Genomic DNA, 144,179 nt, shown 5'->3' on the forward strand with positions numbered 1-144,179 from the left:
TTGGCTGGAGACAGACAGAGGGAAAGGACTAAAGAGGGCAGGATTTGGGGCATAAACTCTCTTTGTGAGACAGTCACCTGTATGCACGCCTCTGCTGGGTTTTGGTGCACCTTCAAACGACATAATTTCCAGGAAGATATTTCTGGTGTATTAAAACTAGTGTTAATCCATGTCACATATCTAAACAAACACCTGGCATATATTTAACAGAAAAAGTTCACATGGTTCAAACACCAAAAAAATGTGAGTAACTGTTGCTGTCATGGTGTTTGCATACAGTATGCGTGGTGCTCTGCATTTCTAAGGCAAATATTGTGACTTATTGAAATGGGGCATGATAGAATTCCACCATAGGGGTCCTTCCTTTGCTTTCCCAAGCCAAAAGCAGGGAAAGACTCCGTATTATCTTCCCATTGCTCTCTATTTTTGTGTGTGTGTGTGTGTTTGCTTCCAGCCTCTTTGTTTATGGGCCGGGGTTGCAATGGCTGGAGCTGAGTTGAAAAGTAATCTGAGATGTTTTACAGTAATTAGTCGTCTTTGTTGCTGCTGTGGAGACTGCTGCACTGACTCTGAATGGGGGAGAGGGGACTGCAAGGGGGTTGGGGGTGAATGTGTGAGTGGGTGGGTAGCAAGGGTGGGTGTGGGTCCCTTCTTTTGTAGGCTGCACTTCTCTCCCTCGCCATCGAGAGAGGGAATGGACTGAGGCAGCTGTCACTTAACATGTGAATGTTCCGAGGGCGGCCCAGGGGTCTTTAGAAAACTCTCCTTTTTTTGCCCCCCACCCATCCCATTTTTCAAGCAGAAGCAGCATGGAGTTTCTGAGCCACAGTCAGACCCAGAGGAGGGGCTTTGTTGGATGAGAAGGGGGAGAGAGTGAGAGAAAAAAAAAAAAGAAGCTTGGGGTAGGTAAAGGGGGCACTTTGCCGCCTTGCCGCCTGGTACAGGAGCAACCTGAGCAGCAGCAGCAGCGCTGGTGAGAATGCCACCGCCTTGCCGTTATATGGAACCGGCTCAATCTGACCTCCATGTGAAAACTGCTCTTGGCTGGGAACTGTGGGAGTTCAACTGAGCCGTTGGAATACATTGTCTCCATCTGGGTGCACTATCCCATCGGCGGCGTTAACAAGGAAGGAATTCCTCTATCACAGCTCCCACAACAAAGAAGAAAGGGAGAGGAGCAGAGCTGGTGGGAGGAGAAGTGAAGTGAGGGGAGGGGAGGGGTGCACTGTGAGGGGAAAGGAGGACATTGTTTGCCTGTGACTGTGGGCAACGGAAAAGCATGAGTTATCAGGACATGTGTGAGTGTGTTTAGAAAGTGTGTTTGTATGTGGGCATGTGTGAATGAGTGGACTTGATTGAGTGTGCGTTGGAGGGAGAATGTATGTGTGTGTGAGGAGCGTTCATGTTTGGGATGGTGGAGCTGGGAGGCCGTTCAAAGGATGCTCAAACAAAGCTGGATTTTTTTTTCCCTTTCTCTCTTTTCTGAATGGTGATTGAGGACTGGCTGGATTCCTTTACTCATGCTGTTTGGCTCAACTGTGCTTCTGGGTAAGTGTGGTTCACGTAAGCTTCAAACCGCCAAAACTGCCAGTAACGTAGGTTTGGCTCAGAGAGAGTTTGGTTCTGGACTTTGCGATTGAGGGAGCCATGTGACAGTGACGGAGTTGTTTCTTCATTTACTCTAACCAAATGAAAAATACAAGGGCAGCAGGCAATAAAATATTCCAGTAGAGACAACATCAGTGTGAATGGGTCATTCTGATGTAAGTATATTTTATTTAGTTCAACAGTTTGCTCTTTGAAAACTGTCTTTTAGCTGCTTGGATAACTTGAAAGGATTCAGAATTCTGATCAACATTTAACGCACCTCAGTAGGCATGGCCATGTTTAGTAACTATTCATTTTACCAAAGCCATGTTGACTTTAGATTACAGTAGCTTTGTGTTGCATGTTCTGAAGGCTGTCTTTGAGGCGAACGTGTGACCTTGTACAATATCCACCCTAAAATGTTATGAGTCTCATGGGTGAATGAGCAGCTGCCATCCTTGATTAGGGACCACTACCATGATTACTACTTCAGGACCACCCTTAACCGAGGCAGACACACAGCAGTGACACAACATTATGGCGCTCTACTGTTGTGATTGATGATTATTGTTTTGCTGCTAATTACAAACCCACTCACAGGATGCTTCTTGTATGATGCAAATTGTTAAATTGATGCAATATGTAGGACGAACATTAGATTTTTTTTCATAGTATTCTGATAAGTGAGGCTTTTCTCGAAACATCTGAATACATACACGTGTCTCCCATTTTGAGATTTAGATAAGAACTAAACATGAAATGTGAAACCACAGTATTTGTAAACAATAATATAAAGATTTTTTTTCATATTTCGATTGCATGAAGAAGTCGCTAGACTGTGGTCGTAATCAAATTCATCAGGAAATGGACTGCAGTCATGTATCATAAATCACTGTTGAGAGCAGAGAAAGGGCTGGTCTGAATTAAGGCCCCATTTTAAAATAGGTTAAGTAATGGGATGGGTAGGTCATTCGCAATATGAGTTAAATGGTGGAGAGGTTCTCTGGTTCCCTGGCTCTCTGGTTAGTATCATTATGCTAGTAAGTGTGAGGTGTATATCAGATACAGGCTTGAGGCATTTTGAGAGGGTTTCGCCGATTTGCTTTGACTGTAGAATAATGTAGGTCATGTCATGGTATTCTTATTTTGGGACTACAAAACGATCAAAATGCCCCAAAAATATGTTGTATATCAGCGTCTGAGTGGCCCAGTTAAGTAGACATAACAAAACAATAAGTTTGCATATTTATTTTTTATAACATATTCCTGGTAGTGTGTCATGTGTGCTCTAATGAGACTACTCAGCATATCCTCACATGCATTTGCTATGAGATCACTGTAGTGGCAACTGTGTAATTTAGCAAACGACCACACATGCGCTGCAGTAACCAGACCCGGCACACCCTCTCTCTTGAATTGTTAACCCATATGAACACAGCCACAGACACTCTCTCTGCCCTCCTCAGGAGACCGCTGGGCAGTGATCTGAGCTAACTGGGTAATCATTGATCTTGAGGCTGAGGCTTTGTCTGGGCACCACTCTCTGATCTGACTGTGTACTCCCCTGTGGATCCACTGACTACATCATCTGCTCAGCAGAGACATACATGATGTTGGTAATTACTGGCCTAATGCACATGGAGCCATCATATTAAAGTAGGTCATTTTTAGATTCTCATTTCGTTAAAAGCCGTGATAAATCTTCATTTTAACTAGTTTGGGAGACACACGCATGAGATTTCCTTCAAATATGAGGTGGATATTGACAGTAGCACAATGTGAAGTTCTCCCTGGCTGCCGACTGTCTTTGTGTCTAACCTCTGGCAAAGATAAGACAGCTGCATATTCAGCATAATCTTGACTAAAGCATCTAACTGCGCTCATACAGCACTGCAAATCTGCCTCTTCTGCTTTATTAAACCAGAAGGAAAATCCTTCTCAGTAGCTCGAGGACCCAACATCCCAATTTTCCTGTTGTTGACCCACATTGGCCCCCCACAGGTCTTTAGTCACCAGGCATGACCTGAGGTGACCTGTTTAATTGTAAATGAACTAGTCCAACCCCTCCTCAGAGGGAGGACCCAGCCTCAACAGGAACCCTCCCTGTGATCTCCTGATGGGCTCACCTCAGCTCCTCTAGACCAAGATAATTACATTCACCTTTAACCCTTCTGTCAAAACAATGAAGGCACTGAGCTGAGGGGGAAGCAGACAGGCTGGCACAGTTTGATATTGTCACTGGCAATGAGTCTTTTCAGTATCATACTAATTTTAGCCAAAAAAGATGTTGACGATTTCATGGTTGGATTTGAAATTGGCATTCAGTAATGTGTAGTGAGAGAAACATCCTGTATCCTACCAGCCCCACTCGTTGATCATGATAGCAAAGCATGTAGTTTTGCTTTTTGCCATAAAAACACCATGATTTTACAGTGCACACGATACTGGTATACTGTTGATCGCTGTTGTTTTCCTACCTACCCCCCACTGCCCTCATACCACTCTGTGTTCCTACCCCACCTCCTCTTGTTTTCACCCCTGAGAAATGAGGCGATGTCTGCGTTTTTATGGCTGTCATATTTGATCAGATCCTTAACGGGTTTCCCAGGACTGGTCCAGGCTGTGTTAGAGAAAGAGCTGGCTCTTTGCCCATGGTTCTGCGTGCCAGGCTAAACAGTGGGATCCTCGACAAGCCTGTCACATTGATTTCTAAGCCCAGAATATTTCGGTTGGTGATGTGAGATGGATGGGGAGCATGTGTGTATGTGGTCTAAAGGAAGACAAAGGGAAAGCGAACATCCAGGCCAAGTATCTCTGCTGTGGTTCCCTCTGGTCTTTCAGTGCCAAGAAAAGGGCAATGTTGGCACAGAAATTTAGCAAATAAAGGATGCGATAGATTGGGTTCATTTTGTCTCATGGCAGTTTTCTGAAAATGTAAGCTGTGGCAAGCAGTATTTAGTGACTGTAAAGCAGGGAAGTCGTGATTTTAAGAAAGAATATCATTGGTATTTTTTTGTTGATTTACACACTTGTTCATTGCATGATGACCCAGAGCCCCCTTGTCTTATTTTAGGTAGCTGAAGGATCTTCCGCATGCATGGCCGAGGGGCCTTACCTCACCTATTACCTCACTAGCCTCTGGGCTGAAGGACTATGGGAAACCTCATCAGCCGGCCCAGCTGCCTGGGCCAGAAGTCCAAGCATGTGAGGTCAGACGAGGACTTCTTGAAGGAGTGCTACCAACGAAGAAGAGAGTGGCAGCCCCCTGAGCAACATGGGGAGGCTAAACCAGAAGTGGTTGTCAAAGACAAAGCAAGAGAGGATGCAAACAAGGAAGGAGAGGTGCAGAAAGACAAGGAGGCACAGGAAATTGATCATAAGAGGGAGGAGGGGGCTCATACTCCCATTTCGGACAAACCCCTCCGCAGCTCTCCTGCCTCCACAATCAGGAGCACCAGTACTTTGGATAATGTGTGGCACGGCAGCCCTTCTCCGATAAAAACATCCAGAAATGGGACACTAACAAGGAGAACAGTGCCTCCGGAGTTTGCCAGATCGCCCTTGGCTCACCCGGACAAGAGCGCTGCAGAGAGGAGGGCCAGCTTCCAGAGGAGAGACTCCAGAGAGGGTAGCCCCTGGTCCTGGAAGACTCTGGCATCACGTGAGGTTACAGAGGTGACGGAGGTGACGGAGACGATCGTAACTGAAATCGTGGAAGTGACAGAGTATCCACATGGAGATAAAGGAGGGGACCCCATAGTCACCAGAACTGTAAAAGTCCTGAACGGTGTCGCTGCGGAACTCGCTGAGGTTGATAAAAACACCAACTTTCTACAAACAACACAACAAATCTCATCTGTCCTCCATTTCATCCTTCATTCCTGTCATCTGAACTTCAATTTCTCACCTATACTCGTTCTTTAAAATCAGTGTTTTGTTTCTATAACACCGTGGCAGGAAAGCAGTGACTTTATGAATTGAAACAACATGTGGACTGTCTTTATTTTGCAGCTCCAAAGTGATGGACACTCAAGCTCAGACCAGGATTCCAGCCTGGATAGATGGAGGGTATGTTTTTACCTTTAACTCTTTTCTCCTTGTGTTGTTACAGTAAAACTAGCCATGTATTACCTGGAGTAATTATCCTACAGTGTTTTCATTAATTGATACTTCATCGATTTTTTTGTTATGGTCTTTCTCAAGGGACCAAGATCTGCCTTGGCACTGAGGGATGTGTCAACAGATTCTGACACATTTCTTCAAAACCTGGACGCTTTGCTCACATGGGTCTGTGAGATAGAGGAGCTCACAGCCAATCAGAAACCCCCATCGTCAGAGGTCAAAGTTGTGAAAGCACAGCTCCAAGAACAAAAGGTTTGTTATCACCAACTTCACATCACCTCATTTCATGTTCCAAAAAACATATTTGAAGGGCTATAGTAGTGGGAGTACACCTCAAAGGTTTACCTATAGAAAGGTGTGCTGGGGTCACGGAAAATACAATATAAATTCAGTTCTATTCAGCAGTGAATGGGTGGCGTTCATAGCCACAATGAGCTTCAGTAAGTCTTTGTGAGTATTTCCTGGGGGTATGAAAAAAAGAAGGGAAGTCTCTCACCTTTCAGCTGTAATCACACCCATTGTGAGCTCTCTGGATGAGGTGAAACCTGCCTGGCTCTTGACAATGTGAGCTTGACACACGAGACAGGGCTTTTCTCCACGCTGACCTAAAGGCAGAATTAACAAGAATGGGGCTTTGATAAATGTTAATTCTTACTGCAAGCAATGTTATGTCTCTGAAAGTAAAGGGACAGGCCATCCCAAAGTCAGAAATACACGTTTTTCCTCTTACCTGTAGTGCTATTTATTAGTCGAGATTGTTTTAATGTAAGTTGCAGAGTGTTGGAGATATACGCTGCACAGATGCCATCTCTCAACTATAATGGAATTTGATAGCAATCAGCCTGTGGTGCTCAAAGCACCAAAAATGCACTACAAAAAATGCATGAGAAATCATGACCCAGTTTCTTTTTATCAAACTATATGAACCAAACGTATCACTGAGCTAGCTAACGTTACAACACAGCTGAGGAGGACGCCATTAATGTTTACATTTCATGCTGTCACAAGCCTCATCCTCTCATCCATGAGCAGATGCACTCTTCCCTCTGCGTGGTGATTCGGTTGGCAGGTGTAGTCCGGCAGAAAGAAAATAGAAAATAGTTCCTACGTGAAACTGTTCACAACAAGGTCTGTGGATTATGTTGAGTAACTGGGTCATGATTTCTGGAAAAAGATTGCTGTTGAGTTTTAGTGCCATCCAGTTCCATTAAATTTGAGAGAAGGCAGACACCTCTATGGCCGATATCACCAACAATTGGCATCTCACACCAAAAAAAATTAACAAATTCCTAACAAAATTAGCACCACAGGTAGGGGGAAAAATTGTATTTTTGATTTTTGGGTGAACTGTCCATTTAAATCTCAAATATAAGGTAGACATTTTCTGTAGTAATGGCAAAAATGTTTCGATTAAATTCAATAGTCACTTCATCAATAGTAAACCTTTCTTGATTTCATTAAGTATGGCTTTACCTGTTCTTTCACAGCTCCTGCAGCGCCTCCTAACAGACCGAAGGCGCAGCATGGACTCCATGATGTTGGAGGGCCCTCGGCTTGTCGAGGCCCACCCAGGAGAGGAGGGGGAGCAGGAAAAGATCAAGCTCTCCACTCTCAAACAGAAATGGGAGGCCTTACAGCTACAGGCAGAGCAAAGGTCAGCTCCCTTTACTCGCAATATCACACTTTCTTTTGGCAAGGCTCACTGCATGATGCAAATCTTACTCACCAATGGTAACAATCAGTGGACATTTTTGTTGGTGGTAGGAGGGCAAGTCTGGAGCTCATTCTCCCCAGGGCCCAGCTCTTCCAGGAAGGAGTAGACAGCTTGCAGCAATGGCTCATATCTGTGGAACAGACCCTCGCTGAACTACGCAATGCAGAGAGAGTGATGCTGCATCTGTCAGAGGCCACAGACAGGGCCAAGGTTCGAAATCTACCACATATGGTTCAACTGCATGTGCAGTACAGTAAATATGCATTGTGCTGTTTGAGTAGAGAATTATAACTCTGGCATGCTTTTACCTTTTTTTAGGCTGTTGTGGAGGAGATTCAAGTCAAAACTGCTGAGCTAGGGAAAATACAAAAGTCAGGACACGATCTGATGGAGGCAATTTCAGGTAATGTTTGCCACAAAAGGTAAAAACTAATAGGCATTAATATTAGTTTTAAATACCAATCTTAATATTTTAAAATGTTTAAATGTATAGATAATAATATTAATACATGCTTGTGCATTTGATGTCATGTGAAATCTGATAAAAGTTTCAAAACAGTGTAACTTATCCAGATAAACTTCCATCAGATATCTGTGATTGTAACAGGTCAATTCTGCGGATCAATACTACAATATTTATCCCTGTAAATAAAACCCTGTCAATCCCTAAAAATATTCTCTTACATATTTTTTTGGATATTGCCAGTGTCTGCACAAATATATTGGTTTTACCTCATGCTGATGTGCCCAGTGTTTGTGATCTGTCCTTTATTTCAGAGGAGGAAGCCCAGCAGGTGCAGGAGAAGATGGATGCTCTGCGGATCCGTTGCTCTGTGTTGAGTCTGAGCAGTCTGGATGTGCTGCAGAGGCTGGAGCAGGCCCTGGAGGCCTCCAGTCGCTGTACCTCTAGCCAGGAGGACCTCCACCTGTGGCTGGGCCGCATCGAGAGGGAGCTCCTGGGGGCAGCAGGAGCACAGACACATGCTGGAGATGCAGTACTATGTGCAGCTGAGAGACAGAGGGTAAGGTTCCCGCTCAATCCTAAAGTGAACCAGTCAGATGCTCTAGCAGTGTTGCTAACGTGAATTATTTTCAATGGAAAGTAGCTGAAGCCTTCTCGAAGTTTTGCCAGATTACTGTACGTCACGTTACAATTAACTGAGTCTAACTTTATGATAATTACTTTTTTTCTGACTTTACACTTCTGAATAGTACACACATTTGTGTAAGCTAACATTAGGCTACATTTCAGTACCAGTGTTACAAAGTAATGTTAGCTTGTTAACTTCAAATGTGTCAGCTTTTTAACCTAAATAAAGTCACTTTTTTGCTTCTGTAGCTAGCTAACGTTACCTAACTCACAATAAGTACACAACAATTTAACAAAGGCAAAGCAAAGTGCTTTGGTAGATTTAGATAAAATTAATGCTAAATGCTAATACAACTACATACCTAGCTTGCTGTTCAAGTGAGCGTTAACGAGTTACTTAGAGCTAACGTTAAAAGCTCCAACCGGTTGATTTATCTCAATTGCATTTAGCTATGTGGACATAAATACATACAGCCATACATCTTTCTAACTTAATGGACCTCCATGATGCCTGCATGGCTGATGTTTTAATGTCATTGCAGGAAAAGCACAGGTGTCATTAATCATGTTAATATAGGGATGGAGCCGTGGTTAGGGTGATTAGTTACACCTGGGCTTCTCCTGCTTTAATAGGTGAACAATGTCTGAGAAGGCGAAACTTATACTTGGGCACTAGTTATTGCCCTGATGTTACAGGCCTACTAATGCAAATACAAATTTTTACATTGGGTTTATGCTTCATAAAATACCTTTAAGGCTATTACTTATGTGGTGACATATGTTTCATTTTCAAGGACATTTTCAAGCATTGTTTTATTGCTTTTATATTTTGATATGTCTATATACCCTGGCTCATATATTTAAGTATTTTTTAAATGTTTTTGTCTTAATTTTAAAAAGCATATCAATGTTATTCTTCAGTTCCTTTCATATGGCCTATTTTATTTATTTATTTTTTGTATTCTTTACATAGTTTTCATTCAGTTGTGACTGTGTAACTGCTGTAATACTGTTTAACTGTAATCATTTGTACAAACTTATACTTCTCAAGGTTCATTAAGTCATTAATGTTCAAGAACTTTATGTGAACATAAAACCATCATTCATGTACCCATCATATTATTGGCTTTAAATTTTAATTATAACCCAGATTTATATCATTGCTAGTGTGTTGCCAAGTGGTGTTAGATTTCAAACATAATAGTATTATGTCTCAATTATGATATTTTTTATACACTGTTGTGATATATTTTATATGTTATTAAAGCTATGCTAACATGCAGTATATTTTGTATCAGCTGGAACAGGCGGTGGTGAAGGAGGTGGCTTGGTTCAGAGACACAGCGCTGAGTCTTGAGAAGCTGAAAACCATTCATCTGGATCCCGAGCTCATAGCAGAACAACTCTATGAGCAGAAGGTCAGGAGACTACACAAATAAAACTGACTAACTAATGAACTAAATTAATACTGTCTCACTTTTAATAAAAAAACACTACATGATTATGTGTCTGTCATTTCTAATGTACAAAGATGTGAAGTATCAGATATTAATTTAAATGGTGTTTATCAGGTGAATTTAATTTGATGTGTTATTCCCTGAATAGATTTTGGCCGTAGAGATTCTTCAACACAGGTTCAACATTGAAAAGATGGTGAAGATTGCAGAAATCTTACTGACATACAGTGATGAAGGCGACACAGGCAATTTGCAGGTATTCTCTACACTTCATTTCATGCGACAAATTTACTGATATTGTAAACAAATGTACTTTTAAGGTGTTTACATTTGTATTTATTTTACTGTCACGTCCCCATGCAGACCCCACTAGAGGCCCTACAGGAACAATGCAACACCACCTCAGCCACCAATTCCCATGTGGTCCTGCAGCTTGAGCACGCTCAGTCGCTTCTTCTCCAGTTCTCCGAGGGCTTCGCTGAGGTTTCGCCCTGGCTTGAAGAAACTCAAACCCTAATTGGCCAGCTCTCCCTGAGCACAATTAGCTACGAGGCATTTCGGGAACAACAGGACCTCTTACAGGTACAAGAAACCTGCCTCTCCACATTACAGTGCCAGCTTTTTTTTTTTTATCATACCTTTTTTGTCCAGATCAACAAAGAAGTCCTTTTATACTTCAGTCAGCCCCCATTTTCTCCTGGGTGAATGAGCTGTTCTATTCAAGTACAGTTCACTGACGTTATCTACTTCCTGATAGGCTTACTTTTCAAGAGACAATGTGTATGTTTGTATTTTACCTTCCTCTATACATTTTAGGGATTAGATTATGTCATGTTCTCTCTGAAAGAAATGTCTGCTCTCCACATTGTTATTAAACTTTTCTTTTATCTCTCCTCTGCTCAGGGTCTGAGGGAGTCTATAGCAGAACACAGACCCCTAATTGCACGCTTATGCTCCCTGGCAAAACGCTTGTCAGAGCTAAACCCTGTTCAGGGGGATGAGTTCTGTCGAAAGGCTACAGAGGCCGAGGAGCACCACAGAGCCATCAGAGACCGGGTCAGAGAGACTGCTAATCTACTGGAAGAATCATTGCCTCGATTCACACAGGTAAGGCTGCTGGGATAATGCAGAAAATGTTTCATAATAGCACTACACTTGGCAGCATATCACAGATACACTTTGTATCTTTCCTTGTATCTAGCTGAATGAGAGGATGAGCCTTATCAGAGAGAGCCTTGGTCGCCTATGCAATCGCATGCAGACTCCCACCTCCCTTCAAGGCCTCACCCCAAGGATCCAGGAGCAGCTGCAGGACAACAAACACACCCTGGCTGAGCTGTCTAAGCTGGAGCTGGGCCTCGGCAGTGTCAAAACACAGGCAGACGAACTGCTGGCTAACACGCAGGCAGCTGGTGATGGATCTGTTGGCACAGGTAATCATCTTCTATTCAGATATGATGCTGTCCTGATAAACACTGGGCAACAAGTAGCACTGCTGCTGTAGGAAAAGAGCCAGTTCTAAGCAATATCCCTGCTATATCCTTGTGATTTCAGCAATCCAGGAGCGAGTGTCCAGTCTGTCCCAGCTGTGGGATGAGACACATACTCAGGCCCAAGAGAGGGAAAGCTGGCTGCTCAAACTCTTGGATCTTGCCTTGAAGTTCTGGAGCGATGTCAGCGATGTCACGGCTGCTCTCAGTGATGCTCAGCAGGCGGTTTTGGATCTCAACGCCAGTCGAACAGATTCCGAAACAATCCGCCAGAGCCTTGAAACCATGCAGGTTCGTCTGGAGGCTTCTAAAGGAATCATGTGTAAGAAACCTACATGGTTATATAAATATCACTGTATAACCTTTTCTGTCTTTTATTTTTATAGACTCTCAGGGAGGATATTGACAGTTTACAGGGAGATCTGGACACCCTTGGTGTTTTGGGAATGGATCTGATGTCAGCATGTGGGGATACAGACAAACCAGATGTCACAAAGAGCCTGGATGAAGTGAGAAATACATTGAAATAAAATCATTTTGGACTCATCATGTTGTGTTGACTAACTTGAAACCTTGTTTGCCGTCTTAAAGCTTTACTGCACATGGAACAACTTGAGCAAACTGTGGAATGAATGTCACAAAAAGCTGGAGGAGTCCTTGCAGATGGCACTACATTATCAAGACACCATGCAGGTGTGTGTTTATATACAGTGTATACTTACATCATAGAATCATAACCATATCAAACAGGACACTTGGGCCATACTGTCTGACTCAAGCAGTGTTATGGCACCCTGCCAGAGACAAAGCTAGTCTTTTGTTCTGTTGCAAAGTTCAGACACTGACTCCCTGCAGCTTCTTATTTTCGATTGACAGACGGACTGTGTGGTCCTCTGCCAAAGGCAAATGCGTTTAATGGCAAACTGTGCAAGACAGTATGAAAATAAAACTATGCGGAATGTATCCAGCTGCATATGCCAACAAAGTGACATGTTTGGCTGCTTGTAATATAATTTATTCCCTGTTAAAATCGCACAACATGGCAATAAGGGCTGAGTGAAACAACAGCTGAGTGATTATACAGTGTGTTTTTTATTGTTCGTTAATGCACACTCTGTTAATGTTCTGCTTATAGGGTCTTTTTGAGTGGTTGAAGTCGGCTGAGCTGAGGTCTACTGAAGAGTTCATGGTTGGAACTGACCTGGAGTCAGTAAAAGAGCAGCTGTGTGATCTTAAGGTGAGGTTGATGTACACCTGTAACCATCAATGATAAAAGTTTTTCTGTATGTTGGTTTCATATTATACAGAGACAGTGTTTTAGGCTATGTGTGTTGTATTTTATTATATCAGAAAACATATCAGTCACGATGAAAGTTAATTTCCAAACATATATTCTGTCTTTGTTGTTTCCCTCAGGAATTCAAGCGAGAACTTTACCAGAAGAAAATAGAGATAGAAAGCCTGAACCATCGCTTTGTGTGCCGCCTGTCTCCAGGCTCTGAGCGTCCGGGCTCCGTCTCACCGCTGTGTGATTTCAGACAGCGCTGGGACAGCTTGGAGTCAGAGACTGTCAACAGACAGGTAAGAACATAAGAAATTATGTAATACTAATATTAGCACTATCATCCACTAAGTGCACAATGTCCCTATGTTATTGATTAAAATGTGATGTTGCCTCAACAAAAGTCTAATATTTAACATTTGTTCCTGTGCTGCCACCAGCATCAGCTGGAGTGTGCTCTGCTGGGTCTGGGTCAGTTCCAAAACACATTGGATGAGCTGCACACATGGCTGTCCCGGACTGCTGAACAACTGCAGGGCAGCCGGCCAATCAGCATCGACCTGCAGGCCTGTGAAATAGAGCTGGCCAAACACAAGGTTGGTGGTGGCCTAAATACGATGATATGTACTAAGTGTAATAAAGTTCCTTTAGACTTTGTAAACAATGAGTCCTGTAACCTTCTTATAGAGCTGTGGGTTTATCTGCTAGATAACACTTTGCCTTGGATGAATAACAGACTTCTGTCTCCTTAAAGTGTTCACCAAGGTTTCTACCATGTGTTACCTCTGTTTATTCATACTTATCAACACGGCACACTGCTAAAATCATCTCTTGGCCAACACAGCTCAGACCAGAAAACACTTAGCTCCTAACACCTCCAAACAATGCATTTAAATCACACTTTTCCTCTTATGCTTCTTCTTCTCCAAGGTCTTGCGAAATGATGTCATGTCCCATGTTCGTACGATGGAGTCCCTGAACAAGGCAGGCAGGGGGCTGCTGGAGGTCGGGTCCGGGGACAGTCCACATGGTTTACAGTCTCGGCTGGAGCAACTCAATGACAGCTGGGAGTTTGTCCGCTGTGAGACTGAACGCAGGCAGCTGGAGCTGGAGAACAGACTGAGTCAGGTGAAGAGAGAAAAACAGATCTGTTAATTTGCAACAGTCACAAAACAGGATAGTAAAAAATTACCTATATATAGTATATTGTTGGACTATATGTAAGGATTTCCTCAGCACTGTTGCATTTTATATCATTAGCAGTTTATCATGGCGCCCTCTTGTGGTCATTGTAAAGGCTTACATAAAAATGTGTAGAGGCACTGGTGCTTTTATTGTCATAAAGGAATTTAAAACATATCTATTATTAAATCATGGTTAGCAGTTGGCAACTGTTGCTCCAATTATGTATAGATAAAATATAAAACAAAGGTTATTATTATGATATTACATGATGAAACTTTTCCATAACTAACGTTGTAGTGAACTGACGGCCACATCACCATCGAAGACGCTGCATTCATTCTGTTGGGGTTTTTTTCTGCAGGTGCAAGATGTTACCATGGAGATTCAGGATCTCCTGCAGTGGCTGGAGAACACAGACCTGAGACTCTCCTCCTCCAAAACCATGTGGGGTATGCCGGACTCAGCCAGTGAAAGGCTCAATGCACACTTGGTAAGACTAACCAGACTTTTAAAATAAAGAGACATGCAATAAATAAGAATATTGTAACCCATTAAACATATACTTCCTCTCTATAAACTTTAAAAGGAGTTGTGCAATGAAATGGAGTCAAAGCTCCACAGCTACACAGATGTGAAGAACGCCATCCACAGGATGCTGGAGAGCAGCAACGTTGTGCGGGGATCGAGCACAGAGCACAGCTTATCTATCCTTGAGCAGAAATGGGCGTCTGTTTACAACAAAATCCAGGAGCGAAAGGTTACTTAACTTTTCATGTGTCATCCTGTAGATTTTTCATTAATTTAGTGCAGGATTAAATCTGATTGTCATATTGCTCCCACAGGCAAGGCTAACAGAAGGACTGAGTCTGGCCAAGGAGTTTCACAGTAACATCCAGGAACTTCTCACGAAGATGAGCAAGTGTGAAGAGGCTGTCGGGCTTCTTCCTGCTCCCAGTTTTGTTCTGGACAAAGTTTGTACTCAACTGCAGGAGCACAGAGTGAGTCTTTTTACACAGGCTGTAGTCTTTCTATGTCTGCCTCAGATCCAGAGTTATATACTGTACATGTTTGGAAGTATTCATTTTTGCCTCATAAAATACTTTTATTTGTACAGACACTGGTGAATGAGCTGAACGGTTACGGGGAGAAGAAGACCACAGTGGAGAACACAGCACGCAGGCTAATAGAACTGAGCAGGAAGGAAGACTGTGACGTCATTCATAACCTAATCATGACCGTCCAGGATCGCCACAAAAAGCTACAGCAGCGTGTTTCAGAAAGAGGCAGGACGCTGGAGGAGGTCAAGAAGAATGCCAAACAGGTATGACATTATATTGAATCCAATATAAATGGATGGCCATTTCCACCTTTCTCAAACTATGCACTTTATGTGTGACTTGTGCCACTCAGAGGAACTTTAACATATTTATCTTTTTCCTCAAATTTCAGTTCAGTGAATCATGGCGCCTACTGGTGGACTGGATGACCGAGGTAGAGCAGACGTTAGACACACATAAAGAGATCGCTGTGTCCCACGAGGAGATTAAACAACAGCTGACTGAACAGAAGGTGCAGTAGGCCTCACAGTGAATTCAACTTATGCTATATGTTTATGAATTCCTTCACTGATCTATTACTTTATAATTAGGAGTTCCAGAAACTGCTGAGGTCAAAGAGGCCCATGTACGAAGCTACGCTGAAGAATGGACGCAGCCTTCATGAAAGAGCTCAAACCGGCCATGATAGACAGCACCTGGAAAATCTACTGGCTGAACTCAAAGACACGTGGGACACCATCAGTGGCAAGTCTATGGAGAGGTATGAAACTGTACTACAGTTGACAGGGACACAGTCAGATTTCTGTCGTGTATTTAAAAAGGGCTGATCTTGAAGATGTGCCTTGTGGTTTGTTTCTCTCAGACAACACAAGCTGGAGGAAGCACTGCTGTTCTCAGGTAGATTTACGGATGCTCTCCAGGCACTGAATGACTGGCTGTACAGAGCGGAGCCCCAGCTAGCTGAGGACGTTCCTGTTGGTGGAGACAAAGACATGGTCAACAACCTAATCGACAAACACAAGGTACAGTGCCTATAATGCATTTTAATATGTGGCCTCAGTAATAAGCAATGCTGAACACACTGGCATAAGTACAGTTCAGTTTAAAGCTATAGCATATACATCATATTTACAATAAAATCAGGATTCATGCTAATATTTGTACGTAATAATAATGCTTTGTTTAACTGCTGTAAACAGATAATTACATTATTACATTACATTATTTGTTGGCAGTGATTATACTGGTAATCTGGTAATTATTTCTTGATATAATTTGCTATTATGTCTGTCCTCTCATGGCATATGTTGCACCAGTTTCTTCTTATTGCTGTCTTGTAGCGAAATTGCAGTTTCTTAGCAAATGTTCTTTCTCTCAGGCCTTCCAAAAAGAGTTAGGGAAGCGAGCCGGATGCATCAGGACCCTGAAACGCTCCGTGAGGGATCTGACCAGGAGTAGCACAGCTGATGCTCACTGGCTGCAGGAGCAGATGGACGAGCTGGAGGGCCGCTGGGAGGCTGTGTGCAAACTATCCGTCAGCAAGCAAGACAGACTGGAGGCTGCGCTTCAGCAGGTACTTCTCACATATAATAATAATAGTGGGCGATAAATGAGCTTTCAGTCTATACGCGACCAGAATTTTGTTCCCATTCCTTGTGTATTGGAAATGACTGATTTGCTGCACAGAGTAAGCTGGGATACTTTGGACATGAGTTTATGTGATATGATTGCATATGGTGTTTGCATGCACCCTAAAGCTGCTGTTGTGTTCCACTCAGAATGTTGTTAGGCTGGAAAAGTCAAACAAACTTCAAGTCTCATTTTAAGAGACACCCACATGTAAAATTCTAGTTGACTGGCTGATATCTGACCATAAACAGTTGATAAGTAACCCCCTCTCTTATCTTAACCTTTCCCTTTGTTTTCATTAGGCTGAAAAGTTTGACGGCCTTGTCCACTCCTTCATGGAGCGCCTCACAGAGGCAGAGAGGATACTGAAATATGGGGTGATACCAGAGGAGGAGGACGGTTTGCTTGCTTTCCGCAATCAACACGAGGTCAGTATAACGTGATACTTTATCACTTCCTGCAGGGAAATACATTGTGCTTCAGGGGAGGTCAAGGCTCTGGGTCAGCTGCAGAATACCTGATAAGGATCCAGTATTGTAGTAGGTAGTTAGACAGGGTGGATATTTACACGCTCTCATGCTTGAACTCATTCAACCTGTTGATGGATGGATACTCTGACCAGTAGTTGGTATCCTGCTGCCACAAAATATTTGGAGAAAAAAAAAGGAATCAATTCTATTTTAAATTCTATTGCAATGTTTTACTGCATAAGAAGCTGAATGTATTTTTTTTCTCCCCCTCTAAAGGAATCAATGGATGCCTTGCAGACTCAGGCTGTGGAGTTACAGAACATTCAGTGTCTGGGTGAGGAGATCCTGTCCTCTTGTCACCCAGACTCTATAATCACCCTAAAATCTTGGATCAGTGTCACCAAGACCCGCTATGAGGAGGTGAGCACTCTCATGCCTGCGTTATAAGTAATAGATTATATTTGTTTAGCCTTTGAAATCCATGATAAATGAAAATGTTTTTACAGGGGGTCGAGACACTGTTTCAATACCTTTGGCATTCTAAAATGTAAAACAGTGACAACATTTGAGAGCATCTGAATGGAACAAATGTAATTTCCTCCCTCTACTTGTTTCCTGAGTCAGGTTCAAACCTGGGCTCAGCAGCAGGGCCAGAAGATCCAGGCCAGCTTGGCAGCACTGGAGGCAGAGAGAGAGGAAGTCCGGAGGCTGCTGGACTGGATCTCGTCAGCAGAGGAAGCCCTCAACCTCAGAGAGCAGGAGCCTCTGCCTGAGTCCACAGAGGAGAACCAAGAATTGATCGAGCAGCACACAGTACAATGTTTCTCTGTTCTATAAACTACCTACTATGTCACTGAAAATATTGCTTTATTATTTGGCATCAAAATATGTGGTCTGAGGAATTCAAATAGCAACTTGGGAACTATTTAACCAAAATAGCAAAATTATTTTACAGAGATTTGTTTCGTTTTTTTATCCTACAATGTAGTTATAGCATACTTTACCCTTGTGAAATGGACTGCACTTGTATCGTGCCATATTAGTCTTTTAACCACTCAAATTGCTTTTTACACTTTGAGTCACATTCACCCAATCACACAAACATTCACACACTGGTGGCCGAGGCTACCGAACAAGGTGCCACCTGCTACAGAGCTATAAACACACTCACACACTGATGGAACAGCCATCGAGAGCAATTCGAGGTTCAGTATCTTGTTCAAGGATACTTCGACATGTAGACTGGAAGAGCCGGGGATCGAACCACTTGTCTTCTGATTAGTGGACGACCCGCTCTGCCTTTTTAGCCACAGGTTACAGAACTTTAAGAACGTAAAGGAGCATCTTTGCTGTACCATGTCATCACTGATCATTCTTTCCTGCAGGTATTCATGGAGGAGTTGAATAAAAAGTTTCCAGAAGTTGAACATGCGACAAAGTCCTGCAAACACAAGAGCATTTCTAAACAGCAAGTTTCCCCCAGCAAACGGCCACTCACAAGTAAGACACCATGAAAACAGCATTATTACAATTGACAACTTGATGACGATTTTACTTACTGTTAATGAAATGAGTTGCCTGAGCTGATTCCAGGACTCACATGTTGTTGTTTCTCCTTCCAGAGAGGAGGAGCACTCTGAAGCTGCAGCCTGCTGTACCTGTTCCCCTGGAGCACCTTGACCCCCAGACCCCAGAGCTCAGTCAGCTGGTCAAAGAGTGGCAGAAACTTTGGCTCCTGGCTGTGGCGAGACAAAACCGTCTGGAGCAACAACAGCAAACACTCAAAGAGGTTACTGTACTTTCTGAAATGTTAAAAACAAAGCTGGCCAATATATTGTGGTAAAAGTCATTTGTGTTCAGTTTACCCAGCATTAATAACTAACATAGATGTTATTTATTTTATTCAGATGGAAGAATTTGCAAACTTCGACTTCAATATTTGGCGAAAGCGTTACATGCAATGGATTAGTCATTTGAAATCACGGATCTTAGACGTGTTCCGCAGCATTGACAGGGACCAGGATGGACGCATCAGCCAGAAGGAGTTTGTTGATTATGTCCTTGCTTCCAGTAAGTGCCCTGTGTTCAGTGTCAGAAGACAGCTTCAAAAATGACAAGACAAGTGCATTTGAAATGATCAATGATTCCTTTTACTCAGGCAGATTTCTATATGACTATCCCCATTGTTTCCTGTATTAACTGTTGTTTAAAATGCTATGCTGCATCTGTGTAATTACACAGTTTTAAATCCTCTCGGGTTTACATCTCTCTGCTGTAGAATTTCCCACCAACTCTCTGGAGATGAACGCAGTAGCAAACATCTTTGACTTGAACAGTGACGGCTTTATTGACTACTATGAGTTTGTGAGCGCGCTTCACCCCAGCAGAGATCCCTACAGGAGAACACTGGATGCAGATCAAATCAACGAAGAGGTGTGAACAGTGTGCGCACAAGAAAACGCACAAATGCAGATTGATTTATTAGAGGACACTCACTGTTATACTTACTGAGAGATTATCTCACTGTCTTTAGGTGAGTCGGCAGGTGTCGCAGTGTAACTGTCCCAAGAGGTTCCAAGTGGAGCAAATAAGTGCCAACAGATACAGGGTGAGTCATTTTTATGGACAGTTTTAAAACATATTTTTTGATTTGATTTGATTTCTTTATTTAAGTGTCATGCTTCAAAGAAGCCCAGCCCTTATGGGCTTATAAGACACTTTATCTCAAAAACAGAAACAATGCTCAAACATACAAGTTGGAAACAACCAAGATACAAAACAAATGTACAATAATACAGATGTACAATAGTAGAATGTAAACACAACAGTCCTCATGATTAGGACAGTGAACCTTAATCTAATCCATTGATATATCTCACTTAAAGAGCAAGGATTGCCTTCTATTCCAGGCTTTGAAAATAAAATTAGCAGTCTTAAAAACCTCAGTCTTAAATAACCACTCCAACTTCTGACCATCATCCGCCCAAAATAAATCAGCTTTTTGTTTTTGCATTTCATCAAACAAGGGAACCCTTAAGTCCTCATACTGTGAACAATAAAACATAAAATGAAATTCATTTTCAACCTCTTTCAGATCACAGACATTACATATCCTATTGTCTTCAGGTACCGCAGTGAACCGCCCCACTTCAATAGCGAGGGGTAGGATACCAGCTCTCAGCTGAGCACACAGTGACCTCTGGCTTCTGGTTAGAAAGGAAGTAACGTAGGGTTCAGGGCCAAAACTCTGCTTCATTTGAACATATGATCTAAGCTTGGGCTTTAGCCATATGTGATTTAACCATTTCTCTTTATACTGGAGAATTAACTTTTGTTTCAACATATTGACGTTACAACAGAGCATGTTATGAAAAATGTACGCAAGGTCAGCCTCCCTAAAAATACAAAGAATTTCCTTTGTCCAGGGGTGACTGTGAGCCTTATCCCAGTTGAAAACCCTTTTTGTTAATCTACTCTCTGGCATATTAATAAAGCGATTCCACAGCCGTATCATTTCTCCCTTTTGTTTAATTTCCATAGGCTCCCACCCCATATCTCCCTGTATTGCAAGACTGGGGGCAAATGTATGTACCCCGAGGAAACATCTTATGGCTCTGTTCTGAATAGAATTTACTTTTTTAGCATCCTTGTTACCCCATACTCCAGCTGCATAAATGAGAATTGGACATACACAAGCTTCATAAAGCTGCAAGAATGTGGAGTAACCAATATCTTTACAGAATTTCATTTTACTAATTATTGACCCTACAGCTCTTCCCCCAGAGTCTGCAAGTATTCCAATCCCCACATCATAAGACATGAATTCATCCAAAGTAAAGCCCAGGTATCTATAAGAATCAGTAAATTCCAAAGGCATATCACCCAGTAAAAAGTTCTGTGGGGATCTTGCAGTACCCTTTTTTCTGAAGTGCATAATCTGGGTTTTAGTCTGGTTGAACACAAGCCTCCATTTAGAGCACCAGAGATGAACAACATTCAACATCTTCTGTAAGGTGTCTCCTGACTCTGCCAGAAGAATTAAATCATCCGCATAAAGTAAACAACCCAAAACAACATCGTCCAGAGTTACACCTAGTCCAGAGTCTTTAATCTCTAGGGCTAAATCATTTACAAATATGGCAAAAAGAGTGGCATAGTCCATCTCCCTGTGGCATAGTCCATCTCCCTGTGGCATAGTCCATCTCCCTGCTTCACTCAGTATGTTGTTGGGAACCAACCTGTAGTCGAGTCATTCACTTGGACATACGCTATAGGAGCCTGATATAATGACTTTATGGCTTTATAAAATTTTCCATCAACACCATACTGGATTCGTTTTAAGAAAAGTAAATCTCTATTAACCATATTATAGCAGCTTCTGAATTATATTTTAACGTCTGATTTCCATTGGCCCACACAGGAAGTGATACTGGTTACATTTCCTGGTCCTAGAGAAGCATCTGTCATTTCTTGCAAAATGTAACAAGTTCTTTAAAAAGTATAACTTGCAATTTGTGTTTTGTCTCTTTGCTGCAGTTTGGAGATTCCCAACAGTTGCGGATGGTCCGTATCCTGCGCAGCACGTTGATGGTCAGGGTGGGGGGAGGCTGGACTGCTCTAGATGAGTTCCTGGTAAAGAATGACCCCTGCAGAGGTCAGTACACTGCTCCTGACTGCCAATCATATCCGCCTTATCATATCTTCATATCTATCTTATCATATTTTCTTGACAAAACACCTTTTAATTAATGTTATGTGCTGTAAAGTCTTCAGTGTCTGGTGGGACTAAATGTGATACATGCTGCTTGGATCCATACATACAACAGATAACCTAAACACATATTTGGTGTCATGCTATCTGACAGTATATTTGTAACTAATGTCAAATATTATATATGAACATGTAGCATTTTTAAATGATCAAGCATGCATGCATCTTGCCAGGAACCAGACAAATCTGCCGGCTCGTGTTTTATTTGCTCTGGCAGATGCGTCTGGTCTCCCTCCAGTTTGACAGATTTCCAGCAGCCTGACACATGTCAGGCCAATTACAACTGTTTATCTAGTATGGGGCAATGATTTAATATTTGGGAAGAAGACCATAAACAGGAGCGCTGTTGAGGCAATTAAAAAACAACCAAGATGGCTACAGCTGATGTGGAACTTTCTGCGGAAGCTGCTGTTGCATTGGTTTTAAACAAACTTAATCAGAATCAGAATTCATTACAGTTGCTCCGATGTAAAGAATAGAGTATTGTGAGAATTAAGAATAAGAGTATCAAATAGAAGTATGTAAATATAAAGCAAAAAGATATAATAGAAATTAAAATGTGCATTAAAATAAAATCAAATAGAATGTGCATTATGTTACAGTGATTAACACTAGTACTTAAGATGTTAAATATAAAAAAACATATATATATACTGTCACTGTGCTGAGGCTGTAAGGCTGTGAAGTGGACAATATAAAGAATCAACTGCACTTAAAGCTTTCCTTGAGAAGGAAAGTGTATTTTCCGCGCTACATCACATGTTGATAACCTTTTGATAATGCCCCTTAGAAATCAGAAATGGACTGAGAGGTTCCAGACTAATTTTCATTTTTAAATAGATCTGGCAGTGTCAGGCTACCATGCATCTATTAAAACTGCTCAAACGTGTGTGTTCCACTTAAAATCTATTGCTGGTAAAGTTTTGATATTCTAGTATGTTTTCTGTGAGTATTGCCTACATTTGAAGAAGTTTTTATACATATTGATATCGACAGTCTTGCTTCAATTATTTATGTTTACAGAGCCTGCTGGCTGCTATAGGAGGAGTGGCTGCTATACATTAAACCATGTTTATACAGTATTCTGTTAAATTCTCCTGCTGTGTCACCAACAGTGAAAGGCAGGACCAACCTGAAGATCAAGGAGAAGTACTTGTCTCCTGCAGGAAGCACTTCTAAGGGTTTGACTGTCAGCAGGTCCAACTCGAGCCTCAGCCTCTACAGCAGTGCCTCCGCCCCCACCAGCCCCATGACACGCAAGGCAAGACACAAGCTGTATCCTGTTATCTTGTAAATTATTTAGAGGCTACATGTGCTAATTTAATACCAACATATCATGGCTACACCAGTTTTAAGACACTGTGGTTTTTACCATTAACACAATAAACTATCCCGAGGTGAGGCAAATGTGCTATATTTACATTTTTCACATTGTCTTTAATTAACCATCTTTACATACATTTACCTCTTCTAATTTACAAATAAGACACATCGTCCACTTCTATTCTTGTCACTGCAAAGTTTCATCTTCTTGTTAGCTTGACTACGCAAAATACAGTTTGCAAAATGGAGTTTTCTTGAATGTGCTTTTGAATAAAATAAAAATGCTGCATGTGGCAACTTTCCATTAACAGTTAAAAAATGCTATTGAAATATTTTAATTTAAATAGTCTAACATGTCATCTTTCAGGCATTACTCCGCAGAAGTTTCTCAGGTGACCGCTGCATCCGTCCCAGGAGCTCCATCGCTGCTTTGGGCTCTGATCTACAGTTTGCCACAGCAGGAGATGACAATTCTCCCTCACCATCAGGTCAGCTAATCATTATTTTTAATGAAATTTGCTTTGTCATGCATCCTGCAGAAGTACAGTTCTCACTGGATACACAAACATGAAAAGAACTTGAGAACTGGTGAGTTAACCCCGTCCTTTCTGTTTTCCTTCCTGTGCACCGTCTAGACGAAGCTGAGAGGTTACCCACATGATTAACTCAGCCTCTGAGAACCATGTGTGTGCTGCAGTGCGGAGCCCAAACACAGCCTTGGGGCCCTCGAAACAGAGTGATAAGAAGAAGTAACGCGATAGAGGGGCCAAAAACAATGCATCAGTCACGTCTGAAAGCAGACACTGAGAGTACAGAGAGGGTCACCAGAGGTGATGGTAAAGGGTCTTTAACTTTGAAAAAGCTGTGTGAAGATCATGTGTGCTCTGTGTGGAGGTCAGTCCAGATGCAAGGCAAAGATTTTATTTGTCCCCAGTTGCATTTCATACAGTAGTATCTGATTGCGTAGAAAGTAGGAATTGAAAAGTTCTGCATGGATGCTTATTGCATGATAGCCAGAGCCTTGCTTAAATCAGATTTAGTTTTTGTTCCAGCATATTCTTTTTTTAGTTGTAAAGATGAGCAAAGTCAGACAGTACTATAATACTCTTGTCATGGACAGTAATGTGAATTTTAAGTGACATACAGTGAGACCATGTGTGTACATGATATATAAAGGTGTTGTACTGTCTGACTGCCCCAACTAGCATCCAAAAAAAAGACACATATACCAAAATCATATGTATGTGAAGGGTACAGTACGCTGTCCATCAGCTTTGTGATATTATTTTATTTCATTCCATGAAGATGACGTTGTTGGCAGGGCCACACTGTTTTTGTCTTTTAGCTTTTTTTTTTGACGCCGTGTTTTCAAATGATTATGTATTTTTATCGTTCTTTATTGTAAGGATGTTTTAAACACTGGAGATGGTGTGGTGAACAATGCACTGACAGGTCATTGTTGATTTATAGAGATTATTTTCTCAGGATTGGTTTTGCCTTTGGATGTACGTATTTCTATGGAACATTACTGTGAAAATGTAGACGTGTTGTTTTCCTTTATAACAGTGTACTTCCTGTGAAAGTTTTGTTTAGCACATACTTTTCATAAAAATGCACTTTTTCTGTGTCCTACTACTGAAGATAGGTTGTTTTGCTAAGTGGGAAATTTGGCAGTTGTCGTGAGTAAGAGAATTAATATTTCATGAGAATACACTGGAGGTGACACGTCTGGTCTAACTGTAGTTCTTGCTTGATTTCCTTTACCAGCCTCTTCTACCAAAAGCAGTATATTTTTCATTTTCTTTATTTCTGTCTCGCTGCTCTTTTTCCTTCAACCTCCAATCCATTCAGAAATTCTCACAAACATTTTGATTTTATGACTCTACTTTCAAAGGTGTTAAAGAAACATGTAAGACGCTACATCTGTTTCTTCCAAAGTTTACTGATAATCCTGAAGATACCAATATGCATCGTTTCTGCAAAGAAATACTGAAATACATTTTCCCAAGAGAGAAGCAACTGCAGCTCCACCATCAATACTGCAGAGGCTGTTCAGTGTTGCACTGTGCCTGGCTTTCGCTCTGGTTCTATTATAGAGCAGTTAATACGTTATCAGCAGTGTAAGGTCGCTGTATTTGTACGTGTACGTTTCTACTAGACCTACCTTACACACAAGACAGTAGCTTATGTACCCAATTGCATTTGGTCTATGCAGTTGTCAAAAAATGATTTTTTAAAAGTCAAAACTGTTTTTACATGATGAACTCTCGGCCTCAATGTGTTGATGTTGGAGGAGGTTAAAATTTTACTGTACTGTAAAAAGCCAATAATAGCCAGATTTGACTCCTATTGCTATGCACCCTAATCTTTCTGTACTGTACATGTTTCTATACCCAGCACTCATTCTGATGTCTAATTTAGGGAAACTGTAGATGAATGTCACTAATAATTTTACGTCCTCTTGTATAAAAAATAAATCTTTTTGTAATAAAAAATAAAAATAAAAAAATTGCCAAGCTTACTCCCTTATTGATATCACACAGTGCTGCTTTCATGTTATTTTCCCAGAAATCACAGATGGAAGACAAATGATCACACTGACGCAGGCTACCTGCAGTTAGACATATCTAATGAGGAGTTTATTTAAGACACAGTGTGTACATTTGTTCAGTTTGGCTAACTAATATGTTGGTGTATCTGTATTTTCTAAGCTTACTATTTTGCCATTTAGGGTCAGCACAAACAAGCTGTGATTCAAAGACTGTATGAAAGAAGTGGATGGAGCAATAAATTCACCCATTGGTTAGTGGACTACTGTTTTGAAGCCCCTAGTTTGGCATTTTATCAGTCGCCATCTTGTTTTTTTTGGAGCCAGAAATGACCATATTTGGACGAGAGGGTGGAGCTGTGGAGGAGTGAGGGGTGGGTCTCACTGGGGACCACGAGGACTGAGGACTATGTTGACACAGAGCCTACGTTGTAGGTACGGTGTCAATTCAGTGCAATAGTATAAATTCTACTTTAGATGCATTGGTCCTTTTCCAAAAAAAAGTTACATCGTTACTAGCGGTGTTCAAACTGATGCCGCCTTTCAGAGTTATAATCTGATGCCACCCGATAGTGTACAATATTTCCACAAAAAGTGCCATTTTGTGTCAGTGTCTGATACCAAAATCACTGACAAAGCAGCAGTATTTGACAAATTGGGAATGAAAATGGGCTGGCTGTGGTAGCAACTGTTCAATCACAAGGTAGCCATGCCCCAAAGCACACTCTGCTTTATTGCCAGAGTCATTATTGTGGATCCCACTGCTTTTCATGTAAAGTCCTGCCCTACTGTGCTTCGATTCACTGTTACTAGCCATAACAATAACCTCTTTTACCTAACCCTTTCCACCTCCAACCTAGACATGCCGACATGATGAATACTAGCCAATCACAACACAATAAGGCGGGACTCGTCAAGAAAAAAACGTTTACTTTGATAATGAATCAAGTGAGAAGTAGGGTTATTAACGCATAGGCTAGATTTGTATACGATCAGACTTCTTTTTTCAACCATTGAAGTCGCCCCCTGCTGTCCCTTAAAGAGAATGCAGGTTTAAGGCACTTTTGTATTGGCCTCACTTTTCAGACCCAGACATAACCCCTCACTGTGAGCACAAAACTGATCACCTTTCAAGTTGAAAGTGAACTTGTTAGCAAACTCAAACTCCAGCACAAACTCCAGTACTTAAAGAGCAACATTATACTTAAATTTGGAGTTGTGTTTCTGATCACCTGGTGAATGTAAGTCCAACAGTGACTCATCTCTTAGCTCTGTTTGTGGTCTCTACCCACCCCTGATAAAAATGATCTGGCTCTTTACCTGCTAAATGCTCCACTACGTGCACCAGCTATAAAGTTGTCTGCCGTTGGTGCTGGACAGGTAGTGTACAGTGGGTTTATCATATCAAAGTGGGTTTACTGAAAACGGCTGCCTGCTGCTGCTGGAAATGATGCTATGAGAGCTGTAAGACTGAATCAAAATAATGGTGAAGTCGCAGAAACCAAAACAAAGAACCAAAAGAAGTCATAAAGCTCTTTAGAGATAAGGGGAGCTGCAGAGTCGGGTGATAATTCTTTGTGGGTTTATCACTATGAGTGGAACCTTTCACATTACACACATTCATTTGATTAATTGTTATTTAAAGCAACTAATAATAATAAGTAACAAAAGAAAATTGTCTGCTTTGTTGTGAAGGGAAAGATTAGCATCCAAATGATGTATTTTTTCTCATATCCCATTATATGGCGTTCATTACATTCTGTTTTAGGGGGACTGTTATTTAATACTTTTTGTTCAACAATACAATATGAAGGTGAATCTGTTACGTTATACTGCTGAGTTAATTTGAAAGAATGCGGTCATCATAACAACAGAACAAGGATAAAGGTCAGGTCTAAATAGTCTTGTGTTTGTTATCTTATTTAATGACATATTCTCAATGGCACAAATTCAATCTGAGAACTCTGACTCATGTTGCTCTCCCGTTGATGAACAAGTGGATCTTTCAGACTCACTTGCACCATACATGCAGTACCAAAAACACAGACATATTTGTTTAAACACAAACCCCAGCAGGTTTGAGAAAGAAAGCAGAGTATTGTGCTTCTACACAAATATTCACCATGACTCCAGGCAACAGGAGTGCCCTGTACAGACCTGAGGTTTTATCAAAACAACACCGTCCTGTGACTGGACGTCACTGTTTTTTGCTCACAAGTATTAACACTGAAGATGACGTATTATTTTTGAATGAAGCAGAGCAAAGAGGTCACTAAACAGCAGGTTTTATATACTGTTGTTGTTGTTGTTGTTGTTGTTTTTTTACTGGACAATGCAAACATCCAACTTTTACAGTAGAGACTATCTGTGTAAACCACTTACTGATCTCACACAGACACATTTGATGCCATTCAAACTGAAAACTTTGGATGGTGTTTAACTTAAAGGAGCAGTGTGTAGGATTTAGTGGCATCTAGTGGTGAGAACTGCAGATTGCAACCAGCTGAAACTTCTCACATGTGCAAAGCATGAACTCCCGGATAGTTCAGGAATTTTTACCAGAATCCAAATCAAATAGGCCAGGTGATTAAAATCATTAAAAACACTGATAAAGCAGTTTCACATTACAATTTAGTGTTTGTCTGACACTGTTTGGGCAATGCATTCTCACTCCAACCTTGTCACATATCGACGTTTGGTCATGGACTTTCCACGTCAACATATAACGTGTAAGGTACGTTTTAGGACGCCATGGCAGTCACATGCACTGTCTGTTTTCAAAATACACTTACATTTTCACAGGAAATGTACAGTTCGTACAGTGTTTCAAAATAAAAGCACCGCATCAGTACAACACCGCAAATTGGTGTTTATTCCTTGGTTGTGCAGTTGGGTTTAGGCAACAAAAGTATGTGGTTGGGTTTAGGAAAAAAGAACAGGATTTGGCTTTACAATCTTACAGGAAGTGAACACCGGCCCTCCACGTGAAAGTTGGTGGTTGTTGGATTCATCTACCACCCGTCCCACCTGCCTTACTTGGACTTCCACCCCCATCAGTGTCTGACATCAGAAGTCACTGACCAAGTGCCCCTATTCGACAACTTTGGAGTGAGACCGGGTTCCTTTGGGTTGTCGCCCAGCACCTGCCAATGTGTGCTCACCTTTTTTCTCTGATAACTGAAGATCCAGATGTTCACAAATTTTGTAGTGGGAGCCGAATTATCCGCAGAGGTCTCTTTCTCTTCGAAACAAATGGACCTGGTGACTTAAACAGGTAAAAACACTAAATAAAGCAGTTTGATGTTACAAACTCTGGTGGCTGACACGATGCGCGACTGGCCCTGTCTAAAGTTGGTGTTTGGTTTGTCCATTCTGGGCTACTATAGAATCATGGTCATACAATATGGAGGACTCAGTAGATGAGGATCCAATCCATAATAAATAGCTAATTCCAACGTACGAAAAACCAACAATCCTCATTTTCAAGCAATTATACTCTAAAGAAAACACACATATTATATTATATTCCATTTCTGTCAGTATATCCCCCTAATCCTACACACTGAACCTTTAAAACACTGCAAAGGCAAGTACAACAGAATTTTTTTGGGGAAACAAAAGAACAGAAATTAAATTGACATTTGGCAGCAAGAAACAGTCCAGTGTTGTAGTTTGTTAGTAACACAGCAGTTGCCTCAATCCCACATCCAGCAAAGCTCAAATCATTTTTATTTACAGTCTCAAAAGTAATTTACTTTGTTGTCATGTGCCTGAAAAGAAATGTTTTTATTCAGGAAGGGAACATGCAGTACCAGTCACTGCAGAGGTGGGTACAAGGGCACTCACATGAAATACCATGAAGTTAGTGCCCAACAGGGGTCATTCACTTTGGCTGGAATTTGTTCTGAACAAAAGCCAGACTGACCCCAACCAAACACCCACTCAGGAAGCACAGAAAGCTGTCCAAAGTCATCTTCTGGTTGGCTAAGCTGTCTGCACTGGCACTCTGCAAAAAATGTAGAGAACCTTCATGTCTATGTAGCAGACTCATTAGATTCAGTCTGTTCCTTTTTCTCTACTTTCTTACTGACATTTTCTAAACTCCCCTTTCCTCCATCCATCCATCCTCTATCTGTTCTTTCCTCTCTCTGTTCTCATTCCCTCCCTCCACCCACCCCTGCTGCTGAGGACTTTGGTTCCCAAACTGGACCCCTGGCTCAGCCCTCTGCAGTCACATGACACAGATTCAGAGACCCAGAGTAGTAAAGTACAAAGCACTCATCTCGATGTGCACGCTGCTCTACACATCAGAAGGCCACTGTGCTGCTACACCTCTGAACAGAGTAACCCTCGGCTCACTTGCCACTGCAGTTAGGTAAGCTCTCACCAGAACTGACTCTGCACTTCCTTTCCCACGGGCAGGTAGGTGGTGTCTTGTCTAATTTAGAATGATGAATAGAGGTAATTTAAATTGTTGAAAGGAGCTCAAACAGTTTATAGTGTTTTGTTTTAATGTTATATGAGGAACTTTGTCACATGGAAGCTTAGAGTTTTGGAGACACACTTACAAAGAATAACCTTTTCTACAACCAGGTTTGGCAGGGTTTACGCTGCACTTTTTAGGTTGTCCTTAACAACTGTCCTCTTCTACACAACCCCCTGAGTAAAAAATACACTGTGGAATATGTCATTAAGATGCTGTTAAAAAAAAATCAATGATACAAAAAGGCCAAATTTGACATTCTAAAGCAGTTTTATATCAATTAACATTCTCAGCCTTGTACAAGCAACCCTCTATCCTCCTGTTTCAAGCTGACAACCTTGAAAAAGATGGTGCTTTGACTGCCCGTGGAAAATATCATCGCAGAACTTTTTTAGAATATTTTTATACATTTTTGCTTGCTCCTTATGACAGTGCCATTTATTCAATTGGGAATTATCTCAAAAATTACAATTTCAACAGATCATGGGGCTCAATGACAATTTAAAGGATCACCAATCTGTTGGATTCATCCTCTGGGCAGCATGAATGCCTGTATCAAACATCACAGCGACCATCCAATAGTGTTTGAGTATCCTCCAGGGTGGGCAAAACATATCATAGTGGTAATGAAACCCGACTGCTGCGTCACCTCAGGCTGCCTGTATTTTGGAAAAAAGCTGCACTTGAACACACCTCAAAGACAACAACCAACTAGCATGCATGCTCTGCGACTGTATAGCAGCAGACGATGGTAGTCCGTATTCGTCATTTAAAATAGGAAACTGAACAACCAGGCGTTGAAGGAACAAAAGATATTTTCTGAGCGCTAGCAAACAATGACTCAAACAATTACAAGCAGTCTCTGCTGAAGAGCTCAGTGACTATACACCTAATGTAACAAGTTTATTCAGTGCTCACGCCCTCTTGACTTTTGACCTCTTGACATTTGTTTGCTTTCCTCACCACCGCCTCTTCAGTGATTTCATTTAATGCCTGGCTCCGCCGTCTCCGACACTATTCCGCATGTTGAATCTGCTGAAGAACAGCCAACAAAGGCCGACTAGTGCCAACCGTGTGGGGCACATAGCAAAAACTAGGTCAGTGGATGCTAACTGGTTGGCCTGACACTGATTGGTGGATGGCCGTTGGCTTGGTGTGTCAGGGCCCTTAGGTAATAAAAGCACCCAGGCTTGCTGTGATGGCAGTTTGGTAGATCAGCAACAGTTAGGGTAGCAGGTGAGACCTAGCCTTTGTGGCCCCAACCATCATTTCACTGCGCTGCTTGGAGGGTGCATTGAAGATGGTGTTTGGGGGAAGCAACCAGAAGCCCTGCAGAACTTTTGAAAACACCTCCATCACCACTTCCTTTGTGTTGAGGAGTTCAGAGCGTGATGCTTCTCGCCTCTGCTCTGTCAGGCTCCTGAGGTCCTTCTTAGCCACAAAAGTAGCTTTGTGTCAAATGCGACTGACTGAAGAGGAGGAATGTTGCTCTATTCAGTTGGTTAAAACAAGCACCATGCTGTGTGTCGTGATACTTTGACTCACAGACTGATACAGACTTGTCTGATAAGTAACTATATTCACACCAGAGATGACTATGAAACTAGATATGCAAACAAACATGCAACATACTGGCCTATGCAAAAGAACTGCTGGCACAGTGTGAAGCCAGTAGAGGCTCAGAAGGCCATAGGTATAAACTGAGGCAGGGGCAGAAGAGTAGAAGGAAAGCCAGGGTGGTATTTCGAATATCTTGTACTTTACTTTATACCCAAAAGCCAGTTCACTCTTCTCATTCACACTGCAGCATGTGTGTTTAAAGGAGGGCAGGCCACAAGCTTGTACGCTGGTTGGGGGAGGGTAAAGGAAAAGGAGGAGCCATTCTCACTGAGACCTGCCCCTTTACTCTGTTTCTTCCTACTGCTGAGCTCCCAGGCTCACACAGAGCACATGGCTGCATGATTTTGTAACCACCTTCCAATAGTAAGTGTCATGGTGGTGCAGGGCATGTGCGCCTGTGCAGCCCCTCCCATGTCAAGTGCAGCAGGGACACGGAAGCAGAATGTAAGCCTGTGGATCCTGTGTGTGTGTGGAGGAGAAAAGGGGGAGGGAATGCATACACACATACTTGCGGCTGATGTAACAGAAAAAACTGTAATCACAATGGAGTGACGGCTTTTGAAAGGGAAGAGGGAAGAGAGGAGCTTCCTGGTTATGTTCTGAACTAGGTAAGAGGAGATATTCTGACACCTTATCGAAGTGTGTCTGAAGGAAGGGAGGGTTATTGGATTTCCTGGTTATCCTGGAACCACAAGGCTTAACTCTTCACCCATATGCTCCGGTAAAAGGAATGAAAAGGAACTAGAATGACTGTATAGTTTTAGATATAAAAGCAGGTAACAGGATGTTTCATCATGTGTATCTCATGTAGTCAGCATACTTCCTTACTAGGTTCTTGTGTACACTGAAACATTTCATTGACACAGTCCTATGTGAAAGACCTTTACTATTTCAGTAACAGAATGTGCTAACTTGGAGTTTACTATTTGTTGTGGTTCTAATCAGGGCAAGTCCTTCACGATGGCAGTGGTGATGCAGTTTGATCGCACAGCTTCACAATGATTTCACTTCAATGTTTCTGTTTATGTCACAACCTCATGGGGGCTTTTTATGGGAGCAGTGTGTCAGTGTGTGAAAGGTCAGTTATCCCCTTTGCCAACAGCACATGAGAGGGATGAAACAGGAGGCAGAGTAAAGGGAGACTGTGAAGGTCAGTCCCAGCCACATGGGGACATGCTTCTGTCCTCAGTAGGAAATATGTAATAACATTCAGCCATGTTGTTCTTACTTAAGGAGACCATCTTTTTTATTTCAATACTCTTGTTAGTATGTATCTTAGCCAACACCATCCCCAAGACACTTTTTTTTTTCTTTTTAGCCATGCTAGCTTTGTGGCTTTAGGAGTAGCAGTGTTACTATTGTTCGCATGCTGGTTGGGGGAGGGTTACTATTGGATGGATGATCACGTTTTCTTTATGACTAAATACCTGCAAAACTATAATGATATTCCCATCAACCTCAGCTGTACTTTGCATTCAGTGCTGACACGCAAATGTTCAAATACTGACATAGCTATCAGGTGAACATGCTGATGCTTAAAGCACTGCACGGCCTCACAGAGGTGTCAGCAGTCAGCATGGCAGTAGATGCTTAGTCTTGTTTATGACTTGCAAACATTACAGCCATCTTAAACAACTCCAAAATGCACTTTTGAAGCTATGTAATTATGTGTACAAGTGGAAGCTGCTTTAGCCACTTGTAAGTGCTATATCATAGGCAACTGGACTTGCTTGCGTTTCTTGAAGATGTTTGGGAACCCACACACACAGGGTTTATAGCCTGCAACTTCTTACCAGTCATTTAGAACTGAAGAAGCTTGGATGAGAGGTGAAACGTCTTCAAGGAACGCAAGCAAGTCCATTTGCCTACGATATAGCACTTACCATGACCTGGATGACTGAGAATCTTCACCGACAACATGCTTTAGCCACTGTTTTTGCCATTTGGTATTTTCTTCAAATGTGACCTAGTCTCGCTGGGCCGACTCTCACTTTAAATTTGGAGAAAAAAACGCCCACAAAAATATCGCCTACAGGACGTGAACCATGGCGCAAGATCAAACACCGCAAAAGTTAGTAAAGGACGTGTTGAAAGGTTGAAAACTGCTACACAACCGGAGGTGGTAGGGTGGGACTTCAGCGGGTGGCTCGTTCCGCCCAAAGAGAGGCTGATCTATGCAGCGAACTTCCGCCCACTCAGACTAAATGTGACCATACTCACTCCTGAGAACTTTGGAAAAAGTATTCTTTCAAAGTATTCTCCTACAAAGTCCACAACAGAATTTGCACTGTCAAGCATTAACACTCGTCAGTGAAAATATCTTTTTACACCCAGTTCAAACAACTAGTTAATTATGAGACAATACATGTACATTTAGAACATAGCCATCATTGAGTTAGATGAAACTGAAATGTTCAAATTCCACATTTTAGTAAAATATCAGACTGAAACTTATGCTATCTACTTTTTTTTTTCTAGATTTTGATGTCTACTAATGAACCTTTGCTGTGTTTGTATTCCAGATTGTGTACATCTACATTTCCTGACCTCATTCCTCCATCATGTCGCTGCTGACTCATGTGCTGGCCTGCCTGTTCGGCATGGGCTCCTGGGTGGCCATCAACGGGATGTGGGTGGAGCTGCCCCTGGTCGTACCGGAGATCCCAGAGGGCTGGTTTCTGCCATCCTACCTCACAGTCCTCATCCAGATGGCCAACATAGGTCCTCTCTTCATCACTCTCATGCACCGCTTCCGCCCACGGGTGCTAGATGAGCAGCCGGTCATCTACTGCATTGTAGGGTTGGGGATTGTCGCTACATTCCTGCTGGCTTTCTTCTGGAGGCACAGAGTGGCGATAGGGGGCTCTTTGCACAGCGTGCCCCTGCTGGTGTTAAGCTTCCTGCTCTCTGTGGTGGACTGCACCTCCTCTGTTACCTTTCTGCCTTTCATGATGCGACTGCGTCCGCAGTACCTCACCACGTACTTTGCAGGTGAAGGCCTGAGTGGTCTGGTGCCTGCACTGGTGGCTCTGATTCAAGGTGTTGGTGTAGTACACTGTCAGAATGCCACTTTGGCTATCGCAGCCAATGAAACAGCTGATAATGTCACTACGCTTGGCAGTGGAGAGCTGAAAGCAATCTACCAGCCAGCTAAATTCTCTGTCCAGGTCTTCTTTGTGTTCCTCAGCGCCATGATGGTTGTGTGCCTGGTAGCCTTTATCTTACTCAACCATCACCCAGCTGTGGCACGAGAGAGAAAGAACGACCTGTACTTCAGTAGTGATCTGGCTTCTGAGAAGAGAGAACAAGGTTTGTCTCTGCACGCCCAGACACCAGAGCAGAAGCCGATGATCAGTCCCCTGGAAGACGCCAGGAGGGAGCCCAGGAGCTCTTTTGGGATGGGGACATATAGCAATCTGGAGGTGGTGTTTATCTTTGTTGTACTGGCTTGGGTCAATGCTCTGACCAATGCAGTGCTGCCCTCAGTCCAGTCATACTCCTGTCTGCCTTATGGGAACAAGGCCTATCATCTAGCTGCCACCATGGCAGCTGTTGCTAACCCAGTGGCCTGCTTCATCGCCATGTTTGTGCCAGTTAGGTAGGAATGATGAAACCATGACATGATCATTTTACATAAAGACCAAGATTTCTCAATCTCCTCCAATGACATAAAATTCAAATGAATTAAAGTTTACCATTTGTATTGATTTTTGTTTCCAGGTCTCTCATCTTCATGGGTTTCTTGACCATGACTGGGACTGGATTTGGCGCCTACATCATGGCCATGGCTGCTCTGAGTCCCTGCCCCCTGCTGGTCCACAGCACCTCTGGAACTGCAGTCATTGTAAGACTCTGTCTTCTAATGAATTTAACTACAAAGACATTTTATTTAAACTGTGAAACATATCATTTAATAGCGTTTAATTTTGGATCTTGTGTTCTTCCTTGTCAATGCTATGCCTTATAAAAGAATAACAGAACAACCTGCCTGTCACAGTCACATGTGTGTTCAGATTTTTCGTGAGAATTTGGGAGTGTAGTGTAATTGGCAGGTTTCGAGTTCAAGTCGTGTCAACACAGTCCTGTCTGACTTGATTAAGGCAGTGCTGTCAAACCATGTTTGTGCCATGTGCATGAACATTAATGGAGCTTCAAGCTAAATTAAGCTTTCACCATCATGGACGTGTTGATTCACATGTAGTGCTCTTGAACAGGGTTGAGTTTTGTCAACATAATAAAACTTGAACAAACACCACCGTGCTATGTAACTGCTGTAAAAAGTCAATGGGATCACACACTCTTTCAAAATAAGGTTAACAGTGCAGAAAACAAAGCTTTAAAAAGCCTCGGGAGAAAAATCCTAACAGCAAGGGAGTGGCATTTTTATTTATTAATTTACTTTTCTATGGATGATTGATCATTGGTTCTGCATAAGCAAATCATGCCTAGAGCAGTGAAAATGAGGGAGAGAGAGAAGCGTACTGTGAAGCAAGAGGTGCTGGCAACTGCAGGATGAAAATCAGAAAAATAAAGCTTTAAAAGATTTTGATTCCAAGAAGAAGTTTTGACATTCAACTTTTCTTTGGTTGGGCTTGTGACCTAACAAATCTGATATTTCTCTTAATAATGCATTATATTCTCTGTTTCTTCATTACTGGTGTTTTATGTTATGATCAAATGTTTTAGGCACAAAACACTTCATTGGTATATCAATGATCATGACCCAGCATGTAATATTAACTGGTAGCTTCTCCTCAAGAGAGGGGGACCTAACTGGTGAGTCAGTTTCTGATTGGAGTGGTAACCTCATGTCCCAACCTGTTCATGATGGCAAACCACTGAAGACTGTTGAGGTCAAAGCAGGACACTTTGTACATTTGATTAGTATCTGGGTGACTGGGTGTCACATTGTTGTAATGTATAAAAATGACCTCTTCTGTGTTGCAGGTGCTGGCCTGGATCCTGTTTGTCCTGACCCTGTCCTACGTGAAGGTCATCATTGGGGTTATTCTGAGGGACGAAGGCCACAGTGCCCTCGTGTGGTGTGGGGCAGTAGTGCAGCTGGGCTCCATGGTTGGTGCTCTATCCATGTTCCCATTGGTCAGTGTGTATGGACTTTTCAAGTCAGGTGATGCTTGCAACACCAAGTGTCCAATGTAGTGATAAATGTGTTAAAGTTAATAACTGCTGTACGAAACAGAACTATAAAATGCGCTTATTCTAGATGCACTGAACTCATTGCAGTCGTGAGCTTTACATATTCCTATTTGTTTTAACAGATCTGAGAGCTCAGAGCTGTTTACCTTCAACAGTGTCACTCCCTGATGTTGTTTAACAGATTTGTTCTTATCAGAGTCCGATGGTAGATTTATGTTTTATACAGATATCTGTATTTATTGACTTGACTTGATCGCACAAGATCATGTGTTGCTGAGCATATTACAATTCCTTCTCAACTCAGAGGTCAAAGCCAGTGTACTTGAAGTGTTCGGGTGATGTCAAAGTATAAGTGATTGCTGTTGCTTTTATAAGAACTTATGGCTTTCAAATGTGCCTTAATTTGAGACTCTGAAGATGTGTGCTTGTGTTTGATGTTCATGGTACATTCTAACTTGCTTTGTATATGTTACATGTGTGGAGAAACTGTTCAACAATACCAAATAAAACATGTTTTATTTCTGCCTCCATAAGTGCCATATACTATGAATCATCATAACATTACCCGAATCCCAAGTCAGCAGTGGCAAAAGGCTTTGTATCTATGGGTACAGGGACAGAAAGTACCAGAGCAGGCTTAATGGCAGATTGGCCAGCAGGGGGAGACACAAACAGCATGAACCTTATAGAATGGTCAAAGTTGTCATTGAAATTTAAGGTGTGTTGATGGATTCAACTCATGCACTGAGTTACATCACAAGTAAACGTTCCATCTTAAAATCCATATCCATAACTTTTCACAGTGGAAACAGAAGAAAATGTGCACTGAACTGAACTGAATCGTACCGAACTGCTTGGTGGAAACAGAGCTTTAATATCTCCTATTGTGTGTGCACACAAATGGTATTTTTACAGGGTACAGAACAGACATAAATGCAGGACCAGAGGAGAATATGATATTAAAGGAGAAGTATGAAACAAAGAAAGAGGAGAAAAACAGAAAAAACAAATAAAACACACACTTCATCCACACACAGTTCGACCCATCCCTATTTCCCCTCTTTCTACACATCAACAGTCACAGTTTTTGAGATATGGAGACATGATGTGCAATTCCCAATGATATCTGCTAATGTAAAGGTCACATATCACCAAAAACAATGGAGACTCAAAACCATGGCTAGATGTACCAATGGATATTTGATTACAAAGGAGGCACACTGGACTTGGACTGACTACATATCTGGGTTGCTGATTAGTATCTACAAATCATTGTTGTAGTCAGTGATTATAAAAGTAACAAGTCAAATAAATATTTCACTATAGTCTTCTCCAGTTAACAAAGTCCCTGCACTCTAATTTATGCACATACAGACACTATGTTTACATACCCATGTAGTATCTTGTAGTATTATCTGAGATGAAAGGTCAGATTTACTCATTAAACTCAAACTGTCAGTGATGACAGCAGGTGATTTTAAGGTCTGTCATAGTTTGACATGGCAGTGCACAGCTGTAAATAAGATTTTTTTTTTTAATGAGACAGATATTTAAGTTAGAAAACCTGCTTATAATATATAAAAGGAAATACTTTGCTTTGGTTTGATTTAAGAGAAACTGCTGGCTTTATTTTTAGTACAAAACTATTTATTATGAAATACTGGTGTATTATGATGCTTCTTTAACCACCTATTTACACTGTTTTTCACACCATGGTAAAATAAGATATTAATGGTTCAAATCTATGTGCGCAGACTTTGTATGATGTGCCACTGAGCACTTTATTGGTGTAGGCAGCCTGCACGTCTTTGAAGCCACCACTAGATGTCACTGTATGATTAAAAGATCCCAATGAAAAACTGAGGCTCCTGAGTGTAAGGCTCAGCTGAAGCCAAGATTCAAAGTCATGCCACGGTTTTGACTAAACTATTAAAAACAACCCCAAATTTGTTGGATTGAGTCATAATTGCCAAACAAGAAAATAAGATTGTGATTAAATATAAACTGAAAAAAATATACATCTAAAAAATTAAATTTGAGTTTTACAAAACTTTAAACAGTGGAAAAAATCAGAGCATAAACATTAACTTCTCCTTCTTTGCCTTCATAGTGGGTTTTTCACAAAGTAAAGAGAAGTTGCTCAATCTCAGTTTAGGTGGAGGAGTGATGCATGTCTCTGGGGAGTTTGCCCAGGTCATGTCTGCATCACTTCCTCCTCACTAAATCAGAGGGAGAGTGTCTTGACCCTATAGGTGTGTGAGTGTGCGTGTGTGTGTGTGTGTGTGTGTGTGTGTGTGTGTGTGTGTCTGTGTGTTTATCCTTCCTCCACTCCACGGGGACAAATAGGAATGAGGAACTCACGGCCAGTCAGAGTCTGATTCAGATCCCAGTGGTTCCTCAGTGAACATCTGGGGTCATCATCTCCTGGTGTCTCACACTTCGCCTATTTCTCCTTATCTCCTCCTGCGGTTCTATGACTTATGGTGTGCTGGGTTTAAAAGCTGCAGACCCTGTTTGGAATGACTTTGGCAACAGATAAAGTTTGGGGATACATCAGGTCCATTGTTAATATGTTTTTCTAATGTGGTCTGATAGAAAAATTGAACAGGTCCCTTTGAGTATTGTGAAATGATACAAATGCACTGAGATTCAGGCAGGTGGACAGTCTGCCCAGTATGAATGTGGGTGGCAGGATGACACACGTAGAAAGTGGGACTCTTCTTTATCTTCCTGCCTGCCTCTGTTTCTCCTTCACTCCAGCTATTTTGATATCTCCTTTTCCCCAAGCTCCTTGTCTTCCTCGATTCATGCATATGGCAGACTTTGTGACCGTAATTTCAATTTAAAACACATGAGGGGGAAATCCTAGCCCGCGCTGCTCTTTAATGGGCCGTCATGGGATTGGAGTATGCAGAGAATGATTGAATTTTGTGAGAAGGCCAGGAACGATCACGTCTCGCCTTCCGTTATGCAATCGACCATTCCCCGCTCACAACGCGACGTCTGGTAAAAACCTAGAGGAGGAGGAGGAGGAGGGGGGCTCAGGGCTGGAAACCTCAACGTCTAGACTGAACGACAGAAAAATATTTTTTCTTCTAAATGACTCAAGACTATATAAAAGAGTAACTCAGCTATCATGTATAAAAGGAGCCAAATGAGATGTGATCCAGCACATCAAAGGCAGATATGCTGAACTGAGCTGCTTTTAATGGTTGTAAATGAGTCTTTTTACACTGTAACGCATGACATCCTATATTTCCTCACAGACGGAAACATATGGATCCTATACAAAGCCTGCCATACTGTTTTATTTATATGATTGTGTCATGTCTGTTTTCTCCCTTGACTCACTCCACCTGTTCGTCCCACTCTGACAATGTCAAGATAAAAACTCTCACTGCAGGACACTTAAAATTACCACTCTGTGCAAAACTTTTTCACACCCACTGTGTTGGATTACACCACCGCGATATATCCTTTCAATGAAGCAACAGAGACTACCTTTCCCGTTAAGTCCATTATATTCAAATGGGCCGGGGCCTTTTTCTTTTTTTCTTCTTCGCAACAAGACATAAAGTAATCAAAAGTTAAAAGCAAACACTCAAGGAGGCACTTAGCAAAAAGAAAAGCTTTTATGATAAAACATTCATATACAGTGCAGGAGACAGGTAATCTTTGAGGATGATAGGGTTGTCTTGTGGTCAGTTTCAGTATAGTATGGCTTGGGGAGCCTTGTAGATGAATGCTCCTAATAACATCCCCGCCCACCCATCATCCAGCGGAGCATCCAGGCAGAACAACTAATACCTGAGTGTATTTCTTCAGTGGTGTGAAGTAGGCCTTAAAGAGCTGTTGGAGGCTGCAGTAAAGTAGGGTTCATTACCTTGACAGACTGATGACAGCTACGACTGGCTGAGATGCGCACATATACATGAAGGCTAAATCATCTGCAAACCTTGTGTGATGCACACACAGTAGGATCTTTATGTAAAACAGAACACCTTAAAAAAGGAAATATATCAATATTTTCTGAGGCTCTAAAATGTAAGAGTCCTTTGAAAGTCATTTGCTGAAGGCATCCCAATCGATATGTGATAAACATGCTGCAGGAGCAGATAAAATATCTGTATTTGAAAAAGTTTAGTGGGAAAAGGTTGTAAAAGAACGCTTCAACATTTCTTCCTGAGAGCTAAGTAGATGAGAGAAAAGATAACACACGGTAAAGATGAAGCTACAGCCATCTTAACAGAAAGACCGTAAACAGGGGTAAACAGCTAGCCTGACTCTGTCCTAAGGTAAAAACCTACCAGTACCTGAATGAAGTTATGTTGTTTGTTTAATCCGTACAAAAAAAACAAAAAGTAAAACCCAAAAGTTGTGGTTTCATGGCTGGTTAAGGGCTTAACTATTTCTTGGCTGGTGGCAGTGACTTCCAGTGACTTTTACTAGTCAAGATATAAGAGATATAATGACATATAATGTGTAGGTCATGGTGTTTTTATGCACATTTTGAAGTATTGCATTAGAACAGTTGTATGGAAATGGCAAAATTTGTAAAACTTCCTTTGAAAGGTTTTTACACTCACCTAAGTTGGTGTTGCTAGTTGATGTGCTAATTGGGATATGGCAGGGGATATGCCGATTTAGTTCTGACATTGCAAACATTTAACTCACTGTTTCTGCTGTCGGCGTCTTCCTGTGCACTAGAGTAAATGCATTAATTTGTCTTTATTGCCAGAAAGCGCGAAACATAGCCTACACTAGCTAAGACGAAAGAACAATAAATCTTGCCCAACTGAAACAAATTCCTAAAGACCTCTCTCCATTTTTGTCTTGTAGATGGGTTAGGTCATTGACTGTAAAAATAATGTCTGTAACTACTATGATGTCACGCATGGTTTGTGGATTGCCATTTTGAAGTTCGGCATTTTGGCAGTCACCATCTTGTTTTTTTCCTAAACAGGTGAGTTGTGTAAAACAGTACAGTACAACACAGTTTTCATTGAATTTAGCAATAGAGGCAAACATGTTTGTTTCTACTCTAAAGTTGGACGTTTTAACATTGGGATCTATAGGGAATCTGGAGCCAGCCTCAAGTGGTCATCCATGGAACTGCAGTTTTTGGCACTTTCCTGTTGGCTTCATTTTTTTCAGTCCTGACGTTTGCCACTTGGGTTAGATGGCCAAGGTGACTTTTTACTGGTTCACAGCCTCTACTTCTACTGGTGGATTACAGCCACGTGTAAAACATAGCCTATACCGCCAACTTGTGATGAAGCGTATCCATGTTTTGCATAGCCTAATTTATTCATTGTAAATCTGCTGATGGACATGTGTCCAGTAGAATACTGCAGGGAAGACATTTTTTGAAGGCCTACACAGAAGTTAGCATCATCCTGGTTTCCCTGTCAAAAAGCCAATCAGATCTTCCCATTTGATTTTGAATTATTGCAGAAAATAACTTGTTGTGGCAAACAAAAGTTTGGGATACTTAAACATTTTGTTCAGCAAGGTAATCTTCACAAATTCACACAACCTGTATGTTTTTAAAGTGTTAATGCAATCACCAGGGTAAAAAGCTAACATTACACTGTAAAATAGTACACCACAGTTGCATGACTAATGTTGCCACCACAACAAGGCTGTAAAGCCATGTGTAGTGTGATGTGATGACGTTGTGTAGTCTTGTTTAGCCACTTGTTAGCAACCACCTTTTGTATGACACATAAAAGCTTTCAAATTCACGAGTGGGGTATTTACTGATGTATTTTATGTTGTAGAGCAAAACATGGTCTAAACGTAGTCTTTTCAGCTTTTGTTAACCACAGACCTTATTTCAGGCATCAAACCCAAAATCCATTACAAATAAAACACTGACTTCAAGACGAGGGTAACTTGAGTGGTAAAATGCCAACTCATTTATGGGTATGAGGATTTATTTCTGCACCACTCTCTTTACATTTCTTTTTTGTGACATTTCAAAAGTTTGCAGAAAATTCACTTGACAATTTATTGGGAACATGGTTAGAGCAAGTTTCATAGGTGCAGGAAGGCAGGTTTTTTTTTTTTTTTTTTTTTTTTTTTGGACAGAGCCAAACTAAGTCTGTCCTACAGATTTTACGGTCTTCATGCCAAGCAAAGCTAACTTCTCCTTTGCTGTAGCTTCATATTAATCCAAAGGCAACACAATTGCAACAGTGACATCTCGTCGCCACAACCAGTGGAAACTCAAGTAAGTAATATGGCAGGCCAAGAAATAGTTTGAAAACCAGAACATCTCATTTTTACTACGTTTTTGTACAGATTAAACAAACCGATACCATGCGCTAGTAAGTGAGCTTTCGAGGTGCTGGTAGGTGGATTTTGTTACCTTTGGTCGGAGCAGGGGTAGCTGTTTCCCTGTTTGTGCTAAGCTAAGCTAACTGGCTGCTAGCTATCACCTTATGTTTACCTTCCAGAACTGAAAGTGGTTATCAATCGTCTTATCTTACTCTCAGCGAGGAAGCAGAGAAGCAAATTTCCCAAACTGTCAAACTAAGACTTTAATAATTTGAGTAAAAAGCATACACAACGTTTTGGCTAGTGACATATTTATAGATCACATGGAATTTGTGTTTCTACAATGATTACAATTCCTCTTTCTTTTTTGACAAATTATAACCAACCTACTAAAAGAGAGAAATAACTAAAGCAGCGAACTCTCACTGCTTCATGTCGGGAAGTCAGGTTGCATGGGTTGCATGCGGGGTCAGCTTTAGGTCACACTGGGCATCCATTAGTGGCCTTATTTAGAGTCTTATTCCTTTAAGAGGAGTGATTGGCCAGCAAAGACAAAGAATCATTACCTTTGCCCGCCCCCTCCCTGCCAGCAGTCAATAATGAGGGATCATTAAAATGAATAGATGGACATTCCCCTTTTCTCCGGATCCTTATTGCAAAATCAGTGTCAGGGGAAATGAAGATTGAGCTTGGAGAAGGCGTCTAAAAGCCTCACAGTGATTGTCGTGAACTCATCTCCAGTGCCAGGCTCCTTTATCTACTGTAAGAGTCTGCACCTGCCTGAACTCTTGACTAGCAAGGGCTTTTACTGTAGCCCATTAAGAGCATCCCTAATGTGCGCTACAATGTACTTCAACATAAACATTCTGCATATGTACCGAAACATTTACAGCAAACAATGGAGGAATGATTGCTTGGGATGTCTTGGACTTTTTTTGTTCAATGAAGAAATAGAGCTCTCAGAGTGAACAAGGAAGGGATATTGAATATACAGACTTTGATGTGGAGGATAGAGAACTCACGTGTTGTGATCATATAAACAGACTCTTAAAGATAATTCTCGCTTTTCACATTTCTTAAGCTCAAACATCTGTCCCGCCGCTAAATTTGTATAAATCCTTGCACAACATTTCACGCATCACAAAAGAGAGAGCGAATCAAGCTGAATGATTGCAGATGGAGAATAAAAGACGGCACAAGATTTTTTCCAGGCCCCATCTGGTTGCCTTTCGGAGCGTCTCTTAAAGTGTCTTTTAAAACAGTGATTTGTCTGTGGGTCCGCAACGACGTGACCAAGTCAGCGGGTCATCTGCTGGTCCTGTCACACGTGAAAAGCTCCCATGAAAGGGGTCCGTGTACACCTGTAGAGCCCCAGAAACCCCACCCTACACATTAAAAAAACACATGTAAACACATGCTTAAATCCACACACATATGGTTTTCATCTTCTTTCTTTATCATTCTAAAGGTAATTGATAAGACTGTCTGTTTATCGTCATCTGAAACACGTCTCTGAGGGAAAAAATTAAATCAAATCACAAAAACTGACTCAAGGGAGCAAAAAAGATCAAATGTAGGGCTGTCTTATGAGACAAAACAATCAAAGGTCCCTCAGTATGGTCAAGCAATTATCTCTTAAAGCGTCTCTTAAAGCCACCCCCATGGTTCTCTCAACATGCCCTTCATAACAGAGGTATATTGAGGATTTACTGCTTGCAGATGGCCGATGAGAGACGAGGGCAGCAGCTCCAGCGCTGTGCCTATGCACTTACTTTATAAAAGCCCAAATCAAGGGCTCTATGGGAATACAATGGGGGAGGAAGCGAGGCCGTAAAGACGCTATAAATCCACACAATGAAACTTCTAAGTTGTGCCCTCTGCCGGGTTCCGTGAGCATGCAGACCCTGGGGAGAAAATGGCACGCGCTACAATGATTATGATCAGGGAACGCTTTTTGCTCGTCTGTGCCGCTGTCCCCGCTGCAGGGATGCTGTGGCCTTTGAATGGCGGAGTCTGGGTCTGTCAGTTAGTCTGAAAGTCACTCATTCAGTCTATCTGTCAGTCAAGTCATTTGGTGTCTGGACAGGTGTCTGATTATTGATGACTGACAGAGCAGATGTGTATGCTGAAGCAGACAAAAAACACAACTGCCTGTCAAAACCACGACTTGTAGTTTTCACACAGTTTTTGCAAGGCTATGGGTTAGTTACTGACTTTTAGAGGGGCTGGTAGGCAGGCGGAACCAAGCTACCTGTTAGCTCCGTTTCCAGCCTTTATGCTAAGCTATCTCTCTACTGGCAATAGCTTCATATTTAACGGGCAGCTATGAGAGTGGTATCGATCTCATTTAACTCTTGGCAAGATTGCAAATAAGTATAGAAGAAATGCAGCTCAGAGTGCTTTACAAAAAATGTAAAATGTACACCCTGGCCTATATACTGCAAAGTATAAGCAGATAAACCTTTTTAAGCATTCATTGTTGAAGCATGAATAATTCAGCTGTTCGCTCTTACAGCTGAAAACCAGTGAGAAAATATAATGCAATGACGCAAAATGCTTGAATTCCACAAAATATAAAAAAGCTGTGTTTAGATTCTGTGCTTTTGATCATCAGAAAACACTGCAGATCTTTCAGCAGATGTCAATAGATTTTGAAGCTCCATTTGTTTTCATATCATGGATATTCCACTGCTTTAGTTATTCTCCCTGCTTGACTGCCGCTCTGGTGGAAACTATGGCCCGGAGTCATCTCTCCACTGTGTCAAAGGGTACGGCGGCGTCAGAGGAAGACTAAGGTAAGGAGGACAGGGTGCCAGGAAAAAGGGGCGTGACTGCATCTGTAAATAGTGGGGCTATTTTGGGATCACCGCGGCCGAACAGGGGAGCACCGCCTAGGCCTGCCTTCTGTCACTATGGGGATGGGCGCTTCATAACTTTGCTGGATGGAAAAAAGTCTGGAGGACTGGCAGGTGGTACACAGGAGCGTGGCACAGCTCCCATGGCGAGGAGCTGTTTCACTCATAACTACCCACCGCTAACAATACTCACCGGAAAACACACAGGTCTCTGCTTGTACTTGGCATATCAGCAGCTTGTTGCATTTTATCCTGCTAAAGTACAGTGTAGGTTTGTTTGGATTTGTATTTGAATCTACAGTGGAAGATCAAATACCATCTGTTGATTGATTTAAGTGCCCTCTCTGCTGGCAGTTGCATAGGAAAAATTGTAGATGTAAAACACAGAGTATGAACAGTTCAACTATTTGAAGCAATTGGAATTGTAATAAAGCAAAATAACCTAATGTAAATATTCATTTAAAACTGCGTAATATACTACATTTTGTGCACCCCCAAATAAATCCATAAAAATAAATAAATAAGTGGGGAGAAAAAATAATATTTCTCCCTACACTTGTCAGTGTCCAACTGTCTCCATTTCAGGTTTTATTAGGGATATAGGTACAGGTTGGAACAGTCAGAGGTTTACTAAGGTCAAGCTATATAACACAAGAAAATCACACGGCCAAGTTAAAGTGGAGGCCTTAAAACTAAAGCATAGCCATATGGGCCATACATGTAATAGTCAAAGAATGCTTTTAGAGGAGAAAAAAGTGAGGAGAAAAGACTGAAACCATTACCAACTGATTCACTGTTCTTTTTTTAACAAAATGTATTATCTCAGATAAACAGAACTCATTAAAGGTTCTGTATGTGACTTTCAGAGCATTAATATAGCAGCAAAACACTATTTGCTACGTAAAGATATAGTGGAGTGATGGCAGAGAATGAAGTCACCTTATCTCCTTGTGAGGAGTAATCTGTGCTTCTCTGTGGTTTGTTGTGGTAAGCTGGTCTGGCCTCGCGTGCATGTGTCTCACTGGCTAGCTCATCACTGCCACTTTGCACTGTGCTCGTACAGCAGTTACCGCTGATATTGGGATGGCATTGTCATGGAAGTGTAGCACCTACTCTCCAGTCATTTCCATGGACCGTGATACAGAGTTGGAGGCGGGGCCCTGCTCATTCCTATGAAAGCTGCTCAGTGGTATGTATGAAGCCAACACAGAAAGTACCTGGATCCTCTGCACTGTGGGTCCCATAGAGCAAGCGCACTGGAGACTTTGGGCCACCTAGCATGACTGAGCAGCCCACTTCCATTGGCCAAGCTGCTGACTTCCGGTTTAGTGCTCCACTAACTTAATTGGGGATGAAATGAATTAATCATGCAGCTCTTCTTTCGAAATGTTATCGGACAGAATAGATCAAATCCTGATTGTGAAACGAGTCATTTTGGGGGGGTTGTGACAGTCAAAAAAACTATCCACTGATTTACAGATGTCTCTTTCCCAATGTAATTCTATGGAAAAAAGTATTTTGGGGCCCCGTGGCATCGTGTGACGGACCTGGTTGTTGTAATTCCACTTTTGGCCACTATGTAAAATTGGCTTCAAAGCCAGGTGCTGTTCCTGGGGGCTTGGTTCCCACCTGGTTAACACTATTAGCCCTGTCAGCACTGTTGCTGTTGTTTAGCACTGTTTATGGAATTAACACCGCTAGCTGCTAGCCCAGCAACCTCCATGTTGAGAACCATTTCCAGACAACTCGCACTCTGATTTTCATATGTGGCCCCTTTGACTTTCTGCAATTAATTAAATACCAAACAGTGAAACAGTATTTTCATTAATCCTTAATTTTTTTTTAGTTTTACTTATACCACCATTATGGTACATGCTTGAATAGTAATACGACACCAAAATAACTCAGAACTTAGGTTACGTATGGTCACCATTATGCCATTTATTAATTCATTGTTGAGAACACATTAAATGCACTTAAAACACATTTAATTTTTTTCATAAATATTTCATATTAAAGAGAAATATGTTTCACCTTGTGCCTACACAGAAAAAGCATTATAGAGTTGCGATGATCTCGTAGCCAAGAAAGAGAGTAAGGCACAAAATAGAAACCTTATTCATACAGTTTAGTCATGCTATTATACTATATGTCCAAAAATGTATTAGGAAGCTATATTGTAAGCTACTGTCAGCTAAATGATCCCCAACATTAGTACGATGTGCATGCTCCAAAAAGACAGATAACATGGAAAAGACTGCAGCTGTGTGAAAGAAGAGCCGACGTTGGTACGTTTGTGACACGACAGTGGAAATCAATCTACAATATTTGGTCTGGAAGCATGGAAACCTGCTCTGTTTCTACGGTAAAGTGCATAATGTTTTTTTTTTTTTTTGTCTTTTTGTGTGGGGGAACCGCTCTACGCTAAAGTTTCCGACAGAAAAAGGAAACTTGGACAATAATTTCACCAAAGATAAAATCCTTTGGTTTACTCACATCAATTATTGCCAGCTGTAAGTAACAGTCCTGCCAACTCCTCAGTGGAATCACCCAAGTGACGAGAAAAACTGAGCCTGCCGCATACTTAGGTTTTCCCTGTGCCTATTTACATGCAAACCTGCAGTGCAAGAAGTAAGAGACAAATATGTATTGTCCAGGAAGTTTTCTCATCTAAATTCAGCAGGTAAGCATACCATTGTTCAACTATCTTATAGCTGGGGGGAGAAGAAAACTCTGATACCTGCCTTTATAAGCCCCTGCAACCAGGAACTGTTGTCATAGGATATGTACTGTATATTTCTCTGATTGTCTGTGCATTATTATGTCATGGTGTGGGTGGGAGGGCTGGAAGACCAGGGCAGGATGATAAAAAATAGGCACTAAGGTGAAAAGCATAATGCAGGGGTAGTAGAAATGGTACACATCAGGGGAAGACGAATGGAACAAAAAAGGGGAAGCTAAATAGGAAACTGCATGATATAAGCATAAGGCATACATAAGTACATTTTCAAATACATGTTTATACAAAAGAATATCATACAATAACATTCAGTATAAATGAACAATGAGATAATAATGAGGAAGCAAGAAAAAAATACAATTCTAATCTATTCACATACTCCCTACATATTTTCCAGCCTTTTTATTCTGTTTCCCTGTAAACAAATCATTGAAATGATACAAAAATGTCATATAAAAACTTCCACTTTGGGTTACAATGAACCGATTGCATTTGCTGCTGTTGTTTGCTGTCAATATCGCTGCTGTAAGGCACCAATTTGGTTGTCGCCGACTGACTGCACAAACAAATGAACCAAAGTGATGAAGCATGACACTTGTCCCATTTAGCTTGTCCATGCATTAACGTACAGATCACACTCGAAATGAAGATTGTCATTTTGTCAACGATAGAAGGAATTCAGTCTCATTGAGCTGTTTGGTCCACTAAAGAACATCTGCTGTGAATTAAGGCAAGTGTAGTTGTATACTTTGCCCCTGATATCACTTCCCTTTTTTTTTTTTTTGTAAATATAACATTCATCTGTTTATTCAAATAGAGCTTGCCAGTGATTGTCAATGTGAATCTGCAGCCAGTCTTTGAGTGAGGAGGAGCTGATGGTGATGACGGTCAGGTGGGAGATCCTGGTCAAAACTTTATTCTTCATCATCTGGATCTCTGGGTTTTTTGTCCTCTTTGTTGCTGCTGCTTTTTATGTGTGTATGTGTATGTGTGTTTGTTTGTTTGTTTGTTTGTGTGCGTGTGTGTGTGTGTGTGTGTGTGTGTGTGTTGCTGCAGAAGACTTCTGGACGTCTATGCATGAGTGTGCACGGAAATGCTGGAGAGGTCGTTCCTGATGATCTCGTTAACTGCGGAAAGAAGAGAAGTTGCGGATCATTATTAAGTAGTCACATTGAGTAACAATTCAGATCATTAAAACACTATCACATTTAATGAAGAGAGGTGGCCTGGAAGTTACAGAGACAAGGCTTGTGATGGGAAGGTTGTCAGTTTAAATCCCTGTCGATGATGGATTTCCAGCCAAGCGAAGTCAGCAACTGTTTTAGTGCCCTGAAACCCAAGGGCCCAGAGAGTCCTTGCTTTTTGTGTGTCAGTTGGTGTGTGCTAATTTAAAGGGTCATGCCACAGATTTTACACATTACAATCAGTTTACGTGCCAACAGTTGTGCAGCGTCTTACAGTATGTGACTGTGAAGCTGAAAACATTATTTCAGTTTTGACTCTAGCCTTTATAGCAAAATACCTTTGTTGCAAACTAGGGGTGTGGAGTTTGAAAGAAGGCTGTTCATCTGTTTTGCAAAAGGATGAAAGTCTGCAGAGTCTACTTGTAAAATATCGGAGCTCATGGTGCTTATAGGTTATTATGTGATGGTTTTATTGGTCCGGCCCATCTGAGATCAAATTGGGCTGTATGTAGCCCATGAACTAAAGTTTGACACCCCTGATCTAAATGGTAAATGGACTTGCATTTATATAGTGTCTTTCTAGTCTTCCAAACCCTCAAACTGCTCTTACACTACATGCCACATTCACCCATTCACACGCACACTGGTGGCTGAGGTTACCATACGTGGTGCCAAATGCTCATCAGTTAAGCATTCACACGCACTCACAGTATCTTGCCCAAGTATACTTTGAAATGTGCACTGCTGATCCTCCAATTAATGGACGACTCGTTCTACATGCCTCAGCCACAGAAGCCCCAAAACGTCATAAATCAAACTACCACATAGTAAATCTGGAGGAAGGTAGTACTGCAGTAACTGTAAATCTGAGTCATGTTTTATTTGAAAATTTTGTGTTAGATTTTCTATTTTGCCTCAATCCATTGATATCAGATTTGGCATGTATTTATCTTCACTGGATACTTGGCATAAATGTGGTCAAGTTGGATAACAGTAGCTGCAATCCAAACATATCACTGTCGTTGCCAGCCTTTAAAACTCATATCGGCCCCATACACACATCTCTGTTTTGAAGTCATCGTCTTGTCTTTCCTGCTCTAGTTCCTGTGCCCGCGCCTTTCCCACAGTCGGGCAGACACAGATCAGTCCCCAGCCTTTATCTGCTCTGTGTTCTTTGGCACAACAGAGGGAAGTGACTGTGAAGATGGCGAGGACCCTGAGCCCTGTGGCTCAACGCAAACAAGAAGCTCCTTAGTCATAGAGCTTGCCGTGATAAAGAGGACTGATGTAGACTGAGAGAGAGAGAGAGAGTGACAAAATCTGGTGAGACCACCATCTGCAGCAAGGAGCCGAGACAGGAAGTCCACCCACTCTGAGGCCCAAAGTGGGCCTGCACTTTGTTATCACTAGATACTGTGTGGTTAACGGTGAAGCATCTGCACTGATCAAGACGAAAACATAAGGGGGTAAAAAAAACAAGGCAAGGGCATTTTAATACCCAAACATTTCTATGCTGTGAATTTGGCACAGTGCCACAATGAACAGCTATGATGCTGATAGAAAAATGAAAATAACATACTGTTTCTTGTATAACAATGGCTCTGATGTTGGCTGAACTGATCTATTGGAAATGTGAAGACACATAGTAGCAACATGTACACTTAGTACCACGGATGGAGACAAAAATGAATGTGTAAATAAATAAATAAATAATGTGTCACGGACCGCATTTTTTTAAATAAGTAGGCCACACACCTATAATAGCATGCTGTGCTTTTTATATGCAGGCAAACACCCACCTATCCTCACACTCACACACACACACACACACACACACAACACAAACAGATTGGTTGGGACTCACCTCCCTAAACAGGAGGAACTCCCATTGGAAAAATCCCACCTGTGCCAACACTGCTGGCTGTTTTCAACTCTATTCCGCTCCGGGCTAAACAGGCATTTACACGCTGAGGTTATTTTTAGCTCTGCCATCGCAGGACATAAAGGAAGTGCAAGCACATGTAACAATTAGATGCTCAAACTTTAATGTTGCAGCTCTTTTCTGTTAGCCAACGTGAGACAACAGCTACAGGTAATTCTGAAGAAAGGAAAGGGAAAACCCAAAAGCTCTGCGGCAAAAAAAGACGAAGCCACAAATGTACTCTTTATTTTTTCTCAGAGGGAAAGCAGTGGCTTCCTCTCTTCTTTTCAGTCACTGTAGAAAAAAAAGAAAGCAACGTCTCCTCCACCCACATATCAACTGCGGTGTTATTTCGCTGCACTTTATCAACTAATATTTTCCATTGGCATGCCCAGCGATGTTCCATTCTGAAGAAACGAGTGATAAAGAGACAAGAAAGGTAAAACTCTGGCCCCTGTGTTTTCATCTATGTACTCCGTCAGCGATGTGAGAATCTCAGAAGCAGGATGTGGCCAACTGTTACACCACAAGACAACACCAAGGTGCTATTTTTAGCTGTTTAATGGGGTAGCTCGTGTCACTATTTAGTTGCAACAACTTCTGGGAAATGAAGAAATTTGACTGGCAGATAAACAGGTAATGACTGTGAATGAAAATACGTGTGCGTGCTATATTTCAAACCAGTCATGTTGTCTTTGGCAACAGCTTTTCCAATGCATTTAGTTTAATTTTGTTTATTCGATAGATTTTATTTAATTCAAATGTTTTGATTATTTTCTCAAAAACAAAAATCCTCACTGCTGACAAAAGAACCACAATCCGCTCTGCCAGTGCACATTTCTCTGTTTTTCCTTTTAAGTCGAACTCTCCCGCATGACAGCTCTTCTTTTTTGAGTCTGTCTCACCTTCCATGAAGTGACTAGATAACCACAAATATGCAGCATAAGGGAAGTTGGACATGCTGGGGAACATTTTGTCCAGAGTGGAATTTGGCTCCGAAAATTCAACCCCTTGCACAATATAGACAGGCAGGGTACAAGGGCTTGTAAAGCTAGTTTTAAAAAAACATGCCAGGTGATTTTTCTCTACTTTACTGGTCTATATATGATATTGTAAACAAGAATGCTAGGATACGATACACAATAGTAACATGTTTGTTGGCAGGTACGTACATAAATGAACTCTCTGTGGCCTGCCTTCCCTCTCAACAGCCATGGAAACTTATTTTGTTTTTTCTTTTTTCAGTTGCCCAGGTTAATAATGGAAAGCTGTAACTGGGAGGACACCCTCTCATGAATAAACAAAAACAGCGGAAAACTGAACTCCAAATATTCCCCTGCTGAAAAAAAAAGAAAAGCGCCCTGCTAGTCTTGGTTAAACAGAGTGACATCCTTCATTAGCCGCAGTGCCAGTGCAATCAGTGAACCGCAGTCTGGACCTGTCAGGACTTATAGTTAGGGCTGGGCGGCTGGGAGATCTATTTCAGGCAGGTGTGAGAGTGACACAAAAATATGACTGTGCGTTACTCTGGTGCCAGCCGTGTTGAACAGTTCAATGGACAATTCAGCTCCTTTGTGAAGGCCTACCAGTGTTTCTTGGCAGTGGCTTGCACCCCGTCTCCATTGGGTGTGACTGCTGGCTGAATGAATGTTGACATCGCTAAAATAATCCCTCTGTATCAACTGTGATGGGAAATTATTTGCCTCTACCTGCTTAGAAGGGGTGGTGCAGTACCTCCTGTTCACATGCTGCCTGTGTAGTGTATACATCAACAATACAGTACTAGTCCACCTTTGTAACCTGGGCATGTTGGTTCTCAAAGCAACCATGTAACACACAGGGGTGGGCCACACTTTGCTTCATGTGTTACAGGTTGTCTAAGACCGACCATTTCAAATGTAATCAACACATTAAATGACCCTTATCAGTTATCAATACCATTCTAATGCTTCAGATGGGACAAACCAGTTGGCCAGAGGTGAACATTCAACATTGTGAAATGAGATTGTAGTTTTAATAGGTTTAGGCACAAAAACTGCTTGGTTAGGTTTAGGAAAAGATCATAGTTTGGGTTAAAATAAGTATGTTTGTTACATAACCTAAGTCATGGAAGTCAGTCAACATAGGTTATGTGTGTCAGCTTTAACTTTTGGTAACACACATCACACGAACAGTGGTCTCGTGGGTGAAAGTCCTGTGTTTGTTATGAAATGTAAGTTAACATAGGTTACATACTGTATGTGATGTATTTAAGTATGTTAGGTAAGTTAACTTATGTATGTCACTTAAAATGAGTCAACTTTTACTTTTTGCAAACGGCTGTTTCCTGAATGAAAGTCTTGTGTTTGATGCCTTCACCACATGGACTTTGCGCTCTCTACGCTACATCACCTGACTTCCTTCCTTGCTCCCTTCATAATTAGTCCAGCCACGAGAGATTGCTGCCTAACAACAACCTTAAAGATGGGAGGCAGAGCAGGGCAATACTGCCTCAAATCTACGCTACTGATGACAGCTGAGAATGGTGATTTAATGGGCTGATAACATTTGAAGCGGGTGCTAAGACCAACCGTAACAGAAGGCCCAGACTAAGTGGGCTCTCAGACCAAAAATAGCACAGCTTACAAAAACCATGAGGGACTGTGTGGGTGTGGGCATGTTGCTACAGGTACTGCTAACAAGATATAATCAAAGCGAGGAAGTGCATTTAGAGTAATATGTCGATAATTCTGAAGGCTTAACAGACGCCAGAACACTGCACAGGGCTTTATAAACCTACGTACCAGGATTAGAGTTACAATTATGACAGCTTAGCCTCCATTTTGACAATGATGGTGAACAGTAGTTAAAGCAAAAGTTGAGCCAGGCTTAACTTTTTGTTGGAGACTGCTTTGTCAGGACACAAATAGGAAAATTACCCTACCCCCTAATAAACAAGAACACAAAAGAGAATTTTTTTTATTTTGAGGCGTTAAAACCCCCAAATCTTCCAAACATGCAGCCACACTTCCCCTATTTTTGTGGCCATTTTTTCCGTCACAGTCTTTTTGACTCTGGCACAGGAAGATGTCAAGACCAAAAGTTTTTCCAAACGTGAAAAATGAGCACAACACACCTACATAACCACCACCTGAATTGCTGAACAACTGTGAATATGGGCAGCGATTCTGATACCAGTCTAAACTAATATGACACATTGTGATTCACATGATAAGATAAAGTTACCTGTGCTTCTGGAAAAAAGAACTGACTGATCAAAGGAACAAGAAGTTATGGTGGAGCTGCATTTGTGCCTCCTTTTTATTCAGTAATCCAAGCATGGGCGTTGTGACTTAATTTGGCTACTCTGAGAGTTCAGTGTGAACCTGACCTGCACTGGGGATTAAGTTAGCATTATTAGAGGACAGCGCTGTGCACTGGGGTTCGATAACAGCCAGGGCTTCCTCAGAGAACAGAGGATGCCCTATGGTCTGGTAAGATGCCGAGCCTCGAGGCCTGAGAGCCGCAAGGAGGTTCCGTGCTGTCGTAACACGATCTCCTTCGGTCAAATAAGGCCTGACTGGCAATGACCTGGCAGAGAGTGACTTCACTTTCCCCTGGCTTCCCTCAGCTGACTATCCAAAACACAACCCCTGAACTCAAGGTTGTAACGGAGGCTTCCTGCCAGGGATTTCTGTTCTCACTTGGAGTCTCCTGATACCAAAGTAGCGGAGGGCACCTTCCTGAACTCCTCTCACTTTCACTACATGAATAAGCTGCAGCTGTGTGAGGGTCAAGGACCTTCACACTGCAGCAAAGGGGGAGATTTCCTATGCTTACCCCTGTAGTAGCACATCAGGTTAGTGAGAACGAAGAGGTAGTTTCCTTCTATTGTGGCACAGCAGCATTTGAGGAAGTAAGCCTGAGTCATCGCAGCTCTTTTATATAAACACAGATAAACACTGGCATCAAATCTGTGCAGGCCTCACAAAGAGCAAAAGGAGACTGGCGGCAAGAGAGACTCAGAGTTAAACCTCATCTGAACTGCTTTCATGTGATTTGGTGGGGAAGCCAAACTAAAGCTCAAACTTGCTAGAGAGAGACAATTGAATTTCCTGGTACATATTACTTTTGTTTCCCTGCTATATCAAATCTTCTCTTGGGCCTCAGCAGAAACACTTAATGGACAATTTGCTGCCTCCCACGCACGGCTCAATCGGCTGGACGGAGAGAAGCTCGGACAACGTAACTTGTCTTGCGCTGATAACCGGCAGCGTCAGAAACAGGGAGGGGTCAAAGGTCAGAACACACACACACAAATGACACAGAGAAATAAAGATGGAGAGACTGAAAGAGAATGAGGGAAACGCAAGGAGACACAATCATTATTCCCACAGATAAACACAAATGGAAAGAGACAAAGTGTTCCACTAATGCTTCATCATGATAAAGTGCTTCATAAATTCATCCGAGCCTTGCAGGTAGACAGCTTCTAATCCATCGCAGGGATCCCTTTGGGCCTAATGATGTGATGATATGTGCAGACAGCATATTTCATCCCCACAGCTAGGCTGATGTGTGAAGCCCTGGGCTTTCCCATGTGGAACCACTCAGTCTCCGCAACTGACAGAGGAGATGAGGAAAGGAGGAAAAAAGAGCGAAAGAGATAGGGCCGCAGAGCCACAGTTAGTTTCAGAACAAAGCTGAGTTTACCCCGAGAGCTGAGGTTTTACAACTGCCCCGCAGCAGCTGTGTGGCAAAGTGAAAACACTGCTGTGCCATCATCTCCTCACACTGCTGAGGTGAACAATGACGCCAAGAAATATATGATTTAGACGTGGAGTCAAGGGTGTTTTCCACTGGGGAAATCCTGTTTTTGTCTCCCCACCTCCACTTGATAGTTTCAGGTTGATTTTTTCTTTACTTAAGCCTCTCTGAGCATTGTTCTGTCCAGCTGCCACAGACATAAAAATAATCCTTTTGTGGGTGAAGTATTCCTTTAATAATATTGTGACCCTTACAGCAGTATTTGGGACCATTTGGGGTCTAGACCCTCAGGTTAGGAACCACTGATCTAATACACTAACTGCCATACGTGCACTTGCATATTTACATATAGCGTGTCCTTTTTCAACAGAAAGGCGAAAGGATGCCACACTACCGCCCACGCAGTTTGATTGATATATGATGTCAACAAGTGCCGTGCAGATGCTCAAACGCTGAGCAGCAAAATGATGCTTTCAGTATGAGTCCACAATTAAGAAGATCTGAGCTAATAAAAATGATGACAACCCAGTCATGGAAAGCAAGACTGCAATAAATGGGTGATCAGAGAGGAGAAGGGAATGGGAAGAGGAAGAGGAGAGGTGGGACAGAGGAGACACAATGAAACAATGAGACTGATTAAAGCAAAACAAACTAGGAATACTGTGTGGAACTGTGGTTTTTGAAAACTTGATTCAGCTGCACACAGAGCAGGGACGCCAAAAGAGGAGTGATACGATCCTTCTTTTGGAGAGCTGAAGAGAAAAGAAGAAATAAAGCACAGAGTGTAAACAGTAAGTGCTCTGATGTCACTGAAGAGATTTCCAATCAATATGTCTGCTGCTGTTTTTAGACAAGGGCTCCTGGCTCAGTTGGATAAGAGAACTGGAGCGGCCTTGAGAAATAAGGATGACACACTCTCTGCGCCTCTTGTGGAGACTCAAAGTGGAGCTCGGGCTCTAATCTCCACCTGTGAGTCTGTAATGCGTCTCACTCTTCAGAGGACATGCTTTATGGTCCTCTGTTGTCAGCTGAATCTGACATGTTGCCAAAGCAAATGGTCTGGCCCAGGAGGATTTAGGTGTCTGATTAAAATCACTTGAAAACAGCCAAATTAACTAGAAATGCTGTGATCCGGGCTTGAGGACAATAAAACAGCAGTATCCTAAATTAGAAATCTAAAGACAAACAACTTTTACTGAGAGCCCCACCAGTGATGTGCTTATTTTGGCCACAGCGGTGCATAACCTTTGTCTTTGATCTCGCATGGTGTGCTGCGCCTCTCCCTATCTCACCTCACTCTGTCTCTCTTTGTGAGCCTGCCACTTCCCTCTCCTCCTCCTCCTCCTCTCATTTCCTCCCGGGCCCAGGAGGCCGCGGGTGTGCTCGCTTGAGGTCGGTCTCTGGGGAGGATGAGGGGGAGGTGTTTACATGGTTGGAGCTGCTCTTCAGTGCCCTCATCACTGACTTCTCTGTAATCATTGTGCAGTTGTTTTAGACTGAACAGCAAACAACAGCAAAATAAACAATATATTGTTACAGTCCAGAAACAATGAACTGATATTTGTTCTTTTTTGACTTTAAAGGAATACTTCACCCAAAAAAAGGAACATTTGAATATCAATTACTCTTAACGTTTGTTTGTAAAGAAAACTATGTTTCTTGCATGTCTCCATGGTGAACAAAGAACACAAAAATCGAGAAAGTTCTTGACGAATTGAAGTAAATGGGGGCCATGTTTAACAACAGCAAAACTATATTAAAACATCCCTTTACAAACTCTCACACAAGTTGTGCAGTGTAGTCCAAGTCTCTTTAATCCAGTCGTATACTCAGTACCTCCCAAACACTAGAATTTCTGCGTACTAGTTAACACAATCCACATAAACATGCTCATGTGCATGTTTTTAGTAATATTTAAGTGAAAACGCATGTGTTTGTGAAGTACTGAGCATGCAACTGGATAAATGAGGCTTGAATCATACTGCATGAGTTGTTTGAGAGTTTGTAAGCAGTTGCTTTGATGTACTTTTGCTGTTGTTAAATGTGGCCCCCCTTTACTTAAATTCATTAAGACTTTTCTCTGTGTTTGGATTCTTCGTTCACAGCGAAGGCACGCAAGAAAATCTCATTTTTCTTTACCAATTCGACCTAGCATGAGTTTAGTAATTATATAAAAAATTATGCTTTTGTGGGTGAATTTTCCTTTAATAATCTTGTGACCCTTACATCAATATTTGGGACCCTTTGTCGTCTAGACCCCCAAGTTGGAAACCACTGATCTAATACACTAACTGCCATAAGTGCACCTGCATATTAACATATAGTATGTCCTCTTTCAACAGAAAAACAAAAGGATGCCAGAGTACCGCCTACACAGTTTGACTGATAAATGATGTCAGTGAGTGAGGTGCAGATGCTCAAACACTGAGCAGCAAAATCATGCTTTCAGTTGTTTTCATTTCACAGCTCAGTTTGATTGTGTTGAGTTGAAAAGTATTTATTTAGCTCCAGTGGAGGAAAAGCACAACTCAACAATCAAAGTGTTTATCAGAGGCAAACCTAAAAGTAAGAAGCTAAAGAGCTTCTGACATAAAGTGTGTATGGATGACTCAAGACTGTGAGAAAATCAAAAGCTCAGTTCCACACCAACTAGTGAAGCATAACAGCATAAAGCAAACACCAAAGCCTGAAAATACACCAAACTGAGTGAAACACACACATCTCTGTGATTGAGATATGAAAGGAGACAGATTAAAACTCTTTGTATGGCTCATTACCAGTGGGTTTATGGTAAAATAACTCAGCCATCTGATAAACTCACTGTGATTGATTCAGAATTAGAAACGTATGCCGACGCAGACGGCCTGAGATTTCACTGGTTTTCAAAATGGCACCCGGTGAACAAATATGAGCATATTGAAACAATCATACTTCGGTGGGTTGCAGCCGTCTGAGTGAGAATTTGGCAGCGCACCTGCATATGATACGATTTATAACTGCATTTGTATTGTGCTTCTTTAAATCACCTGTTGCCTGCCAGTCGTTCTGTGGGATTTCAGAATTGTTTTCTTTTATTTATACGTAGAGGAACTGTTTTTAGCGTGTCCAAAAAGGTTTACCTCAGTGCGAACTTTATTGTTCGCTATCCATCACAGACAGATAGCTCAGAGAGGCTCCTTCCTGTTTTTTAATGTGCATGTCTGCCTGTGAGTGTGTATCTGCACACCGTGGCCTTTAGTTAACCTGTCTGTTTTGCCATCCAAGCCGTAGCTCTGCTTGCTGTCATCTGCTAGCAAGAGTTTGGCTCTGTAAAGATGCTAAAACTGGTCAGTTCGTTCTGTGTTTTTTGTTTCAAACTAAATTGCTTGTGAGGAGAAGCAAGGTCTCTGGGGAACCTGAGCATGTTTTTTAGACCTCTCCTCTCTTCTATCTTCCCTCTAAGTAGAAGAACTACAGCCCACTGGACACTCTGGTGCAGTCCTCTTGCTCAAACTGGCATTGCTAGTCTCTTATGGGTTGTTTTAAAGCTTTGAGAAGCATGCTCTGATGAAAGTCACATTTACACTGATCCAGCATCTGGATGAGATAGACAAAGGATTTTTGCAGGTGTCACCCTAAAGTCAGAGAAAAGGCACTAAATAGCATACTAAAGGTAACTAAATCTTTAAAAAGCTCCTCCTGCACACAAGGACATGGCCTTTCTTTTTTCAACATCCCCGCTGAGCTCTAGTACTCTGTACTGAAGCAGCGTGTGATCTGATTAACACTCTGTCTGCTGACCCCGAGAGCTGCTCTGCAACTTTAAATCCTCAGCGCCTGCAGGGAATCAAAGACACCGAGAAGGAGGTCGCCTCAGGGCACATCGTGGACTTATTCAAGTAGACCAGACCGAGGCGATCTTGGCAAATGCTGCACTTATCTCCTTTCCATCGACCTCGCTTTGATTTCCATAGACAGACAAACTTTGATCCATCTGGAGACGGAGTAGTTTTCAAGAATCCCAGGCTGCGTTAGAGTCAGAGATGAAGACCAGGCTACTCTTCCAGGGATAGTAGGTGAGACAGACACGTTCGCTGTCACCTGTAAATCATACAAAGGCATTTTCACCTGCTTCTGTTCGTGCTGTTTCGAACCACACAGTTTTAACAGTTGCTGGGGCTCGGGGAGGGAACCTGCCACTTAAATACCTTAACAGAAGCAAGAGCCTGTTATTTCACTCTATGATGCAGTAAATCTCGCTGATTTAATTAAAATGTACATGACATTTTCATTCACACAGTGTTTAGGAGCTGAGCTTTCCAGCTCCAGCTCCCTGCAGATTTGACGTGACTGATTTACAACATGAGCAGAGAGAGTTGTCTTGTCTTCTCGTATTAGAAACTCCACTGGATTTGAGGAGTCGAACAGACAAGTAAGTTGTCAGTTTCAGCGTATCAAAACCTTTGCACGTCTTCCGAATAAGGCACCCTTTCTAAAGTGTTTCTAAATTGTACTTAATGGCTGTATTAATAGTTATATTAATAGTTATCAAATAAGGTAATTTTCTGATCACTCATAAGCTATACACGAATAACAAACATCATGAGAGATGTCAATATTAATTGCTATCAGTATATCAATAGTTAATATATGGTTTATGGAAATGTAGTTGTAAGCAGATATTAGGACATTTTTAGTGTTTATTTATGTACCTGCCAACAGTTTTTCTATGAGGCATTTGCAACTGGTGGTACATTAACCAGTGACAGTTAACAAGTGATTGATAACAAAGAATAGCGTAGTTGTAATTGGAACTGGGAGACATGTCCTGAAAATTATATCATGATATTTTTGGGCTATATCTCGATACACGATACATATCACAATATTTTTGAATCTTCTCAAAAGCACTTTATCAATGCTAGGACTGTTGTATTTATGTTCGAAACAAAAATGAACAAAACAATATTTCTGATCAAATACCCTCTCGATTTTTTTAAATCAATAATCATCAATAATGTGGTCTGTGAGATGGTAGTCTGGTAAGATGATACATTTCTATCGCTTTATTGTAATGCAGCCTTTAAAACGAGGGAAAAACACCATTATGCCAGATCACGATACAACGATACCCAAAATCTAAGGCGATATATAGTCTCATATCACGATAACGATATAATATCGTCATATTGCCCAGTCCTAGTGTGTAATTCTATGATTACACGCATCCTTGCAATTAAACACATGCATAAATCATTTATAAATGTTCTCAGAAGTCATAAAGACACGTTGAGCTTTCACATGAAAAAATCTCAACTCAAGGTCCACTTGCTATATTTCTTGTGGGGCTTTTAGCTGCATCTCATGGCCTTCATCAGTGCATGAATGTGAGTGTATAATAAGTATGTAATTAATGAATAAAAATATCATATAAATAATCTGTTTCTATTAATATTTACATATGTTATAGATTATTATTGTTGACAAGTACATAAATAAACACTTACATTTTCCAATTACATTTAAGTTTGCTATAAACAGTTTATTACATTTTTTATATACTGCTATAAGGGATGTGGGAGCAGGGTTTGGGGGCGTTTGTTAAAATGTAGTGTTAGTTGCTTTACCATATTTCAGTACTAAACACAGCACAGCAGTTAGTTAAGACCTTTAACTGTGAGATTTGCGTAGCGCCACTGTAGCCCTTCATCAGTTAATCTCTCAGTGCTTCACACTATAAAAAAAGGCTTACTGAGCGTGAAAGGATTTCCCTGTTTGTTAGAACGTTGTTTTGAGAGGAACTGAGCTCAGCTGAGTACAATCAGGAGAGCCGGGGGACCCGTTGAGGTTTATAACTGCCGTGGGTCATATGTCAACAGTAGGACACTTACAGTTCAGTAGTTATGATCATTCCCTCCCCTGAAGTAAACCCATTCACCCACTGCTTGGTAAGTCTCGGCGCTGCAAGCAGGCCGCTGGTGGGAGAGGAAGAAAATTGTGATCTTTAACTTCGGCCGTGTTTATCTTTCTTTGACTTTTAGACTTTGGGTTTTAACAGTTTTAGCTGTGAAAGGAGCACAAAGTGTCTGTGCGTCCATGTGTGTGTGTATGTGTGTGTGTGAAGAACAGGGGCAGTGGGAGAAGCTGCCAGGGAAAATCACCAAGATTGCATGCTACTTTCTTCCACCTCAGATTTTCCCCTCTTTCTCTTAGTCTGTCTGTGTGTCTGTGTCTCCTTTATTCCTATGGCTGACCTGCTTCTTCTCATGCTCGCTGAATATTCCTGGATGTGAGGACATGATGAGAATCTCCTGACCCCAAAAATTCAAAACCCTAAAATGCATCTCACGACTCACAGCTGTCCCTCTGTTTTAGGCCCATAAGATACGACAACAGATGACACACTAAAAAAGAACACACTGAATCTCTCTTCTAGTGTTTGTCTTGGGAAAGTGATGGATTGGGTATAGGGTGATTATTTTGCTTTTACGTTAACCTGCCTGTGTTTACAATCATTTGTCAATGGGCTGTAACACTAAAACAGGCGAAATGTGCCTTTGGTTTATAGTCTTGTGACAGATTCTACTGGGAATCTCGCCCTTTTTAAGTTTCTATCTGCATCTGTGTTTCACTTTCCATCTTCATGCCCCCTCCTCCTCTCCCTCTTTATGACTCTCCCACCCTCTTCTTTCTGAGGTATCTGCACATGGAGGAGACAGCGAACTCTGCCAAGAGTTGCAAAACCCAACGGCTTTCCCCATCCCCACCGGCTGGATCAGACTTCTCTGTTGACATCCGTCGCTACAGGATACTATTTCACTGAGCTAACAAATTTCAGATGGGGAGCTGTTATTAAGTGGTCTGGGACGGAGACCTGCTCCTGTTTACTGATGCCGCAGGTATTTACATCCCCTAAATACAAAACCAAAAACACTGCAACTTCTTGGGGGCGAGTATCTCAGTGTGGTTATTATGTTCAAATGGGGAATCTCATCTGTGTAGCCACATTCAACTGTCCGTGACTGCTTACGTGTCCTTGAGCAAGACACCCCGCAAGCATAGGGATGTTGTCCAGAAGGTTTATCCCGACCCCTGACCTGCCTGTAGAGAGTCAGAAAAGAAAAATGTGTCTTTATGCAAATAAATTCTGCTTGTTTGGTGTTTGGTATGTTCCCTGGACCATATGAGTTTTCCATGTGCTCATATTTTTAATGCCAGCAGGAAATATCCAAGATTCAAGGCAAATTTATGGTTTCTGTGACTGTGCCGTGTTTGTGGTGTTCGCAGCAATATCAGTTATCTCCACAGACGAACAGTGTTTTATGCTGAATGCAGTAGTGCCGCAATGTTTGCAGGGATTACACAATGTTCTTTTAAAGAGGACCTATTAAGCTCATTTTCAGGCTGATACTTGTATTTTGGGGTTTCTAACAGAGCATGTTAACATACATGCCTTAATGTTAAAAAAAACAGTTAATTTTCCTCATACTGTCTGTGCTGGGACAACTGTATTCACCTTCTGTCTGAAATGCTCTGTTTTAGCACCTGTTTCTTTGAGCCCAGTCTGCTCTGATTGGTCAGTGTTTCTGGGCCTTTGGTATCTGAGTGTTTTTACATTATCACTGCAGCCAAGAAATTACTGTAACAAGGAATAGCAGCACTTTGTACTGTGAAAAATCACCAATAAAAGCTTCTAAACATGTTCCAGCAGAAACATGATCTGAAATCAGTGAGAAATCAACAACACTGGCAACCAAGGTTACATGTTTCTCTGACGTTAGCATGTAGCTACATGTAGCGGTGTACGTAATGTAAACACTTGCAGTAGCGTGCCTGGAGCAGATGATCATATAAAGTATTCTGTCTCAAGCTGACATCGGCTTGTCTCGAAAGTAGAAAAACCCGTTGGAAACAGAGTATTCAAAATGGTCTGAAGCCTGAGATTTTTGCTGACAGGCATTACTTTTACATATGTTTAACTCATTATGTAAAACTTGAGCTATGTTTAATATGAACATCCAACACTATAAAATTATATAAATGTAACAGAAAATAAGAAAAAGAAGTAAAACAGTTCCCTTTAAACATAAAAAAACAGCTGGTAACGATCACCTGATCATAAACTAGGAAATGACAAAAGGGGCTTGAGTTCTGCACGTCATAAAGACCTTTTGCCTTATGGCACCTCGAGAAAAGGGGTGTAAATTGAGCCAGAAATACAGACAGCAGATAAGGGTTTGCATCAAGCTTAAACACAACCTTCACCAAGGCACAGGTTAACGACCTCACAGCCTTGTGGAGGAAGGAGATTCTCTCAGTGATCATGCTGTCAACGGCACTGACATATGTCATATAATGATTCAGTAATGAGAGTGTCTGACGTGAGGTAGCCCCATGATCACAGATGTACACAGAAAGATCCCAGCCAAGCCACAGGCCCCTGTCTGAGTCCTGACCCGCTGTGATCCGTGTGGCTCGGCGGCTTTTCAACGCGTGTTTCCTAAACCTCAGAATGTGCGCCACATAAACCGAGCCTCTGAACTGCTGTGTCAGGAGAAACTATAAGAAATACATGACGTACGATGAACGAAGTAATATAATTTTAATGAATAGACTCAAAGTTGTTTGGAGAAGGAAGCCCTGTGGCTTCACTTGGCTATATTTGATTGTATACTTCACTTAAGTCAATTTTGCTGGAGATGCCAGGTAATAGACTTCCATACAAAGTCCACACAGTGTGCCCACTTCCTACACAGCTTGGAGCAATGGAAGAAAATAAGACCCAAATCTTAACAGTAACAAATCTGCCTCACACATTTCTGACATTTGGGTAAAAATAAACCCATTCAAAATGAAAAGTGTCTCATCTAAACGTGTGCGTGTATCAGACCCCAGACACAAAAGAAACCCAATTTGTTTAGATAATTTAGCTGCAGTTTTTCAGCAGACACATTCTTTCTCAGTGACTGTGGATATTATGACGGAGCGACTGAAACCAGACCAGATCCTCTGGCTCACACACACGCACATAAAAGCCAGCACGCTGCGGTAATGAATGGAGTGAATTCTTACAGATTCATCTCGCTGCGCTTATCAAAACTAATAATATTCCCAATGGTTTTTACAAAGAGCTAAAAATCAAAGCGCTAATACTGTGACCCCATTGCCACTGTCATGTGTAACCACTTAGATCTAATTATTTGCTAAACTGCAAGCAATCTTGGACAATAGTGTCTATAATTGAGTGGGTTTCATAATATGTGTTGCAAAAAAAAAAAACTGATCACAACCAGGAATCTAAAGGCTCTCATGTTCAGCCAATGGGACAAAGATAAAAGAGTTGTAAGAGGAAACAGAGGGTGGTAAGGTAATCCAGAAGACTTCCACCCAACTGTGAAGGTGTTCCTCATCTATTGCAAAGACACAATGGTATTCTCTGGGTTCCATTACCGTGCGTCCATTGTAACTTCCACACTTTTTATTACAAACTAGTGTTTAAGCAGACTGTTATCTGCTTTAAGAGTCTCCGCAAGTTTCCAACTGTGTGCTGCTACAGAGTATAAAAACTTTTTTTACCACTAATTTTGGCTACGCTCCTCTTTTCCAATGTTATACAACTACAGTACAGGTCGCAAGTTTGTAAGATGAAGTAAAAAGCATGCGTTTTTAGTAATTTTTTTAAGCTAACTGACCAATTAATATCATCTATTACAAACAGATCAACACAGATTTTCACGTTTGCAACTGAGCACACTCCTTCAAGCACTTGGTGAGGTCTGTAATATCTGATAATGGGCAATAAGAGCCACAGCTGCTCTATTCACACAGTAAAAGTAAGTAATGGTTTTTCATCCTAATGAGAAGAAATTGAATCAAATCTATTGCTGATCCCAAAAGTGTAGTTGTTGATCCATAGCTTAGGCGGTCAATGACTCTTAAAGGCCAGTCCTAGAGTGCAGCCGCCTATTAATTTTTCCTATGACTATAAAACTTCTCCTGCAAGCCCAAACTTTTACTTATATCTCACCGTGTCAAGAGCTGCCAGGAAAACAGGATCACTTATATGGGAACGCAAGCAATGACAACAAGAGTAAAGAAACCACATCCTCTTTGTAGTCATAAATAATACAAAAAGCCATCACCCTTCTCCTCGCACCCGTCAATATCACTATGTCTAGAAGGAGACTATGTTCTTGGCATTGCACTTAACCGCAAGGCAGCCTTTCTTTTGCTGCACTATTAGCTTGAGCTTGACCTGCTCCCAAAAGGCCAGGGGGTCAAAGGTGGAGCACTGTGAAAGTACAGGCTGTCACTGCCTCTTCTAGTGCTTCCACATCTCGCTGGTTCTACTACCTACAAGAGACAAACACACCACACACACACCAGTACGTACCATCTAAACATACAGGAGCAGCTCTGCTTTAGTGAGTCCCATTAGACACTTCAACCTCCACTTTAATGAACACCTCCCCCCTTCCCCTTAAATCCTCTCTCTCCTCTGCCCCCCTCCAATCCTGAGCCAGCCTTGCGGCACACTCCAATGTTAGCGACTCAGCATGTTTTCAGCGCGGTGCGGACGCGCTCTCAATCATCATTAGGGGTTTTGCGGAGTCCTGGGGTCTGGGCAACTTGCCAGGATGTGTAAAAGTTTCCATGAGGAAAGCCTCGAGTTGCCTTCAGAAGCATCGGTGGTGGACGGAGATCCTCAGGAAGGTTAAAATACCTTTTTTTTTTTTAGTTGCCAGAGGGAGGGAAAGGAGGAAAGGAAGGACGACAACAATTCTGTTTTCATTTTGAGAAAACAAGCCTAGTAGAGTTTCAAATGCACCAACCTTGAATTGAGGAGGAAACAATCACAAGGAAAACTACCCTGTAACACGAGGCAATCAGAGCACATATGTCAAATGTCAGAAATCAGCAGAGGCTGCGTTGCACTCTGTGTTTTTCTTATTTTGGGGAATAAGGGCCCTCTGTTTCCCAGAGAGGCAGCTGGTAGAAATCTGGCCCTCTGATTAGCACTCGTTCCTTTGCTGTGTGCTGCATTCAGCTGCACTTCATGATATCACCCATCACAGCAGCGGCTAATGAGACAGGACACACGGCAGCAGCCTCACAAGGCAAAACCTCCTAGACCAGCCAGCACACTACTTCTGCTCGACACACAGATCTGCAGCAAAATACCTATAAACACCCGGAATAGAGGTTCAAATGAAGGGTTTCCAACAAGTGATGTGGGTTATTTTCCAAAATCATTTGTGTTCAAAAAGCCAAGTCTAAGAAAAAAAGTGTACATGTGTGTTTTTGTGTGTAAATGGACATGTGTGTTAGTGTTTGTTTGAAACAAGAGGGGCTATGATGTCACCAGAACTGCTCCTTCAGACGTGTGACAAAGCATGCCGTCATTTTGGCGTTTCTTTTTTTGGCCTAATTAGCTAACATGGCAAACTTAAACGCTTCAGACCGTGTTTTTCATAAATTCTATTGTTATATACACTGATGTCATTTGACTGGCGTTTTGCTCACAGTCATGCGCCTTGTAAAGTACAGATAGTGGGCTGTGAGTAAGTACAAAATGTCTGAAACTTCGGTTTTATGTGAGCCCCACCGTGCCTGGTTTACGAGTGAGTCAACAACGCATCCAGGCAGAGCCTTCCAGCAGCGATGGGTGTTTCATCCTCCTCTCTAAACCATGCTGATCTGCTTTAGTCCAGCTATGAGAAGTGAGACTGAAACAGGTGAGAGCCAACATGCCACTGAGTGAAAATGGCTTCTCCGATGTAGATCTAACTGCCAACTGGATTCTTCCCACAAAACCTACTGCAGACACTAGAATCCTCGCCTCATGTCTCACACTATAGTTAGTAAGCTTCTATCACAGCAGAGGGAAGAGTTTAGCAGATTACAGTGGAGACTGTGTATGGCAGTCAGGGGGGTTTACATCTCAGACTCCCTCCATACTAACAAAGCTCCTTGTGGTACAGTAGCTCACCGTTGATAAGTTGAGTGATTTCTCAAGGGCTGCGTAAAATCTGGGCCTGGCCAGAGAGACACATTTCCTCTGGCTGATGAGAGCCGGAGGCCTCGGCGTTCGAGCGTGGGAGGCGCTCCACTCTTGGGGAAGATCAAGTGTGCTCCCGCAGACTCCAAATCACCGGCCCCCCAATTGCTGGGGAGGAACGCTGCTCTACATGGCTGGCGTTAAATCACCGCCGCTGTGGTGAGGTCATCCGCTTGTCTTCCCTCTCTAATGGAGCGCTCAGCTCGCTAACACACGGCGGTAATGCGTGTGGACGGGGAGCGGGACGCCCTGCGAGCTGCCTTCCGATCTTATTTATTTTAGCTTAGGGCTCATTTGAGGGGTTTGGGATAGGGCCGGGCCTGGGAGCAGTAGATGCCTTTGGAGTATGCTGTTACCACCACACACTTACAGGGACTCCAGGAGCTCACCACAGATGCTTGCACAGACGTTAGGTGATGCTAAAACGGCAGCACATTGAGGTTTTTCGAGGGGCTGCCTCTCTGTCCTCGACCAATCAATACACATTCCTGTGCGTCCCTAATGCAACTGTAATCACTGGCTGAATACATTTGGCCATCGGGTCTGAGAGAGATTGAGCCTGCTAAAGTGACAGTGGATGGAGTAGTGGGAAACAGAAACAAGATTACCTGATTTCACCTTAGCACTGCTATGTACACTTAGTATATCTTCATACTGTTGGTGTAAAAGGACCCTTTCCAACCTCGTTACAAAATGCAAAATACAGCTACAGTTTCACTTTATTCAGTTAATGCTGACATGAAAGCTTCTGCCTGCCATAGGTATTAAAAACAGTCAGAAAGAATTTCAAATGAGCAGTTTTGTCTCAAATTAGATTTACGGAGCATTGCTATGAAGTCAAGAAAATGAGGCAAGAGAAAAGAAAAGAAAGGGAAAAAAGGAAAGAGAAAAGAAACAGGAAAGAAAAAGTTGGAAATCAGTTTATAGAGCTGATAACAGACAGACACCCCCCCTGTCTCTGTACTGTCTGTTTATGAGGTGAGGACTAATGGGACTCATCAGGACTGACAGATATGCTGACAACTGCATTTCAACTCAATTACAGTTCCACAGCAAAACTCCCCTGGTCCCCTCGTGCCTATCACCCCTCTACTCCCTGAGCTGTTGATTGAAGTGTGCACACACAAACGCACACACACACACACATGCTCTAGTTGGTTAACTGAACAAAAAGGTGCACAGGAAGGGTGATATTCCAGAGTTCAGTACGGACTTGTCTTCCCCCCTCCTCCATTAGGATGCAGGGGGATTTTAACATTTCAAACTGGCACAGCACCATGATGTGCTCTATGCATACTGTATATATCATAACAACAAGTGGAGCCTCTGTTAACACAGATAACAGGTTGGTGACCTAAGAGACACGATGTTGGATGGACACAAGAGGCAATAAAGTCGACCATATGGTCCCTTGGGTGTGACTGGTTTAATTGCCAGAGGGAGACCAGTGACCCCACAGCCTCCCCTGATGACGACAGCCGCATGGTGTCGACTCCGCAGGGAAAAGACGGGAAAACAAAGCCTCTGCCTTCCGCCTCCCGGCATCCCTCCCAGAAAGATGGAGAGGGGGGGAATGGTTCAGTTCAGGAAACCCCTACCCATTGTTTTGCTTCCTTCATTAGTCGTTGTGTCAACAGTTTGCTTCGCTACGCGTGTGCCACTGTTTTTGTTCTGCTGCACCCCGGCTGACCTCACTGCTCTGATGTTTTGACAGATTGTTTCAAAATCCCATCAAGGCAATTTACTGTTCTAAAGTAAAGCAGCCACTTGGACAACATAAGCCGGACCACTAAAAAGCAAATAAATCTGCCGGGGTCTAAAATTAAACAAACGTGACGTAAATCTGCTGCCAGGATTTCATCAGGAAATACTGAGAGGTGCAGCAGGGTGCGGCTACAGTATGTGTGGTGGCTTGCAGATAAGCAATAGGTGTTAAATAAATGTGATGTGCTACATGAACAGCCATTTTTGGCACGGACAGAGAGCTCCTACAGAGAAGCTTTCATCTTGAAAAATAAAATGCCTCCTGTTATACTAATTGGTTATCAAATGGAAACTTTAGATGCACACCTTGTTTCTTGTGACTCACCATCATCTAGGTACATCTGGTCCAGTTCCTGGGGCTCCTGTTTGACAGTGATGGCCATCGACGGGGGGCTGGCATCCTCGGGTAACAGGCTGGGTGAGCTCCCTCCGGTCTGGGCTGAGCTGGCTGCTGCCTGAGCCTGACTGGGGCTGTAGGCCTGAACGAACGGGCTCTCCGCAGTCGCACCGGGAGTGGAAGGGTGGGATACCGGGGAGGATGAGGGACTGCTGTTGGCATAGATAGGATGGTAACCATGGGGCCCTGGGCTGTTGAGGTGGTTGGGGCTGCCCTGGGAATGAAGCATCCCTAGGGAAGAGTTGTGGTCTGGCGATGCTGGGTGGGCGAGGCTGGGACGGCCAGGGGTCTCCTGGATGGGGGGCACCGCGGGGCCTAGTGGTGCTGCATGGGTGGGGCTGTTGGGGAGGCACTTGCTGTATGCCACGGGGGACAGGTCATGCAGGGTGGGGCTGGAGCTGGGGGACGACGATGGCATGGCAGCATGGCGAGGCGGGCAGGGAGCATAGCCACCAACCAGACAGGCATCGGGATCGGCTACAGGCATGATGGGAGTGAGCCTGGGCTGGCTGTAATAGGGCTTTGAATGCATGTGCAGTCCAGCAGTCCCCAGAGAATCATATTCATCACTGGGTTCTGTCTTTATTATCGGCACTGGGGGGGAAAAAAAGTAGAAAGAAAGGTGGAGATATTAAAAAACGTGCAGGGAATCCACGTGGCACAGTGAGTGCACGAGTGAGGCTGACTAAAGCAGTGAGCAGGCACAATTGTGGCCCGCGATACCCTCCATAATCCAAACAAACAACCACCAGTGGATATGGGCTCGGTGTCAACTTGGCTGAGCTCTCTAACAGAGAAACCCTCACGCCTCTCAACCGCCACCCCTCTTTACCACACCATGAAAAAAAAGCAAAAGAATAGGGGGGAAAGAAAAATGGATGAGTCATCAGTGTGGAAAGCCACAGCTGGCTCTAATAATGAATAAGACCTATTTTCTTTGGACTCTCCTCCAGCTCTGATATCCAATAAAAGACTACTTTAAAGCACTGGGCTGCTGCTTTTGCTGCTGCTGCTGCTGCACAAGGAGCCCAGGACCCCAAGGTTTCCTCCACACTCTAGAAGTAATTGTTTCTCCCAGGACCAAAAGATAGAGGGAGAGAGTGAAAAAAATGGAGATGATTTGATTTTGATTAGGCCGCCTGAGCTCCTTAAGAGGCTGTAGAGCTGCGCCTGTGGTTTCAGGAGCTTCAGGCCTCAGCTAATGCAGCAGAGTGCAGTGACCCCACTTGATCATCCTGCCTCCTCTCTTCTAATTTCTAATCCAGTGCAGACCGTCTGCACTGCTTCCTGATTAGCTCTGACGGACAGGTATCACATGCTTCCTGTTCGCTGTCAAAAGCAGTTACTGAAAACAACTTTCTATTAATTGAAAATTTCAAAACAGAACAGTGTTGAGAGATGGAGAGGGATCCACTTTAACAAGCTCACCGGTGAGTTATTATATTAGTACATATGCACAGACTGTGCCAGCGCAAAACTAATAGGGCAGTGTTAAGATACCCAGATGCATAGCAAAGGCTTCTGAGTCACAATGGACACACTGTTTCTATTTCTACACATTGTTAAAACGCGTTAATGGGTGTGGTGAGCGTTTGATGCCAACCATTAAGAGTTTTTGGCTAAACTTACTCCAAGTGACATTTACTCAGACAGCACAGATGTCAATATGAATAAGATGTCTGTCTAAACTGTGTGTTTGCATTTGTACACAGTCAAACCTTTGAGCGATAGTAAAAGCAAATAAAATGTATGAAGCGTTAGTGTGTCATACGAAAAACAGGCTGTTATTTTTTTGTGGGAGTTGGATTTGAAAAGACATTAATCAAGTACTGCAGCCTCTGGGGCGCTGAGATGAAGGGCAGTGATAACGCAGCAGGGAGCACATTTACGTCAGCCCTGTCTGCTTTCGGAGCCCAGGGACTAGGCTTGGTGTCTGGGGGAGCATCGTAAGGCGAATCCCATGATGCACGGGCCTCCTCTCCACAGCCCAGGGAATAACGAGTAAGTCACATGCTTCACACTGTACCCACAGCCACTACCCTCAGCGATTCTCTATCTCGTCCCTGCCTTGTCTTTACTGTGAATGGATGGGGCGGTGCAGTGGTGCCGAGATGTGTAATGCCAAAGCTGTCATGTGGAAATGTCATAAACAAATGTGATAATTTTCACATTTTTGCCACAATTCAAGAACTGCATTGTCATCTGTGAGCTGAGACACATGTTGACCTTTTGCCTCATCAAAGTCCTGTATAAATATCACAAAAAAGGTCATATTTTTGTTTAGAATGTCATGGTTTTGTGGCTGTTCTTGAAATATTCCAGAAGAGTTTGAACTAAGTAAAGCACACTCATCTTTACCAGTCCTCATGTTTAGTTATAATTTAGAGAAAGAAAAAGAAGCCTGAAAGAGGCAACTTGCCCAAGGTTGGCAACTGGAGCTTTCTCTGGATGCCCTTTCTAAAATTAAACAAATCTGACGTACCGAGTCACAAGATTTCCTGCCTGTGACCAAAACTAACATGAGAATTTAATTTAACGAAATAGGGTGAATCAGCAGTATCTCAGAAGGGATGAGATGCTGTTGTCCTTTGCAGTCCCGCTTTGTAATCCAGTTAGAGTCTATTTTTAAAGAGTTTGCTTTATTGCAGACAGTTCAAAGTTTTCATTCCCAGTGAGGTAATTTGTCAACATTATTTGCTTCTGACTATGAGCAAGACTGACGAAACAGGAAATCAAATCAAAGGTTGGACTAATGGCCTTTCTTTTAACTTTCAAACATTTTTTCCCGGAGATTCTCCCTCCACTGCTACAGATATAAACAGAGGTCTCCCTCCAGCTCCATCCATCTGTGTGTCTCCTTCCCACTTTGTATGAGAGCTGAGAAAACAGATTCACCAGGCGAGTCCCAACTTCAGCTGGCTTCTATTTCCTCCCAACCTGTGGGTTATGGCCCACAGACAGTTGATGTTCAGCACATGGTTTTTTCTCCATCTCTGGCAGTTTCCCCCTCTGTCTGCTCGTATTAAACTGATCAGGCCTGATCTGCGTATTTTATTGAGCACTCGTTTCCTCTGAAGGGGAATGTGAGTCGGGACATAGATGTGTGCCTGTATCTGTGTATTTGATTAGGAAGGGCAAGCAAACAGGGCTTGTGTAGATTTGGAAATTACCTTCCAAAAGAGACCTTCTCTGCTTGTAGCCACCAGGCAAATGGAATTATGGGATGCAAAAGGTTCTGATTCTCATTTCCGATGCTTGTTGGTTGGGATATGACATTGTCATGCCACTAGGAAAAAATCATGGATTGTCTCCTTGCAGAAATGCTGAACTCATCTTGTGCTAACGGTGCAGTGACATTTAACATTGAGCAGGTGGTAGTTCATTAACTCAAAGGTACCTAGTGCACCGTGTCCCACTGTGTAGGCAATCTGGTCACCCAGTATACTGTTGGCTTTAGCGTGCTGTAGGTGAGTCTGACAAAGCCCCAAGATGACAGAAACAGTTCAGTCTTTGTTCAATTTTTCGGAAAAAACATGACTGTGCAAATATTTACAAAAAAAAGAACAATGTGTGGTTCATTAACTTTTTTCCTGTATGTGTCACAGAACATGTTTCTGACTTTCCCCCTCTCCAGCTCCAACCACAAACCAATGCAGCGGAGGGAGTCGGCACCCGTTTGCGTTAAGAATAGAACTTGATATTACAGAGGAATCTCCAAACGGCCTGTAAAAATAAAGGGGTTCCGAGAAGTTCCTGGCTCCAGCTTTTGGTCATTGCCAGAACTCTTTTTCGCCGTTTGTTGTTTAATGTGGTTGGTGAGAACTGTTTCTTATTTGAAGAGCGACACGTCACGTCTCTACTCACGCAAGAATGATTGGAAGGGAGCTTGGAAAAGCGGGGCTCATTCCGGGAGCCAGACAAGGACACTTGTACTGTATGTGCATCTTAACATCACAGACAAGCAAACCACAAATACTGCTGATGGTACACATCAACAGCACATGTCTTCTCGATCTACTGGCTGAAGGCAGCTGTAACTCATATCCAATAACTCATGAGCAGCAAAAATTTGACATAATTGGCCTCACTGTTGTTTACTTTTTATTAGGGGTGTAAAATCAATTGACGTGGATCAAAGTATGGATTCATAACCAACAATCCAATATCATCAAGGCAAAGTGAAAACACTGATCCATATCCTCAGCCTTCAAGATACGCCTCTATGTTGAAATTCCCATGGCATGTTTGTCACTATCAAACAGCACCAGGCAGATAATGGCGAGAAGCCAAGAAAAGAAGAGTATTTATTTTGCTCTCAGGAATAAATCAGCAGTGTGGATTTTGGAGTAAAGACGGTTCGCAAGTCAGAACATGCAGTATGTAAACAATGCTGTTACGAGATAAAATACTCAGGAAACACGACATACCTGGTGGGAATCTTACTCTGCTAAATTGTTGCTCTCGCTATGGCAACATCAGCTGCTCTGTTTCAGAAATGTTAGGCTGAAAAAAAAAGGGTCATGCTGGCTGAAATCCAACCGTGCTGTTCTGTTGGGAAATGCAGTGCCTTAAACCAAAGTTGAATATAAAAAGTATAAATAATAGATGTCATTTCTTAAACTATGAGTGCAGGAAAAGTCCACTAGCTGCTAGGCTAATTTATGCAATGTAGAAGTGCTTAAGCTAATTATGGTGACTGTGGAAAAACAACTGTTTTGTATCTGAAGCTTGACAGTTATTATTTAGCCAAATTTTTTTACCTCTGTTAACGCCTTGTTTCAACTTACATATGTATACAAAGACGCGGCACTGGGAAGACCATTGATTCCTTTGGCAATCTCTTTGATATGCAATGTGCCTGCTAAACTCTGTAATATATCAGTGCAAACTTTACCTCAAGTATGTTAAAAAAAACAAAAAAAACTTTTGTGGTGGATTTCAGATCATTTCACACTGTGCTAGCTTAGCTAATAGGCTGCTAACTAGCTAACAGGTTATTTCCTTCAATTTAGTTGCCTGTGTTGATTGTCAAGTGAGTTTGTAAGATTAAAACAACTTGTTTATCTATAGTAGTTTTAACATATTTTGAATCTGAGTTACGTTATTCTTCTAATGTGGTATATCGTTATACATTATGTACAGTCATATTATCATTATGACTCGTTCAGCCGTTCATATGTCTTTTTAATGAAATATTTAACAAAACATGACACGTACCTGGCAGGTCCTGTTTCTGTCATTGTAATGTACTGGATGGTGAAAAACGGACAAAATTAGCCTCTCCCCCATGGCTGCAAGTAGTTTCTACCGGGTATCTATCCATCCGTAAAGAAATGCACTTCCTTGCGCTGGACACTAGAGGCATCATCTGTATATTTACGGATCAACGGACACCACTCACATATTTAAGTGGAAACGAGGCGTAATTGTTCTTGTTGTTAAGCTGTGTTTTATATGTAAGTGGGGTCAATTTAACGTAAACTTTACTGCACTTTAATGTATAGTATGGGTGATTTTTTTTTTTTGGAAAAAACAAAATAAAAACACACACAAAAAAAAAACATGTTTTAACTCATACTAATATAATCCCTCTCAATCATCACTTGCGGCCTGATAAAAGTGTGTGGCAGAGGATTTATCTGCAGAGACTCAGTCCTCTGGCTGCATTATCTTATTTTTTTCTCATTTTGCTGTGTTTGGGAAGTTCCTGGCCATAATGCACAAGTGAGGTGAGGACTTCATAAAAAGGTAGCAACCAGGTGCCAGACCGTAAGCAGCAGGCATCCAAGAGAAGGCTACAAAAATCGCAGACAGAGTGCAGAAAAGCACACAAAATCAGAGGAAAGAAAGTAAATCTGGGGTTGGTCTTCTCTTTTACTTTTGCTGGTAATGCTGTTAACAAACAGTAACCGACAACTCCTTATTGTTGGCTATTGTTTTGTATGTGTTGTTTTTTTTCTTTTATGGCAGTTTCTTATCTAACCATTTGTGTTAATGGACATATATGATTTTGTCCCACAGATCACAGGCCCCTGAATTGAATCATATTAAAACTGTACTGAGGCAGACTTTGTGATGTCAGCAAAATATCAAATCTTTGTCCAAAGAACTGATGTGATATAGTGATGTGATGAAACTAGTGATTTACCTTTAATGTACTGTATATAACAATAACAATTAATTGGGATAGTCGATCTCCAGACAGTTTGTATCTGCCTCACACACTTTACATAGAGTATTTGTAACATGTCAACAACTTATTGAGATTCAACAATCCAACTGTTTTGCTTTGTGTGCAGATGTTTAACAGATTAGCTGTGACAACATTTTCTCAGAATTATTTAGTTGAACTTGAACTATTCATTCAACCTATGCTGCCTACAGTAGGTATTGTTTTAAGAATTAAACCTTTTGATAAAACTGTCTGGAAAGCTGAAGTTCAGGCTCTGTTGATCATTACAGCCCCAATGAAGGACTGCTTTGTTCATAAAGACATTTGACCTACGTGCTCCCTGACACATTGTACAGCACTAATGACACATTTCACAGAGGATGTTTCTGAGTGGCTCAAATCCTGTTTCAACATCACAATGCATTATTATGGCAGCATTTCAACAGGTCTACAGAACCCCTCTGTTCATATCACTGAAGCTTATCTTTGTCTGTCAGCTAGCAGCTACAGTATGACTTCACTACAGACTGAATCTGATGCTATAATTCCACGTTGGAGGCAGGGCGAGGCCCAGAGAAGATAAGAATCTGCTTACATGTCTGAAACAATACCGTCTGTATTGAAATAATATTCTCATTGGAGCTGAGGGGAACATACAGCATAGTGAAACCAACCATCGGTGTTCAGCCCCAGTAGGTGCCAACCGCATTTGCATCAAAGAATAACAAGATGGTCACATGACCCGAATGGAAAATAAAGGTGGTTTTCACTAGCATCTGTGTCCCAGAGTGTTTGCTTCATCCTTCCGCTGTTTCAAACAAGTCGAGCTATTTTAAGGGCTGGGTTCGCCTTTTTATAGACGAGCAGACACCAGAGTGTGAAAGAAATGTTCTCTCTAAACAACGTCAGTGGCCACAACTGTGCTTGAAGTGGGACAGCAGCGCCGGAAGAGTCTTTTCATACAAGCGAGCAAAAAAAGTGTTGACAACGGTGTGTGTATGTGTGTGTGTGGGTGTCCTCCTCCCCAGCCCACCCCGAGTACCTGGCCACAGTGTTGGTTGTTTTCTCTCAGTGTTGACACACATACTGAAACCCTCAAAAGCAAACAGCTTCACTAGGATTTCCTCATTCTTTGTTGCAGTATTGAAACCATGAATGTATTACAGTCATCATTGCCTCAGAGGGTCTGTTTACACTGATTATAACCTTATACACTATTCTTTATGAATGCCTCTTAATCAGTCAGCAATGAGCAAATACATTTTTGTCATTGCATTTATATTTTTAATCTACATTTATAATTACAGCAATAGAACTCACATATAGCCTTCAAATGTCACTGACAATGTATAGCACGTGTAAATTATATTGCAAGTTGCATTTACTGGCTTTGAGGCAGCAACAGAGAAAATCTTTTTTGTGGTCACCCACGGATGTTTCCTTACTGAAATAAGATTATTTTTGCACACAGAGCAGTTCTGTCTCAGCTGTTGTAATATCACACTCTAGATTACGTCTTTGATTGAAATACTCAATATTTGTTTTTAGAAATGCTGTATATTTTACTGTGTGTCTTTAAAAATGTGGTAAATCTCAAAATAGAACTCAATGGCTTGTGATTCGCGGTCTCTCTGGCTGTTACACTTGTGAGTTAATTATGCTCCTTTAAGAAGACATCGGCCCTGCCTGTGTGGTCCACACTGTACTTGTGGTTTACTTGGCAGCAAAAGAGAGAACACAACAAGTCATCTTTTAATTAGGGCTGTGTTTATGCTCAGGGAAATGACTTAGAGATGCATTGTGGAGGCTGATAAGCCTCTACGTCTCTCTTTCTCCTCTCACTCTTCTTCACCGTGGAACTACGATATATGAAATGGATCTGCTATATATGGACACGGTTTGTCGGCTCCACACTGGTCCAGTTACCTACAGTGCTCTCATTCGTCATATAATCAGGCATCTCCAAATAGGGCCTTGCTCTCCTTTCTCTCAGAGCCTCATCCAAAATCCCAATCACTTATCTCCTGTGGCCGTAAATACATCTGCTGATAATCTAAATGTCACATCTTATTAACAGCTGTAGACTTAAGAACACAATGCATGCTCTCCCAGCAGCATTAGACCCATTAGACACTGATCAATGAAAACATGATATCATTGTTTTGATCTAATGGATTCTCACAGGTTATCACGGGGAGGACGAGGGTCTTTTAAATGGAAGATTGCTGGTTGGAATCTCTAAACCAGCTGGGACTATGCTGGGGGTGGGGAGTCTGTGGGAAACCCGCCTTCAGCAACTATTGTTCAGGTGCCAGAAAAGTTCTGCTCAACAGCCAGCAGCAAAGGACTTTGGCACTATAAATGGGAAGCATTGTTTCGCTGAAAGAAGAGCAAGCATGCTTAGTCAACTTTTTCTGGATACACAATGATAAAACACTATTCAGGCTGGTTGGTTGAAAACGATACTGAAGCTGATATTTCACCTGCGCCCATTGTGAGGAGTCAATAGCTCACAATGTAATTTTGAGGCTGAACTCTAAACTCTCAGCAATACATTCTTCAAATTCCAATGTGAAAGCCATCTATAAACACTGAGGCCAGGGACACATGATAAACACAGAGAGAGGTATTCCTGGGTTTTCAGGTTGCTACATGAATGACAGGGCAAAGCACTGCCTGGTAGATGCATGTGTGTGAGTGTGTTGGTGAACTGTAGGAGGGGAATTGTGTGAGGTGGAGTGTGAAAGTCAGGTTGCCGGGGGATTGACTTCTCTTCATCGACAGCGCTCGGAGGCTCTGTCACTCAGCAGGTACACCTCATCGCTGGGGAACGCGGTCTCACTACAGAATAAACACACCTCACATCTTGTGCTCTCACTCAAAGGCCATGGCCGAACTGTGCCAGGCGAAAACACGGACCAAAAACTGGCTGCAAATTTCACGTGTGATCTTGACGGCTGTTGTAAACTACAGTTGATGGATGTCAAGAGCTGGAGAAATACTCTATGTGATGAGTGCAGAGTGTGAAAAGCATACGTGTCTTTCAGTAAACAAAAAGGTGGGAAACATTTATGATGATTACCGTTAGGAGGCAGGTAGGTGAAGCGTTGGTACTGGCTCCTCTTCCTCTTGCCGTTGCAGACGTAGAAGTTAACCTGCACTGGGCTGGATATTCTCTGGTTCCTGTACGGCGGGATCTCCACAGCAAGAGAACTCTAATATACAAATAAGATACAGTTAGATATTTCAACATGTGAGATAAGGCAGCTGCTGATACCATCAAAAAATCATTAGTTTTATTTACTCATCTGATTTCACCGCACTCTCTCCAAATTTAAGTTTGTAGCATGACTTCCTGCAGAGTATTAATCAACAGCAATGTTTATTTTACAGCTGGCCTGCATTTAGGGTACTGTTTCCAAGAGGCTGGACTGGGAACTGGTCTAAATGAGCTCGTCTGGACTGTGGAGACATAGTAGTGGAGCCCATGAGGTTGGTCCAGTGCCCGTGTTTGTGTCTGAGGAAAACCCCAGGGCTTTAGCTTCATCCCCAAGAGAAGAGAGAGGTGGCCGGCTTATTTGTTTGCACAGCCATGCTTCCCTGTGGAGAAACTCGCCTGTCCTCCTCTACGCCCCAAGGCCAGACCTTGGCAAGTCTGAACGAAGGTGAACTTTCGACTTAAATGGAACATGGAAGAGAATTTGTGAAGTGTTCTAGGGGTCTAAACAGGCCAGAATGGGGCACGTTGAGAGGAAGCAGGTTTCTGTTGGTCATCACTGTGGATGGAGGGAGGGAGCCATGGGATGTGGGCGTGCTGGAAGTGAGGGGGCCTGTGTCCTCAGCCCCGGTCTGCCCTCCAGATGACGACAAAGAAAACATGCAGGTGGCTGATTGAGTGTGTTAACTGTGTGTTTGTGTGTGCACATGGCTTTTCCCTCTCCATCCTAGCCAATGAAAGTTAGCACGCTCTGGATGGCAATAAAAACAGAGTCGGGCAGGCAGTCTGGAGCACTTTAGGGCAGTCTGGTAGCAACTGACATGAGAGGAAGGCCAGGGCTCTCTCGCTGTCTCTCCCTACTTGTTTGTTAGATGTACAAATAAACACAATGTGGTATTTGTCTTTCATCGACCTCGCCTCCCCACACCGCCGCCCCCGGCCGAGCCTTGCGCGCCCGCTAATTTTCCAGCATCTGGGACTCCAGCCACGGCACATCAGCCAGCCCTACAGGCCAATTAGACATCAGAGTCCATATTTACCCTCCTGATGCAACCAAGTCATTTACCTGAGTGAAATAGCAGCAACAACAAGGAGAAAAACACCCTGAAGTTGCAGCATTTAGATGCATGTGGTTTATTTTAGTCCCCGTGCAAGTGTAAATTGCCTCGGTTAGTTTACACAAAAAAGGGGGGAAGTGGGGGAGGGAGGATGAGACGCTGCTGATGAAAGGCATCGGCAATTCAAAACATACTGTCATCGCTCACGAGCAAACAGGTTTTCGCAGATCCTGTACTCGACTCTCCTCACTGAAAGCAGACCTAACGAACCTCAGTGAAGTCTTAATTAACTCCAGAGCACCAGCTTTCTGTGACACGTAGAACAACATTTGCTTCATTCCCTCTCCCGACGATTCCCTTTCACTCCGTTTTATATTAACACAATCTGAATGTGTGGCTGAGCGTCAGTGAAATGAGTGCGCTGGTTTATTTTCTCATTACGGCTCTCATGAAAAGCAGCAGGTAAAAGCAGGGGCGTAATCTACTCTTGGCTGCATGATTCCAGCACAGACGAGGTGTTTAAGTCCAATTCACCACACAACACTTTGCTGTGAACTAAACGTCTGGCTATGCTGGGAGGACTGTGGCGTGAGTGTGTGTGTGTGCGTGTTTATGCTCCTATTTTGTAATCCGTGTGTGTGTTTAGAGGCAAAAACAATATGACAGCCCGTGTTTACTCCGTGAGGGTACAGAGATTTTGTGAAAATTCCACTCAGGATTGCATGGGCTAATCATCATTGTCTATGTTGCAACTTGTAATGCCTTAGCAAAGGTTACATCATTACAGGGGACAGATGAGGAGGAGACAGAGAGGAAAGGAGAAAGTGTCAAGGGAGGGTGGGACTGAAGACGGCGGGAGCATTGCCAATGAGTCACGTCATTGAGGTGTACTCACATTTTTGACAGAGTCCTTGTCAACTTTGGCTTCGGTCTCCCACAGATGATGCCCATCTATTGGGAAGAGAATAAAATACAATATTAAGTATGGCTCATTATACAAACAAGATGGACCTCAAATCAAGGGTGACTAATCTGCAGATGAACCTCATATCAGTTAAGAAGGAGAGATGTGCGCTTTGGCGGTGGGTATTAGGGGGTTTGGCATTCTGTTTGGTGCAGTGCTGAAACAGTTAGTCCATTAAGCAATAAGTAAAAAAATGTGACAACTGATTCAAATCCATTTATCAAGGAAACATGCAAAGTATTTGCTTACTACTTTTCAATTGCATTTGCTGCTCCTCCAAGTCTTTGAAAACAAAGGAAAGATGTAATTTGGGGATTTCAAGTCAAGTCAAAGTTTATAAAATAATAAGGGGATATGACGAGGAGGGGGATATGACGTATGCCATAAAGCAGCCAAATTTTGTAGTCTTTTTTGTGTCCGGGTTCCTACCCGAACCCCGAAACTGCATAGTGACAGTGCAAGTGAAACAGACACTCTCAAGCAATGACAGAGGTGTCATTCAACCTATTGTGAGTTGATGTACCATCACAAGGATCTTGGATACAATACATAAACAAAGAAGGGATGCGTGGCATCAGCATAATATGCTAAAAACCTACAGAGAGAGACAGCTCATGTGCATTTGTTTTTTAACTTTTGAATGAGTCCAACTGAGCTATTTGTTTAGGAAGACCATTCCAAAGAATAGGCGTTTGGTAAGAAAAGGTCCTACCACTGATGTTACTTATTTTCGGAATGACATTGGCATTTTGGGACTGTAGCCGTAGCAGGTAGGCTGTATAAGGTGTGACTAGGTGATAAGTAGGATGGTGCAAGTCCGTGTAATATTTTGTAAGTTAAAAGTAGAATCCTGAAATCATGAACAGGGCACCAATGTCATTAAATAAGGACAGGAGGAATATGATCACATTTTCTGGTTTTGGTTAATATCCTAGCAGCAGTGTTTTGCACATGTTGTAGTTTGCTGATAGTTGATTTAGGTAAGCCAGAGAAAAGTGTATTAGGAAATCTGTGATTTTTCACTATTTTATATGAAAATATCATGAGGTGAAACATTGATTGCAGCCTTAGGTCAGTGAAAGTAACGCCTTTTTCTCTTTTTAATCTCAGATCTTCGACTGGGACTTCCCAGAGTCTATTTCAGTAAAACGTATCGCTATTTTTGTCCCTTTATTATCCTTGATTATACTTTCTTCCATTCTCATTCCTATTGTTAAATCTGCTTTGTGAAAAATATAAAAATAAATAAATCGCACACACAAAAAACCAGCAGCTTTTGTTTGTTCTCTCTTTCTTCTCATCTCCATCTTGTTGTGGTGAGGAGGTTTCCCTCGCTGCCATGCAATAAAAGGCCTGTGAGCTGCTGCAGCTGTTGGGAGCCTGCAGAAGCTCAGCTCACATTCTTTGGGTTTTCTCTGTGATTTCATGCCACACCTTAGTGAACAGACTCTCTGGTCTCTGCTAGGGCAATCAGCACCGACCACAGTGCCATTTTTTCTCCTTTTTTTTCAGAACTGATGACTCATTAGGGCTGTCAGAAATAGAAGTGACACAGAACAGTCTTTGTGTCAGTGGCACACCATGTGAGGCAATAGCATGGGCACTGTGGCACTGCTGCTACTGTATGCTAGCTGGGGTAGGCAGCTGGTCTTTGCCGCTGCTGGGACACTTTGCTTCTGGGACAGGAAGCCATCAGATAAGATAATCAGAGTCAGTTTCCAAATAACTGATAGCAGAAGTCCAGCAGCTCTGGAAGATGTAAAACCTTTTTTTACCGAAGCATTATGTTTTTCACATCATGCAGCAAGTGAAAGAATAAAGGATCCCAGTTATGGTTGGCTTATTATTGTTGAGCCATGGTAGTGGGGGCGGGTGGTCAGCTTTATTATTCAGGGAGTGAACATCAGTAGATATCTCTTTTCAAAATGGCCATATGAAAACTCAGGGAAGGAGAAAAACAGACGGTGAACAGATCAGATAAGGGCTTTCTATTTGAACTGGGGGAAATCAGAGTTGCATATGGAGAAGTGTGCCTCGCTGTAATGGAGCTGATGTGGAATAGAAGCTGGATCCTATAGGACTGCCATGGGGCACGGCTATGATATTGTGTATGTGGCAGCCGATTGAGATGCTCAAAGAATGATGCACACGTAATGCCGTGAAGTGGCTGGGAGCATGGAAGGGCAATTAGAGTGAGCAGAGACAGGGAGAAGGTCAGAGAAAGTGAGAGAGACAGAGACAAACAGAGATGAGCGTTCCTCATGTTACGTCTAGGGGAACCAAGAGGGAATCTCACCCGCCTCCGCTCTGGGAGACACTCCAAGAGGGAAACCTTAGACTACGACGTCAACCCCAAACTCCACTAGTAAACATGTTTTTCATCCTCTTTTTCTCTCTCTACCTTTCCTCTTGATCTTTTCTCTCACCTTCTACACCTCTCTGTCACTTTGCATCCTCCAAACTTTTCAATGCTTACGCCATCAGACTTAACAAATCTAAAACTGAGACTGAATTCGGATGGGGCCACATGTGGCATACCTTTGCGAGTCAGAGAGCTGTACGACTGATAACCGCAGAACTTTCCATTCACTCCTTCTTCCCTGCAACATCTGCAAAATGCTTCTGTTCCCGACAACACCTCCTCCTTCACGCAGCCTCCACCCACGCGTAATGTGCACACACACAGATGCAGGAGCATGCACATGAGCAGCCACAGTATCCTCTACCTTTGTTCTGGCCTTCAACTTGAATGATAAGAGGGGGAAGCACAAAACAATAGGTGGTACAGGAGCTGTGCCTGGAGAAACCCTGCTGTAATCCAGTCACATTTAAACAGAAAAATGGATGGACACGTGCATGCACACAGACAAATAGACTTGCACTTATTCATAGGCTTTGTGCTTAAAGGTAACCCAACCATCTGCTGATTGCTCGACATGACTCACTTGCGCAAACGATATCCACCAAGACTAACACCAACACAGACAACCAGGACAACACACTCATTCATCAGGAAATTAGACCACATGTAGGGTGAGGTTTCTTGGAGTCTTCTTCAGTTCTTGACAACACATATTGTTGTGTACATGGTGACAACACAGCAACAGTGTTGCTGTTTTAGTAAATCTCACACAAACAAATCCTCTCATTTGTCATATTTTCATGGACTGATGTTTGGTTAAAGACAGAGATGAAGAGAATATTCCTTAGGATTAAGAGAGCCAAAGATAGCTGAGTAAGGCATCCTTGTCCTCATAGTGACCTTACAGGTTTTGGCTTTCCAGAGGTGATTTTCCACCTATAAAGTGTTGTGTAGTGCACAACAACTTCCACTGACCAAAGAGAATATTTTTGAGAATGGAAAATATTGTTCACATGCTTAATTGCGGAGGTTGTCTTGTGAAACAACCCAGACATATTTTGCAGCTACGTCTCTTTTCCAGAGATGGTTTTCAGGAGCATTTTTTCTCTCTTTCCTGTTTACATACGTCAAGTTTATTTTCCGTTTGAGTAGTACCGTTCTGCTGCTGCTGCCTGGACTGAGAATGCTTCAGTCATTTTACACATATTTTCACAGCAATTACCTTGTTGTCCAATAAGGAGCAAAACCGAAAGGCCAAAAGGGGTTCCCCAATGACTGATCGCAGAGGTGCAGCTGCTTTCCCCTTCTGAAACACCTGACCTCTGCCAATCTGAGGAGTGGTGAAATTGGAGAAATGTGGGTCTGCTTCAAATTGAGAGGCTTCCATATAAATTATGACCTGACAGTAGATTTGTGATGGGTTTATGGTCAGGAAGTGAGTTATTCTTGGTGTAAAACAAGGAGCATGAGCTGACTTGACCTGTTTGTGCAGACTGAGGAGGACAGCAGTAGAGACGGATTTTATCCTTTGATCAAGACTCCAGCTGTGTGGCATTGGGTCTGAAAATGATCTAAAGATTGAGAGGGGTGGATGGGAGATCATCCAAACTTTTACATTTGTATAGTATTTGTGTTCACATGGAAGACATCAAGGTCGGTTGCTCTCCATGGTGTGCACAGAATATCAGAGCCTGGGAAGGGTCACTGCAAAACCCTAACGTACAAAGACTCGAACTGAGTGTATGGTAAAGAAGACTGCAGATAGATGCTGCTTTGATATTTGTGCAGGGTCTTTAAAGGAATACTTTGCCATTTTTTAACAGCTTTGTATCATAGCAATGTGGGTAGTATGTGTAATTAACCTATGTCAAACTCCCCTCCATCTTGCGAGTGCCCAGATGTACCTGCTCATTTGCCGTCGAATATTCGCCAAATGACATGTTTTGTATCATACAAGAAACGTGTAATTCGGCAGATCTCTGATCCAGCATTGCATTCTGGTAGTTGTAGGTTTTCTACCTCTTGAGCAAAAGCAAATGCCACAGCCCTTTAACTCTGGTCACGTAGCACCCGTTTTTTTTTTAAAGTATTTACATCTTTCTACTGCATAGACAGCCCAGTTTTGTGAACAGACCATCTTTTCAGCAGTGAAATACTTCTTTAACTGTTTGCAGACAAACTGGACCCAAAGTCCCATGCACTGAGCAAAGTTTCATCAAGATATATCACTATTCTTATTCCATGGAAATGGCATTTCTTAAGACCTGTTCCAGAAAAGGGAAATGGAAACAATTGTCTCTCTCTGATTTAAACAACTTTTCTGGCTATAACATGTTCAGACGAGTCTGAAGAAAGGGTGGAGGCCTAAGGACAATCGAGACATCTTTCTGTTACGATCCAACTGATCCCTTTGATGTATAGACGTGCCCAAAGCAGAGGCATTCCAATATGGGGCACTCGCCTGTTGCTGATGAAACTTTACATCATGAAAGAAATACATTTTAATGAGCCAGAGGTTTTGAGGGTAAGAGGCAAATATTCAGTTATTTTTCACATAAGCTTCCCCCTATACAGGACATTTATATAATGCAGGCTCAGCTAGCCACGTGAACCTCAGTAAAGAGGCCAGTAACGTCTCCCCCTAATGTACTATATGTCATGGTTCAATCTTTTAAGGGTACTGACCCATCCATTTCCCTTACAGCCACCTGCAGTAGTTAATGTATGCTTTATGGGGTATGGCACAGGCGCATAAGAGGTTAAGCCCCTACAGCTCTGTTAGAGGCTTCCTCCTAGAGCTATGACTATTATACATAATCATTGATTTTGGTGTGGTATACCATCCTAATTAGACAGGATACTGTAACTCACACTTCTTTAATCTTTAGCCTCAAGCAAGGGTGGTGGCTGACCTTACAATGCCTTAGTGCCAAGATATGAGCCAATATTATGCAGGTTATCCTAGCCTAGAGCCAAAGGGCAGTCTAGACATACCGCTAGAAGTACAATACATCGACCGATTTGTCTGGTGTTTAGACTTGCCCAAGGTAGACATGTTCAGCGAAGAATAAACAGTCTTAGAAAGAGCTCTAACAAGCACAGCTCACAGTTGGTAAGACATGCGTTCCTCGAATTATGAAGGTATGAGAATCCAAATATTTCAGCCTGTTGCTGAGGAGTTTCCACATGACAAGAGAAATAGCCGAGGGGTATTGTTGTGGACTCGGCTGTCCTAATGTTACAGATTATACTGTAGCTGAGAATTCTCTTAGTCTTGGCTGTGAGCTCGACCTGCCTGAAGCAGAGGTGGAGAAGACCAGACTTCTCCCTGCTGCAGCCCAGGCGTGTGTTGGTGCTGCCGAGCTCCAGGCAACGCTCCAATCCCACCAGATGTAAAAACTATCCAGCTCACCAGGGAATTCCCTTACCTCCCCTCTGAGTCAGAGTGCAGGCTTTCCCCAGCTCTCTCTCTCTCTGTTTGTCTGTCTGTCTGTCTCTCTCTATTTTCCCTGCCTCTAGCACTCATTCCATCCATGGAAAGCAGGGCAAGCCAGAACGCACACTGCGTTAGGTGCGCCAGGTATGTCTTCCTAGTCCTCCGCCAAAAAAGTGGTTTGGACAAACCGAAACACTGACACAACCTCAACACATACATATAATAAAAACCATGCGCAACTAAGCAAAAGAAGATGGAAAGTTTCAGAAATGCCCACATTGTGGCTGTGCAGAGGGTACAACTCTCCATTGCACAGAAAAAAAATGATAAGGCCTATTAAAAATACATGTCAACAATAATTACCATTGAAAAGAATGTTTACGTTACAGCAGAATCAAAAATGCGGACTTGAGGTTTTTGAGTCTATCATTATCTAGCTCCAGTCTGAATTCTTTACTCTTCCTATGTGTGGTCTATGATGCACTAAAAAACTAGGAAAAGCTGCTGTCTTCATTAATCCATTGAAGGAATAAATCAAGTTTATTCATAAAGTCACATAAATACATAAAAACCTTTTGTTGGGATCCAGAGACACTGACCCTACACTTGGTGTATACTCACTAAACAAGAGTCAACACCAGGGCAGGATCTCATCACTTCTATCCTCCGATGTCTCAGTACACAAGGTCACAAGCAGGATTTCTAAGGAAGCCCTGCCTCCCCTCTTCCTCTCCTCTTCCTCCCCTCTTTCTCTTCCCTCTACCTACCCTCTGAGGGTCTTGTCTTTTCCGTTTCACCCCTCCACAGGGAATCCCTTGCGGATGACTCACTGAAAACACTTCCTACTGAACAACGCAAACAGGCCCACGGGCTAACAGCAGCAGTGCGCGCACACGTACACAACAACAAACACACACATGCACTGGATGCGCACAGTTTGCATCAGTTATCCTGTGGGTTACGGAGTGGAGCAGTGGGGCTGGACGTGGCATTTGAAAAGTAGAAGTAATTATTTTTCGAGGCACATTAAGGTCTCCCGCAGTGGCAACAGCTATGAGCTGTGCTCATTTGATACTGAGGATATCTCAGGGGGGGGACAGACAGACAATCAGAACAACACAGGGAGAGGGAGAGGAGGATTAAAGTGGCAGCGGAAAACCAACAAAGAGAAACTATGATATACTGTACTGGTACAGCAGGTTAAAAGAATAAATATACGTAGGTATTTCGAAAGGTCTCCCATTTATCTACTTTCCCATTAAGAGATAACACCAAAATGAACTATTTGCCCTTCAGAGATCATTTGTACTGTGGCATGTAATCATTAAAACAAACACTACTGTATGTTCCCACCAGTTTCTAGCTTTTAAAAAGTCTGTATTACCCATATTTACTATCTTTTTCACAAATCTTAAATTAACATCTCTTAATGTTTATCAAATTTTAGATTATTTTTCTCTCTTTTAGGATAATGCCAGGGGCTCGGGTCCCTAAACAGGTGTAAACTAAAGTGGTAACATGGCGCACCAGTGTCAGTGATTTGCCAAGGACTGGTGGATGTTTTTGGTGTCTCTGTTCTTATTAACCAGAAAGTGTTAATGGAACAATCTCTCAAACGTTGGTGTCATCCATTATTTAAGACTTCAGTAATGAATTGATATCACTTCTGTTGTTTTCAGAGTGGCAGTTCAGAAACAGGCATCTGGGTATGTTTGTGCTAAAAGCAGCTACATCATTGAGTGTGTGAAAGCAAATGGAAACGGTTGAAGAAATACATGTATTTATGATTTATGGCCGTCTCATTTGGGCTAATAGGCTTTTGTTCTGTGTGTGATCTCCGTCTGACTCAACTTGGACGATTTTAACTGAATGTAATTATTCACACAAGTTGGATTGGGACACTCAAAACCCGTCTGTTGCTCCTTAGGATTTGTGGAATTTTCTGGAAGGTGTTTATTGGAGTCAATTTTGGAAAATGAGCAGCCGTCCTGACCTTTGATGGCAGCGACAGTCATGGCTGTCACCACTGTGGCGAAAGCAGTGATTGGTGTTGTGCTGTACAAAGCACTCGGCTGTGCGTGCGCATGTGCGTGTCCCACTGTGTGTATAAGCACATGTCTGCGAGTAGTAATTATTGCGGTGCATTGCTCTGTATTTCATGGGTGCACTTAGTCATGAACTTTTCCAGAGGAAAATAAAACCAACATTATAGAATAAATCTGTAATATAATTATAATTTTATTGGATTCTTCTTTTTCCCTTATTCCAGTTTGGTCCTTCTAAATCAACAATCAGAGAAATTTTCAGTCTGTGAACCTTCATGAAACAGCAGGATTCTCTGATTAAAATGCCAAAAGACGATATTTTGCAGTATATCTGGGTCATAAGTACTTTTCCACACTCGTACTTGCTCATAGATAGTTGCCATTAGTGAGTGATGTGTGTGTTCCTGTGTGTGCATGTGTGTTGGTCTGTCCGTAATGGGCTCTTTGACTTAGGAGACCCTGGAAGTGGTGGGTCATTAAAGTTTACATAAAAGCAGACTAAGTAGTAGACAGACAACCTCTCTTTCGATCTCTCTCTCTCTCTCCTTCTCGACACCACAGAGACGGAAAACAAACCACTGAAATGTAGATGGCAGGCACGAGTGTGGGGATCCCGCTAGCGCAGAGCTCCACACCGGCTAATGTCTTTAACGGGTATCGAGGATAGAGGTAAGAAGGGTGGAGGATGAGGGAATGAAAGAAGAGAATAAGAGGAAACAGGGGGGAAAGACAGAGAGGGGGTGAAAAAAGGGTAACACAACCTAGAAGGGGTCATGAGTCTCAAATAGCAGGGAGTGAGAGAGGCGAAGGTGTTGTGTATGTATGGGCTTTCCTCTCCAGGGGATCCCCCTCCATGACTAAGTAAAGCCAGGAGGAGGGAGACCCCATATTACCAAGTTCAACCACCTCCCCTTACCCCATCCCTACCTATCCCTTATCCCCTAAGGTGCTTAAGAGTACTCACACAGGGTGAGTAGAGAGAAGTCTTTTTTTAGCTTGTCATCCTTTTTCAGTCATTTTCAAGAACATATTTCTTTTTAATTTGAGGAAATTGAGTAATGACTAAAGCCAGTCTTTTTCCATTCTAATGATAAGACTCAATTTTACGTGAGCTTTGATGAACCAGTGATGAGGGTTCATATATTTTCTACTGATTCGGGTAATTAATTCATCATTTTTTTAAGCAGTTGCCTTTTCACCTGAACCAACTGGTAAATAGTTGACAAGTAAGTAACTGAACATGATTTGGGAGAAGTGGAAAGTAAGTCCCATTTTCTCATGTACTGTGCATACTAGGAAGACTTAAAAATGTCTGTTTTCCATGAAGAGGTTCCATATAAAACTGACTGTCAAGTATTTACTCTGATATCCAGCTTTATTTTTTGTAAATAAGTCCACGTAGGGCGGAGGTCTGGGTGGATGGATGGGTCAAACAAACACAGGACTTTCACCTAAGAGACTGCTGTGCGCGCCCTGTGTGAAACATGGCATTAACATTTTAACTTTCGTACATAACTTATGTAGTATACTTAAATTATGTCACCTAACGTATTCAACTTACACCACATATATAGCAGAAGTTAACTTATGTACCTAACTTAAGTTACTTCACAACTGTACTAATTTAACCTAAACCATGATCTTTTTTCTAAACCTAACCTAACAGTAATAGTAGTTATTGAATGTAACTCCAGTTCTATTAATATGTATACCTGTTGCTGGTAGTCTCCATGGTCATGTTTAAATGTGATTTTTTTTAAATTATTGGTAAATGACATATTTTGCTGCATGAGGACGTGTTGATTTTGTCTGCTTTATTTTTAAATTTCACAAAAATCTCATTGTGACCTTGGTCTAGGAAGGATCAGAAGTGTAGATGGTGTTGAGGGTTATTAAGTATTTTTGTGAGTAACTAGATTCTTAACCAAAATCATCACCACAAATTGTGAAATCTATGATTAATCAGTTGGTGGATACTATCAGAGCTGCTTCCCTCATCCCTCCTTACTTGTTGCTCATCATTAGCAGCACCATAGTATTTCAACAGACTTCAGTGGTGTCACTGTGCTTGACCTTTGCTTTGATTTAGTGGTTGCAATCAAGGAAATGATCATTCACTTGCAAACTTGATCAGTGTTTTTACCAGTGCTCCCTCCCACACAGGGAGGAAACGAATGGCTGAACAAACTGGACAAAATATAAAAAGAAACCCCATAATCATGAATCAGAGACGCTCAGCTGGGGTGAGTATCCAGTAGAATGGGTGGAAGAGGGAGCTCCTGAAAGTAAGCGAGAGGGTTAAATGTCAAAAGCAAGGGATTCAGGGAGGGAGAGACAGCGAGGGAAGAGAGGGAAAGTGAGAGAAAGAGACGTTGCACATGCCCTGGTTGTGATTCATTCCTTAACTTGTGGCGAGCACCAGTGAACAGGCAATGGAAACTTCAGCAAATGTAAATACGCTTTGGTTAAAAATATAGTGGCTTAATGCACACCACATGTGGCTCCCTGGCAGGGGCTGCTCTATTTTGACGGGAGGAGAGACTGAGGAAAGGCGATGGAGGCAGAGAGGGAGAGAGACATTCGAAAGAGATATTAAGAGGGGAAATTGAGAGGCAGTAAACATGGCTTACCCTGGGCCTTCTCCACGAACACCACCTTGGAGTCAGGGAGGAAGTTGAGGCCGCTCAGGAGCATCATTTTGCCTCCAGTGGCGGGGTAACTATCCACACTCTGTTTCTCCACCAAGGGAAGCTCCTGAGCTGAGCGCTGGGCTGTTTGAGGGGACACACACACACACACACACACACACACACACACACACACACACACACACACACACACACATTTCAATACAGTGTGTGAGCGCACATAAACTCACTGCCTGATCTCCATTCACTCCAAGAAGCACAAGCCCAGTGCAAAGCCAGTAAAACAGCAGTTCTTGGTTAGGAAAACATTCTTATCAACTTTATTATGATGATTTCATGACCCCTAGCTAAGAGGTTTTCAGCCAACAGCTGCTCTTTAAAATGATATCGAAAAAGGCGGACCACTGATCAAAACAACATTTTCATGATCTGATCCTTAGTCATAATTTTCCATCAAGAGGCCTACAGCCAACCACCTGTCTCTGCTTTCTATAACTGTAGTGAGCTAGTCACCTTTAGCCTCTGGGATTTGGTGACCAGATTCACAGCCAGAGTCTCATATATTTATTATCACAACTGTGCATTTAATCCATTATTATCCCATTGCACAATTTCAGAATAGGAACTCAAGTTCACAAATCGGATTAACATCCACTTTAGACCATAAACTACAATGCCAGCTCCATTTCACCATCTAACTTTAATTGGCTTCCTTGGGTGCAAATAACATCACACCTATATACACAAATGAATGACAAAGAAACAGAGGTTTCTTTCAATGCGTTCATTCAACCGCGCCAAAACTAGGGCTGGCAAATGACCTTTGTGGAACCTGTGCTAATGGGGTAGTCTTACCACAATAACTTGTGCATTCAGTCATAAAATGTGAATTGAGATAGATAACACGTGTGTCTGGCATGGTGTACAATGCATCTATTGCCTTGGCAAATTGCTTTGATCATATAAAGCTTATTGGCTGCAGAGGCGCTGAATTTGCTCCAGCAGGTAATAAAATAGCAGCTCAGTTTATTGGATTACAACAATAGATGCCACCTTTTGCTTAAGTGGAAAGCCAAGAGAGAAGGCATGCCAGTTTGTGAGTTTGTTTCTGTGTGTGTGACTTACAGCATTCAATGGGGTTTGAAGCAACCTGTAGGGACACCGTCCTGCCGTTGGGCTGGTTGATGTGCACTCGGAACACCAATCTCACACGCGTGTTTTTACGTCCGATGTCCGTTTCTCCTTTGCGAAGCTCAATGTCTGAATTGCGCAGCTTCAGGATCCCTGCACAATCAATTCTGCGACAGAGGCAGGGGAGGGCACAATTCAACACCATATCTAAAAATGACATTATTCAAGATAATGGAAAATCATTTTGGGGTTCAAGGCAGATCTGTATGCTATTACAAAGCAATTATCTCAAGAAAGCATCAGTCACTGCTTTTTCTACTACACAATGTATGGTCACGCAGGACGCTCCCCTACAGAATATTTTTAACTGGAGGTACTGTATGGACAAAGGCTGACATGAGAGCAGTTTTGATTTAGACACTGAGCAGAGTAGCACATCAAGACCAGCAGTAAAGTCCCCGCTGGTGTTACAGATCACACACTGGAAATCTGCTGGAGCGTGACCGTGTCATTATTAATCCAGCATGTCATCAAAGACAGAGTTGGACATTAATGACTTCACATCGCAGTTTTAAAGGGTCACGGTGGTCCAAGAATTAGCCGTTCTCTGGAGGAATCCTCTGGACTGAGCACACCACCATCAAACAAAGTCCCATCAGCTGCAGTCAGTATACACAAAGTCACTTTATTGCTATCAGAGTGCAGCAAACCTCTCCAGTCCCTTCACACCACTGAAGCCTTACACTTCATATGTTTAGGTTTAAAACCCCTGCGTGTCGTTGCCATGTGTAGCATTAGTCTTTTTTTAAGCTGTCTGTCTTTAGTTCATTTTGCAGTTCGGGAGGTAAAGGCATAAATTTTCTTTCCCTTTTCTTAGTGGAAAAAAGGCTTTCATTTTCAGACATAACCTTTTGTGAATTTAAATGAAACTAGTGTGGCTGGTAAAAAAGCGAGGGAATACAAATGGGATATGGTTTGGCATTTCAATTATTTTACATGGTAGCTTGTTGGCACTCTTCCTGGAACATGGTAAATGTCAGGTTTTATACTAATTCATTTCTCCCCTTGACTTTGGTTTGGACAGTCTGAATAAATAAGAAAAAATAACATGTAATGCTGACTACCCACACCTTATCAACCGTAAGTAAGTGATGTGTGGTGAATTTAGTTTTAAAACATAAACAAGTTGATGGACATCATGGATTATCTTGAAGTCAGTTTTCATAGACTAGTCTTCTCTGCCAGCAATGTAACAAGACAGTCAAAAATGTATTCTAAGCATCACCTTACTGATAAGGTTACAGGCATTTATGATCAAACAGCATGATATGCAGAAGGGTACGCACTATTTTAAATTAAGCTACCGTATGTGTTTGAGATGGATTTTCCTAGAAAAGGAGAGAAAGACAGATTGAAACTGTCTGAAAGTTTGATTGCAGTCCCCCACTGTCTGCATCCCACACAGCGAGCAAATGATTGCTGGCACGAGAGCAGAGGGATGGATGCTGCGTTATCAAGGCGACTGTTAAACAGCTCAGTGGAAAGAGACAGTTAAAGGCTTTTCTTTGACCTTTCAGATAGTCGGGGGAGAAAGAGAGAACTTTCACTCCTCTTCCTTTAGCGTGTGCGCTGACGACAAAGGGGAACAGAAACTTCCTCTAGAATATTTTTTCAATATCATATTCATCCCGAGGGACAGATTAAGTCAAATGGGTGAGGGGCGCCCCTAAATATGATACAATATAAGGGATATTGTGGTATTGTTGGAAATGATATTGTAAGGCAGTGCGCATGTTAAAATCATCCACGCTCCAGAAGGCAACTGCCCTGAAACTTTTATGTCCTATTAATATCCAGAATCTTCTGCATTTACACAAACATTCATTAGAGATGCATTAAATCATTATGTAGGCTAGTATTTTTACAAAAAAATCAAGTCTTTTAAAATTTCAAACAACAACGGATAAATTTGAGGTGCAGTAAGAGGTAAAGGTCTTATGTAACCTATGCAGTGGTTTTATCCATAAGCCAGAGTTCTGGGCCCCAGTCCAAAATAATTCACTGCAGCCTTGTCTGAATGGAGCCCCAGGACAGGAGCTGCTGCCTGGACACACCGCAGAGCACAGTCCCTTGGATTACTGCAAGTCCGGAGGAAGGATGAGAGAGGCCATGGCTGAGTTAGCTAACGTATTAAAAGGTAAACTAAAGTTATATTTAGGAGAGAACTTCATGCAATTTTAACCACACTTTCACTAAGTAAAATATGTCTATAAATTTCTGATTCAGCTTATAGGCCACCACAACTCAAAATGAGCAGATGGCCACCTTAATTTGGAGAAAAAGTTAGCTTGTTAGCTAGCTCATTTTGCAGTACACACTAACATTAGCATTTATGTTAGCCTTAATTTATATGCCAACATTTGCAGTAGTAAATGTTGGCACGCAATGGCAAATTGTGTGTCATTACAACCTTCAAGTGCTACAGGGCTAACGTTAGGTAACGATACTTTAGCTGTCAACGTTAGCTGAAGAATGGAAACACAAGAGCTACAAGAGCTTACAATAAGCTCAATTTGAATGTTTTAAAATGTCTCATACTTACATTCACATAGTCTTTCCCTAAAAGTCTCTTGTTGGTCATGGTGTTACAGCTGAATAAGTTTTATTGTATTGTACTGTGTATGCAAGCTTACTGACACACTGTCATTTCTGGGACAACATAACTGAACGGCATCATCGTTACTGTTATTAGTAACACCTGTGTTTTTCCCCACTGCGACAAGTCAAAATGGGTACTATTGATATTACTAAGAGACATAAATTTTACTCCATGAGTAATCTGTGCACTTTCTCTTCCTTTATATATTTTTATGGTCTTAAATTAACATTGCTTTGCTTTTGCTAAATGGCTACCACAATTGCCAGTTCTGGTCCTTATGACTGGTAAGGACCTATCTGGTATTTCTGTTGTGCGTATTTTATGTACCCTGTTACTTTGCTAGCATCTTTGATAAACCTAATCTACCTGCATGGAAACTAAGCTATGTAGCTACTGCTGTGGGAGTGTGCCGCAGCAAGATGTATTTTAGCTGTCTAAAAAGACCTACCAAAAAAAATCAATATCAGTAAAGTGTATGCTATGTTGGGAATATTATCACCGCTTTACCTACCCTACACACTAATGATGGAGACTGGTAGCTTTTAGGTAACAGCATCAAGTCCCTGTAGGACAGGGCTGTCTAACAGCAATGTAAATTGTGAAAATATTTTAAATATAACTTACATGGGCCTATTTTATGCTGCAAAAAACTAACCAATTCAGGCAGTGTTTGCTTAGTGCCGTTATATTTTATTTGTTTTCTAACTGTAAGTTATTAACATTGGGATTCATTCTATATACTCAACAGGCTGACAAATATTGACCAAGCCTAATGTAATGGGAGTGCGGAACTCTCAGCATGTCATGGCTGTATTCTAGCTGTTACTTTTTAAGGTATTATTTGACACCCATGAGGGCTCCTGGTTGGACAATTACTTCGCAGCTGCAATAGCCTTTAGAGTCCCTGTATAGTTTGGTCAAAATTCAGTCACCCATGAACTCTGTGTGTTGACACATAATGGGCCTTTTCATTTCACTTCCTCAGAAACCATGCTTCTCTTGGGGTGAAAGCACAGATACGAGTTTTGGAGGTCTATTCAGAAGCGTGCGCTGTACAGTACCTATCATCAAGCATTCTGTTTGTAGAACCAAAGCACAGAGGAAGGTGCTGAGAGAGAGAAGAGTGTGTGTTTTTTGTGGGTGTGTTTCAAAGTAGGGGTTATCAGTGAGAAATGTGAAAAGAAAAAGATTGATAGGCGACTCATGGAGGTCCAGGAGCACTCACATGGCTCTCATGTTGTTTTCAGGCAGCAGAGGGATCTCCAGAACTTTGGTGTTGGATTGCATGACTTCATGGCTGGCGGTGGAGACGGTCTTGCCAGTGATGCGGTGAACCTGGTAGAAGGCATGTGGTCGCAGGAGGCGGTCGTCTGCGGTCCCTATGAACAGCTGGAGGGTGAGCGGCTCGCTTTCCATGTAGCCATAAAGCTGGCGGGAGAACAAAGGTACCCAGGTGAGAGGCAACATCAGGTTTTAAGACCCACATCTCAGGCAACCCCTCATTTAGGAAATAGAGATTGAATGCACATCAGCTACTGATAGTTAAAGGGGCCTTTAATGATAGCTCTGACATGGCAGAGGGGCTGCGAAAATAAGCCCCTTTTCTTTGTTTGTTTTTTGGTTGGGAAGGAGACCCTCTTTTCGGTGGTCTTTGCTGTTCTTTTTTTTAAACTAGTTCTACATTCCATTAGGAGAGAGTAAAAGAAAGTTTTTGGATGTCTCTGAGTCTGTCTGGGGTAAGGAACTCCTTGTTACAGAGACATGGAGGCTGATGGAGAGGCCGGCTTCCCATCACTTCACTGTTCATTAAAATCTCACTGCTGCTATTAAAAAAAAGTGCCTACAGAGAGGCAAGCAGTCGAAAGTGACTCAGTGGAAAGTGACCTTAGATAAAATAAGAAACCAGGGCAATCGTCTTAGGTCTACCTCAAGAGACGTTTTTGGACCGGAGCATTTTTTTCATAGTTGTACGAACCCACTTCTAAGAACCCCCTTTTTTGTTGTGTTCATACCGCAAGAACCGGGGTCCTTGTAGTCCTTAGAGCGCCATTTTGAGGGACTTTTTATAGAGTAGGTACTCCCACAGCACAAAAGTAACCATGAGTGACGTAAGTGTACAACAAGGGTGAGACACAGCCAATTCAACACCAGCAACCACCATTTTTAAAAACACACACAACAGCTCGAATTGAAAATAAAAAAAGAAAGAAAGAAAACACAGACAAATGGACCGACAGTGTAGTCTAGCCTTTGCCGAGCATATATTTGACGATGGAAATAGAACGGGATTTTGACTCTAAAGTGACGCTGCTATGCCAGCTGCTGGCTAGCTTACGATAGGTGACTTTAGTATTCTTTTTAGCGGTGCAAATGCAGACAAAAAAAACCCCTTGAAGGTACGTATTTCCGGAGGAGGTCCCCAGTAGGTCGTACCTCTCAGGAAGTCCCCAGAACAGTTTGGTCCAAAAATGCCTGTGGTGAGATCGATACATTTTATATAGTTTAATAGGCTCCCTGTATGTATGAGTTGCAGCTGCAGGATGGAATGAAAATTCAAACACTGACAAACAGTACTTTAATATCATTAGTGTAAATAAAATGTAAACAAAATATTTTCTGTCTTGCTATGACAAATATTAACATAATGGTACAGTTGCCAAATTCATCAAACTTTACAGCTAAATAAAATAACACCCAAACACTTCATGGAGCTTGGAATGCAGACGGGACCCAGCCCCTTTACCTTTGGGCAGTTATGAACATGCATTATGATTTCCATTAAAGCTCCGAGACTGTGTCCCACTGTGATGAAAGAGACTCCTGTATCAGAACCACCACTTCAAACAACTACCACTTCCTCTTGAAGGCCTCCATTAGCTGCTACTGCTCAAGTAATAAAAAGATCAAATCTTTTAAAAAAGGAGAAGAAAAACTCAACAGCCACGCATAGTTTGAAAAGTACTGTTGACTTTTGGGGTCAACAGCACTTCAAATATAAAGTGTAACTGCCAATTTACATTCAGCATCCCTGGATTATTTTCTGACAGTGTCTAATGTAACATTATTTGATGATTTAACCAAGTGTGTAATGGGTCGAAAATATGAACACACAGGCAGGTCCCAAATTCAAAAGCGTGGTGAAGGAGAGCTGATACTTTGTGAGGGATTTCTGACCAGAATACTTTACCAACCAAATGTGGATTTCTGGTGGGACTGAGTTTTACACTGCAGACCTCCCAGGATATACTTGCTCTGTGCAGTGGTCATTCGGTCATATGGGCGGATGTTGGTGTGGACTCAGAAATCTGAAAACTGCAGAATCCATCTAGTTCAAACCGAGAGAAAACTGAGAGCTTCTCATCGAGTGGACCTCCGTGGATCCACCCAGGTGGCTACTTGACCGCATGTGACATTTACTGTGAGGGATCACTTACTGTAGACCAAGTTTCACTAGGCCACGGCCATCTGAAAAATCCCACAAATTGGTCAATTACCCCGGCGCACACCAACGCATCGCTTCAGACCAATTTTCTTTGAGATCCATCCGAGTGAAAGCAGTGGTACCGTGGAATGGAATAAAAGACCCCTGTTGTTTATCTAAAAGACTGAGTCATATAACAAAATGCAGACCACATGTAACCTATGACATAATCTGATTAATGGGTTTATAATCACCTTTGTGAAAGTGGTCAGAGATGGGGTGTGAGGAAGAGGTAGGCTGGTGGAGGACTGGGGAGCTACGTCATTAGTGGTCTGTGGAAATTAGTGCTGCAGTGTCATGGACACCTAATGTCTTTGGTTTGAGAACAAATTTGTCTGGATACTGTATTAAAAGTTGTCTGGTCCGATAATAAACTTGAAGGTTAAACGCCTTTGGTCTGTACTTGATGACAGATCTTTTGGATTTGGGACAAGGCAGAGGATGTGTTCTTTTTCTTCCCACTAGAACAAATTTCTGAATTAATTATGTTGACTAAAAATAGGACATGACTAGCTGCTGGAGTAAAGCATATATCCATATGTCTCAATAATCTGAGCACCAGTGGTTATCTGGCTTTGCTTTGATTCAGATATCGTTGAAGTGCAAAGGGAGTGGTAAAGCTAAGGCTGTCATTCATCTCCATTTCCAACCGTCCTATTTTTCTCTTCAGCTCCACATAGTGTCTCTAGCAGCTGTCTTGACCCTGTGAGCTAGTCACACATGCTAGTCATCAGTGAGTTAGGCCGAGGTCAGGAGCTTCTTGAAGTCTTGGCATCCCAAGGGACCACTTCATCTATGTGGTGATCTCACCGGCAGACCCCGCTCTGCTTGTTATATTTTACTTATGGTGTCACCAGAGGTAATTATCCATAGCCACACATGCTACCAGTTACTTGTGTATTGACTCGTGAGAGCACTATAGTGGAGGCACAAATCCGAAACACCGGAGCGTTAAATTGCATGACGTTCCCTTATGATTTAATAAAACGCAGGCAGCCGCGCTACAAAGCCGTGTCGTCTGTCACTTTTGCCTCGGCAGACTTCTTTGGATATCTCGGTGACCTCCAACCATTACCTCAGCCGCCACGTGGCTGTAAGGAGGCCCACAAGAGAGGTAGGGGGGAGAGGGGGGTCTTTATCCCTTCACTCGTCTTGCGGTAGCACACTATGATGGTGGCATCCACACTCAAAGCCGTAGTGACCTCATGAAGGAGAGGAAGTGATTAATGAGGTCAGGTAGTCCTCTTGGTGACACTGGTCTTCCCAGCAGCAAAGGAACGCGGTCTAGTCCCCCCTAGGCGACCTCCCCCGATCCCTTTACCATATGTGCTCCTCTGACCCTCTCCCCCTTTGCTTCAGCTAAACTCCTTGTGATGCTCACTCAAATGCGCACCACAAGCAGAGCGCAAAACTTACTTCTTCATTTAATTCTCAAAGGGGGGATAAGATGAGGAAAAAAAGCGGAGATAGTGTCGTAAACTTTAAGCGTGGGCTGACGACAGAGGCTTCACACACACCTGTGACCTCAGCTCTGTATTTGTGTCTAATGCAGCCTGTGAGGTTGGAGCAGAGCAAGGCTAATTTTGACCAGATGAGCTTTTTGAGCTGTAACTGCAGCCTATCTGGCAAACGTACTGTATATTTATTTTTGAGATAATCTAAACCGAGTTTGAATCGAGCCTTGATTTGCAGCTGTTTCAGGGTGCCAACTTCTGCCACTGTGTCAGCTAGATCCATTTACACCTCCCACCGCAAGCCACTGCTGCACGAGCCATTTCTGATAGCTGAGGCTCAAGTAAAACATTGTGGATATGGCAGCTGATGCATTAATTGTGTAATTGTAAGCAGCTGTATTGTCTGGGTCAGTTGGGATGATGTGGAGGGGTGTCGAGCTAAAAAAAGGAGAGGAGGGTACATCCTGTCCACTTTCCACCATTCATCTCTTGGTCCCTTTGGACCGTTACAGATACATCATTGGTATCAAAAGTTTCAGACCCTGATACACAGCCCCCAAAGCTTTTTTTCCCTCAATTTTTTACTCACTCAAAATCTATTGTAATAAAATAACATCAGAGGGTGTTTAACTGACTTTTTTTTCATAGCACATTTTCTCTTTCAATTTCTTTAGTTGCAGTGACATTCTCAATGCTGCCTACACCTGGCTTAGATAGTCCAAAGAAAGGATTTAAACATGTAATATTTAATAATGACTTGCTGGTTAATTAGATGTGTCTGGCCTTGCTAGAAATTGAGAGTGAATACACTCTACAGGCCTGCAGTGGGCTGCCTTCTATCCCTCCGCAGTGATTTCATCACTGCCTGGAGAAATGTCATGACTCGAAGAGGTCCACGTGGCGCAGAGAATTGGGGGAGAGGAGAAGCAGGAGACGACTGGAAGCAGCAGAGGAGGAGAAGGGGGGCGTGGGGTGGGGACTGAAGCAGGGGAGGAGAAATACAACAGCAGATTCAGGCTTTTTCCCATTATCACGCTCCTCTCTCTCTCTGTCAAGTGCTGACAGTCACACAGCCAGCCTTTGCTGTATCCAATTAAATGTACACTCATCCAAGTTGTATCTCCTTCCAGACTTTACTCCATCACCCCTCTGCCCCTGCTAATGTCTCCAGTGCCTCGTATTGAATGCGTAAGGCAACATATGCAATCCTTTAATGCAATGCATATCCATAGCTCCGAAAGCTGCTCCTTTTTTATAAGCAACCAAACAGCTATATCCCTCAAAGTTTTTGTTGAACCGAGCCCTATAGCGTTATGTCATTGAGGGCATAGTTTCAAGCACAAGCCCATGTCTAGACCAGTGAGGGTCCAAATTCCATATAAAAAGAATGGCTACATTACCCACACAGCCTGCCATTAGAAATATCATCCAAACCTACGGAGGATTTGAGTAAGATGATGCACGGATGATTGCTGTGCCCCCCAATAGCACAAGTCCCCACCAGCGTCTTAGCTCATAAATCTGCGGGCTGTCTGGTTATCACCTCAAACCAGTGAAAACGATGCACATTTCGCTCCATTTTTTCCACTTGCTATTAACCGGTAATTAGTGGTAGCCCAATACCAGTGTAAGGGAAGCCCCGCAGATGGAGAACCGCAATTTAAGAGTGGCATAAATACCCCCTTGGGCAACGAATAACAGCCCTGACTAAGCTGTAACAGCACTACAGGGTACGCCGGGCCTTTTGAATATCAAACAAGAGGCGGCAGTATTTAATGAGCAATTAGCAGCTACAGTATAGGATGCTGTAGATCAGAGGGTTTTCTTTGAGACATTACGCAGCCAGCAAGCACCGGATCCCAAGGTGAAACCGCACATGCGAAGAGCCGAGCGCACGTATGCCTAGGTCTTTCATGTTGTCGTGGCGGAAACATACTGCAAATTTGATGTGCATTACATACAGTTGCAGAGGAAGGGAGATGGGTATTAAGTCACGCACACGTTAATAGGGATGATGGCCACATCCTGCTGAAATTACACCATGTCTGTTGCTGCTTTAGATTTAATGAGAGGCTGAGTGTGTGTATGCGTGAGGGGGGAAAGCCCTATAGGCCAGTCATTATCCTATACGAACTCGCCATATGCAGGACTGCAGTGTGCGCTGCTCGATAGGTTTAATACTCCACAGGTGTTGCTGTCTGCTGTAACTAAGGGTCTGGCAGATGTCTGTGTGTTTCCTGACTGAGGTTAAACCTGAAGGCCTTTGCAACATCTTCAACTGAACCATATTTTAGATCAGAGCCGGGTCACATCCTCGGTCACTATATTCTCAATTAATGTAATTCACTGTTCTCCTTTGAAAAAACCCATCAATCAATGTTGTGGTGACCAAAGGTAGACCAGGTTGTTTTTTTTACTGCGCAAAATCATCCTGTAGACGTTTGGCATAGCTGTGGTAAGAGAGGGGAGAGTCTGGAGCAGTGTGAGAGGAGCCGATAGAGTACCCTAGATCCCCTTAATGGCGCTGTGGTCTGCTGCAGTAAATAAAGTGGAAAAGCAGCCGCGGGGGTCACAGAGTGGACCAATCAAAAGAGAGGAGGTTAAAAGGCTGCGGATGCGGAGAAGGGGAGGGGAAGGACGGAGTGCAAGTCCAGAATAAATGGAGATTTGGAACAGGAAGCGCAGAGAGCCGGTGCAAGCAGCAGAGAGGTAATGAGTCGAGGTAACCCATAATCTGGAGGTTTTCATCTGTGTGTGGCTGGAGTGCAGACACTCTATTCTCCCAATCCCACAATGGGTGTGTGGAGAAAAGCACCTAGTGTGGTGTGGTTGAGCTGCTGCAGCTTAGGATGATGTCAGAGCATATAGATGCTAAACCTTCCTGTGCGCTTGTCAAGAAAACACCTCTGCTTGTTATTGAATAACAAGACAACAACAGTAATTGAGCAGTCGAGTGTCCTGGTTTGATTATCTGTCAGTTGCTGTCTCTCCCGGGAACGTCGTAAGATGAAGAAACAGTGTGTCCCTTCGTGTTTTTCATCTTGCTCCACTGTCGCTTTCCAACACACATGTCACCATCACTCATAGCCCGTGTGTCTGATCATCCATGAGCTTAAAAAAACATGAGCTATGGATGACTGGGCTTCAGCAGAGGGAGGCCTGTTGGTGCTGGTTTGGGAAATGGTTGAAGGACGAACGGCTCACAAGGAGTGACATCCTCGTCCCCCTCCAGGGAGAGAGGGAGGGAGGCACCAGTGCATGGAAAAGGGGAGGTGGTGTCCGATGAGTGCTGGCTAGGACTCCTACCCGCCAACCCCCGCCACCACTATGCTCAGTCAACCTCAGTGCCACCCAGGCCCTAATCAGCAGGATGCAGAGCATCTCCAGGGGCAGCCAAGCCAAGCCCCAGCTGCCTGGTGACTCCCTATGCCCCTTCTCTCTCCCTTTCTTTCTACTCACTCTAGTCCAAAGCATAAACACACACACAGACACTTCCTTAGCTGCTTCCTACACTCATGTCCCTGTGTCATTATTGACTCATTCTCCTTGACTGCACCTCACCCATCCAGCGCCTGCACTCATTAACACTGTGCAGCGGGGACTACAACATGCTCTATCCTCTAAGACAACAAAATTTCACTGCAACAAAGACTAAGAGAAGCAACTGTGCAAAAACTCCCTGAAGATACAGTATATGCTCTCCTTCATTCTACCCTCTAGCATGTACACATGATTGCGTAATCCTTATAGATTTATCTTTCTATCAACTGCCATGCTTCCAGTGGTTTCCACTGTCATGACACCCTCAAGATATTGCGATTGACTGCACATGCAGGCACATAAATCACTCCTCAAAAGTAAGAGTAAAGTGTGAGCTATGCGAGTAAAGGGGGAGGTGTGACAGTAAAGCAGCTGTCATCATATTTCCTCCATGACTACTACTTACTAATAATTGCTCGACATACACAGTAAGACTTGAAAACATCCTCGCAAAGTTGGCAATAAATCGGCGCCCGTGTAGAATGAAATAAACACCCCGAGTCATCGATCTAAATCAGGACAACACTGTGTATGCAAAGAGACACAGGACGCTTACTCATGAATTTTGTTCTCGGGCCCCGAGAGTGAGTCACAAAGTGGTGTAAACTAAATGAAAAGCAGCCTCACCTGCCACAGCTGTGCATGGCAGAGCAAGTCTGGTCAGCCTCACGGGTAAAATGTTGATTCACCCGCATGTGGATACACAAAGGTTTGTAATGAAGGGGAGTAATTGGCTGTATTTACAGAGAAAACCTGAAGTCTGACAGGCCTGTGTATAACACCACGTCGGCCAACAGCTGTCAAGCGCGTTTGACATCGAGCAGACCAGGATGTGCTGACAACATCTATTTACAAAACAGCTTTGGCACTTACAATGTCTAATGCTAAAGTGTGTGACAAGGAAAGACCACCAACCTGACTGTACTGGACCAAAAAAATTGTTTTCTCAGGGTGCAGTGTTTGGCTGCAGGATAAGATCTGCTACCTGAAATCTTTAAATCCAGTTCATAACAAAATCATCATCAGTGAACGCCACTGCACCTTTATTTTGAATTGACGACATTAAAGGCAAATTGACGCTTAACCTTGAGGACACACGAACACATGCACACTGCTAGATCCCCACCTTGAGTAAACCTAGATGTCAGCGTAAGTGTGATGACAGTGTAGCAGAGAAAGGAGCTCTGTGCTGCCGGCGAGGCTGACGTGTGCTCTTTAAGTGTTCGCCAAGCACAATAGTGAGAGGCGATGGTCCTGCTCTATACTAATTGAGTCAGCATGCACTGCTGCTGGTTAGGGCGACCTTTTGCAGCAGTAGATTGACTCCTGGCTTCAGGGAACATTTATAAATCAGCATACAAGCACATGCAAAAACATAAAGACAGTTGTGTGTGTATACAGAAGTCACAGAAATGGCTTGAGGGCTTTTGAGATCTGCTTAAGTGGCCTAACAAGTTTGCAAAGGTGATGTAAAGACACTGAATTTTCTGTAAGTTTAAAACAATTGACTGGTAGGTTATTTTTACTGTGGTTAATCTTCTGGTGCAAACGTTAGTAGACGAAGACAGACTGCTCAATTCTGATTTTCTTGGGAGATCTGATGTGAGTCACATATTAATTCTGCAGAATGAGCCACAGAGATTTTTGCAGATGATAATGATCTGAAAGGAAGTTTACAAGTACAGAATTAAGTCTGACCACTCAAATCTGATTTGAATTTTCTGAAGGAAAAAAGCAAGAAAGAAATGTCATGGCTGCTCTGACTTTGCTCTGAGACTTTATGGTGTCATAAAGTCAGCAACAGCCAAACTTCCATGTCACTAGTTTGTTGTTGGACAGAAAAAAAAATACTGCCATTAATCAGTCAGCCTGCACTTCTCTGCCTGTTCCCACTTATGCTGTAATGACAGCAAATTATTACACAGTTCAAATACACAAAGCTAACCTTGTTTCTGATAAACACAAGTGTGTACAGTGACTCTAAAAAGAACATTTCCTGGCTAACATAGTGCTGGTGACATACCTGTACTACAGGGTGGCTGCCACACAGCGCCTTCACCGCCCCTCGGCTGCCTTCGGTCTCATAGTGGGCCCTGTGGTGGGACTTTGGCTGCACCTCAATCTGTAGGCTGTACGGGCCGGAGCAGGACGGAAGCTGCCAGTCAAGAGCTGGCAGAGATGGGCTGCAATAAAATGACATCTTTTATTAGGATAAAATAGCAATACACAAAATATCTGTTAATGCTAACTAATATAGCTTTGTAGTGATTTAACTTCTAAAGATTTGCACTTTCTGTGCTCAACACGTACTCTCTGGTTATTCCTTGCTCAAAAACAGGAAGTGCTGTGATTTGCATTTCCTCTTTGCTTGAAATAAAACCACGGAGGATGATTGTCTTTTTATCTTTTTTCTCTCTTTTTTATTCTATTCTATTCTTAAAACTGCAGACACATTTGATTTGCCAAAGTAGAAACTGCGGGGTTGCATTTTTTTCCGCGGTTCCATCACTGGAATCAGAAAGTTCTAAACTTGCTTTAAATTAGCCTCAAATTAGGACACTTTAGTGTAATCCAACTGGCTTGATCCTTCTCCATGTCATCATGGTCTGTAATCTAATCAATTGAAGTCATTCGTTGACGTGTGTAATTCCACGGGCCTGGGTAATAATTAGTGGCCCTTTTTTATGAAAAATAAATGAGAGACGAATGTGCCCTGGTTAGAGAGCAGTGTGTTTTGTATTATGGTGTGACAGGTGGAAACAGACATGGGGAGTTAAGAAAGTGACAGTGGGAGGAAAAGACATTTCTAGGGCACAAAAACAAATGTCACACACAATGGCAATCAGTCTGTCCCTTGATGCAGTTATTATCCATTCCATACTGACAACTGTAAAATTATAAAGCACAGCCATGCTAGTATTAAAGGAGCTTAATACGATATCCAGAGCTTTAATAAAGCAGCAAACTCTTTGCTTTGTAAAGATATAGTGGAGTAATGTGTCGTGAGCAGAGAATGAGGTCACGCTACATCTGAAGGTGTTGCAATTTGAGCTTCTCTGTTCTTTGTTGTGGTAGATGGTCTAGCCACATGTGCGTGTTAGTGCATGCGTGTCCTTGTGTGTGTATCTCACTGGGAGCCAATTTTTGCCGCTCTACACTGTGCTTATACTTGCGGAAGCATAGTGCCCACACCCAGTCCCCGCATGGTTTACACTGTTAGCTCTGTCAGCACTGTTGCTCTTGTGAGCTCTGTCGGTGCTGTTAGCATCGTTAGCTGCCAGCTTCAGCCTCAGTCACCTCTATGGTGAGAGCTGTGTGCAGACAACCTCTGAATTATTTGTTTTTACAATTTTAACTTGCACTCCATACATCTTAGGTATGCAGGCTCAGGGACTGTGCTGGACCATATGAATGCTTGTGTTTTTGAATATAGCGTTATTTATCTATGTTGCAACTCAGTCCCAGAGGAATGCTCTCATTCTGCCTTGTATAGAGATGTATGGTAAAATGACAGTAAACTGGACTGATTGACTCTGAATATCATATAGAGCTTCTTTAAAGACAGGGGAGTTATACCATGGAATAAGGTCAGCAAGCGCACCCTGCCTTGGAGCATGATATCTCTTTCTCAGAGCTACAGCTGGCCTCCTTTAACATCATTGTTCTCTGGGATGGAGAGTCAGAGCTTCCCATGTGAACACCGTGGAGATATCTAAACCAAAACAAACATGTGCAAGACAATATTTCGCCATGCCGGATGCCTGGTAAACGCAAACCCCTGACCTGAAGGGTGGCTCAGCTGAAAACAATCTCTGGCATCTCTGTGGAACTTGCAGGCTGTTTGTTGACCCAAAACGAACTGATTTCCCCCCGCGGGGCTTTATCTGCCCAGTCAGTGCATGACATCAGGTTAGCTACACAGAAAGAGATGGGCTGATGGCGCGACAGGCCACAGCAGCGAGCCGGCTGATTAACCCACAGACTGCTTCCCCTTCAGTCAGGCCTGTCACCATTACTTCCTGTTGCTCGCTATCTTAATCAAACACTTGATTTCCGACAGGAGAGTGTGTTATTGGCTTGGACACAATTGAAAATGAAAAGGGCTTGTTTTGCTCAAAAGTCAAAATCAATGATATAGTTGAGTGCATGTGTGTATTTGTGTGATTGTGTCTATGTGTGTTATTATGTTTGTGTGTGGGTTGCCATAGCAACAGTGCCACACACATGCTGGGCAACTCCTCCCTGTGAAATATGATTTATGAAATAGTTTTCATCTTCAAAGAGAACTCCTTTGGAAGTGAAGAGCATGCAACTTTTGGATTTCTGCCTTTTGATATGGCCTTTGAAGATTAAAAACTACTGTAAAACTCAAAATCTTGTCCTTGCAATAAATTAACCACACTGACTGGACACAAATAGACAATGGAGCGAAGGAGTGGCATTATTGGATGAATTGTTTTTCCTTTGCACTCTCAAGTATTTAATCGGCAGAATGATAGAAGCACCGGTGATTGCTTCAGTGCCTTCTCAAGGCAGTTTAGACACAGGACTAAAGGGTCAGTTTTACACTGTTCAGCTTTTTTACAGTTCTACTGTGTTGCTGGAGCAGCTCCACCTACCTGAGGTAAGGCTTGGGTTTAGACCACGGGTATGGGTGCTGGGGCACATCCAGGAACCCTCCACAGTAGTTCTCCTTCTTTAGGGCCAAGCGGGAGGGGTAGTCCTCATGGCAGAGCTCCCCCTCAGGACCCAGCACTTCGCCACCGGGCTCCACCTTCAGGCTCATGGAGGCTGAGTGGTCAAGCATAGTCTTCCGTGTCTTGATTGGGATTCCTTCCCCCATGTCGACCACTCCATCTGTGGTGAGAGCGTTAATGGCGGCCACGATGGCAGAGTTGGTGTACTGGTTGGTGTTGGCAAGCCAGTTCTCATCCGTGACACTGACCCTGGGTGACCCATGTGGGGATGGGGTGGGCGACTGGTTGGGCGAGCAGGATGTCTGACGGTAGGTGGTTCCATTGAAGCTGTACTTTCTCTTCCCAATGCTGCCGCCACCACCGCCGTTGCCTCCACCGCCTCCACTGCAGGAAGGGGAGTTAGGCCTGGAGCCACGAGGTTGTGCTGGCCAGCCTTCCTCTGCCACGGCTCCTATCTGAGGCGAGGTGGAGGGTGAATGGTGAGGGGAAGCTACAGGGCCGCTGGCATGTGGGCAAGACATGAGCGAGGATGAGCCTTTGGGAGATACGCAGGGAGACTGCCAGGGGGAGGTCTGTGGGGAGTTGTCATAATTGTAGAAGCCTGACTCGTAAGAGGACGCCTCCGAGTTGCAGCTACGTGAGGAAATGCTACTTGCGGGGCTGAGGCAGCTGGGATCACGGTAGCCGTCGGCATTGGGCAGTGTCAGCGTCACAATGGAGTTAACGCCTCGTTTGATGATGTGGTCCTCACTGCTGCTCTCTTCAACCTCATCCTCGGGATACTGGCTGTAGGCAGTGATCTCAATACGGGGGCTTTCCAGGGCAGGGGCCCCATTGGGTCTCAGGCCGTGGGGCAGGTAGTAGCCTGATGCTGCATGGTTATCATTTTGGAGGCTGTAGCCTGTCTGGTGGCAAGAGGAAACTGAGATGACTGGGCTGGACTGTAAGGTGTGGTACTGGGTGGCCAGACAAGGGTTGCCCATGCCCAGTGGAAGGGACAAGCTGACATTTGGTGTGTAGCTGTATGCATCTGGAAAAAAAAAGAGTATATTGTAAGTATATGGAAGTATGACAAAATGCCACTGCAAATGCTCAGAACCATTACATTATGGCGGTAATTAAGTCTGATTACATTTTAGAACAATACCCCTACACAGATCTTACCAATATGTCTTGCAGTGAATGACTGCCTGCCTTCTTTACAAACATCTGGAGAAGCTTAGCAATCATCTCTGAGCAGTTACTGTATGTGGTTGCTGTGTAGTCGCAAGTTGCACAGCCACTCTGTTTGTTTGATCAGTTCATCTAAGGCTCTATTTGGCACTCCCTGCTGTCATATGTACTCTACACGAATTCCTCCAGCAGCGCTGATGGATGCTTTATTTGATTGATTGCATCACTCACTGAGTGAATTAGGCCCTCCCCTGTGGAAAACTGACAGCACTCTCGCATCGCTCTGAGCTTGTGATTAAGTCAAAGAGAGTTTGCTGCAGCGTTACACACAGATGCGCCGTGGTACACACACACACAAACAAAAGGGCACACACAAGCAAGCGCGCAAGGAAATCACTGGCAGACAAGTGCAATGACATACAAACTCAGTCAGTGGAGGCACATGTAGCCTGGCAGGTATGCCACTTCAGTTAGCCTTGTAGCGGCTGACTGCTGTGTCAACAGTTGTAAACCTCACGTCTTTTATTGATAACGTCAATGAGGGTAAAAGTGGTCAACGAATGAATACCATTCAGTCTGAAACCCCGTGAAGGGCATTCCCCTTGATGCAGCGTGCTATATTTGTTAACCACAATGCTGCGCATCACATGAAATGATGAATCTGTCACACACCGCGTAATATGTGGGTAGGCAGTCTAAAATTAGTTTATGAGAGTCTATTTTCAGAAGTGATAATGCGGTGTACATCAGACAAGTTCAATATATCACAAGTTCACGGAAGCCTAGGACACCTTGTTATAGGTTGCCAGTACCAATTGACACATATTACTCACAAAACAGAGACTTCAGAAAGTTATTATGAAATTATAATAAAATGAATCATCTTTTCTGGGGTTAGCAGACTGCTAAATGCAGACTCTTTTACACAGAGACACACTAACTTCTAAAGTCTTTTTGATCCCAGAACACAGGAGTGCCCTCACACTCTGCAACATACAGGACATACAATAAAGAAAAGACACCCTCCACTGCCCTCGAGTACCCACCTCTCTCAGGTACATCCTGGACACCTTGGCTGTACTCAAACACATAGCTGAAATCAAACTCCTGCTCTTCATGTGGGAAACTCATCTCGGCCCAAGTGATCATACACTAAGTTTCGACATTAACACTAGCGTATCCCTTGAGCTCAGTCTCCTCTGATGCTTTTCTCCTCTGGTTTACCCTCTTCTAGTGCTGAACAGATGATAATCTCCTGCCCACTCCACCCGGTGTGACACACCTCCTACTTCAGGCCTGACTGACTTTGCTTAGAGTTGCAGCTGTTATTCTTTTTTTTTTTTTTCCCTTTTGAATGTGTGCGCAGATCAGTGAGCTTCGCCGCAACATACTTGACTTCTTCTGCCACCCACTCAAACACACGCACTGGGGCTTTCACTCTTGTAGTGCTGCATGATCTTGAAACTTGGCTTTTTCCGGGTCACACACATCACGTCTGCTGAACTAACAAAATCATCCCAGATCATAATTTTGTGGGGTGAAACAAATGAAAGAAAAAGAAAATGACTCACTCTTGCACTCAATTCAAAGCCTCTACAGTTGTTTGCAGTGCATTCAAAATGCGGCGCAAGCAGAGTTAATTTGAAAACACTGACTATCACACAGATTATAGCGTGCTCTTTCTGTCCTCCACAATTTTTCTCAATTATGCTATCACGATCAAAACGCTCCCACCCCACAACCAAACCAGCGTGACTAAAGAATGGATGGGCTTATCCACAGGGATTGTGGTCGAGGCTGGGCTCAGACTGACGGGACCTCAGGGAGAGATAGGTGGTCGCCCACAGAAGTCATCTGCAGCCTCTGGAACTAAGAACCCAGGGGCCACTTATCACACATGGCTGCCTATGGGCTATGGCAAAACACCACTAAAGTGTGTGTGTGTGCTTGTGTCTACATGTCTATGTGTCTGAGTTTATGTATGATAATCAAGCAGCCCTCGGCATATTGCTGGAGCTGTGTGTGGTTAAGCACGTCTCATTGTCAAGCAAGCTACCCGGCATCCCTGAACGCACAGATCACAGCTCCCTCTCTCTCGCACTCACACACACACACACACACACACACACACACACACACACACACACACACACACGTCTGTTACCAATTATAAGGCTTAGGACTGAGAGACTGAAATGAATAATAATACAGCCCGCACCCGTCCGTCTGAAACCTCAAAGACAAAATGAAATTACCAAAATCCACAAAAAGCCAGTTACATCAGCACTGGAAGACTCTTTGAATTATGACAAGACAGACTATCAATGACTTCTGATGGACCAAATCAAATTTTGCTACCATTAATGCTGAATCAAAGCTTTTAAAAACAAAACCAAGCCTTTCACTCTAATGGTAAACCAATGCGGAATCCTTAGGCAAACCCTGGTGTTGCTGTTCTGTGGCTGACCTCTGACCTCGCTGTGCATTTGGAGAATAAACTCCCTGATTTTTAATTTTCTTTAAAAAAAAAGAACCTCTTTTCAAGCGTTACATCAAGTTGTTGACAACAACAGTGTGACCCCCATCAACATTCTTTGCACATGATGACCAGCACCTGCACAGACAGCTGGAGACACCTAATGGTGTGGATGTTAAATGGGTGCATGCCACTCAATTTACTTGAGTACGTGCTAATTTGATCCTCATGCAGAGCAAAGATCAAGAGAAAGGTGTCCGCCACGAATGTGGTGGCTAGTTAGAAAACATAGTAACACACCCGGGGATCATTTAAGATGGTTTCTCAAAATTAAGAGTTTTAACCTTTAGTAAGAAGTAAGAATTTATCAAAGTGGCCAAATAACACTATAGCCAGTCAGCTGCCCAGTTTAATATTTGCAGGTGGATTATTTATTTTTATTCATCAAAAATAAAAAATAAATAAATAAATAAATAAAACTGTTGTTGTAGTTTACCTTAACTGACAGCCCTTTCCTCTGTAATATGAGTTTACTAAATGCTTCACCCAGACTTTACAGCAGTGCACAAGGTCCCTATCAGTTTGCATCATAGCCGCAGCACCTGGTGTAAACCTTTACGGCTTTGACAGCAAATTTATGTTTGTGTGCTACATTAAACTTAAAGCAATATATTTTACCTTCCTCTGCAGACTTCATATCGGCGGCGAGAGAGGTGAGAAAGTGGAGTCCCCGCTCCTCACCGGCTGCTGCTCCAAAGCTAAACTTGGAATTGACGCTCAGACAGAAGGTATCCTGCATTCAACAAGCGATGCGCAGCAACTTTCTCCGGCTGTGAGACTGCAATGCCGATGACAACGTTGCAACAGCTAGATCACTTCACACACCATCAAATAAAAGCATAATTCGGGCGAAGTTAAAGCAAAGCGAGTGTACAAGTTGGAAACACAGCGCGGTGGAGCGTGAACGGGGAGAAATGTTAGTAGCGGTGGATCAGGAGACCGGCGCAGGTAGGGCTGCTGAGGGGACCGCGGCTGAGGTGAGTTTGGCTCTCTTCAGCTCAATGAAGGTTTTCAAGAGTCTCCCCAGGTCGATGACGCAGCGCGGTTTGTCAGAGGGGCCGGCTCCGGTGCTTTTAAAGCTGGAAAACACCCTCCGTCCTCCCGTCAGTGCGCCGCCCATACAGGGATGATGACGCGACCGGCTCCTGCAACCTCCTGGACCGCCTGATGATGTCTTCTACCCTGGGATCCCATCGGTGGAGGTGGGAGGTGTGTGAGATATGTGTGTGTGCGTGCGTGTGTGTGTGTGTGAGAGAGAGAGAGACAGAGAGAGAAGCAGAGAGAGACCCTGCCTGCCACAAAGTTTATTTCTACTGCTGCAATTTTTTAGTCTTTTTACATCACCTATTTGGTGGTATACTTCTATTGTAAACACAATACTGCCACTATAACCATCCATAACACCTAGGCTACTGATATTCAGTGTTAGATTAAAAATACATTTAAATTCTGAAACAATTTCCACAAGTCAAAATGGATGCTGAATGGCCCCAAGCTGTCAATTAAACACTTTATTTATTATATTTCTGCCATGAATTAATTGAAATAACTGCCAATTTCTTTATTTCTGGTTATTATTTAATAATGAAAATATATCTAACAAAACAATCTCAGCACAAGGTCCATTTAGCTGCAGTTCAGGAGCTTTCAATGGGGCAAACTCCTCTCAGTAGATGGAGTTTGCCCAGTGTACATGGAGTTTTAGATGTTTTCTTTAAAGCTACAGTTGGTAACTTCTATGAAAATGACTTTTGTCATATTTGCTGAAACTGTAGCTATATTCTAAAAGAAGGACACAAGATCTTTGGGATAGTCTGTGTCTCTCCTCCTCTTCCTACTGCCTCTAATGACATAAGTTTGTAACCCAGCTGCCATGTTGGAGACAGTCAGACAAAATATTAAGCACTGTCTACTGGATGGACCAGCTTTCTCATTTTACAGCACAACAGTACACTAAAACAGTGGTTTTCAAACTTTTTTGCCCAAGGCACACTAAAGGGTGAGCCAAAATCTGTGCACAATAGCTTCTGTAACGTGTGTTATCACTCTTGTCACAACGTAAGACAATTAAAAATAAGAAGAAATAAGACAAGTAGCTTTCGTGATACTGTCTGCTGATCCCCCCCCCCTTTCTTTGTTTCTTTGGGTGGTAAGTCGTCTTCGCTAGTGCTTTGTTGTAATTTGCTCTATGCAATAAAGTGATCCATTGTCCCACTCACTGCTTTCTACTTTTAAATGTTGTCATCCCTCACACTAGCTGCCAATCAGGGCTTTTAATGTGTCACACACCTATAATTCCCATGCACAATCAGTGACTAACAGGTTCCTCCTGAATGTTTTTCCAAATTACATTAAATTAAATTACATTTTAAGCTAGAGTTTGCCTCTTTATTAGGAAATTAGGGTGCACAACATAGCCTACTGATACAGTGAACTTTTTGCATAACAAAGATAAGCCGTACAAGTGCCACAACTGTAACTGTGGTTATATAGATGTGTGATTATCACAAAATCCCACAGCACACCTGAATTGGCATCATGGCACACCATTTAAGAACCACTGCACTAGAATATGTTTCTGAAAACACTGAGGTGAGAAAAAGGCAAAAGTTACAGAATCTTGATTCATGTTTGATCGGCTTAGTTTGACAGTTCATGAGAAATAATTGACATGATTGGCAGCTGCGGCAGAGGAAAATGACTTTTTTTTTTTTTACAGATTATCTGTCTCATTTAGTGCTGTGTGAATGTACTAGCAGTTTCAGCAAATATCACAAAAGTTATTCTGTGTAAAAGTTACCAGCTGTATGTTACTCTGGATATAGATAAAGTTGATTGATGAATCCCATTCCAAAGTCATCAGATACCAATGTTTTGGGTTGGTGGTTTGGTCGGACAATGAACCCAAAGCGTCGGTGCTTGACATCCTGGGAATGAGCCTCAACAATCAGCTCACTCTAGAGTTACATACAGCACAGTAAATGGCCTGTGTTCCATCATAGCTTGCAGCCAATAGCACTGAATTGGGGTTTTCTGAGGTCAAATGCCACTAGATTGCAGTCCCTGTTGATTATCAATAAATCTCCTGATTAATTTCAGCATAAGTGTCAGTTTGCCTGATATATAAACTTACCATAGCTCAGTGGCAGCTACTGGATACATGCAATGTAGATCATTTCCCCCCATGTTTTTCTGCAGCTGACCCTGACCCAATGACTTCCCTACAGAGAATAGAGGAGGAAGAGGGGTTCCCCTTAAACGAACAACAAAGTATCATATTGCAGTAACTTCTACTGATATGAATATAATGTCCTTCCTCGTTAATGTTGGCAACGCTGACATTATATCATCATTAACATTATTCAAACATTCAGCGTATCCCCATGATCAAAATCAAAACACAAACGCTATCAAATTTCATCTCCAAATGCATTTTCCAAGTGTTTGAGGGAAATACGGTTTCACAGATTCGCCCAAAATAACTATCCTGAACCGCTGAGAGCACAAACACACCGTGTTCCTCATCTCTGCTTTCCACTACTTTGTATCAAGTCAGTCCCCCGTGAATCTGCGGGCATAATGCCTTATGCTTTGCCTATGTTAAGGGAAAATACTGGCGTTCACTATTCAGCATATTTTCTTAATTGCACTACTATTACCATTTATCAAAGTAATAGTTCCCATTATATGACTTTGTTGATATATTTTGGGGTCATAAAGTGATACTGAAAGGTGAAAGCACATGCTGGTGGATAAGACATGGCTGACACGTGCTCTAGGCATGCACACATTGCAGATATACACATTTAAATGGACATTTCTAAGCACTGAAATGGCGCTCACTCATGGCTGCCAACTGCAGAGATTTCCTGACAGGAACACTGAAGCAATTGGCAGAATAATGGACATTGGGAGCTAACATGGACAAATTAAGTTTTAATTTGTAATGATAATGTGTCATTATGTTACTTGATGGGGCTTTCAAAATTAACAGGGTCTGATGAGTGGTACCACTGAATGCACATCTTTTGGCAAGTGCAAAGCACTGAAAAATAAAGACTCCATTATGTGAGCTACAAATAGTATGGAAATGATAATGACAAGTAAAAAAAAAAAAAAAAAAAAACCTCCATATAACAAGTAGAGCAGGAGTGCTGGTAGCTGCCATGAGTGCAATTAACAATGGCTTAGACAAGCTACAATGTAATTCCTTTTGAATGGAGGCCAGATTTAAAGAGAAAAATGACTCCCTTGAGTCTGAAATGTAGCTGGCAAGCTCGAGGATGATCACACATAATCAGAAGCAGACTGCCTTTTGGGGGCAGGCAGGCAGGCAGGCAGGCAGGCAGGCTGTGGGGCAAGCATGAGCAGACTGCACGGGGGGAAAGTAATAGTACGCTGTGTTTTCTTTGCCTACAGTAGCTCTCTGGCGTCAGCTGCGGCTTGGCCGATGCGCACGTGTGAGCGCAAAGATGAAAAAGCAGCATCACATAGTTGAGGAGATGAATTACGATACAAACCAGCGGTAGGAAAAAAGTAGCTGCTCAACTGATTGGCACTGTCAGTGGGATGGGCTTGCCCCTGGTCGTTGAACAACTTTAAAACCCTGTGGTGTGGCATGGCTCAATGGCAGTCTGAAGGCTTATCTTGATGGATTCTGTGCTACTGAGTAAAGTACCATTAGCTGCCATGTCTGTCAACAATCTCTACAGCGACAGACATTATAGCCGTCAGGTCATTAAGCAGTTTATACTTCATTAAAAACGATGCGTATAATCTAAAAACCTGATGGTGTCATGCTTCTCCTAATGAACGTGTGATAAAACTAACTTTACCTTTACTTCTGGATTAGTTCATATGTCTGGCTTCAAATCCCTGCCACAGTTTAACTACACATGAGGTAATATTTTTATGTAAAAGACATCCATACTGTGACTGTGTTGACTTGCCAAAATACACCCTACAGTGTTGGACACTTTTGCACTCGCAGGAAGGGCCAAATCATAACTTAACAGAGGTTCAAATCCAAAGTGTGTCCTAAACAGCAGTGAATGAGAAAGCTGTTAGCTGGTCTCTTTCCTTCCTGCAAAGTCACCACAGATGGGCAAAGTAACATAGCAGGCTGTTCTCATGTACTGTTCATACATTTTCCTATGAAAAGTAATGCGCCAAAATTTGTACATAGCTTACGTAATCATGAGCCAGCAATTCATGCATAACCCACAAATTTAGGAACGCTGCAACTCAATGGCATAAGGTGGTTACGATGGGCCCCAGCGCATATCGTCTCATTAAATGATCAGAGACTTGACATTGGATAACATCAATATACATATTACCTAGCAATCATCACTGCATATCTATATAGCAAAAAATACCAGTGAAGATAAGAAATTAAGAAATTATTAATTCAACAATCTTAATTATTCATAGAATAAGCATATTATTTTGTTATAGAAAAAAAACAAACTTTTTCAAGGGCATATAAAGCACACAGCACTGTTTTTAATTGAATGCGAGTTATTTTTTGAACACGTTTTCTTTCAAGGTGGCAATCACTCATAAGGGCCCATTCTTCACCCTACACATTATTGGAAGGCCCACTCTCTCTATGGGCCCCCACCTCATGGGCCCCAGTGCAACTGTACTGCCCGCAGGGTCTATATTTAGGCCCCTGCTGCGACCACCTGACTTAAGCGCTGATGGGAGTACAAAAGGATGCAGTTCCCATTATGAGGCAGGCTGGGGTCGTACATGGGTCACAAAACACAGGACTTTCCCCAGGAGATCAGTGTTCAGAGCCACATGAACTTTGAGTTATTTTAAGGTACGCTGTCACCATATTTCTTTTCCTAAACCTAACCAGAATACCTCCACATACCTAAACCTAACCTACGTAACTTTTCTTTAAGTTTGTAACTTTGTTAAATATGTTAAGTTAATTGTGGGCACTAATTCGTAAGATGTCATACGAACTGTTGTGTGTGCACTTTCGTAGGATATCAAATAAACTGTCAATGTGTCCTCATGCAATGGTTTGAATGAATATACTAAGAAAATGCACACAAAACAGTTTGTATCATATCCTGGGAATTAGCAGCCCATGAATGATGTAACATCCTTAACATAAAATTAAGTAATAAAGGAAAGTAATTGTGGTTATGTTTAGAAAAAGACATGGTGAAAACGTACCTTAAAATACCTCCAAGGTCACACGGTTCTTGACATCTGTCTATTGTGGAGAAATGTCCTGTGTTTTGTGACCCATCCACCGCTCAAGCCAAATACAAATACAAATTTTTGGTGCTTTACTTTCCGTAAGATAACATAGAAACAGTGCGTAAGAACAGCCTGGAACCATTGTATGAGGATATGTAGAAACTTATGTGCATAATTTGCTGATGGCATTTTGAGGCACTTGAGTATTATACTGAGTAGTATTTTCATTGTATGTTACTTTATTCTTTTACTCCACTACATTTCAGAGGGAAATATTGACCTTTTTAGTCAACTACATGTATTTGATAACTTAAGTAACCAGTTACTTTGAGGATTCAGATTAATAATACAAAATATAATCAACAAGTTATGATGTATAATTGTCGGTTAAAATTCAAAAGCTACCCAGCAGTATATAAAGTAATTAAAATCAGCTTCACTTTTACCAGCTGCAATATTAAAGTTTTGTATACATTAATGAATCACTTATATCCCAAACTATTAGAAATATCATTTTAAAATGGGCCATTCTGCATGAGGATTGCCTTATTTGGTACTTTAAGTATATTTTGATGCTCATACCTATTCCTCGGGTAAATGTCTTTTACTTGTAACAGATTACTTCTACACAGTGGTATTGCTACTGTATTTTTACTTGTGTGAAAGATCGGAATACTTCCTCCACCCCTTCTGGGTTCTTTTCTCTTGATATATAATTTTCTTTGACATAACTGTTGTTGAAGTTTGTCTTTGGGTCTGACTGTCTCAGTTCTTTGATTAGCTTTGATTGTCAGTAAAGATTAAGCTCTAAATGGTTTGTATGTAGCATCCGGAAAGAATTCGCCTTCTCTTCACATCTTCTCTGGAAATGTAAGATTATAATTTATTGCGCTACTACATCTGGCCCTGTGACACTGCACGTACTGAGCAGCCACAACATGTCTGCGGAGAGCATTAGAGACACACTACGTCTTCTCGCGCTCAGATTTATGAGCGGCTTGCTCCTCGCTCGCGTGTTTCGCAGAAAATGATCATTGCTCGTGTCTTGTAAACAGACGCACACTGCTTTTGCATTTGCACAGATTGAGATGTTGCTTTTGTGTTTTTGCTCTTTTTCCTTATGTTCAGCCCATAAAGCAAGGCTATTTTCACACACACACACACACACACACACACACACACATCATAATATGCCAAAGATAGTTCAGGAGTGTCCAATACAGAGTTTCCTTGAGGTTATCCTCCTGTTTTCTGCTACTGGGAGTATACTGCTTCTGTGTCAAGGGACTGGAAATCTTTGCCAAGATTGCTGATGATATAATAAAGGACAAGAGAGGGTTTTTCAGTCCGAGTGCTATATTTAATGCCAGTTTCTATAATGTTTACTACCAGTGGTTTGGCCCAGAAGTCAGACTACATCTTGGCATGGCCAGAAACCGTTTCTTAGAACTCTCCATAAAAAAAATTACATGTAAATGACGAACCTAAAGTTGACAGGTATAAATAATCCCATCTAAGACTCTTCAAGCTGTGGGCTTAGTCTTGTCGTACTTGTTTGTCTAGACACTAGGAATGCTACCATTTGGAAAAAAAATAGCTTGTGGCAGATATTAATATGGACATGGACACTAACAAGACATTTAAACCGAGAGAAGTGTAGCTAACTCTGGGTGAATCCCTGCGATACATAAAATTCAAGGCTGCAAACCCAAGTTCTTCCCTCAAAGCTGCACAGTTAATCCTCTCCTTTTACAACATATAATTCATGTTTGACATATCCGGGGAAATGTGCACACTGGCATCTTGAGTTCCCTACACTATTATTATCTATTTTCTGAGTTTTTTCTATGGGCCATAACTTGAATCAGGCAGCTTTTAATAGCTGTAAACACTCATTTGTGTGCACCCTGTTGATACAAGTTTGTTACTCAGCCGTGTTGAACCCTGCAGCATCTACTGCAGCTACAGACGTGATGACTAGTCGGCCCTTTTGATTGTAGTCTAATATGAGTGCTGATGGTGTCTGCGGTTAATGAAGTTGTGAATGGCTGTGGTCAGATCCATCCTTTAGCATGAGTGTAAGCACACACACACACGCACAAACAGTTGTACACACTTCCCCACTTCTCCTTTTCTTCTTTGTTAGTATTTCGACGCATGGATGTGCCGCACATACTTGAGTGCTCACAATGGAGAACTGCTCGGAGCTATCTTAGGCATGTCTGGACACTGCTGTATGTTTAGCTGCTGGCTTTTTTCAGAGATTCCTCTTCTGAACAGGAAGTAACGTACATGTCTGGCTTCTACCCAAAGGAGCAGGGCTGTCATTGTCACACGGCCATTGACTAAGAATCTGTGCTGGTAGGAAAAGAGGAAGGAACAGTGTGAGCCTGGCACTTTGTCATGGTTGTTTACATGATAGACTTCAGATAAATCTTTTGTTTAATATGTGCCTGGGATGTAGTCCCATTGTTGCAGGTTTGGTTTTATAAGTGAGATTAATATTCCTCTTACAATTATTACTACCCACTTAAGCTGATATCCTGCGACTATACTTTATCATGAATTCAATTCAGGAGGCAAAATAATTTTTTTAAACACTGTAAAATAACACAAAAACTAGTGTGCAGATTTAGTAGTGTGCAGATTTCCACTGTCAGCTGCCAGTGCTGATTGTGTCCCCTCTAGACAATTCTTATAATTTCAGCAGACGCGCGGCAGCACATTTTAAAAGCGTCCCAGAAACGGGAATGGAATTAATCTGCAGATCAAAATGAGACCAGACTTTACTACAGATGTCAGCTTTTGAGCCACGACGACGGCCAAAATGTGGCCTGCAACAAAAAAGGTAGGGCTTGTTGTTCTTAGCCGAGCCGATTTTGGAAAAATTGTGGCCCCTACCAAAGAAGAGTGAGGAGACAGTCAATGTCAGCATAAAAACAGTAAGTAAAACAAGTTTTTCAACCATTTTGAATCAATGCAACCACAAGAGCTCTTTGAGTATACTGTAATAAATGTGCACACAAAATATCAGGCTAATTGGTCCAGTAGTTTGCAAGATTTGCTGAGAAAAGAGAGCTACACACACACACACACACACACACACACACACACACACACACACACACGTGTCCAAATGCATGATAATTATGGAAAAACATTGTAAATGCAACCAGAATACAAAACCCTGAATATAAGCCAGCAGTGACTACAAGTGAAAACAAAATCCTAAAAGTATAATAATGTAATAATGCCGTCTATTGTTTGTTATTGTCTAGATTAAATACAGCTCCTCGGGGTTGAAATATCTGCACATTGTTTTTTTTAACTAATGACCTATTACTGCACCCTGTCAGTGTTGTTTTCTCTACGACTGCTTTTGCTGACAGTGTGAGATGTGATAACAGCTCTACCATGGGCACTGTATCTTACCCACATGTGTAGCTAATTCAAAACCTGTGGCCAATAACAGCTTCTATAGGTCAAAGACATATGACCTATGAGACAATTTTCCGACATCACTCCTAACACAGATAATTACTCAGCCAAGACATCTGAGGAGGGCCATATTGTCAGTTTCAAACAAAACAGTATGATATAAGCTTTGTTTTTTTTCCCCCCCTCTCTCTACCGAAATGTCTATCCATTCAGTTTTGTTGCAATCCCAGTAATGGTTATGGGATTATGAGGGCGGATGGTTTCATTTTTCTAGCCTATGACTGTCACATCCAGGTCCATTACGGTGATTTAAACCCAAGCATATATGCCAAGGCCATTTTTACTGCAGGGGCTCTCCAGCTTGGCTGCTCTACATTAAAACACATTTATATAGTCCAGCACAGCCAGGGTCCCGGTTATGCGAAAGGGTCACTCACAAATCTGAGCTCAATCTCCCTGCGTCTTGAATCATTTTGTCGACTAAAGACTGAGAGGTGATTTGTCACAGGCAGTCATTGTTTCCATAGCTGTTTTATCTAACTGGAGGATGACAGGACAGAAGGTTCAGTGATGTATACTGTATTTAAAGAAAAACACAAGGTACTCGGTGAATTCCAGATGCATGTACACTCAGAATTAGCTAAATGAATACATACTTTGTGGACATATATAGTACTGAATGATACATTATACTGCATCATTTATATATTTATATATTTTCACTTATGCTGACTGCAGGCTCTTCAGGCATTCACCAAAGACCAGACTGCATGGTGCTACGATTACAGATGAGGATTAAACATATCCTCTGCTACTTCCCAATTTTTAATGACATCGCTAGCTCATTATTAAAGCAGAAATTTGATACAATGACTCAAGGAAACATTTAAAGGAACAGTTCCACATTTTGTGGAACTGCACTTATTCACATTTCCTGCTCAAAGTTGATGAAAAGAATAATACTACTCTGAGCTCAGGGAAAGTTTAGCTTAGCATGAAGACCAAATGCAGGAGGAAAAAAGAAAAAAAAAAAATCTGCCACCACCTCTAAAGTAAAATAATTTACCAATAGCTCAGACTTAGAAAATGGATCACCAGAATATTATTTCTCAGTAGCCTCTCATGACTTCTGTACTAAACCTCTTTAATTAACTTTTTTGGGGCTGATGTCACAATGACGTCAGTTTGTTAGCTGGAGGCAAGACAGGAGTCTTAGAATATTGTCTTGTTGTGTTATTGGGCGCCAGGATAGAAGGAGTCATGGCCCAAAACATACATTTTTTTAGAAACAAGCCACCACTGCCTGTCAGCAAAAACAAAGACAACTATAGTTAAATGCAACAAGACGAAAGGACTGGCTGGAGGCGATCATCAAAAGTGCTCACATGTGCAGCACAAACTTCATATCAGGTTAGGGAAAAAGTATTTACTGTTGTAGGGATGAATAATGTTAAGGGTATTGAGGGTTCCACCTAATCAGAAATTGGGAGGTCTTAAGAGGAATATTGGATTTCTCTGTAACACTAACTTTTTAACTTCTAGCAAACGTTAGCTGTGATAGCAACACAAACTGGAGGAAACTTTTAAAATGTCGTCCTCTGTAACACTGGCATAGTACTCAACCACAAAACCGGCCATCTAACCTTCAGCAATCCTGTCAAATCATCCACCCACTGAGTGAGAGCATACAGGTCGGCAGAGATGACTGGTATAAATGGGCTCGCAGGGCTAAGCCCTGCCTATCTTTTACAATAACGACGAGAAAATTATTAAATTAAATAAAATATTAAAATATTAGTTACTGAACCTTAGCACTGATTGTTTTTGTTGGAACCTATAGCAGCAACATCACTAAAATAGACACAAAAACACAGGATTTATCTAAATGGGCTGTTGTTTTACAGCCCATACTCCTAGAATCAGCTTCCAATCATTGTTGTCACATTGTGAGTGACAGGTGTCGTGACACGCCCCCTTGATTTACTGTCCATTTTGGCTAAATTCATTCAGCCCAGGCCACTGACTTTTGGCTAGTGACAGTGTGTGGAAGTACATTGAGGGCCTGCCCGCTGTTACTGTAGTGGGAGAGTGAGCGTTGAGTCTTGCGAATTGCGTTAGCATCATGCTGAATGAGGTGGATTATTTTAAATGCTGTCTACCGAGTGGGACCTCATCCAAAAATCAGCGGACTTAAATGACTTGGTGATTAACCTGTTTGCATCCCATAAAGGTCGTCGATGTGAGCTTCTCTTCAAATAAGGTAGGCCCAAGTAGGGCTGGGCGGTATTCGCGGTGACAGTAACTTACCGCAGTAAACAGGAGCCGAGGTACTGCTTTTGTGGTTACTTTCATACCGCAGTACTCCGGCTACGGCGGCAGAACGGGGCCGGCGGCCGGCCTGGCCTCATGCACCTCCCTCGCTACGTGATGGAGGTGGCCTGGCCAACCGCCCCAAACCCAGGCCCGCAGGAGAAGGGGGGCCCGGGAGCCGCCGGCCCTCCCTCTTCCCTCTAACGTTTATACATACTATATAACGTTTTATACACAATAATAGATGGATTAGCAACTGTTTTACTTCTGACTATAAATAGTTTCCATCCTAGACTTGTATGGCTTTTTAAATTGTTTTATTTAAGGTGTCAAAAAAAGAGAGAGAGAAGACGATACTGCAATATCATACCATCACCGCATCCCCCCAAACTAATACCGTGATATTGATTTCAGGCCATACTGCCCAGCCCTAGGCCCAAGCCCTAACCTCTTATTAAAGGAGCATTACTCCTTTCCTCTCTTCACCTTTTCCTGTCTGTGTGTACAGTGTGTGTGTGTGTGTGTGTGTGTGTGTGTGTGTGTGAGCGCGTGCGTGCAAGCCAGCGAGAGAGAGAGAGAGAGAGAGAAAGAGAGAGAGCTTTTGGCATCAGAACATTTTTGTAGTTAGCCTAATTCTCTAGTTTTGTTGTAGTGCATTGTTGCTGTAACCTGGTACTGTATCTCGGTGTGATGTTACCGTTACTGCAGCTGAACTGTTGATCAGTATAGGCCATAGGCCTAATGCGTTAGCCCTCCCTCAGTATAGGCCATAGGCCTAATGCGTTAGCCCTCCCACCCAATTTCACCACGAGCCGCTACTGCAGGTCGGCCATTTTGGTCCCGTTGGTCAGTGTTTACTCTTTCAAGTAACACTCGTGGTCCCAGAGAGTGAGTGACCTGACATGGTTCATTCATAAATTCGGTCTGATGCTCTACACTAAAATGAGAGCCCTGTTGCTCGAAGAAATGGAGGGTTATATTTCTATATGAATTAACGCACAGTTAAGTTAATCACACATTCATTCTGCTCAGTGCTCTGCTGCTTCGTCTCCCCAGACAGAGTACCAAGAGTGTGCTCTGCCACTCCAGGAGTGCAGTGCTCTAGATAACCAAACGGTAGGCTATGTTCCAACAGCATTCCAAATTTAGGAATGGTCCAATTTGTACCAGAGTCACTCCGGGATTCAAACAGAGTATTTCTGAAAGCACCACTCATATCATCATCCTTCATTAACTAAAACAAACCAACAGAACTTGCTAGCTAGCGCAAGCTATGTCTGTGGTGAACTGTTTTGCCTCCAGCTAAGCCCAGTAAAAGTAAAAAGGTTTATGTTATGAATGTAATAATCTGGACAAAATCATACATATAAAGTAGCATTCACCTCACTGGTTGCTTTGCAACTTATGGTAACAAAACTCCTGGAAGTCACAAGCTATACCTCTTTTTTCAGTCTTATGCTATGCTAACATTCTTCTGGCTCCAGCTTCATATTTAACTGATGTGAGAGTTGTATCAATCTTTTAATCTAACTCTTTATGAGAAAGCTAACATGCATATTTCCCAAAATGTTGAACTATTCTTTTAAAGCATGTGCAGTAGGCAAATGAAAACAGAGAGGTGAAACAGTAGGTGTAATTACTCTAAAATCAGCATGGTAAACAGAGCTGCCAGCTTTACTTAACATTTGGCATTTGTTACTGGGGCTATCAATGTGCACTATATTATATTCCCTAAGGCTTTTTCCATATTTCATTATTATTATGACTTCTGTCAAGATGCTGAGGTCCATTTGCTCATTTATTCTTTTAAATGTGACCTCACAAATGCAATTATCCATCATTATTGACCTGATTCACAGGAATTTACTGCATGCACTCGATATTCCAAGAGGGGACATTTGGTGACTCCATGACCTTTCTTTCACCGGCATCATATTAAGCCAGCCTTTCAATTTTCAAATGACCCTGTATCTCCTGAGTCTTTGGTCATAAAACACACAATATTTGCTGTATGCTTTCCCGGTCCCAGCAGGAGGAAACCTATTGATTCTGATGACCGTTATCCTATGCTGCTGCCAACAGGCCAAACCTTGGCTGTCCTAAAGTAGTTACTCAGTCATCTATACATGGCAGTGCTGACTGTGAGAGTGAAAGCTAGGCCTCTGCTCTAATCAGCAATTGAGCATTTATTTGTTTTTCTTCTGTTATGGGATCTACTAAAACTGTGATTGGTCCCTTGAAATTAATCATGTCCCACAATGTAACACACTGCACTTCCTCCTGATTGGCTTAGATGAGATTCATCATTCACAGATGACAACACGTTCAGTCACTACCCTGTTTCTTCCTTAACTTTGTGACTTGAATTTGGAGTATGGAAGTAGTGACTGGGTGTCCTGTCACACCAAGTGATGCTTCTGTCCGATCAGTTTTTGATTCCTCCAAACTGTCCGCACGTAGTCTCACATTTCAGAGGAGCAGCTTGTGTTTGCACTCTCTTTAACTTTGCCAGACATGTAGGACACTCACACAGCAAGTTGAAACAAGATCCCATCCATCAGGTTATTGTGCTGCATTCTTCACCACTTAAGTTCATGAGCAATATCAGTGTATCATTCGTGGAATCTAAACGTGTGACAGCAGATTGACAGGAGGAAGATGTCAATTGAAGTTAGTGTTCGTCAATGCTGCTGCAGAGGTATAATATACAGGGCTTTTCATGTACAGACTCAAAGAAAGCTTGAGGCAGGCCGCTTCCACTGCTGTTGCTGTGATTCTATGACCTGTCCTTGGTGTTGGTATTGACATGTCATAAAAAGATTAAAAATAGCTTGATCCTGGCATACAGTGCTGCAGCAAGTCACACTCTCGTCTAAGATCGGTCGACAGTCATTCTAACTGAGGAGTCAAGAAAAATAACCCCTGCTGGACATTGATGCGGGGGGGTGGGGGTGGGGGGGTCAACTGAAGGACCAACCCCTGTCTCCTTCCTCTTTTTTTCTCCTCCTTTCCTGTCTCTAGTCCATGCCTTCCTATTTCACGGCCCCTCTGATGGGATCCCCTCTTCTGTTTCCTGCTGTTTGTGTGGGTTGCTTGGAGACCATGGCAGCTGTCCAGTTGGGAGGGATTTTTTTCTTTTTACTGGTGTGACTGGGGGGGGGGGGGGGGGTTATAAGGTCAGCACATGGGTGGGATGCTTTACAGTTTTTATGTAGGCATTTTGATATATGGGCACCAGTAATGCCATGTTCCACTAAATTGGCATATCTTTCTTTTTAACCATAAAATAGGGTAAATATCAGCATTTAATAGAAATACACACAAACTGATTAAAGTTTGGAGGAATTTAAAAGTCATAACTTTAAAAAGATAATTTACTTTTATTAGGGGTTGCTTACAGAAATATCAGCTGTTCCAAATTTACCGAGCTTTTATGTACCTCTACATCACTGCCCAAATTTGCCTTCAAGTTAAATCAATCAATATTCTTTCTGTATATTACCAAAGGAAAAACAAGGCTTTGTTCTTAGTGTTAAACCTGCAAAACCAATCACCCAACTCTGTAGGCCCCCTCACTCTTGCGGCGCTCGTCAATCACACCAACACCAAACAGCAGAAAGACAAAGTAAGTAGTCAGTGAACACAGTTGAGCATTTAGCAGCTAATGAGCGGATTTGTCCTTTAGAAGTTGGTGGAAGCCAAAATTGAGCTAAAAGGAGAGTGAATATTGGACTTACATCTGCCAGGTTGCCAGATACAAGGCTTCAAATTAATACTTACGCTGCAATGTGTATGCTGGAGGTATAAATAAGCAAGTGCTTGCTAACGTGTTTGCCATACAGGCAAAGAGGCTCTCAGGAAGTTACATGGTATCTGCAGCTCAGTGCGTACGAGGAGATACATATTACTCTTTATTCACACAAAAGTATGTGAAACAATAGTAGGCTACACCTTCTGGGTATGTCGTGCATAGTATACGATTTTGCATGTGACCGGATTACATTTACACATGCTATTAATATGTGTCACACATTGAGATCCAATTGAGATCGCAACATACCATCTTATCATCATTGATTCCACTGGCACTGTTGGTTGAGTCCATACTGATGTTAGCATCTTCATTCACCAGGTCAGAATGTGGGTCGATCACCCAGCACTGCATCCAGTTCATTAAAAAACAGACAAGTTACCCTGCCCCTATAACTTTTCTTGTTGCTGTCCTTGGTTTTTCTGTATGCCAGTTTCATGTGTTTCATTTTTCGTTGACATTGCAGCCAGGACTGGCTGTAGCCGTTCTTCCCATTTGCTTAGTCATCAAATGGCTAGGTTGCGATATGAAGTGCCAAGATTCAGTTGTATACTTTTGTTACACCAAACTGAAGGCAGACACTTAGTCATGTCTTGACTCGTCCATGAGTGTCTTTGACATCCATTAGCTTTCTTGCTTGTAGCCTAGCTCACCTACTGGCTAATGGCTTCTACCTGGCTGGGCTGGAACAGTTGCGCGCAGTTATGTGTTTCTGCCAATGTTGTTTTTGTATGTGGGTTTATAACACAATTGCATTTACACTTGTGTTCCGAGTGGTCACAGTGTGTCCCTGACCACCTCCGGAGGTGGTTTGGCCGACTGAATCAAAAGCTGCCCTCAATGTGTTTTGGATGCATTTACACTTAAATTCATGTGGTCAAGCACCGGTTGCAATGCGATCACCCAAACAGCGTTGTAGAGCAAGGTATAAAAAAGATTTGCAATTTTAATTAGTTCTTTTTTTTTTGTAACTTCTGGAACTTTGACTTTGGCTCCCTATAAAGTGATAATATGTCACAGTTATGTTTACAGATTGCTTTGTTGCCCCAAGAAGGTAAAAAAAAAAGAATTATGCAGGTTTAACCCAGAATTTCAATTTCACTTTTATTTATTCTCTCCCAGTTGACTCTTATATCCTCTTAGAACAATAATCACCATAACCATTATCTATTATTAGACTTTATAGCAAAGTACTAAAACTTTAACTGCCATCTAAGTAATGGTTCTTCTTACATTGTTCAACACGTGCACATAGCGACAGCACACACAAAACCTTGTTAAAAATGTTGTGATTCACACTGTGCTATTAGTCAACCCTCTCCTTTGATTCACCCCCATCTGGCTCTGACACGGCTGGGGTGAGAATGTATCACATGAGGAATAAGCCACATAGTGACGCTCAAGTGTTGGAAGTCTCCGCCGAGGCCGAGGCTTGACCTTCACATCCCTCACATTACCTGTGTAGTGATAGCACTGATAGCTGTCAGTTTTACACCGGGCTGTGTTCTGCATTTTAAGACCTTTACAAGGTTTAACAGCAAACACACATGCATTTGAAAGCATGTGTTGAGTGTGCCGACACAAAGTCCAAATTGTGTGTGTCTGGATGAAAACTCATCAGGTCAGAGTGACTCATGAGTGAATTCCACACTAACTAACATATTCATACACACATCAACCCAAGAGGAGAAGCTGTTTTCCTTTTCTCTCAGTCCATTTTATGCCATTAAAACACTGTTGAGATGAAACCAGACATAATAAAGTGCTGCTCCGCTGGGAGAGAACATGCTGCCCTGCTGTGGATCCATCTGAAGTCATTCCCTTCAACCCTGCAGCCTTAAGCGTCTCCCCAGTCTCTGGAAACCTGATCAGGCGGTGTGTTTTTCACTTGAATCCTACAGCGGTGTTCCTGACCTCAGACAGTGATCCCAATCAGGAGGAATACCCTGATGCTGCAGTTTGGACCCTCTGCGCTGAAACCAAATAGTATAATCGTGTAATGAGGGATCCCTCTCCAGGAAACATACTCAAGTAGGAAAACTGGCTCCTGCTGCTCCTGCTGATAACTCGCATGGTTTATTATAAAAGCACAATTTCAGTAAGTAATAGTCTCAATTTACAAATTACCATTTTGTATTCAACGACTGTTGGGATCTGGGATTCATTTTTTAGTTGTTTCTCAGATGTGGCTGCCAATGTTACAGTCATATTTGCTACCCGCAGTACAAATCAGCATTTTCAGTTAAAACATTGTCATATTTCCTTCTGCAGAGTGACTCAAAATGTGATGAATCATGAATTCCAAGACTTTTCCAACAAGCAAACACTGACCAGAGTCTGATGTGGATGGTATCGCGGTTGTGTGGATGTTGTGTAATTAATAAAACATTCGGGGAAGAGCTGAGGTGAACGGCAGTGCACACTTCTAAGAATCTACACAATAAACAGGATACTCTCCTCCTGTCGTGTGCAAGCAGGAGAGTGTATCCAGGATTAGCCTTGACTGCACTGACTTTGAATGGGCAGGGCGGGATTGCGTGCCCACCTGCCTGGCAATGGGCGTTTTTTATTGACATGGCTGCCAGAGGTTGTGTGTTCTTGTGCAGGCTACACTGTGAAGTCTGCGTTGTTTTCTAACAGGGCATGGCTGCAGCTGAAGTCATTTGTGTGTACATAAAGATCACTAATTATACAGAGTGATGCTTGTTTTATTTAGTCAAAGCATGAGTCGGGACTTTTTTGTGAGGAGGCACATTTGTTTTTTTTTTCTGCACGCCGTATGGTGGATTTATCAGTCCTGTGTACGGTATCATATTTACAAGAGCACATGGCGCCTTTCTGTGTGGTGGACCTACATGAATGATGGATTTTGGGATAATGACGCATCCCCCTGAGTGAAAGATATGGGATTGCGAAAGTCCTGCATGCCTTCATGGTTTGTTAGCTTGTCAGCTCTGGCAGCAGGAGGCAGTGTTACTCAGCTGCTCCCATGTGTCACAACCTTGCCACTATCTACGTAACAGCTATGGCTTCTGGGAAACCGTCTGGGCCCATAATCATCGTCCAGTAAAAGGAGATCAGGAGCCGCGGCGCTGCCAAAGAAAAATATACAAGAATGCCGAGAAACACACACACGTGCATGATCGAATGTACGTAAAAAAGTTGTGCATGCTACACACATGTGTGCCCACATGTCAGGTTTCTTGCCAAATATAATGGCTCTCTCTACTCTTTCAATTGTGGCAATATGTATAAATACATCTGGACAATATAATTTCACACATCGTCACCTACACACACCCACCCCCCTTCCCTCTGTAAGAAAATAAAGCTCAGGTCTTGTCAGAGGGAATCCCTGCTACCCCAGCTGAGAATACACACTCCATACTGGCCCCTCCGACATAATCCTCCTCCAACAGTCTGAAACCACCCTGACCCATCGTCTAGAATGACTCAATGCCTCGGCTTCCCGCACTTCCCAGAAAGCCATGCCAGGCCATGAGTGAGGAGACCTCCAGACGAATGAGATTTCCCACTTTTGCATCGGTTGGGCTCGAGATTGCTCTCCAATCGGAACACATTACTACTGTGTCTGTCTGTGTGGGAATGTGTGTGCATGTGTGTCCCCTCTTGTGGGCTTTACGGAGCTCCAAGATCTCTACGGTGGAAAATTATCCCAGAAAGTATTTACATATCATCATATGAACCAGATCTGTGTCCTAGCTTCACATTAGGCACAGAGTGCAGACTGGCTGCCTTTTTTTTTTTTTTTTTAAAGTTACCAGACGGTTACGAAACTCACTGAGCAAATAGGTTATTATGTCTCAGTTATGGTTCCATGATGTGGTTTCAGAGGGATACGTCTTCCAAAGTCCCATGTTGGACAGGGAGTTCCTCCTGCGGGCCCACCAGTGAAGTCAAACCAAAAATGACCACTTCACTTTAAAAGTTGTTTTTTGTCTGTGTAAACTATTTACTTAGCTGTGACATCAAGTGTTGAGCTTACTAGAACATTTGTAGTGCAGTCACAGTCGCACCACTTGCTGCACACACAGACGGCTGTCTTTAAGAAGCACGGTGTTAATGATGGAGTAGTTTTGTGGTACACCTGCACTCAGAAGAATGAGTGTTTTTATATTGCAGTTGTGTTTGTGCTGTGATTCACACAGATTTGGGAGTAATCTATGGATCTGTGGAGTTCTACACAGTGGGCTGTATACGCTGTAGGTAAAGCTGAAAGCAATTAAATCTTCACAGAGACTAGTTTACTTGTCAGAGCAGAAAAGCTCTGTATCAGTTCACAGAGGAAATTAGAGTACAAAACTCACATCAATAGATGTTGCTTTTTTCCTCTTTCCTCCGACAGAAACTCAGTTTTAATTGACTCCTGTTGTGATATGAGTCTTTGAGAAGAACACAGTGGAGTATAGAAAAACAAAATCAACCTAATAATAGTGATGATGTCTTTCAAACTTTAGAAACTCCCAAAATGGGTAAACCTGCTGCCTGCTTCCTTCTGACTGGAAGAGTACAACATAACCCTGCAAGAAACATTTCCTTAAAACCGCACCACTCCTTTTTGTTCATGTAAATGTCTGGTTGCGTTTGCCACAGGATGTTGGCAACTGACGGGCAGGTCATCTGGATAATCAGGACATATTTTGATTTGGTGTCAGTCCATTAATGGCAAGTGAGCTAGCAGAAGGTTGCCTACCTGAGGGAGAGTGGAAGATGAAGACAGTAGCTGCTTGTAATACATTTATTTTTAGTTGACTTAATATCAAGGAATACAGAAATATCAACACAGTGAAGGTTGGCTCTTGACTATAAAGAACCAATTTTAGTGGGAAATTATCAGCATTTTGTAGAAGTACGTCATGTAATATTTTAATTAAATTGGCTGAGTTTCAGAGGCGTGTCGTGGCAGCATGGTGGTGTAGTGATTAGCACTGTCGCCTCACAGCAAGAGGGTTCCCGGTTCGAACACAGGGTGGGGGGATCGAATCCAGGGGGTGGGGAAGCCCTTCTGTGAGGAGATTGCATGTTCTCCCTGTGCCTTGAGGGTTTTCTCTGGGTACTCCGGCTTCCTCCCACAGTCCAAAGACACGCAGGTTAGTTTAATTGGTGACTCTAAAATGGCCGTAGGTGTGAATGTGAGCGTGAATTTTTTGTCCATCTCTATGTCTCTATGTGTCAGCCCTGTGATAGTCTGGTGACCTGTCCAGGGTGTACGCCAACAGGAGTATTTGAGACTACGGACAATGAATGAATGAATGAATGGCTAAGATTAATAGGTCAGAAAACAAAAGCAACATACATTTTAAAAAGTAAAGACTCAGTAATAGCCACAGAGCTAACAGGTGCAGTCTATATATCGGAATATTTTCTACAGTCAGTGGGTTCATAGTGCCAGTAGCCTGAATCTCTACATCCTTAATTCTCCTCAAAACATCCTTCAGACCTCCTTGAAATCAGTTTAGGCAACCATGACATCTGTTTCAATCATTTACACGCACGCGCGCACACACACACACACACACACACACACACACCATTACATAATAAAGACATCTATACTGTCCATCAGCAGTGACACAAAATTACTTTTTGAATTCTTCTGTGTATTTGTCTGAAAACACAGTATCTTTAATGGTGAGCTTTTCAGGTTTGACTCTGGCAGAATGTGAGACTGGTGTAAATCACTTACACGGTCATACACCTCCCTATTTGAATTTCCTGTGATTACACTGTTTCAGAATACTGAAGGTTTTAGAATCTATTGTTCCATAAAAAATAAAAAAGTTGAATTTGCTTTCAGTTCACCTGCCATCTTGATCTCATCATCATCGAGTATTATGAAATATTAATAATTCAGAGGAGCCGTCACTTTACAGATTGTGTGGCCTCGCAATGCACTGACGGAGCAGATCTGACTGAAATGAAGTGTAACTAATTAAAGTTGTCAGTTGTCCAGTTGTGTGGTTGAGTTAATGCATTATGATCTTTACATTATCTCGGGTGGATCAGTGACAGGTTGTGGGGATCGGCACAGCTTTTTTTTTTCTCCAAGTACAGACTGTCAGATGGTGATGCTGGTTCATGTGTCGTTGCTGCCATCTGCTGGGCTGCTGATTTATCACATTATTTCTGCTCTATGCTTTGCAAGCTGTTTTGTGCAGAATATAAATGAACTGACTAACAAAGGAAACAAATTAACTAACAAAAACCAACCTACCATTGTGTTTACACTAAGTGAATTTTCTTAAAGAGGAACACCACCTTGATTAAAAATCCGATATGTTTCTTCCAAGGCCAAGGCAAGTTTAATCTGAAGAGAATGAGCTACTCTCTCTCAAAGCCAGAAACCAGAGAAGTCTCAAACTTGTGATGTCAATGGGTATAAAGCAGTGGTTCCCTTCTGGTCCAGCTTGAGGGTCCAGATTTTTCCTTAGTCATCATTTCAGTCATTCAATCATTTTTGTGTTTGGCATGTCGTCAGGCTAGTTTATTGTGTCCGTTAAGTAGGTGTCACTTTGTCACTCAGTCTACAGCAAGAGACAGCACTTTAGAATAAAAGCTCTGAGCCAGAAATTCACTGTACTTAAAAATAAATTGTGTTTTTTACAAACTTGACACATTTCAGAGTCACTTGCGGTCCATTCAGAATGGATCCATGAACCACTTTTGGACTGCAACCCACCAGTTAGGAACCACTGGTATAAAGTCTTGTGCTGCTCCATAAAAAGGGGAACAAGACAATGATGAACAGAAAGGGCCTACTGGCTATCAGTTATGAAACCTTGCACCATCTGGTGGAGAAAACAGTCATTATTATCTATCACTTAAATTTTACCAATAGTACAGTAGTGTGAATTAGCATCAACAAGCACTTGTCGACAACAGAAACAAGAACTTTTTCCTGGGTTACCCTAACCCCACCCACAACTCTTCTCTGTGCGTCTACAGTATTTAACGCTTCACCTCAGCTGGTACACTGTAAAGGCTCCAAGAGGCATCAAGTGAAAACGTCACCATCACTGCACACTGACCCCTCTTATATAAAAAGAACCTGCTGCTACAGGCAGACAGTACTGCATTTCTTCAGCCCCTGTATGAACTGTACAGCCCTCTCCTCTCTGCTCTGCTCCCAGGCCTAATGCTCAGTGACTGATCCCATCATTGGATATGCAGCAGTATGGCACATTCCACGGGTGCAGCGTGTGTGAAATAAGGGAAATGTAATAGTGATTGAAATTCAAATATTTTGCTCATATTTCCCGCAACTGCCAATTTGTGTCTTTTAATTAAAAGCAGCCATGGTGATGTCATGCGTGGAAGGCGAGAGAGGGAGCAGGTCTGCCTCTCAGGCCCGCGTATGTCACACTGCACAATTGCCAGAATATCAGATATCTCGATATAGAAAAAAGAAGGGACGTGAGGTAGTTATGCAGATGTAAGGTAACCTAACCTACTGAGAAAATACCTGGAGAGACGGGTAAAAGAAAGGACAGGGACATTATTATTAGTCAAAACTCTCATGGGAACATTCTGCACTGTTAGCACAATATAGCTATTATACTGCATGCACTCTGATCTGATCAGGAACATTTTCCCTGTCAGTGAAAGCTGCCTTTTCATTGAGTTAAATATAATTTCTATTCAAGTTCCACATATGCCCATGTCAGGCCTGTTTGCTTCTGAGTGATGACCCTCACAGGGCACAGATTGGTCTCTTCTGAAGCAACACTAACTGGTAATGAGCATCCGTGTCCATCAGCCGCTTGTCTGATACATGACTAATAAACATGCAGCGGGCTACGTGGGGCTATTTAAAGGCTCAGAAATGGAGGCGTTGGGGAGAGAAGAGGGTCTTTTTCTTGTCCTGGTGTCACTCTGTGTCAGCCACGTCGGCAGCGTTCATTAGCATGGGTCAGATCAGCGCTGTCAAACGTGTGAGGGTATGCATGTGTGCATCCAAACACACACACACACACAGGGACACACAGAATGTATGTGAACACACGCAGATTCGTACACATGCAGTACTTTACTGCCACCATGTGGCTAAGGCATGACATATCGGCCTCTGGAAGCAAAAATGGGATGTTGAAGGTCCTTATCCTACACGTCTAACCCTGGAAATTTTAAGGTAGAGCTAATTTTATATGCTCATTTTTATTATGGACTGTATTATAATTTTTGTTAGAGCTGGAAATACTGTGATCAGAGCTTTTTTTTTCTGTTTTAATTTCTGCATAACAAGCCAAATATATACTTGGTCACAAGCCTTTCTTGTACATTATTTCTTGAAAGACGTCAGAAAAGTTCTTTCAGTTTCAACTGTCCCAAATTTTTTGCACTCCATTATTTTGTGCTCTAATTACAATCAGTGGTGGAGGAAGTACTCAAATCCTTTACTTAAGTAAAGGTACCAGTACCACAATGCCACGTTACGGTTAAATTTTGGCGCCTCGAAGGCCCTGAAAGATGTCCCCCCCTAAGCTTATGCAAACAAGATATGAATGTACAAACACAGTAATTGTTTGGAGAAAGATACAAAAAATATTTTAAATTTACAATGTATTATTCGTATCAATGCATGATGACCTGATGTAAATCCCAGCAGAGCTTTGCACAGCTCCAGGTCTACTCAGCCGCATTCACTGAAAACACCTGTAAGTGTGTGCAAGGCCTTTAATTTACAATACTGTGTAATTATATGATAATTGACCATATGCAGATTTAAAATAACTAGTAAATAAAGCAACAGCAAAATTGTAGTGGAGTAAACAGCACAATATTTCCTTTAATATGAAGTGTATGAAGAGTATAAGTATAATGTAGTTTAAACTGAATATCCCCATATAAAGTACTTGATACTTTCCACCTCTGATTACTATATTAATGAACTGTAGTGTCCCATATATCGAATTATAAGCACCACCACATGGGACAGTGTTACCCAGAAGTCCTGTAATGTAGTTACATATTATGAAACGTTCACCATGATCATTTTAACAGCAACAGAAAATGGAAATTCCAGTCGAGGCCCAAACACTCTGAATGACAAAAGGTCAAGAAGAAATTGTTCTTGAATATAATCAGCACTTTCAACATTTTAATTGTAAATTTTAGTCTTGAGGGTGTCATTTATCACTATGGTGTATTTGTATTGTTCCTTTATTTTAATACAAAACACATTTATATGTAAATGATGTCCTAAATAACATTCCCAAATTAATTATTTTGCTTGGTGATAGGTACAAGGTTTGGGGTGTAATCCTTAATTTAAAACAAAGACAACACAAACATAAACCTTTTTCCCATTTATTTATTTACGTATTTTAAGAAAGTGACTAAATGTCAAGTCTGCTTTGATTGGGATAGTTCATTAAGTCTTTGAACATTACACAGAAAATCATTTCATTTTTTTTTTTTTGTCCCAGCATGCTTTCAGGAGATATGAATATCTGAGCCCCGGGGTGTCATTTAAGCACGCCTGTATTTACTGCCACAAATCAACACAGCTTTTCTTTTCATTTTTTAATAGAAAAGAAAGGACAAAGTTAACAGTGGTGAAATGTGTTTATTCCAGTATTCAGATAAAAATTGTATTTTTTCATTTTCATTACAATTTGTCAAAACCCAATAAAATCAGCACCGTGGGTGCAGCATGAATACACACCAGCACATAATAACTCAACAGGATGATTAACAATGACAGACCGCAGAGGGATATTACTTTGACCTGCTCATAATTTGCACCATTGTTATGATTATGACATATAGCCTGTACTTACTCCAGGGAGAGCAGTCTAATCAGGGCTACTAGTGTAATTAAATCAACCTGCCCTGGGCTCTTATTGACTCGCTAATATGGCCAATACAATATGACTGTTATGACCTGCCGCTCTCAGACATCCATCCATACATGTTAGCCAAGCAATAATTGCCTCAGTTGAATTAGACCATAATGTATGAAGCAGCCTGATAATGATGAAGCAGGGGTTGGAAGGCGGTTTTATAAACACACACACGCACACACACATGTTGTCATACATACAGTAATTAAATGGATTAAAGGGAAACACTGCGACTGCTTCACCTGTATTTAGCAACAGGAAAGAAGACAGTAATTACTGCATTTTTTTGCATGCATGGTGTGTAAATAGAAACAGAGCTCTCACATGCATGATGTTGAAAAACTCATAATCCTATTTGCAGCTTATTAAACATACACACACTGGAAGTATGTTGTTGAGAAAAAGCTGCAGAAAAATGACTCATGTTTACGCCACGTGAAACACTTAAATGACAATCTTTATGTTTGTATGCGTTGATTCAATTCTGCAGATTTATGAAAATGCTTTACAAAACAGCAATTATCTCCACCTGAATTCACCACTTGTAGAAATGACGCATTCTTATTGTACACAGTGGTGCAAACACACCGCAGATAGGGCAAAAAAACTGAGGGTTATTGTAAGACCCAAGAGCAGAGATGCACAGAATCCACATTACTTACATTACATTATACATACACTGCGACTGGTGACTTTGCTATAGCCAGTCATTAAGGCTAAGTAACACTGAGGCTCTTATTTCACACACAGACACACTGTATGCTGTTACGGATATCTGCTGGACGAGACAATGGTCGTTATTCTGTGCGTCTCTGACTGGATATGGAGCGAGGGGATGATTGTGCTGTGGAGTTCAACAGCTGCTCTGTAGCCTGGTGATGCATTAACAAGTACAAATATTTTCAGGAAAAAAAATCTCCTTTGTTATGCACTGGTTGAATAGCATGATGTATTATTCCAAACACATATGTTGATCATATTTATGTGCTAAAAATGTACAGTAAGATTTAGATCTGTGGATAAAGCAAAGCATAAAGGTGAGCAGTTGCGTTTAAGGGGGCCCTTATTAACTTTTTTACTTCATGCAGATGAGTTTATACACCCATCCTTCCCGGGGGAGTGATAAATACGGTGTTGTCCTGCTTTTTCCTATAAGCTTTGATGCAGAAACGCTGCATCAAAATTTGTGCTGCTTACTCTTATTAGAATTAAATACAGAATACTTAGTCTTTGTATTTACTGTACCTACAGTAAGTAATAATTAAATAAAGATTTTGCTCAAGTTTAACTTTGAGTGTCAAAATTTGGAGCCCTTTTATTAAGAAAAAATCCTATTATCTACCAGCGAACGCATCACAGTTGGTCTTGATCATGATTGGCTCTCAGCATTTAAACTCAGAAACCTAAATTACCCTATCTGAAAGCAAGCAAAGTTAACCAGTCAGAATACCACTATTGTAAGGACCTTATCTTGAAAAACATTTATCTATGCCTTATAAAATAAAATAAGGTATGTACAAATCATAATGCATCAGGCTTATCTTGATCCATTTGATACCAGAATTGTATCACACTAAAGGATGCTGAATATATCTCCATGTGCTGACACAAAGAGAATAAAGTATATGCAACACACACACATTATTCATACACAGACAAGGTTAGGATGATGCTCAGCTGGAATGATACTTCTTAGGAGCATGCCCTCGCTCTTGTTTTTACACAATAGCCTCTCACAACTGTAAAAGAGCCCCTCTGTGTGGTGAATGGCGCACTTCTCTCCCTCATCACTGAGAGAATGACTGCGTGTCTGAATCGGTGTGTGTGTTGCAGGATCGAGAGAGAGAGAGAGAGAGAGAGAGAGAGAGAAAATGCTTGTATGAGACAGATGGAAAGCAAAAGTGACAAAAAGAAAAGAAGCTGGAGAGAGGAGAGACAAAAGAGATAGACCTCCTACTCCCCCCTCCCTCCCTCATTTTCTCTCCTGAAACTCCTCAACATGACATCACCAGCGCTCAGGCAGACGTACAGCACAGTACAGTGCTTATTCATGTATTCAAAGCAAATCCCCAAATGATTTAATCTGTAACATGATTAACCGTGGAGCAATTTAGAAATAATCTGTTAGCATTCAGAAATAACACTACAGTCTTAATCATCATGGGAAAAGAAAGTGGGGGCTGCGTTCTTGAGACCTTACTGCAATCATGACGTCAGTTTTTTCTCCTCTTTCTGACCGCATCAGACCTTTATGTGACTGAGAGGCCGGAGCCGGGGTCAAATGTCAAACTGCAATTGATGTCACAATGCTCACATGGCTGCGGCTGATGCATGATTAGTTAGATATATACATTTAGATAATGTGCTTGTCCCCTAATCTATTAGGAGCCGCTCTGCTCTTCGCCCCAGGACCCTAATGCACTCCAATGTATTTATGGTCAATAATTAAAAGGGAAAAGCATGCATTAAAACCGGTCTCTACTTAACAGATCTTAACTAATGAGATTAGGATAATGAATAGGCCACTTTACCAGCTTGGCCCGGTACAGTGGCCATTTCGCTGACAGCTGCTGAATATGACAAGGTTAGCATCATAAGCCTTTTCTTGCAAAGGGGGTTTAGGGCATGGATTAATGCCCCGAGGAACAGCGAAAAGAGGCCAGCCTATTTGTATAAATGCATTAATCCAGGAGAAAAATACACTGGACCTTGACTCGTTTGTTTTTGGATTCCATAATTCGATGAAAAATGAGTGGCATTTTGTTTTGCAAACGGGATCATCCGGAAATGTAACTCTCATACCTTATAGGCGCACACAGAGGGGCTGATTTATGATGACGCAAAACAGGCATATTTAAAAATGATATGCTGTGGAAACAGAATGTGAGAACAGGACGGCACGTGCCGCTCTCTCAGCGCTCTGTCTCCCTCCTGATTTTCTTGGCTGCAGTGGGTCCTGAAGAGTGGAGACAAATGAGAGAAAAACCCCAGAGTCATAAATATGATCCGACTTCATCACCACTGATTTCCCTCTTTCCCCCCCTACAGCTTTTTTTTCTACCACAGCGAAAAACGCCTGCCGTGCATGTACGACATCAGCTGTGAATGATTCACTGCCACCAAAGGTTAATTTTCAATTTGCACAGCAAAGGGTTACCATTACATTTTGACCTGCAAATTGTATCTCCCCTTTAATACCCTATCATTTCATTTCGGGGTCCCTTTGTAGTTTGAACTGGGGCTGGCTATATTTGGTAGTGGCCATCTGTTTATTATTTAGCTGGTGCTTGGGTGTGCAGCCTGACTGCATTAGGGAGCGAGAGGGGTAGCAGGAGAACGGCTCTACCTGGCCCTGGTAGGGTCTTTACCAGTCTCCCCGGACCCATTAAAATCCTGTTAACTTTGATAATCCCTGGCAAGAACTTGGCCTCTGTGGACCACTGAGCAGGAGAGGAATACTTTAAAGTGCCACTGTTTAAGAGGTCATAACATCTTGTAAAGCTGTGTGTGGTTGCTGCTCAGGGTCACATAATGATACCTGAGAGAAGAGACAAAGGGCAAGCTGCCGAGCATTGAATATGATTTAATACTCCATTTTTCCAGTGGGGAAACTCTCCTTTCTTCTGTGCGGCTGGTTCTAAGTCAACTGTGTTTCACCCTGTGTCAAATTTCTTTCATTAGCGCTCACTCTTGACCCTTACCCTTCTCATAGTCTTTTAGACGAAGCATAATCTGCACCACTCTGTTGAATCTTTAGATGATATCTACAGTGGCATTATTTTCACACTTTCACACTTACTGAAGGGTTTCTCCAAATTGAGACCAACTTCAAAATAAGACGAAATGTCCTCATCACCAACCGAACGCTGGTGGCCAACCACATTATGCTGGTTTCAGATTACTTAGGTAAACGTACAGATAAACTAAATAGAAATACTTCAGGGGTGAGTGTTATCATTCACTGTCCATCATAGTCTCAACAATCTATATTTTCAGCATGCCAAATTTCAAATGCCTCCATCCTCCTCCTTTCTATTTTTTTCTTTTCCCCCCTGACATTTGCCCTCTGACAGGTTCATATTAGTTAAGACCCGCCTACTTGACATTTGTCCAACCAATCAATAGGACAAATGATACGACCATGACACTCGCTAAACAGCAGTTTATATAAGCAAAATATAGCATGGAGGATCAAGGGAGACTGTCTTCACCACAAAACAACAGCATGGGTTGCTTGTTTAAATGTTTAAAATGAAACAATGCCATTTCCTGGACAAGCAACCTTGTGGTCATGAACAAACAGTGGTCAAACAATGAAACCAATGCCACTGTTTTCTAGTGAGGAGGACACTCTTGTTTCATCCCTTAAGCAGACTTGTCCTGATAAGCAATGATTTCTCAAAAGCAAAGGTGGAAGTACTGTAGTGTTACGATGGCAAAACCTCTGTTGGTGTGTTCAGAAAGAACGTGAAGTAATTTTTTGTCCTGGCATAACTTCTGCAAATTTGACCACAGGACATGCAGTCTCAATTTATTCAGGCCAAAGGCCAATGAACTGAACAGAGACATGTTAGCTGTAGCTAGCTAGCAACACATGCACCGACCGTGTGTGTGTGTGTGTGTTCAAGCTTAGAAACTCAATCACAATCACTCAGGTGATTGTCTTCTTTTCTTCTAGTTTCCCTCCTGTTTCCTGTTGTCACTGACATTTGGGTTTCATTAATGGCTCAGGGTTCTAGAGAACAACCAAGAGAAAATTTGTGTCTATCTGCGTCTATTCAACCTGGATAAAATGTTCTGTTTGAACACACCTCTGAATAGGAGGTTGGTGGAGGATGGTTGGGTGTTGGAAGTGTCTGACTTTGACACTGTTTGAGACCATTGTTCATATCACATCTACTACAGAAGAGCATGATTATCCCTAACCTTAAAGGGATAGTGCACCCAAAAATGAAAATTCAGCCATTATCTACTCTACTCACCCATTACCAAGGGAGGCTCAGGTGAAGTTTTAGAGTCCTCACATCCCTTGCGGAGATGGGGCTAGCAACAAAAC

General features: G+C 42.3%; 3 protein-coding genes across 7 annotated transcripts; 2 read left to right on the forward strand and 1 right to left on the reverse strand.

Annotated features, from left to right (window-relative positions):
• Positions 1-688: 688 nt before the first annotated feature.
• macf1b (microtubule actin crosslinking factor 1b) lies at positions 689-25,693 on the forward strand. Of its 2 annotated transcripts, none has more exons than XM_050047226.1 (40): positions 689-1,548; positions 4,661-5,397; positions 5,599-5,655; positions 5,791-5,961; positions 7,197-7,363; positions 7,474-7,633; positions 7,742-7,826; positions 8,201-8,445; positions 9,812-9,931; positions 10,119-10,226; positions 10,334-10,552; positions 10,874-11,077; positions 11,172-11,403; positions 11,525-11,751; positions 11,847-11,969; positions 12,052-12,153; positions 12,596-12,697; positions 12,877-13,041; positions 13,183-13,338; positions 13,673-13,870; positions 14,289-14,417; positions 14,514-14,684; positions 14,770-14,925; positions 15,042-15,248; positions 15,377-15,496; positions 15,576-15,745; positions 15,848-16,007; positions 16,364-16,558; positions 16,917-17,042; positions 17,361-17,504; positions 17,709-17,897; positions 18,470-18,584; positions 18,707-18,873; positions 18,992-19,154; positions 19,363-19,517; positions 19,618-19,692; positions 21,621-21,738; positions 22,971-23,116; positions 23,546-23,666; positions 23,814-25,693. In XM_050047226.1, the coding sequence occupies exons 2-40, from the start codon at positions 4,741-4,743 to the stop codon at positions 23,837-23,839; spliced, it is 6,351 nt and encodes a 2,116-aa protein (XP_049903183.1). In that variant the 5' UTR covers positions 689-1,548; positions 4,661-4,740; the 3' UTR covers positions 23,840-25,693. The 2 variants fall into 2 exon arrangements, with proteins under 2 accessions (XP_049903183.1, XP_049903184.1); XM_050047227.1 differs by lacking the exon at positions 689-1,548 and adding an exon at positions 1,587-1,763.
• Positions 25,694-29,965: 4,272 nt separating this feature from the next.
• Positions 29,966-37,512, forward strand: zgc:91890 (solute carrier family 52, riboflavin transporter, member 3-B). Of its 3 annotated transcripts, none has more exons than XM_050047192.1 (4): positions 29,966-30,101; positions 34,352-35,427; positions 35,550-35,673; positions 36,777-37,512. In XM_050047192.1, the coding sequence occupies exons 2-4, from the start codon at positions 34,391-34,393 to the stop codon at positions 36,987-36,989; spliced, it is 1,374 nt and encodes a 457-aa protein (XP_049903149.1). In that variant the 5' UTR covers positions 29,966-30,101; positions 34,352-34,390; the 3' UTR covers positions 36,990-37,512. The 3 variants fall into 3 exon arrangements, with proteins under 3 accessions (XP_049903149.1, XP_049903148.1, XP_049903150.1); XM_050047191.1 differs by lacking the exon at positions 29,966-30,101 and adding an exon at positions 32,238-32,437; XM_050047193.1 differs by lacking the exon at positions 29,966-30,101 and adding an exon at positions 32,446-32,550.
• A 10,538-nt stretch (positions 37,513-48,050) lies between these two features.
• LOC126392342 (nuclear factor of activated T-cells, cytoplasmic 1-like) lies at positions 48,051-114,572 on the reverse strand. Of its 2 annotated transcripts, none has more exons than XM_050047689.1 (10): positions 114,101-114,572; positions 109,696-110,803; positions 107,100-107,259; positions 97,827-98,029; positions 93,937-94,109; positions 92,794-92,934; positions 82,252-82,307; positions 80,164-80,296; positions 70,838-71,503; positions 48,051-49,987 (listed from the first exon to the last, which is right to left on the reverse strand). In XM_050047689.1, exons 1-10 carry the CDS (start codon positions 114,219-114,221, stop codon positions 49,932-49,934), a joined length of 2,817 nt encoding a protein of 938 aa, XP_049903646.1. In that variant the 5' UTR covers positions 114,222-114,572; the 3' UTR covers positions 48,051-49,931. The 2 variants fall into 2 exon arrangements, with proteins under 2 accessions (XP_049903646.1, XP_049903647.1); XM_050047690.1 differs by lacking the exon at positions 114,101-114,572 and adding an exon at positions 111,993-112,132.
• Positions 114,573-144,179: the final 29,607 nt, after the last annotated feature.

This window comes from Epinephelus moara, chromosome 6 (genome assembly GCF_006386435.1).
Source record: "Epinephelus moara isolate mb chromosome 6, YSFRI_EMoa_1.0, whole genome shotgun sequence".
Taxonomy (NCBI): Eukaryota; Metazoa; Chordata; class Actinopteri; order Perciformes; family Serranidae; genus Epinephelus; species Epinephelus moara.

Excerpts from the sequence above, each read along its gene's own strand:
- macf1b (XM_050047226.1), top strand. The coding sequence starts at position 4,741 with ATGGGAAACCTCATCAGCCGGCCCAGCTGCCTGGGCCAGAAGTCCAAG. Across the intron at positions 7,364-7,473 it reads CAGCTACAGGCAGAGCAAAG|GAGGGCAAGTCTGGAGCTCA; the intron begins GTCAGCTCCCTT and ends TGTTGGTGGTAG. Across the intron at positions 23,117-23,545 it reads CCAGCCCCATGACACGCAAG|GCATTACTCCGCAGAAGTTT; the intron begins GCAAGACACAAG and ends GTCATCTTTCAG.
- zgc:91890 (XM_050047192.1), top strand. The coding sequence starts at position 34,391 with ATGTCGCTGCTGACTCATGTGCTGGCCTGCCTGTTCGGCATGGGCTCC. Across the intron at positions 35,428-35,549 it reads GCCATGTTTGTGCCAGTTAG|GTCTCTCATCTTCATGGGTT; the intron begins GTAGGAATGATG and ends TTTTGTTTCCAG. Across the intron at positions 35,674-36,776 it reads CCTCTGGAACTGCAGTCATT|GTGCTGGCCTGGATCCTGTT; the intron begins GTAAGACTCTGT and ends TCTGTGTTGCAG.
- LOC126392342 (XM_050047689.1), bottom strand. The coding sequence starts at position 114,221 with ATGCAGGATACCTTCTGTCTGAGCGTCAATTCCAAGTTTAGCTTTGGA. Across the intron at positions 92,935-93,936 it reads TTCAAACCCCATTGAATGCT|CCCAGCGCTCAGCTCAGGAG; the intron begins GTAAGTCACACA and ends CCCCTCAAACAG. Across the intron at positions 71,504-80,163 it reads CACCTACCTGCCTCCTAACG|TGCCGATAATAAAGACAGAA; the intron begins GTAATCATCATA and ends TTTCCCCCCCAG.